This window comes from Gavia stellata, chromosome 26 (assembly GCF_030936135.1).
Source record: "Gavia stellata isolate bGavSte3 chromosome 26, bGavSte3.hap2, whole genome shotgun sequence".
NCBI lineage: Eukaryota > Metazoa > Chordata > Aves > Gaviiformes > Gaviidae > Gavia > Gavia stellata.
This window is the reverse complement of record NC_082619.1, coordinates 7,178,832-7,321,684: the sequence shown is the minus strand read 5'-3', so window position 1 is coordinate 7,321,684 and position 142,853 is coordinate 7,178,832. Positions and strand designations below refer to the sequence as shown.

The window sequence follows — 142,853 nt, the reverse complement described above, 5'->3', positions numbered from 1 at the left end:
AAAATTAGAAAAGAAAAATGCAGAAGGCAGGAACGAAGGAAGGAAAAAGAGTAAGGAAGAAATGAAATCTCCAAAAAGACAGGGGTGACTTAAAATATGAGCCATCTTCATGATATTTTTACACCCTTGAGCCCTTGCTGATGTTTGTTGTTGTCTGACTGCATTTCCTTGATTTCGTGGATGAAAATGGTACTTCTTCCTACCAGTTCTGGCCCACAGACCTGGGGAGATGTTTTAATCTGCTCAAGGAGATAATACCTTTGGGGGTAAATTGAGAAGTTTCTGTGTTTCAGCACAGCTTGACAAGTTTTTTCCATGTTTTTGCTTGCTTGTTATTTTTCTCCATATCTTCCCAGGCATGAAACTCTGTCACTCGAAGGGTTTTGCATCCTGCTATCTGTGGGCATCACCGCAGTCCAAGAGCTGCAAGCATCTCCTTTGCTTTTCAAACATTTTGGGGATGCAAACTTTTCTTCCTCTCCCAAAGTATATGGGGAGTCAACAGAGCATCTACTGGGAACAACACCCTGGTGAAAGTGGGGAGGAGAAGCTTCACAAGCTCAAGGGTTAGAAGTCAGCAAGAGATGAAACTCAGGTGTCTTTTGAGGTCTCTGCACCAAAGTGACTTTGCTCAGTCCTTCCAGGAGAACAGCTCTGCCCATCCACCAATGATGCCAGGTAGCGCCTCACTGTGCTGTGCCCTTTCTGGTTTCCTACAGCAGCCTGGCCTCGATTTTCATGGGGTATTTTCCTTCAAAGAAACAAGAAGAACCAAAGGGATCTTCAGTTTTTGCCAAAATCTTCACCGATGACAAGGCAAACTAATTTGCCTGGAAATAACTGTTATTTCTTACTGTTGTGGAATCAAGAGAGAACAGACTCTTTTGAGAAAAAATTCCCTTTCTCCCCGACATGCCAGGTCCTATGGCAGCTGCTGAGGATACAGGGGAGAAGGTGGTCAAGGACGGGAATTAAGCAACTATTCCAAATGAGTAAGGAAGGTGCTGATAGCTAACAATAAAGACAAAACTAGTTAGAAGTGGGTCAGGGCAAGAAGTAGTTTCTCTCCCGGTAACAAATGTGTCTGGCCTGCTTCCCCGATGAGCTCATATATCTGACAATATCCTCGCTTTAATGCTTTGCAGACCTCAGGTATATTATCATACCCTGAGCCTGAACCCTCCGGGGAAACCACATTGAGGAGGGAGGTGGGCAGCATCCGTGCGGTGGTGGGATGCTCACAGCAGTGGGATAGGGATGCCTGCGGCGGTGGGATTGGGATGCCCATGGTGGTGGGATTGGGATGCCCATGGTGGTGGGATGGAGATGCCTACGGCGGTGGGACGAGCACAGCCAGCGGGCCATGGACCAAGAGGTGGCGCTGACAGACTGCCGTCCAGCAAAAATCAGATTATTAGCTCCGGCAGTAGAGGAAAGCAGGCACATACCCAAGGCAGACGTATTTTTATCTCTTATCTCCGTGCGCTCAAGCTGGACGAGGCATTCTCAGGCACTAATCTCGTGTCTGTCCCACACAGAGTCCCCTAGGAGGCAGGGGAGCTGCTGGGGTTAGGAGCAACACACGGCATGTGGCACTCATCTTCCAGGTCTGAAGGCCACGGTCAAAGGCAGCTCTAATTAAATTAAATGGAGAGAACTGTATTTTTCTGGTAAAGAAAACATGATTACTTTGCTGAACGGGAAACCCGGGGCGGGTCGGGGGGGGTAGGAGAAGGTGAAAAATGCTTGCAGCGCAGAGGAGGGAATGCAGACTATTTCTTTGCCCATCTTGACCCATTTTTTGTTTCTCCTTTAGGGTGCTGCAGGAGGCAGAGGCTTACGCAGGGGCAAAGCTCTGAGCAAACCTTTGACATCAGGAGTCACTTTCAGCTAGGTATGTTACGCAGCTCCCGGGGATTTCACAGCCACATCTGCGGTGCACTCGAAGAAAAAGCACTTTTTTACAGAGAAAAACCAAAAATCTACCCTAGGCACGTCTGATAAGCAGGTGGCTGCAGGTAAAAACCAGCCCAGCGCACTTCATCTCCCTTTTCCTCAAGATCTTAAAGCATTTCTGGTACTAGCTATGAGTCACTGGAAATCCCCACTGTCTAGCGATGCTCTTCCTCCAGGGCTCTTCTTTCAAACACCATTTGATGCTACTTTGAGTGCCACACCGCAGAGTCCATATTTAGTCTTTCTGGTACCACAATGCACTAAAGTTTGGGGAATAAGAGGAAGAAAGGTAAAGAGGGCGCCTGTTTGAGGCAGCAAGCACATGCGCTGCTGATGGACAGGTTTGTAAAGAGCTCATCTTCTAGAGAACATCACTCACATCTCTCTGGTTTGGATATTAATAGCCCAAGCTGTGTTTGCAGTTAGGAACTACTTACATCTTTCCTCAGGAGCCAACATGGGAGAAAGTGGTGGATGTGTTTCATGCCAGCATCTGGACAGGGTTAAAATCCCCAGGGCTTCCCCAGGTTTGGAAGAGATCAGAGGCTGAGCTGGAAACAGGAGGCTCACATGGCATCGTGCAGCAATACACCGGCTATCTCCAGATGGAAAGGGTAAAGCGTGAGGTCTCCCGCCTCTTCCAAGGTTGTACATTGCCATGGAAAAACACAACCACCACAAGAAAGTGTGAGTATTTCTAGCAAAAGGTCTGCAGCTCCCCTGTTGAAATCAACAGGGTCAAGCACCGGGGTCAATCAATAAGGTCAGGCAGTGTAAATCCATCAGTGAAACATCCATTTTATATTTGAGTCTGAATTCTCATCACTGATGTGTAAAAGTTAAAGAGTCAAAGATACATCTCGAACAAAGACATCAGAAAGGTGATGGAGAAGGGGAAATTCCAGACTAACGTGTCTGTGTTGCCAATAGTCAGAAACAAGCACTCCTTTGCACCAAAGATCTTGGGGAATGTTAAAGTTAGAGGAAATTTAGGCTTGGAGAAAACAGCAGCAAATTCAGCTTGTGTATGGAGCAGAAAAACCAAATGCTGCTGGTGCCACATCCACAAAAGCAAATAGAGAGTCAAGAAACCCCTTGAACAGGAGGGAAACGCAGCCCCAAACTCCCAGAAAAGCCTAGGGGAGGGGAAACTGAAGTGACAGAGTCAGTCTTGGTGGCCATTTGTAGCTTTGAGGGTTTGACTTTGCAACCCCTGTGCATTTTTCTGACCCAGCGGCGTTGGCTTCTGTGTATCCTGGCCCAACTCCAAGAGGTTTTTTGCTTGAAAAAAGTCGAAGTTTCCACTGGATGACCAGACCGACTGGGGCAAAAGGGTTGCCTCGGATGGGTGGGGAGGACAATTCCAACGACGGAGCTTGGATGATCATTTGGGGATGGTGGGTAGCTTAAGTTAACTTCTTCCATAACACCGTAGTGATTTAAGATCCTGCATGGGCATGATTTAAACAATACAAGAGAAGAAGTGATACAAGAGAAGGTGGAGAAAGGTTTGTACAGCTTGAACAACCCTTGTGAGCCCTTGGGGCAGGAATAAGCTTCCAAGCACATCGGTGGGCAAAGGTGCCACACTGGTAGGGCACCGGGAGAAAAAGAGACCACACCAGCAGATGCTAAGGTTGACCGTAGAATTATTCTGGAAGGGAGACTGAAACTCACCTTCAGGACAGACGTTAGCAGTAACTGTAGACTCTCCTCACCTTACATCAGCCTAATGGGTACAAAACTGCCAATTAAGGACAAATTAAGGTTCATCTTTAAATACGTTCTCCCTACCCAGCAGTGCTTGCATGCATTTAACTATTAGCAATAGGCTCTTTGGTCAAGGTCGTCGTCCCTTTCATCTAAGGATCTCAAAGCACTTGATGAAACTCCACTGCCTTTCTCTGTGGTAGGTAAAGGCTATAATGTTATTTTAATATCATGAACCTAATTTATAAGGATAAATTACAGTGGGAGATAAAGAGCACATGGACCCATATGGATAAAAATAAAAATCCATATTGCCCCATTATCTGGCATTGGTTAAGCTTCTGCTTGTATAAGGTTTTTTGGCTAATTTCTCTCCTTTCTTTTTTTTTTAATGAAATGCTATTTATTTATAGCTAAACGCCAACTTTGAAGCCAGAGCCAAGCATTTGGGGAGCTGCTCAGATAGGGCTCTTGAAAAGGAGAATTATGTCTGTTTCAGATGTTTTCAGAAGTTATTGTTTAAAGGCAGCGAGAACTATGACATTTCTCCCAAGGAGCTCACCCTCCCCTCAGCATTTCTAGAGGACACAGGCAAAGCAGATGTCTCCAGAGCTGGGAGAAGATGTGGTGACAAGTGTGTGTGTGGGGGAAAGGCATCAGGGAGGGGATCAGATAAAAGGGGATTTTAGACAGGAAGCCTCAAAGGACCAACGCTGGTGTAAAGTGCTCCCTGATGCCCCACGGGAACCTCATCCTGCTGCTCACCAGGGTATGGCGTATGAATATGTGAGATGCTTGGAGGTGGCCAGAAGATGTTTCACTATCCCCAAAAAGCCATCATTCCAGTGGTCAAGAAGATGTTGGCCACCTTCTACAGTGTACCATGGTCTTCCTTGGTGGGCTTCAAGTTCATGAGCTTCCTGCAAGCCAAAATAACATTCTCATCAGGCCAAGGCACGAGGGAGGAGAGTCATCACGCAGCCTTCTGGCACCATTGGATGGACTGTGCTACATTTTCAGAAGGCTTTTTAACTTAGTTTGGACTCTTCCCTCTGCAATGTAAAGCTTTTCATCACTTCTTCCAGGTGATCACTCAAGACTTCAAGCAAAACCCAAGACTGACCGCAGCACATGCCGTCCCAAGGAAACCCAGGGCTGCAGGCGCTTGTGGGGAGCCGTTTCCCTTCCCTGGTGCAGGGGCTTACCCCATCTCAGTGACCTTCGTGCTTACCAGCAGCAACAGGGAGGCTATTTCTTGCCACTTCCCCAATAATAAGACCCTATGAAAGGCTACGGGAAGCCTTTTACTAGGAACTGTCGGATTTTGACTAAGAGACGAGGGGATTATAGAAACGCTCCATTTTCCCGTGGCTCCTGCTTTGGTGTCTGAATGACATCATGCCCTCCCGACTGGTGATAAGACAGGGAGTCTTTGATAGTGTGGAGGGGGGGACTGTGGCCCACTGCCAAAGACGATTACGAGCGGCACATACCTTCAGCACGTCGCATTCGCCGAGTAATTCCTGGAGGGTGATATAACTTCCTCCAGGCGAGCGAGGCTCGTGCGGGGCTCTAACGAAGACAAACTGGGGCTCTATCTTGGAGAACAGCAGTTGTCTGAGGGAGGAGAGGGGGGAAGACGGCAGGACGCAGCCTCCCGGCTATGTGCGTGGAGCAGCTTGGACAGATCAGACATTATTAGCAATCTCCTGGGAAATGAGGAGTTTTGCTGCCTGTTTATGAACTCCCCCTCCTTAACCTATTCCCCGCTGCCCCTACAAGTACAAAACCAAGTCCCACAGCAGATTTTCCCCAAGAGCTTTAGAGAAGAGCACCCCTTTGGCCAACTAAGTCCTTGCAGCGGTATAGGCAAATATCCTGTAATCGCACCACCGTACTCCAACCCCATTGCTTTCAGGTTATTTGGGAGCCTGAGCCTGGAGATCGGCAGTTCAGGCTCTCTGAACCAGCAAGACTGATCTGGAGGAATGCAACTTTAACAGAAAACTGCAGCAAACAATGCCCTGCCCCAGAGACTGCCGTTTCCTTGGGGTTTCTGCATGATAGCATCAACCTCAGGACAAAACTGGTCCAGACAGTTTGCAATATTTGACCTGATGACATTCTATTCCCTGTGCCTACCTTCCCATAAGTGGTCCCTACTCATTTAGGTTAAAGATACCACCTAAGCATCCCTGGAGCAACTTTCCCCAGTCTGCCGCTAGCACAGAAATGCCCACTTCTTTGGAATTTGCTAAAAGCCTTTAAAAACCAACACAGGAGGAAAGCAGCATGCTGGGCATGGGAGGAGGGCCTCAGCAGTTGCTTTAAGGTGAGGTTTCAAAGTTGCTCAAGCCAGGAATACACTCCAGGAGACCGCCCACATCTGCAACAACTGATTTCAAGAATGGGAGGGGGTAGGTTGAGTTTCCCCACTACAGGTCCTTCTCCAGTCTCTCTTTTGGAGCAGACACGATGCCCAAGCTCAGCAGCCTGCCCTGGCCCTGCTCCCCTCCTCTTGCAGGGCAGCATCCCTCAGCCCCTGCTTGAGAGCCTGCCCTGCAGATCACAGAGCAACACCAGCCTTGCAGTTCCCTGCAGCCACCCCTAATTCTGCTTCTCAGCCTTTGTAGGTTAGCGCAGAGTCCCTTCCGAGGTAGAGCCTGGTACAGCTTTTCCCAAAGCAAGAAGCTCTCTCCTAAATAGCATAGCATCCCCTTTTAGCCCTTCCTAAGAGCACTTCTCCTCCCAAATATTCCTTAGAGAGTTGAAGGGTGATTGCCTGATAATGGACCCACATCACCCATTCCCAGCACCTGCGGAGATGGTCCTCAGCATCCCTCACATGGGTACTAGAAATACTGATGGTTACAGGGATGCTTTTATTTTGTGAAACAACACAGGGGGAAGTTTCAAAACCAGAGCTGCGGTGTTTGTAAACAGCTCGTTCAGCGAAGCACACCAAAATCCTAGCTTTTTATCCCAGAGCCATGATGCCACGTTGGGCAAGGGGAGGAATAGAGGGGTTCGGTCCTGTTTGAAGTGCAAATCTCAGCTCACCCTTCACTCCGGAGCCATTAGCAATGTGTCCGTAAGACTCTAAGATCTCCAGTTGTCCCCCTGGAAATCTGAAAGCTATTAGCACGCTCGAGAAAGGGAGGTAAATGAAAATGTGTTTGCCAGTTTCACCAGATGTGAGGCCAGTGTCATGGACAGATTTTATTATTCTATAAATACCAGGGGCAGAAGGTTGTTATTAGCCACTCAGTAATTAATACAATGTGCAATGGCCTCAGACATGGCCCACCACTTAATGTCCAATTAATAGCGTGCTGCCCTCCTGAGCATGTGTTAAACTCCCCAGATGTTGCACAGAGTCGGAAGAAATGTAGGCATCAGGCAAAAGTATCCCCGAATAAAACCCTGAGCCCAGAAGACAAGTTGATTGGAAAACAGATGATGTTAAATATTGGAGACATCAAAGCCTGCATGAGCACGTTTCTGCACATATTCAAGGCGCATGCAAAGAATGCCTAATGCAAACTCACAAACCAGATATCTATGTATTAAGAGGTGGCTAAGTGAACAAATCCCAGATTTGCAGTTACCCACTGCATGCTAATAAGCCGCTTTCATGCACTATCAGCGTACCAGAGAGCCCCAGAACATCTGCACATCCAAGGACACTGCCTTTCTCTGCAGAAAGTCCCTGCTCTCTGCAGCACGAGATGTGAAAATGTTCTGCTAACTCATGTCGATGCTGTTGAAAAAGCATTGAAACCATTTTATTAAGGGGTGCTCTTGCTCCTCTTCCAGCAAGCCAGAAATATCTGAGGCTAAACGTTTGGAACAGTGCTCCAAGAAGTAAGGGTTGATGGATTTCCAAAGCAAGCCAAGGAGTTACTAGTGATGCGGGCCCTTTGGATGCTAGTGCAAAGGTGGGTGGGGTGGTGCTAAGCCCCTGATGAACTGCGTTAATGCAGGAGTGGGTCAGGCAGCTTATGAGTGGTATGTGAAGGGAAGCAGCTCAAATGTGCTCTCGTGGCAAAATGGGTAAGTATCTGGCCCTGATACAGGAAATTAGAAGCTTTAAGTTCTGGCTGTGTGGACCATGATAATTTTATTATGTATTGGGCTTGCCCGCAACAGCAAGGATGGGACTCAGTGCCCCCGCGCATCGCCTCCTGTCCTGTATTATAGTATCCTTGAAGCTATCATGATCAAAACGAATGATTTCAGGAAAACTAGGTGTTATTTTCCACTGCAGCCACATAATGCCAGGGTGTCCAAGTGTCTGTGAGCCCTGGTGGGTCCTGGCTGCGTTGCCAGTGGTACGTGCCTGATGTTATCCTCTTTAAGCATGGCCTGAAGTGCAAATATATCCCTAAAGCTGGTGGCTTGGAGCTTAGTGTTATCCAAGCCTCTTGCCTAATCAACCACCGGCTTTTTAGGTTACCTGCATCTTCCACAGATCCTCTGTTTGCTAAGATTAGCTCAGGATGATTTAACATCAATTAAGAGCAAAGAAAGAGCACAGGGGGGCTTCTAATAGTTTGTAGCAAAGAGGCTATAAAATCACTAGCCTTAGAGGCACAAAAACCACGCACGGCCAATGGCTCGCAGGTTGAGCACCCCACCGCGATGGCTTTTTGGCTCCAGCCTCCTGGTGCCGAGGTGTGAGAGAGAATAAGTTGCAATGCAACTAGCTCAAGTGATTTATTTTATTGCATGTGTGCAAAAGAGTCTTGGCGCTTCAAGAAGAGGTCACTGCCAACTTCAGGCTAGCCAGGCTATACCCTGGTGTAAAATGAAATGGATGAACAGGAACATTTTTTCATAATAACAGAGGGAGAGACGCAAACGATACTCCTCGAACATCCATCTCTAATTCCCTGACCTTTGAGCAGTCTGGCAGCCGGCCCCTGAGATGAGTGGAGGTGATAAAATCGCTTGCCAAGCCCTTGTTTCCCAGCTCCATCTGGACTATCCAGCTTGCAAACCCCCCAGGGCCATGCAGGAGCTATTTCCCAGCCATTCCCATGTACTGCATCAAGGACACGTTGGGTGACGCCTCTTGGATAGGACCAAGGCAGGTGCCAGCACCTCAACTACCCATAGCCTGGGATGGAAGCACATTAAAGAACCCAGCGTGATCCACAGGCTGAAGCATTCACTGCATCTTTCCTGCCTCACTGGACACTCAGCTTTTCTGAAAAGCAAATCTGGGGCTTACTGAAAGCTTTAGCTCTGAACCTAAAACTCCTAAAGCTCCTAAACTCATAAAGCTTATAAAATGTCTGACAGAAGAGACCATTTGGGTCATCAAGGGGTTGCAGAAGAGCATTCAAACCCACGTACATTAAGGTCTTCATGTGCAAGGAGGAAAAGATCCATGGCAAAATATCCATGTGCAAGGAGGAAAATATCCATGGCAGCTCTTCGGCGCAATAATCTGTCAGCCCTGACATACCCTTTTTTCCTGGGGGGCTCCTCCGATGCCTTATACGTTCAGCAAAGCTTGCTCTCAGCAGTGCCCCAATGCTTTCCTTCCTCTTGTTTACATCCCTTGAATATTTTCAGGCTGTCATCGTGTCCCGAGGCAGTCGCTACATTGCTGAACTGGAGGGATGTAGGGGCAAAAGGCTGCTGGAAATTGGGTTTTATCAATCTCGGCTGAGGGTCTCAAGAAAATGGAGGGTTTTTTCCAAGGCTTTAGGGGAATATGTGTTGTTTCTTGCTCTGCTTGGATAGCATTTATGGCAAGGAAGTTTTAGTCCCAACCTGAGAGATGTTACTCTGACAGATAATTAATAATAGTCTGTTTGTTATTCAGCCTCATTGCATTGGGCTGAGCCCATCGACAGACCATTTCCCCCATGCAAAATGGAGGTGGTGCATTGCTGTGAGCCCTTCCCTACCTTACAGCCTTTCTTCTTTCCCATATGTCATTTTCTCAAGGATATGGGTATAAAACCTGCAAATGCCATATGAGAGGGCAGGATCTGGCTCTCGATGCCAAGAGCTAGCACGCAAGCAGCGACTGGATGGCATTGCCACCCCCTTAACAACCTGCTGTAGAGACCCACTTGCTGCACCCAGTGTGGAGTCCTCATTTCCCCCCATTTCTCTCCCTACATGGCCAATCTCGAGCATCTTCAGGGCTTTGACTCAGTGTTAGCGCAGGCCAGATGCCGGTGAGCACTTTCCCTTCCCTTTTTCTGGCAAGACTTGTCCGTCTTCCTGGCCGCAGGGCTGAGAGCAGCATAAGGATCCTGCAAGCGGAGCAGACCTCGGAGGAGGATGGTGTTGGGATGCGGCGAGGTTATCTCTTTAACAGGTTTCTCCTGTCCTCTGAACATATGTGCAGTAACACATCTCTGGAAAATATGTGAGTGGGTGAGTTTGGACTCAGCTCCCTCCCAGATGGGACATTACACAGCCCACATCACAAAACCATCAGCCGCAGTTTGACTGAGCTGCCAGCACCCCCCATCCCTTTATCAGAGGCCCAGAAATGTCCATATGATCGCTCCTCTCCCCCAAAGCTCCTTTTCACTCTCATTTGCAAGAAGGAAACATGTTGGCAAAAGGGTTTGGCCCGAGAGAAGGGAAAAAAAAAACAGAAGAAATGAGAGGGAAGAACAAAGCTTCAAAAGGAGAAGGTGGAAGAGATGAGACTTGGGGTTGCCTGGAGGGGTGCAATATTGCTGAGCCCACTGCATCAAAGCTGGCACCCCCATAGGGCACAGATACCTATGCTCATGTCCCCAGGGCACCCAAAACCAGCTGGTTTTGCCCCATTTTCCGAGAGCAGCTTTGCACTTCTGCTGCAGGGTTGCTTTGCAGCATCCTCCCGGTCCCCTCCTGTTGCTCCTACAGCACAGGTAGATGCTCACAGGTTGCACAGCCCCAACAAGTTACAGCAACATCTCTAAGACAGGGAAGACTTACGGCTTTACGCAGCACACTAACCCACGCTTTTTAGGGCTGTTGCTTAATATTAAGCACTCTGTAGACTAAACCCATTTGCATCTGTGAAGGAGGAAGGTTTTGCTAAGACCAAAGTGACATCTGAATTCAACAGCCCACAGCTGGGATGCATTTCACCAGTTCCAGAGATTGTTCAAGTGTAAAGAGCTATTTCCCTGCAAACAACCGAGTGTAATTCTTAGGAAAACCATCTGAGCCCTTGGCCTTAGCTCAAAACACATTAGAAAATCAAAAGCATTTATTTTATCCAATTTTTCTCCCGAGCTTTGTTCAATACTCTCCAGAACAAGTAGGCTTAATAGACTTTGTTTTGTGACTGCAGACACCTTTCATAGCTCTGCTTTTTCATCACATGCGAACTTAGATATTCATCATCTGAAATCCGGTTAGCAACGTGTTCTCCTTCCCTGGTCCTATATTTGCATTTTGTCCACTGTTTCTTAATGAATTTAGTATGTCAGGGCTTACAAATCATTAAATTCATTAACTGTTAGCATCCCATTTTACCACCAAAAATCTCAAAGTGCCATAGAGGCATTTAAAACCCAGCAGGGACGGTGCTGTAGGGTTTGCTGTGTTTGTAAGGTGTTCAAATTTGCTAAGATACAGCAGATTTTGAGGAGGCTGGTGGGTGCAGGAAGGAAACTATCCACCAGCTCAGACTGAACTTACAATTTTGACAAAATTTGGCAAGAAAAGGTCCATTCTCCATCCTGCCATTTTCCAAAAGGATATTTGGGTGTCAGGTTTGTTTTTGTTTTTTTACTTTTCAAGGATATTTTGGTCTTAAAAATGGAGCCAGCACAGCAGGGTTTTCTCCTTTACCAAAAAAAACCTCCTCCTGAAAGTCAAAAGAACTATTTGCTAACTTCAGAAAATAAAATAATTTGGCACATAACCCCAACTCTGTTTGTTTTGACCTGACCTGAACTTTGCTTGGCTCCTTGCTGATGCTTTCACTCCCGTGGTTTGGTCCAGATCTCACGGATGGCTGCAAACACCTCGGGCTCGGCAGCCTTGGGACCACATCTCTGACATTCAAGGCTCTGAAATGGGTGTCGTGAGCACCCAGATTTCAGGTGGGTGTAAAAACTTGGCAGATTCACGCTGATCCAAAGGCACTCTCGGTCTTGAACATCCCAGAGATGTTTTCAGGGTGACAAGCAGCTCTCAGGAGTAAAAGCACTGGCAGTGTTCAGCACAGCAAACCCATATTCAAGCTCCTAAAACCTGCTCTTCCCGAATCTCCTCTAGTTCCCAAAAAGCAGAATTGCATTGATTTTCAAGGATAAAGCACTATCCCACTGCTAACCGACACCTGCAGGTAGTAGATGCTGTTATTACTGGATTTTTTTTTCCATAAACCTGGATCTCAGCAGTATCAGATGTTCAACCACGCACGTGACCCAACCATGATGGGATCTTTTTCTGTACTTTGAGACACTGAACACCTTGTCGCTTCCTAAAGCGAGCAGGTTCCATTTCAACACCCATAAATCAAAAAGCCCAAGCTTTGAATTGGGCTCACCCAGATCTTTGAAGCATACTTTCGTTTGGGGTGGGGTGGTGGTTTTTTTTTTTCCCCACTCTTTTTGAAAATTATTATTTTTTAACGAACTCGCTGCCAACCAAAAGATAAATTTTCTTTGAATGTCAAAACAGGATGTTTTTGACAATTTCAGGACATTCTAAAAGCTTTTTTTTAATTTCTTTTTGAAACAGGAAGCTTGTTTGAAAGCCCTTTCCTGCAAACGGTTTCAGTTGTGACAAAACTAGCACTTTCTGACAAAGTTTTGGGTTTGTTTTTTTTTTAAATAAAAAGATGCTACACACAAAAAAAGTTTAAAAAAACCCTCTGCCAGGTTACTTGGTACTGAAGGTGGGCGTGGATTTCTGCCCCTAAAAAAGCCCGTAAGTTGGTAGTATGTCCAGATTGAAGTACCGTGGCAGCTGGGTGGTGGGGATGGGGATGTTTGACATGGATATTTGGAGACCAAGGTCATGGCAAGTCATTGAAGTGAATGTGTCCATGACATATATTGCAACCCAGACATCTCTGCTGCATCCCCAAAACTGGGCAGGCGGCACTTCTTTGGGTGCAAGCATGATGCAGGAGGGAATGGAGGTGGTGGTGGATGGTGGAGAAACCCCTGTGCAACACGGCGCTGCTCAAAATGCTCAATTCTTGATGAGGAACTGAAACGATATTTGCAAGTCAAACTCTTTCCTCCTCTATGCACGCAGAGGGAAATGTGGCTAAGGCAGGTCAAGGGGGCTAAAAGACTGGTCAGCGTGGGTTTATGGTGGGCTAAAGCATAGGACCTCTTGTGTGGGGCTGGAAGGTGGTCAAGGCTTTGCTAAATCTTGGTTGCTTTGCAATGTTTGTTGAGCTGCATTCTGCACAGACCGCATGGGACCATAAGCCTGGAAGCAGTGTTGGCTCCTCTGACCCTGCCCTGCCGATGTATTTAACCTGAGCTCTGGATGGGTTTGCAACAGGATGAAATCCAAGCCCCATCACTACCAAAAATGGTGCCAAAGGGCTGACCTGAGGCTCTGGATCCCTGGATCTTAACGTGTTAACACAGATCCGTTAATGAAACTGCAGATGGGAAGCCTTTCCAAAGAGCTCTCCTTTCTTAGCCTGACTGACTCCCTTGCGATACAGGGACGGGAAAAATAACCTGATTTACACACGGGCATAGATATTCCAAGACATTTGTCTTTAATTTGCTTAGAGATGGGGCCAATGCATCCTGGCCTGGCTTCAAACCATCACCACCTTGCTTGGCTCTCATCTGGTCCTCGAGAGGATGAGCACCAAGCTTTCCAAACGCCAAAAGAGCAGATGCTTGGTTGAGATGTCTCTTCCAGAGGCTGATAAATATGGCCTGGGCATTGCATTTGCAATGGGAAGCTTCCATGAGATCCCAGCCCTGTCAAAGCTCCGTGTCACCCACTGACCACAGGTGAGTCCGTATGGGACAGCAGGACCCCAAAACAGGTAGGAGTGGGAAAGGTAAAAGCGCCATCGAGCGTCAAGCCTGTTTTCTGTGTTGTTGGGTGGTCTGAAAGCTAGGGGGTTAATATGATACATACAGAACACTTTGCATTCATCTTGTCTATTTTTGCCAGGCTTTTGTGGTGACTTGCAAGAGAAGTCAATGTCAGAAGGAATGTAATGAAATATTCATTCCTTCTGTTAAGGAAATTCAGAGAAAGGCGGGAAGAAAGAACCAAATGTGAGATCAGGACAGGAAGATGTGTCCTGCCCATTGCATTTCTGTAACCCAGAGCAGGGAGAGGAGAGGTCTGCCTCCTCACCATCATGCTGAATACAGCAGGACAAGCAAAGAGCAAAAGCAGGACAAGGACTCTGATGGGAGAGGCAAGAAACTCCTTAATTTACAAAGGAAGAGAAGTGTAGGTTTATTTGAATTTTAATGAAGGGAGAACGTTGAAATGAGAAATATGTCTTGATTTTGTCTCTTACAGCCCAAAGCAGCAGGATTTTGGTGGTGGTGGAAACGACGTTCACCTTCATCTGCTTGCCTCGGACAGTGCGATTGCTGAGTGGCACTGCCTGGATGAACTAATGCTCCAGCGCTCCCCATCAAAAATGTTCTACAGGAGTGCAAAGCACTAATAAAATTGTTCCCCAGATGGGATTTTCAGACTCCTTTTTCCTTGTCTTTCATCTAATTTGATTAACTTAGCTCATTTCCTGTTCTCCCTGTGATCTCGCTTATGAGATGTGCAATCACAGGTTTTATTGCAGCCTGATTAGGATCAGTAAATGACAGGAGGGAGCTTTGCAAGCACGACCTCAGCCCGGCTCGGCTGCTTCCATGTCCTCTGGGTCCCCCAAGCTACCTCTCTGTACCCCACTGCTGGGACATGAGGTGGCCCAAGGTAGCAGGAGCAGGCTGGGGGCTCCTGGGCCACCCAGGGAGCACGGGAGCATCTCAGGGCCACGGGGCTGCAGCTCACAGGTTATGGGCAGCCCAAGACCTGCTGTGCTTATGCATCGTGGATAACACAGCGACGTGCTGGAGAGACCCCGAATTTTCTACCGTTGCCCTGCTTTTAGGGGGTACCAGCTTTGCACCGCTCCGTGTAGAGTATCACCCCGTGTGTGGAGGATGGGAATGGGGCACTTGTGCTCCCAGCCTTGTTATCTGCTCTGACCTTTCTGTTTAAACAACGTTAAGCCTTCAAAAATAAATACGCTGGAAGAGTTTGGCTTTATTCAGCTCGCCGCCTGGCAGCGCTCCTAAAACATCCAGGAGTTCTCGCAGAGCTATTTAGCATAATATTTGACACTTCTATCACTCCTTTCATCCTGAAGTGCTTCTCAAACCCAAGACCACCGCTGGAGTCAAACTTCTTGTGGGAGGGTGGAGTTTTTCCCTAAGGACCCAAATTGTCCCGGGACCCCCATGCATCCTCCATCTCCCTAAAATCAGTGAGACCCCAGCACGTTGCACATCCACGAGGATGTAGCTAGGATGATGCTACTGCAAAGAGATTGGGGAGCACCGGCAAGTGGTCCTGCTTTTGGAAAAAATGGTGCCTTTGGAAAAAATATGTCAAAAAATGCATGCACAAAATATACAGGGCATTAACTTTGGCTCTGCAAGACTCTGCTGGAGCATGGGCTGGTAGGGTCTTGGTGTTAACAATACCCAAAGCAGGACAACCACTTTCCTAGAGTTGATTCCTACACACCTCTACCTTTGGAGACACTTTTGGTTTAGACAGAGAGATGCTTTCCAGGCTTTGGGAGCAGTTTTAGTGGTGAAAGAGCTCCCAAGCCATCAGTCTGCCCCAGGACAGGGATGCAGGGACAGGGCGAGGGCAGCACAGCTTCTCGATGGCACCTCCCGAGGACAAATTAACCTTGGGCTTGTTTGGCTTTTTCCATCTGTGTGCCCTTGGCCAGACCCCAAGCACTTAAACTCCTCTTTCCACCCCAGTGTAGGTGAGATGGAGAAGCTCACCCTGTTTTTGCAGAGCTTAGATCTCCCTATAATGTTATTTATCGAGAAGCGGATAACGGCTTCGATAAAAAAACACCCCATCCACATAATTAAAACCGACACTCGACAAACGCTGGTATGAAAACCCTCCAGCACAGCAATGGGTCACAGTAGCCGCACAAAGAGGGTTCAGTGTGAAAGGCCCCATTCAGATGTTGCACTTGGACTCGGTCCTTCCAGCTCGGTGAGATTCTAATCTGCTGTTTTCCTTAAAATCACCACAAAGAGGAGATTGGCCTCAAAATCCTCATTCTTCTCAGTGCCGGGCTGCAGGAAGGTATTTGCCAAGGGTGGTCAGAGGTGGAAGAAGATGCTTTTGGGTCCAGTAAGAGCTGTGAGTTTGTGCTGGTGATGAAGGAGGATGCTCTGGAGCATCATGTTTCCAGGCAGGCTCCGGAGAAGCATCCTTGCAATTTGAGGCAGGATTGCCAGGAAAAATTAAGCAAATCTGGAAAAAAACGAGGCTGGAGCTCGCTGCGGGAGCTCTTCTCCCGCCTCCGGACACCCAGGTATTGCCCAGCCCTGGAAGCTGTCAGGCGTGTGGAAATGGGGTCTGGCTGACGTTAAGCAGGATGGGGACCGGCAGGTTTTATTAGCAAAACACGAACAGGATTGCAACCGAGACTTGAGCGTGTGTGGCTGGCGGGGAGCAGGACATGCACGCTCCAGCTCCGGGGAGAAGTTCTTGGGGGAAAGAAAGCGGCTGCATTAACCCCTCCATCGCTGAGCCGGTCAACCCCTCCGCAACCCAAAATCTCCCCCTGCCTCATCTGGGCTTTCCTGGTTGGGTGCTGGAAGAAGGAGCAGGGTCCAGGCGGGGTGGTTGGAGCTGGAAAGTTCGTTAGAGAAGGATGGCATCTCCTTGCTAATGAGGCTGGCGATGGGGAATGTGCAGCGCATCGGGGAGCTGCCTGCACAGCCTGGGCTGAAGTTAAAGGGAAGGCAATTATATGATTACCGGCTAATGAAGGGCAATTGAAACGGATAAGCCATGCTTGGAAAAACCAAATGAGTCTGACCATGAAGTTTCTAGGGAGACCAAACTGTCATGATCTCAGCTGAAGCAATGGCTGAGGAGGAGAAAGGGAGGATGCAGACCCCTGCTGAGCCAAGCTGGGGAGGACGATATCTTTTTCTGACTCAGGATCCCCAACTTTGAACCATCTCAGAGCCATCACACACATGCCAATGTACCCCAAACTCAGTTAAAGCAAGGCAACAACTTCTTGCAACCTGCTCGAAAACGGGTGAAGACAAATTGCATTTGCTGCCCCCGTACCCCACCAGTCATTCCTTCTCCCCGCCCCGGCACAGCGCATTTTCCAGCCGCTGCAACTTCAATCATGTCTCCTAGTCCCTGGGCAGAGCTACAGAATGATGTTTAATGTGTCTGACTGGGAAGGAGGTTATTAATTTGTCTGGGGGCACAGGGGTACTGGTTGTGTTGCAAGTGATGGTGCTGCTTTCATCCAGGACTGGGGAAGTGAATCAACAGGCACCCAGAAGATGGAGTATCTATTTATTTTATTTATTTAATAAATATATTTAAACCTGAAGCCTTGGCTGGCCTCACAGCCTAAACTGACCTCCCCTGTGAATAGATGCTCTGTTGGGGAAAAGCTGGAGAGCCAGCTGGGCTGCGCATCCCACCCGAACCGTGGCAGCGCCCGCTCCTCTGCATCCCTGGGTGTGAGTGAGGATGCTGTGCGTGGCCAAGGGGAAAGGGCAGGGTACCATGTATTCTCAGCCCGGCAAAAAATACCGGGATGGCTGAAGGCCTGAGCAGATTATCCATCTCCAGCACACAGCTGTGTTATTTCTGCCGCCGGGAGATAAAAAGTTGTAAATGTGTCCGAGCCGGGTGCGCCAGAGATATATTTCCTGAAGACAGGTGAAACGCTCACTGGCGGGGACTGAACCGAAAAGCAACGGTGTTTGGAGATATCCCGCGGCCTTGAGCTGCTCGTCGGGGATGTCCCATCCCCATTCCCAAGCGAGAAAAGAGCCGGTGCTGCCGAGCCGCCGCGGTTCCACCCCCCGGCACGACGAGTGGGTCCGGCGCACAGACAGGAGGGGGTCGCGCCGGGCTGATAACAGCCCCGGAAACCCATCAGAGACACCCGGCCCTGGCCCTCTGCCTCTCGTCAAAATTACCTGCCAAAGGAGGCTCCGCTCCAGCCCTGCACCTTGTCAGCTTTTATGGTAATAGGAAACAGCTGCTTGTGGGGGATGGCGAAGCAGAAGTGAAAGGCACTGGCGGGGGGGGGAGAAGGAGCCATTCATAATTTTTGCTCCTTGCCCAAGGCTCCAGCATGAAGCAGGGATGGGGAGGAGGCACCCGAAAAGCCCGGCGGTGGGGATGCTGAGGATGCTCGGACCCCCTCGGACCCGGCTCTTGGGACCTGCTCACCTGCAGATGCAGCCGACACGCGTGCTGGGGTGGGTTTTTCCAGCCAGTGAAGCTCTCGGTGGGGTTTCCCGTTCCCTGGAGTGAGTCTCGGCTCTGATGCTGGTTCCTGACAGCATCCCCCTGCCCCTGCTCAGAGGAAAGCTTTGCCCGGAGGAGGTCCCATCTAGCACCAGAGCTGAGCTTCCCAGACCAGGCTCAAGGTCATGCCCAGGAGATAAGCTCAAATTTTTACTCAAAATAGCCCTTCCATGCCCCAAACTGCCTGCAGAGCTCAAATCACTGCTCTGCACAGACCACAGGTCTCCAAGCAGGACTGGTCCCATGGGAATGGTTGTTCTCTGGATGCAACAGCATCCCTCCCTGCGCTCCAGCACCCCAAGCCATGCAGCACCCCAAGCTTTCAGCTTTCCTTTTGGGATTTCCACCCTTCTTAGCACTGGGAATAGGAGTGGGGTGAGGATTTACACGTGTGCCCAGGACGGGTTTCTGGCAAGAGCAGCATCGTCAAGGAACCGGCTCCGTAATTGGGTTAGCTACGCTCATTTTCAGGAACAGGTTGCTGCTAACGAGTTTTAATTAAAACCATCTTCACAGTGTCAGCAAGTTGAAATCAAGGGCAGCTATTAATATCGGTGGTAATTCTCCGCTCTGGATCAGCAGGCAGGTGGTGGGTAGGACCGGCCGTCTGCCGGCATTTCAATTTTGGGGCAAATAAAGCAAAATTTGCCATCCCAAATGGCTCGAGCCCCTCTCAGACCCCACACACAAAGCCTGTGTTGGCTCAGCCTCTTCCAGCAATGTAGATGCTTTCTCTCTCTCGCATCTCCTAAGCTTTCTCCAGGCTAATTTTAGCAACCAGAAGGTTTCTCCAGGGCTTAATTCTGCTCACGGCAGGGGAAGGAAGAGTTTTCCTGCTGTGGAGTCACTCTCTGCTTTTTTTATTGCCACAAAAATGCAAGTTTTGGGCCCTCTGAACCTCTGGAAGAGATTTTCCCCTTCTCTTTCCCAGCCCTGGCGCTGCCCTGAGATTTCACAGCTCATTGCAGCCGCACTTTGAGTACATCTTGAGTGTTTTAAAGACGGCTCTTTTATGCTCTCTCCAGCTTTTAATGCTCAAGGGGGACGGGGCTGCGGTGGTTTCGGCTGCACCGATGTTGCACCGTGAAATGGGATCCGTGCCGGGAACCACTCTCCTCGCTGGAGGAGGGCGATGGGTGCTGCTGAGCATCACTGGGTACAGGAAAGGATCAAGCCGATGGGAGTGCACCCTGACATGGCCACCTGCTTTTTGCAGAGCCGTGTAAATTCACTTTAACCGAGGCCAAGTGTATTTTATGCATGGAAAAAAAGGTCTCTGTCTCCCTCCTTGAAGTTCTGACGTTGGGTCAGGCTCATGGGTTGCTCAGGTAAGGGATTAAATTCACTGAGAGAAAAAATCCTGGTTTGACCCATTAGTTCAATCCATTAGGAAAATGAATATTGGATTCCAGGGTCTGTTTGGGTCCATGCCATTTCCCTACTCAACGCCCAATACAAGAAGAGCTGAAACATTGTTCTTCTCATCACAGAAACGCAACATTTTCCTTTTTTTTCCCCAAAAAAACAGGTCTTCGGCCCAAATCTGTGGCTGCTGTTGGCTTTTTGTCTCCCTCTTGTGACTGGCCTGGAAAGGGTTTCCAGCCAGCTCGCTGCGAGGAGGTGGGATGCTGCTTTTGGCACGTCGGGTCTCAGCTCCATGCCGAGGATGGGCTGAGCATGAAGGAGCTGTCGTGAGATTGGGCAAGAATTAAAGGCAGCTCAAAGATCTGCCTTCTCAATGCCTCTACAAGACTGTCCCCAAGGAATTGCAAAGGCACAAATCCTGCATGGGCACATGCATCACTCATCAGCCATGAAGCCCGAGGACCAGCGCCCATGGCGTGTGCCGATGTACACCTGGAGAAAAGCAGATTTTTTTAGAAAAATCTCAAATCCATCTTGCTTACCAGGAATAAAAAGACCTCATTTCATTCTTAAATAAAGGCAAAAAGCTGCTGGAGTGGGTTTTTTCAGGCTGGATGGCTCCAGACCAGGCACAGGAGTTGGGTTTTGTCTGCACACGGTGCCTTTAAGACCCCAAAAGGCAGCGAAAGCTTGGCTTTTCCCAGCCCTGGTCAGATGAAGGAGAGATTGGAAGCAGATGTTGGAGGCAGCAGCCTGTTGCACGGGGGCGGCCGGGGCACGGCGAGGGGCGCGAGCGGCTGGACCGAGCCCCCGCCAGCAACCCCGGGCTCCCGTCGCTTGGGGGCTGAACTCGCAGCCCCCCCGGCGATGCGCTCGACAGACAGACTCCTAACCCAAACCAGATGGGAGAGGATGGCTTTTTTTCGGGGAGAGAATGAGGACCCGGTGAGATAAAGTGATTAAAATAGATCATCTGCAGAAAGAGAGACGAGATGCCCCAGGGATGGGGGATAAAATTAGGGATAGAGCCTCCAGCGACGGGGGGGTTTTGTTGCGCCTCCCTTGCAGGGATGCTCTTCCAGGGGTGCCTACGATCGTGCATGTATGTCAAGCATCTGGACAGTAGGGTTTTTTCCAGCCTGGGAAGCAGAGTTAATCCATTCTCCTTTCCAAGACCCAACTTATGGCAGGTTTGACAGTCCCTAGGTCTGCCTTCACATTTTCTCCCCATCCCTCACCAGGATTCTGCAGCAGGAGCGAGGCATGAACACGGCATCCTCCTCCCTGCCCGCTGCCGGGCTTGGATTTCACATGGGAAAAAATACAAGGAGGAGTCCTGGTTCCTTCAGTCTTGGGGAAAATTGTGGGGGTTTTATGGCTGGGATGGGAGACAGCGCCCATGTGAACTCCACACCTCTGTTTGGACACACCGGGGAGGATTTTGGGTTTGCCAGGAATGCCGTATCACTGTGCAGGATGCTGGCTATCTCTTACAGAAAAAGCCCTTCAAGAAGCGTGGTGAAATGTCCTCTTTTTACCTTGTAGTTCAGAAAAAGCAGAGGAAATAGGGTGTGTACGTCATTGCAATGGCTGATCTCCATCTACACCACAGATTTCATGGGCATCTGCGGGAAAAGCTGCTACTTTTGCAGCGCCGCGTGGTGCGGCGGCACGATGCGGTGGCTCCAGCCAAATCCAGTCTTTACCCGGTGTTTTTTTGCTGACATCCTCCCTGCAGACTGTCCTATGAAAAAAAAAAAAAAAAAGCCCTTTTCTTTTGCCTTCATGAGGCTGGAACTCTGCATGCACAAATTCCTCCCTCTCCCTGTCCAAACCAGCCTTGGAAAAGAATAAAATCATTGAATTAGCCAAGTTAATCAGGTGAGCTTCTGACGCACCTCATTTATCTTTCTTTCGAGCCTGAGCCTGGGAGACCCAAAAATGGGATTAAGTGCAGCAATAAACAAAAGATTGCAGACGGCCAAGAGATTTGTGGATTTTCCCCTGATCTGAACTCTGGGCTGTACAGCCCAACATTTGTTTTTTATTTTTGAATAATAGGAAATGACGGAATTGGGTTTTCTGCCACACTTTAGTAACCGACTAAAATAGCCTGGAGGAGATGGGAAGAAGGTCCGGTAAGGTGATGGCCAGTGGGATCCACTGCTATACCTTGTTTTGGGACCTAGAAGATGGGTCTTCTCCACCTTGTAAGTGCAGAGGGGTTGCAGCTCCCGTCTCCCCTCGCCCAGATGCTTCCCTGCCTGGATCTCTCTGTCTGGAGGGGGAACAGGAGCTCATTTTTGGGTTACGCAGAGTGCAAGGATTGGGATGAAAACACTCGTGAAGCTTTCACAGCCTGCCTGCAGACACCCTTGGCCATCTCCATCCATCAGCCTGGATCCAGCCCCTGTAGACGATCCATCACTTGCAGGAGCCCCTCTGCCTGCATCCTCCTGATGCCTTGCAGACACACAGCTAAATCCCCCTTCCTCCCCCCTGAGCCCCCGGCCAGTGCTGATCTCCCTTGGATTCAGCAGAAATCACATTTTCTGTTTAAAAAAAATCCTTTCCTTGCAAAAACTCCCACCACCCATCCCTATTTTATGTTCATCGGGGGATTTTGCGTGCTACGGAGCTACTGCTTATGCTGAACATAAGCAGCAAAGCAAAGATGCTCTGTGTCTGGAGGATGTCACGGCAAATGGAAATGCATCCCTAGACCTTTTCGGCAGTGCTTCTGGTTTGGGGATAAGTGGAAGTCCTTTGCTAGGATTATAAGAAATAGAGACACAGGGGGTTTCAAAGCCCTTGAACTAAGTGAAAATTTTCTAGCAGCTTTCTCCTTTCACATTTGGCTTTTCTTCCCTGAATGAAATATGTTCCTTCATCTGGAATTTCCTGAGAGGAGCACAGAAACCCATAGTCATGGTTTGAAAAATTATTATTGATCTCTTCAGTTCTGTATTGTTAAGAAAAACTTTTTTGCTGGAAGATTTTAAAGGTTTCATTAAAAAAAAAAAAATGCAACCAGCATCTTTCTATGTAAACTCTTCTAAGAGCTGCAGCCTTATTCCTAAGGCTCCTAAATCAGCATCATTTGCAAACATGGGATCTAAGGAATACATCTTTACAAGAAGGTGGTTGCTTTTCTTTTAATTTAATAAAAAACGACCCTGGAAGGACAGAATTCAGTGCTGGATGGAGGAAACTGCTTTTTTTTGCTGCTTAAGATGCCCTAAAACCAGTCTGCGAGGGCTTAGATGGACTGTGCAGGTGTTGAAGAGGGAGCATGCACTGATATGGATATAAAACCCCAGACATGCATCCATAGTGAGAAAACTCAGCCACCACATAATTTCAGATGGTTATCCAAGCAGAAACTTTATTTCTGCAGAATTTGTTTACGGGCTGGTGGAGAGGGAGAGCAGGAGAGATGTTTCCCTCTTGGAAATAAGTGTTTCACACCAGCTTATGCATACGTTGAAATTTCACCACTCAGGTCAGCTGGAAATAGCTCCCAAAGACTCTTTGAGCCGGGAGTGTTGGGTTCTTCCTTTTCCCTAAGACCTTTCATCTTTTAGGCTTTGGGCTTCACCCTTCCAGCATCCCAAAGGCATCCCAAAGCTTCTCGAAGGCATCCCAAAGCATCCCAAAGGACTGAAGCCAGGCTGGAGGGAGGAGGAAGAGGAGGAGGTGGTCTTCTCACCCCAACCCAAAAGCAGAGGAGGCATCTCCATCCCAATAACCACTAGATGGTGCCAAGAGAAAGAGTGTGGGAGAAACAGGGTGGGAGGAAGGAGTGGGGGGGTACCCATGCCACCAAAAATCCCCCGGGGATGGGGTATGTTGAGCTTCGTTGCCAAACCCAAGTCTTGACAGACCGACTGCAAACTGCCGAGCCAAACCTTGCACCGAAAAATGGCCAGTTTGTGGCTGAAGACCTCCCAAACTGCGTCCATAGGGAGGTGGTAGGCTTCGCCCTGGCTGCAGAGCATTTAGGACTTATCCAAGGTCTGTGCTGGGTGCTGCAGGTATAGTGGGAAAGTCCTTGGTTGGTTTCTACTGGGTTTGCTGGCTGATCTCACTGCATGTGGTTGTGGTTGCACCAGGGGTGCTTTCTGCACTCCTCCTGTCTCTGCCCCCATCAGATGTCCCTGGTTTCCTCGACCAGTGAAGATGTGATGCATGGAAAAAGAGAGGTTTCTTCACTCTCACGATGGAAATTCGTGACTACAGTGAGACGGGTCCTGGCTCACTTACCTATGGAGATGCCAGGGGAAATGAAGCTCCCTGCGCTGTAGGGGCCTTTTCTCCTGCTAGCTGGGCACCCAACAGAGTAACTACCCTCCCCACAGCCATCTACGGGCTGTAAACTTGCCATTTCCACTGACCTTTGGAAACCTAAAAGACTCAGGTGGATCATACAGTGTCATCAACTGACCTTTCATTTGCAGATCCCTTTGCTTGTGAAGCCAACCTGTTATATCACCTCCTTTATTCCTCCCTTGCAGCCAGCAGTCCTCTTCCATAGCCTGCCCTGCCCTTCTCCTTGCATCTCCCACTGTCTTCCCAGTTCTATTTTACCAATGACCTACTGGTAAAATACCCCACAGCTACTCCGAAACCAAATCCTGGCTTTCCTCAGGTTGTTGCTCCATCACTAACTGTCATTTCTTGATGTCCATCTTGTCCACGCTCATAATCGAAGCCCAACCTCTGCAGAAACCCAATGCATCTGCAGAAACCCAATGCATCTGCAGTTCCAGGGGGACATTTCAGAGAAGCCTGATAAAGTATGACCACATTACTCAGGCTACACGTTACCCAAATTCATCTGAACCAAGAGCCAGAGACATGACTGCAAGTTCCCCGAGATGATGTTGCTCATACCAGTACCCTTGTAGGCTCCTGCTGCAGGATAAAGCGTGGATGGAAATACTGCTGGGGTGGGGGGACATGGATGCATATCGGGTGGACCTGCAGATATTACAGCCTCCTTGCAAATTCGGGCTGCAAAAGGCCTGGAAGGATTTGGGGAGCATCTCTCAGTTGCATCTCAAGATCAAAAGCAAACCTCATTTGGCCTCGTTTCAACGAAAACTGGAAGCTTGAAAAAAAAATATAAAAACCAAGTGAAGTTTCTCTGTATCTGTCAGCCTGCTGAATTTGCCCGTCCATGCCAGGTCACCTGAGTTGGTTTTGTGTCTCACACTCTTTATATTTCTCCTAAAAGCCCTCAGTTCCCGGAATCCCGTCATTACAGATGAACCTCAGCTTTCTTTTCTTTTTAATTGAGAAGGTTTCTAGACCTCACTCCATCTCAAAAACATGACCTCAGGGCACCTCAGAGGCTCAGAAAATCCTTGCCCGTTCCCAGAGGATGTATAAAAAGAGATCGTGAACTTTGAGGTCCTCTCCATGCCAGGGCGGGGTGGGGGGAGGAGGGAGGGCTCACGATGCCGTTTGCATCCACCTTTCGGTATTGATTTGCCATGAGAGGAGCTTCATCGCAGCCAGCCAGGTTGAATGGGCCGAACTCCTTGCATATGCAAAGGCTTCAATTTTAAACTGGAGGAGGAAAAGAGCCAAAAAGTGCAGAAAAAGGCGGAAGTCTTGAGCTTCCCATGGGTTTCCCATGGTTCAGCATCTCCTGTGCAATAACAAAGATCAAGGAATGACGCCGTGGTGCACACGAAGATGAAGAGATGGGATCCACACCGCCATGCGTGTTGCTTTCCTGGGGAAACTGAGGCACGGAAGGATTTGGCTGCACTGGAAATCTGCCGTACAGCTGGTGGCTGGTTGTAAATGTGCCAAGCACCCTTTAGCCACGTGTTTTCATCCTAACAGACAAGAAAAAATTGCCTATGGCATGGGCATTTCTCAGGACTTGCCTGTAGCCAGTCAACAGAGCTGGAAAGCCAATACATGGTGTGGGGATGTGTCTCCAGGCCCTGTTTCACCCTTCTCCTTCTCTTCTCAAAGTCCTGGGATTTGCTTTCTTCATCTTGTATCATCCAGGCTGGAAAATGGATGTGAAAGCAGCGCTAGGCTGGATTCTCCATAAACAGCATTCCCAGAAATCGGTAGTTTCTTCTCATTTTTTCCATCTTTATCCTGCAATCCACAGCGGGGGAAGAGCAACATGTTTCCAGAGAAGAAACCTCTTGAACTTGCTCACCAGGCTGACGCAAAGCCCTCCGGGGAAGCTCTTTTTTGTCCCTCAGGTTCGGATATGGCTCAGCGTGGAGCAGCCATCCACCATGGCTTGGCCGTGCTGTGCTGCCACATTCTCATCCCCCATGTCCAGGAGCTTTTCCTCTTTTAAAACCAAATAAAAAAGGAGCAGATCAAGCTTGGAGCCAAAACCCAGGGAGAAAAACCCCTCGGCTAATAAGCTGCGTGCCGAGCACCTCCCTCCTCGCCCCTTCGCCCGCACGGCTCCATCCCGGGGAGCCAGCTGCGGCGTGTAGGAGAAAACGACCCTGTCACGGCTGTCTGCGCTGTGTTATTGTTAGTGTTACGTTACAAATCCCCTTTCCATGCGGAGGTCCCGGGGGGGTCATAAACGGGGGGGAGGTCAGGACCCTGCCAATAAACAGGACCCCCAGCCCCACGGCGGCCTCCCCGCAGCGGCTGGAGCGAAGCAGACGGGATTTACCCGCTTGTTTGCAGACTTGGTCCTCCAGATCCTGGCTCGGAGACAATCATCATCCATTCCCATCCAGCCAGAACACATAAATCCCCTTGGAAATACGGTACAGCGGTGGTTCAATGTGGCCAGTGTCGCTTACAACCACTTGCAGCTCAATCTATAATTAACCACCTTGAAGGGGTCAGGCTTTTAAAAATAGGTATAAGCAGAAATTGCTGGTTTTCCCCCACAATTAATTTATGTGTTTGGCTGATGTTGTTGCCTGGTGCCAGCCTTCAGCCAAGTATTGTTTTCCAGCGTATATTCCCTGCACAGCTCGGTGGCTGTTTGTAGGCGTGTAAGGGTGCAAAAATACCTTCAAATAAATTCAGGTGTGGATGGAAACTCAAGGCTGATGCTCTGGGGTGGTTCCTCGAGCACAGCATAGGGTGGCTTTGCAAAGGCTTTTTGGCATCTGCTGGTGCAAAGAGGGTTTGGAGAGCATCTCTGTGGGAGCCGGGCTCCAACTCTGCTGCAGCATTCCCTGAGCAGCGGCAGGGAAAGGGTTAACGCAAGATCCCGCAGGAGAATATCCCATTGGATCCCATTAAGAAGGTGTACAGTAGCCCACGGGGCAAATATCGGGAGCAGTGTACCCTATTCTCACCATCTTCCCCTGCCCTGGGCCATGCCACTGAAGATGTTTCTTGTTAATTGAGGATATTTCTTATTAATTGAGGATGTTTCTTATTAATGTGTGGATTTGTTTTGCTGCACAGTGTGGGAAAAGTCTGGAGAAGCAAAAATCACCCAGGTGAGGACCAAAACTCATGCCCTTTTCCCACTGTCTTCGCCAGCACCTTCTGCCCTCCCATGGGCACATCTACAGCCCTGGGTAGATATTTGCAGAACAGGGGGATGATAAAGAAAAAAAGGGACTTCTCCACCATGAGGACAGAAATAAAACTCCACAATAAATCATAGATATTATGAAGACCACATAGTTCAAAGCATTGAGGTTTCCAGATGATTTGGGAGCTTGAACCTCCCTCTGATGGGGTTGAGTGAACCTGTGCTCCACAGGCAACGAAGGTCTCGTGAAAAATCCCGCCCGCGGGCGCCGTGGGAGGGTTGCAGGGGTGGAAGCGGCGGTTCGTTGCCCAAGTCCAAGCGACTTTCAGTGATGCCTCTGAAAACCACACCCCCAAAGAGCAGTTTGCTGCCCACGGACTTGAAAGAGGGTCCTCCCGCGCCTGACTCACACACTGGGGCTCAGCCGCTCCGAAACCACCTTGCAGGTAGTTTGCTAATAGGAGAAAAAAAAGAATAAGAGAGAAAAAGAGAGGAAAAAGAGGAAAAAAGAGGAAAAGAGTGAGAAAAGAGAGGGAGAAAGAGAGAAAAAGAAGGGCTTGGCTCCATGAAGATGCTCCGCTCGATCTGGCGATGGAGTATCTGGGACTGCTTTTAGGTCCTGCAGCAGCGCAAACTTTTAATAGCCAAAATCTGGTTAAAACCAAAGTTTCTACCCTTGCAAACTGAAACCTTTCAAAAGGGCACAGCTCGCGCTCGGCTCGTAAATTTGCAACTCGAGGAGTCAATAAGGAGCCCACATTTCTTACCATACTGGGCCATATTGTCAGTGATGCTCAGCGGTAGAGGAGGCTTTTGGGTAGGATGCTCTCCATGCAACAAGACACATCGGTTGTTTTAAACATCTCTTTGACGTTGCACCTCTCTGAAAAGCAAATACTGTAGATGCAGCAAAGAGATTTCTATGAGTCCTCTCATGCTGAGATCCTGAGTGTTACCATGTACACCCAAAAAACCCGAACGAGCAAACAGTGCAGTGACTCAGAGCTATGTGTGATATCGGTTTCGGGTAGATGTGAAAAGAGCTCCCCGTCTCATTTCTGCTTGCGGGTCGGGTTGGTAACAGCTCCTTTTTTAAAGGCAGGAGGATGGGTTTTTTTAATTTTTTGTGTTTTGTTTTGTTTTGTTTTGCAGATGTTTTGCCCAGAAGCCGAGCGAAGCGCTGGCGATCAAGATAAAGGGATGAATAGCAACAGAGGACTCTGCGATAGGCAAAACAAAATAAATGGGTGCAGAGAGCTAGGAACCGCAAGAGTCAATGCTGGGGTGGTGGCTGGGTTGGTGCTCCTGCTCTGGCTCTTGAGCAGTCATATGGTGGAGAAACCGGGGGGCTGATTCAGCTGGAGCGGCAAAAGGCTTTATGAGCTTCAGGTCCTTCCTCCAGATTATATTTGCAAATAGAGACGAAGCATCTTCCCTGTAAAAACTCGCAGATCAATGTAAATGTACTGAAAGGAAATGAGGTTGGAGATGAAAACACAAGAGCTCCTGGCCCAGATGCTGCAATAAGTTTTATTTCGGGTGATTTCAATCCATTTGCAGATCAAAGCCTTTAATTGCATCATTTTTCACAGGAGGGTGACAAAGTCACAATGCGCTTTGCAAGGGTGAAAAAAACCCCTGGTTGTAGAAATAGGGAAACTGAGGCACAGCATGGGGATGTGCCTTTCTTGCATGGATGGAATAAATGACGGTCAGCTATGATATTTCACATTTATTGGAGGATTTTGGAGCTCGTTGTCACGATTTTGGTGGAGTAAATCAGGGGCTGGTAATAAACCAGTAAGAAAATAGTCTCGTGTCCAGGGAAACTTTGACTGACAATGAGTCAGGGGAGGAAACAGTGCTGAAAAGGTCAAGTTCAACTCCAAAAATGCAAACCATTGTCTATTTTGACAAAGTCCCCTTTTTCTGAAGGCAGCTGATATTTTCCCATGTAACGTCGTATTTTGCTCATTAAAAAGAGAAGCCGCCTTGCCTGTTCAAGTATCCCAATAAAGGTTGAATAAATAAATAATAAAGAATATGTTCCATAAAGAACGTATATAGGCGTCCTCACCGAGTCCCTGTCTGCCCCTCAGCCAAACGGAGAGGTCTGCCCAGGAGCATCAGCAACTTCAGATGAAAATAAACTCTCCCCTTCCTCTCCATTCACTTTTCCTCCCAAAACAGGCTTTTCTTTAGAAACCAGAACCCTCCAGGATCAGAAATATTCAAACTTTCTGGCTTTCTTTTTATGGGAAAGTTGGAAAGAAAGCATCCCACCCCAGTGACAATTTGCATTTAGTAAAATCCCAATTTTCCACGGATACAGTCTTTTTTTTTTTTTTGATCAGCCACAAGGCCTTCCCCTCCATGAGAAAATATTTTAAAGGCCTCAGAAGAAAGGAGCAATTTGGGCTCGATTCAACCCAAATACCAATAAAAGAGCAAAGAGCCACCACCTTTCTCAGCCTGTTTTGCCAAGCAGTGAAGGGCTGGAGCATCCCGGGGACCGAGGACTTTGCCTTCATCCCCTCTTTGCCCATCTTCATATTGAAAAGCAGTTTATTAATGAAGCCTGGGGTAATTATAGCCCCTTCTCATGCTACTGTAACCTTCAACAGTCTCCAAATGAATGGGGTTAGTGCGTTTGATCCCCATTTTCCCTCCGGCTCCATCCCCCCAGCCCCAAATTTCCTCTTCCCCACCTCATAAAAGGATTTTCTCCCCGAGAAACGCAGTTACTCTTTTATTGATGGGGTCAGGACCTTTCTTTTTTTTTTTTTTTTTTTCTTTAATCCATTTTATTGCCCCCCGGGGAGTGAGCCTTTCCATCTGGGGAGACGTGTAACGCAATCCAAAAATAACAGCATGGCCGGAGAGATGGAGACATGGAGATCGACGGTAAAACCCTGCACCGAAACACCCATCCCATGGTGCAGGACCAGCATTGCACACAGTTGAGAGGAAGACTTATATATATATATATTTGTTTATTTATCCCAAAGGCACCATTTCTGAGGGTTACCTACTTAAAGAAACCCTCGGTTATTGAAAAATCAAATGGGTGAGGATGGGAGTGTCTTAAACCTGCTTTGCCCCCATAGAGATCTTGGCAACATCTGGATCTGGGTTATTCCCCCCAAAACAGCTGTGCTTCAGGGGAGATGCTGGGCCAGATGCACACCCCCATGGCTTCACCTGGTGAAAGGGAACCCGGGCTGGGCAGCATTTGCTGTGTAAAAAAGGGAGGGGAAAGCAAAACCTCTTGTTTGCTTTTATTTCACCCTGTTCCCAACACCGCAGAGCCCGAGGTGTGTCCAGATGTGCAGGCAGATGCTGCTAATTCACCTGATAATGATGAATCCAGTGAAACTCTGCTGCACCCTGGCACACGGTGGATTATAAGCACTTAAAATAGCACTTTTCCTCTTTTTTTTTCAACGTTTATTAAACCTTCTGTGCTTCTTGCCGGGTCTCAGAGCCCAGCAGGTACCCCGGGCTCCGTGCAGGCATGAGGTCCCGCCGGGGGCTCACCCCAAACCCTGCTGTGGAGGAGCTGCAGATTACCAGGTCCGCCCGCACACTCATCTCTGGAGCACTGACTCAGCCCGCAATGCCAGCCGGTAGCGATGCGAAAACGCTTTTCCTCCAAAAGAAGTGGGTGTGTTGGCAAATCCACCCTCCCCCTCTAGCTCATCCTTTTTGGCACCCGTCTCCCTTATCTTCTCTTTCCATTTTGCTCACCTATGGCTTGGCATCGCCTTCCCCCTCCCCACCCACCTGCCCTCTCCTCCAGAAAAGAGAAAAACCTATAAAAAGAAGAGTGCCCTTTGGCATCGCCGCATCCTTCGCGTCTTGCCGCCTCTCCCTTAGCGCTGACAATTGAGTACGATCACTCAGCTGGTCTGCATGATGCTCTACACAGCCCCGCCACCTCTGCATTCATCCATAGTAATCATTAGTATTGGCGTCATTATCACCGATAACGTAATTAAGGAGAGGAGAGCAGCTCTCCATCCTCGCATGTTCAGGTCTTGCTCTGTTATTTTCAGTGGGGGCAACCAAACCTTGCGAACACCATTGGGACGTGGGCACAAAGCCCCCGGGGGCTGTCGGAACGGTGCTATCGGACTGGTGGGTGCTTGCAAACGAGTAAAAAGGGCGGTTTGGGGCTCAGGGTGGGGAGTTGGAGGATGCTGAATTTGGGGTCCCTTATGCAGAGCCCTTTGGGCCACTCCACCAGTGTGCGCACACTAAATTGCACCAGAAAAATACATTTTGAACCCAAACCCACCCAAACCAGTCAACTCTGCAGTTTAGATATCTCCCAAAACAACCCAAGAACAACCTTGACTTTGGAAATCTTGACCAGCCTGGGGGTACCATGTCCCCCCCAGCCCTGTCCCCGTCCCCTGCACCTCTGCTCCTGCGGCTGCTTGCCCTCCCCGTGGCCTGATCTGATCTGTGTGAAGCCATGCACCAGCCCGAACTGGCCCAAACAGGCATTAGGTGATGCCTCGAGCCCTTTGCAACCTGTGCACGGCGGGAAAATGGTGGCTTTTGGCATTGAGAAAACACCCACAGAAGCTGCCGGGCTGCTGAGGACTGACCCACCTCGTGTCACGTGCTGCCCATCCCCAGCCCCTTCACATCAGAGGGAATGGGAAAGGGATGGGAGAGTCATTTTTAGGCTGATAATTCAATACGGCATGGGAGATTTCTCTAAAAGCCACTCTGAGCACGGGCTGTGGGGCTCCACGAGAGTTATTCCCCTGCATATCCACCAAAATGCCCCCTGCATCCTTTTTTTTACCTCCTGACCAAACCTGTCTGCCCGCGGAGATGCCAGAAGGGTGGATGTCTGGGTAGCAGAGGGCAGAGATCCACCCCGAAACCTTTCGCAGCCCACGCTAAAAACGCTGCCTCTGCCTCTGCCCACTGCAACCCCTAGAAACAGCTATTTCTGGCAAAAAATCCCACCCTAACTGACAAAGCAGCCTGAATATCAGTGGGGGGGCACTTAATGTATAGGCAGAACATAAAGCTGCATGTTTCCTATGAAAAACGGGGATAGGATATGACAGACAAGGTGGCTTTGGGGATTATTTTATTATCTATGGTTTATTTAATAAACAGACCCCAAATATACAAGGAGGTTGCTTTTCAAGTCGCCTTTTCCCATTCACTCCTTTGTTAAAATCGTTGCAGCTTCCAGGCAGGAAAGAAAATTCAAATATTTTTTCCTTTTGCAAGCAAAATAAACATCTATTTATTTTAGAAACACGGCTTGGAAAGAAACACGTAAGGTCTTCATAAATCCACCGTCCCTGTAAGCTCCCAAAGACCCCGGTAACATCATTTTCTTTGGAAATGGAAAGGGGGGAAAGTAAAGGTTAGAAAAAGAGCCCGGTCCCTACATAGCCCTGTTTCTCCTCCCGCTGCATCGCTCCTCCTGTAGCTTTTCGAAAAGGTTTTTTCAGTTGTGAAATGAGTGTTCGTACGCTGTTCGTTGGTTCAAAAGGTGCAGAGAGAAAGGTCTCAACCGGTCGGATGCACAGCAATTTCCATAGGTGGGCTTTAAGAAAAGAAAAAAAACAAAACACAAAACTCAAGGACTGGGGCTTTTTCTCCTCATTTAAGGAAAAATAATAGGCAAAATATTAAAATTGCTTTTTTTTTTTGGTGGTTTTTTTGGAAACAGAGCTGACCCTCAGCAGAGCCAACACCACTAGAGGGCCCAAAAAGTGTTTCGAGTGATGCTGGTGCCTTTCCATATCCACCGCCTTAAAAATGGCAGGGCCGATTGCGCATCCCCCAACCCCTCCAAAAAAATTATAGGTTTAAAAAAAAAAAAAAGAGCTGAAATTAAAAAGCTCCCAGCATTTATTTGGAAGGATTTTGCTCTAGCGACTCCTCCAATTCTCCTGCAACAGCGTCTCTCATGCGTTTTAGACCCCTTTTGCAATTGCCAGTGCATTTATACGTAATTATAATCTGTATTTTGGGTGTATTTGTACCTGTATAAAGTTGCTTCGTATTAATACAACTTGCATGGATGTAATTCCCCTTCTCGGGGGTGGAATTCAGCTCCTGGGCTGGAACAGCCCCACGCTGACCCTCCTGCCACAGCTAATGCCCGTGGGCTGTGGGACCCCGTCGGCTCCAGGCAGCTGCGGCTGAAAATTGATAATTATTTCTCCTGGGGTTTTTAAACTGCTTTTCCACATTCCTCGATGAAGTGAAAAAGGGAACAGCTTCTCTTGGCGTTCTTCTGTTGCAATATTTGGTTTTCAACTTATAAAATATAGAGGTGAAGGAGCCACAGGAGTGGATTTGGGGGTGTTTTGGCTTCTGCAATAAGGACCCGAAGGGATGCTTCCAAGGCAGGGATGTCGGGAGATGTTCTCCCTAGCCATTTCCAAGCTGTCATTGCTAATTGATATCTGCACCTCCAGCATCCTCTGCCCCCTCCCGAATTAACCCTGTCGTTTAGCTAATTCCCGGGGGGGCAGAGGCATTAAGAGCAAGCAGCGTCTCCTCGGGGACACCATTAAGGAGGAGAAATGGGAAATGCAGTCTTTAATGGGGGCGGTGATGGGGGGAGAGCTGGCGGAGAGGAGGAGCAAAGAGGGATTTGTCTGTCTCGGGGAAGGAAATCTCACAGAATCACACAGAATCACTAAGGCTGGAAGAGACCTGTAAGACCATCAAGTCCAACCACCAACCCAACCCCACCATGGCCACTAAACCATGTCCCACAATGCCACATCCACACGTTCCTTGAACACCTCTAGTGATGGTGACTCCACCACCTCCCTGGGCAGCTTATTCCAGTGTCTCACCACTCTCTCAGGAAAGACATTTTTCCTAATATCCAGCCTGAACCTCCCCTGGCGCAACTTGAGGCGCAACCTTGCCGCACTGCTCTCGCAGGCGAGCTCAAGGTGCAAAGTCCAGAGACCAGAGCCACCACCCCAGCCCAGCTTCTGACCTAAATTAGGGGATTTCCAGGGCCAGATTCACTGAGCTCTCTGTGATGCTCAGGCACTTTCACACACAGGGTTAAAAAGCCCTTTCAGGCAGGGGTACAAGTCCCAGGGGACATTTTGATACCCAGTGTGCATCTCCGAAAGGCTAGAATGGAAAATCAATGTATATGAAGGTATTTGAACCACGGGCTGCTGTCCTGGAGGCAGGTCCCAGCAGCGCAGCTTCCTGAGCATCCCTGCGCCGGGGGACCACGTCGCGTCTGGGGCGCAGGAAGGGGCCGGGCTCCCCTCCAGCACCGTCACGATGCTCTCGCCAGCGGTCACGAGCGGCCAAGATGTTTCCTGCAATTCTTGCCGGCCCTGACCTGGCTTTCGTTATCGAGTGAAGTCCTGATGCTCGGCACCCGCAGCAGCCGGCTATCACTGACCTTCCTCGCCGAAGCCAAGCCAGGCTGCAGCATCCCCCTTTATCGAGGTTTATCTGTCCGTGGCTCTCACTTCCTTTGACGTCTTTAGATTAGCATGGAGCAGAGGTGGCTTCGTGGGGTGGATTATACAACTGGGGAGTGTCACAGGCTCCTGTGTCCTCGGGAGTCACGGCAACATGCATGGAATAACCCCATGAGATGCTGCAGCAGGGTGGGAAAGCCTGCCTGCCTCCAGCCAGCTCTGGCAGAGCAATCTCAGATGCCCACATCAAATGGCCTCAAGCTGCGCCAGGGGAGGTTTAGGCTGGATATTAGGAAAAATGTCTTTCCTGAGAGAGTGGTGAAGCACTGGAAGAGGCTGCCCAGGGAGGTGGTGGAGTCACCATCACTAGAGGTGTTCAAGGAACGTGTGGATGTGGCACTGTGGGACATGGTTTAGTGGGCATGGTGGGGTTGGGTTGGTGGTTGGACTTGATGATCTTACAGGTCTCTTCCAGCCTTAGCGATTCTGTGCTTCTGTGATTCATGAGCAGCTCGCTTGCTACCAAACACCTCTATTTAAACTCGCATTGGTGTAAGGTCCTGGCTAGATTTAGGGCGTCCTTACAAAGTCCTGAAAGCCTTGGTGTGGAGCAGGAGGTGTGACCTCTCCTCTCCGGGCTGTTGGGATGCTCAGTGTGAAACCATGGTGGTATCTTAAATCACCCTGTCCAACATCACCTGGGTGCTGTGTCCCCTGCCACCCTTGCCATGGCAAACTGGCATCTACTCAGGTACATGCAGCCCTTTTTGGGGTGTGGAAACCCCAGAGATGGCAACAGGGAGCTCCAATTGCCAAACCGAAGCCCCCAGAATCCAGCCCACACCAAACTACCCAACCCTGCAAAAAAACCAGCACAGCTCTGCTGACGGGACGTCACCGTGCTGCTCGGGGAAGACTCAACGCCCCACAATACCCACCAGCCCTCAGAGGCCAGTTGCTCCCCCCAAACCCCCGGGAGCCGAGCTGCATCGCTGTGTTACTGCCCAGCACGGTGGCCTTGGCCCTGCAGCGCGAGCAGCTCGTCCTCGCCGGCCTTTTCCATCCTCCCGCTCCCTATTGTTCGCCAGAGCCCGGCCCTGACCCCGGGTATTTATAACCCCCCTTTCCGGTGCGGCATTGTGTGCCGGCAGCCCCGGCGCGCACCCCGCGTCCTGGATGAGCCGGGGCTCGACTCCTCGTTTCCTCACTTTCCTGTTTACGGGGCTCAGGAGGAGCCAGTCCTGGCCACTCCTCAGAGACCTCCGTAAAATCCTATTTATCCTTCCAGCAAAGCGAGGGACGGTGGCTTGGGATGGGTCTGGTGAATCCATAAGGCCCCTGAAATTTGGGAAAAGATGGGTTGAACCGGGCTGCGCTGTAAGACATCCTATCACTATTGCAGTTGGGTCATGCACGCCTCCAGCCTGCAAACCCTGATGGGTTTGTCCTGAGACCGATCACCCATTGCAGAGGAAAAATGGGCGCTGTCAGTGGGAGAGCAGCTCCCACGTTGTTTGTCCGTCTGTCGGACCCAACCCTCTCTGCGTTCATTGCTTCCCCCAGGACAGGCGTGTTTTGCACCAAGCAAGATCTGGGCTATCTCAAGACCCTTTACCTCCCTGGAATGCTGTGTATCCCCAAAACAACATCCAGACTCAGATTTGGGCATGAAACAGGCTTTTTCTTCTCTCCTAGAGCAGGTAGAGGGTTGTAGCCCAGTGGTCCATGGCCATGGCCATGACTTGATGCAGGCAAGTCTTGTATGTGTGCTGTATTAGGAAAGGGAAAAAAAAAAGTCTACACTCTGCCTTGCTATCACGTGCGAAACAGTTTATTACAGCAAAAGAGACCTTTTGCCCGAATACCTTTTATTGTTGGGGGAGGTAAAGTAACAACGCTGGCAAAGGACCTTTGCTGGGCCGCGGGTGTTGCCGAGAGCTCGCAGGCATTTCCCCCCTGCCAGTGACCTCTGCAACAGAGCTGGGCCAAAACAGGATGGGGTTTGGGCTTCTCTCTGCTGAAGGGATACGTTTCAGGCTGAAAAAAATAACTTGCTGTTTAATGAGAAAAGGTGTGTCAAGAACATGTGAGCACCCGACCCCAATTACAGTTGCTTTTGTTTGGGTGGGTGGGTGCGCATGAGGGTTCGCCGGCTATCACCATGATGTTGTCCCGGCAGAGAGCCAAGGCATAGGAAAAAGGTGTTTTGCTCATGCCAAAAAGAAGGTAAAATTTCAAAAAGGAAGAAAACCAACCCTTGGGTTGGCTCCAAGTAGGCTGTGATCAGAAGGTTGGGCAGAAGGGTGGCCCATTCCCACTGTCATCCTCTCTGTGCTGCGCAGGGAGATGATTTATCCCCATTTTTTCCACTTTTTTTTGCCTAAATGGAGACGTTGTTAACCCCATAGTTTGTAAAACTTACCCACAGGGCCAAACTCTGTCCCCCATCCAACATCCTCGCTAGCACGGTCCCCTCCCACCGCCCGAAACCCTCCGGTGCAGTCCCAGCAGCGGGAATTAAACAAAGCCAAACAAGAACCCTCCCAGCGTTAATCTAACCCTTGCAAAAGCTGGGTGGAGCGAGCGCTCCAGGAAACTCCCATTCAAAGCCATTCATTAGTCAAACGCTGTATAAATAATTATCTTTGCTGCCGGTTCCCCAGCCCTCAACCTCTGGGTCCAGGTGGGGACGTCAATCCCTGCGTCTACTCATCGCTGGAGGAACACGACTCGTTTTTTCCTCCTCCGATGTGCAAACAGCGGCGTGCGAACAATAGCCTTGCGTCAGCCCCCGGTCCCACTGCCGTGGCTCATGAAGCTCCAATATTTGTGGTTTTTTCCTGGTCCTGACCTGCCGATGGAGAATTACCCCCCGAAATCCCACCTGCAGCCCCGGCTGGGCCGTCAGATGTGCAGAGCCCACAGCTGTCACTTAACACTTATTCTTTATCTGGCTATGACAGGCAAGGCAAATATATTTCCAGATGTTTCCTACCCCGGAGTCCAGCCCAAGGTTTTGGGGTTTTTCAGTGCTGGGTTGCCTGCTCAGCCAGGCTGGCAGCGGGCTCATCTGCAGGAGGGAGCAGCTGCCTGCAAATGTTGATTTTTTCGCAAAAAAATAAAAAATAAGCCAAAAAAAAAATTCCCTAGAGCTCCTATTAATCAATATTTAATATCAAAATAGAATCTCATGTGCTTTCTTATTTGTTAGGTCATTGGTATCACTATTTGTGGGGTTTGGGGCAGGGGAGAGGGATGGATAACAGGAATAAGCCCCCAGAAAGGAGTCAGTAGAAATGTCACCGCATCCCGACGGCGTTCATCAGAGCTGGCCTTTGCAAGGAAACCGAATTTCCTTTGCTGAGGATGGTAACACGACGAAAACCCAGCTGAAGGCTTACACGTGCACTCCATAGGTTTCACCGATCGCTGGTAGGGAAGGGACCAAAGCAGCTCGGCCCGGTATGATTTTGAATGTGTTGGTTTTGGCAAAACTAGATCTCATGAAAAAAATGAACAAAATAGACTTTAGTTTTCGTTTCAAATTTTATTTTAATTGTAAAGCAAACTAGTGTATGCATTTTCCATGGAAAGCCCACATCTGGATGCCACCATCTCTGAGGCGGAGCTGGAGAACCAGATCCAAAGCATCCCACCCACGTCCTGCCAGGAGGAAGGTCCTGCTGCCAGCGTAGGCTGAGCTTTCTCGGTGCTGTGACTATTTACTCATCTGCTAGACCTGCTTCAGTCAGTGCAAAATGAGTTTTGCCTTAGGACCGTGCATCCATTTGCCAGTGTAAATCCCATACTCCATCACCTTCATCCCCCTGAAACTCCTCCCGCAAACAAGCAGCAGCTGGGGAAGGAAAGCAATTTCTTGCGAGCAGGGTGGCACTTTTTGGTGAAAGAAACTGTGCATCAAGGAACATGGGGGTTGTTGACATGGGAGTTTACAGCAGGAAGATGTGTATTTTTTCAGGACGAGAAGAAAGAGTGGTGCTGGTGACCCACCTTAAATGAGCAGGGAAATTACAGCTGATGTAGTTGAGGTTGGAGATCCACCTTCCTTCCAGATGGTAGCCAGAATGCTTCTGAAAGAGCTGTGAGACCCTGCCATGGGTTTATGCCAAGTATTTTCTCCCTGCATTAATTCTCCCTTTGGACTTTCCTGGGTGAGTCCCTACACAAGTCCCCAGCTGCATCGATGGTCCTGATGCTATTGATGAGGTCCCTGGAGATGCCCTCATCACTTTCTTCTCTTCCCCTCATTTGGAAGAAAATATAGTTCCTACCTAGATCTGAAGCCTACAGTCAGGGGAGATAAACTCCATCTATAATTTATAAGGAGAAGCAGAGAGAGAGAGAGAACAGGGTCACACACTGATGGCGTAATTGAAAAAACCCACAGTTCTTCCATGTCCAGAGGAGACTTCCCAAATCCTTCGTGCACCACGGGACGTCAAGCCCAGATGGGTTCATACAGAACATCTAAAAAGATCTGAAATAAAGTGATTGGAAAGGAAAAGCTCTTTCTTTTACTGACTGGTTAGTGGTAGCTACGGGAAGTGGAATTTCCCTTTATTTATATTCAGGTCATTTATATCACAACACACAGGGTTGTGGGTTTTTTTATCTCCTGGTCATCAAGATGAAAGGGTGGACAAGTGCTTGGCGAGGGGCGCAGTCGTGTTTGTTTGCTGAGGGTGGGATCCATCTTGCTTGGTATCCTTGACCTCACGTTGAGATGTCTCTGTGGGGCTAATGCCCTGGATCCCATGGGGACATGGGTGCCCAGCTCCAAAATCAGTGCCCAGAAACTATTGGAGTAGTTTCAAAGTGCTTTGCAACCACCGAGGCTGGTGGGTGGAGGTGGTCCCACATGCCACGTCCTCACCACACTGAGCAAGCGACGTTTGGGCTACCTGGGTAAAAACGGCTGGGGCACGCAGGTTTAATTTTCCCCCAGCCTTTCCTGAGACGAAGAAGAAATAAATCTCAGCTCTACGGTCATAACACCCACGGGGTTCAATTCCTCTTGGATCACCCAAAGCCCGTGGAGCCACCGCATCTCCCAAGTCCGTCTCGCTGCACATCGCAAGCTGGCGTCTGCACAAAGCCACGTCGCAGCCTCCCACGCGCTCCCCTCGCCTTGCTGCTGTGACTCAGGAAACCAGAGCCTCCCTGTTTGTAAACTCAGCAGCTTTTATCAGAGCCCGGGCCCCAGCGCAGGGTAGCGGGGAGAGGACACAGGCTGCTTTGTTGTGCAGGCAGGCTGAAAGGAAGGAGATGGCATGAGACCTAAAAAATGTCCCCAAGCCACAGCTGGATTGGTGGAGTCCACATGATGCGACACTGCCCACATAAACCCACACATTTTACAGATGGGGAAACTGAGGCAAGGTGTTACAAGGGAAATAGTGAGACTCCATGGCCTGAAAAACCTGCCTGATCTTCCAAATTTATTTTAGAAAGCCACCTTAATTCTGTGCATCTGGTCCAGGCTGGTGGCTCTCATCAGAGATGGGCTGGTTGGGTTTTGGTTTTTTTTTCCGAGTATAGGTAGGCTTTCAAAGCAATTTGGCTCATGCCTAACCACACTGTGCTCTCATTCACACTGCTAAGATGCTGCTGGCTCTGCGGTCTTCAACGCAGCGTAGCAGAGAGCAAAGGCTTTGCGAGGCACGTCTACCCATCCCCATCCTCCCCTGGGCTTGGCCCTGAAACTTCTGCTACATCAGATCGTATATTTATTTTTAATATAACATTATAGATGCTTAGGATAGCGCTGCAGCACTCGCAAAGGTGGCTTTTCTTCTGCAGGGAAGAGATGGCTTCAGCACGCATATGGCAAGAAACATCGCAGGAAATCCCAGACCTGGAGAACCCCTGGCAGATGCTTCAGGATGGCTCCAAGAAGCATTTCCAGGATCGGCTTCCCCAGGGCAATCCGAAGGGTTTTTGGGGGGGGTGAAGCAGTATCATTTATAGGATGGGGTTTCCTTCCTATAAACAGAGCCTGGGCGCAGCTCTGCTGCCCTTCAAGCCTGGGATGAAGCTCCAGGGTAAACACGAACATTGCAGGGATTCAATGGGAAAAGGGATTTAGAGGAGCAGGAGAGCTCTGGGCACATGGGGTGAGGACAAACGGGAGATCTTAGCAGTGAAGATGGGAAGAAGCCAACGATAGGGGTTTGTGGGAACATTTGTGGATGTTTAGAAGCTGGAAAATCGATGGATATGCCAAATCAAACACCCACCCTTTTTTTTCCCAGTCTGAAGTGCAGGCGGCTGTGGCTCCCTGTGCCCAGGATGGGGAAAGGAAGAGCAAGGAGGGTTGGAGCGGGGAAAGTGGTCCGTGATGCTGCCTGGCATGGGATGGGGAGGCTTTGCAGAGCCGTTCAGCCCTGCAATGGGGGAATTTTGTGAAGAAATTCACATTTTTTGGCCAAAAAAAGCAAAAAATTTCTTTTTATTCTTCTTCATTAACCATTACTTCTGGTGGGGAAGGAAACAAATCCCCTGGAAATTTGTGAGATTTCAATGAAAACCAGATCCCTGCCCCTCCTTGGATTCACCGAACCCTCTTGCATCCATTTGCTTCCCAACATCCCTCTCCCCAGACCAGGAAAATAAGTTACTTCCTCACCAGTCCTTCCAGAAACCTTCCCAAGCCCTGATCCTTTCCCCCTTTATTTCCTCCGGGATCAGCCAGGCTACGAGGAACCGAGATAGGCAGAAGATTGTTTAGACAGGAGGAGGAGATGCGCGTGGTGCAGTGACGTCTCCCCACTGCAGCATCCATGGGGCACAGGGACGTCGGCATGGGACCCTTGGCGGGTGGCTCTGGGCAGGTCAGCAAAAGCCCAGCTTAAGGCCATGGAAATCCAATAGCCGCTCCAAAACCTGGCTCTGGAGATGTTTAGCTTAAATCCAGCTTCCTCGGGGACACATCAAAAAACATCCATCAAGGTCTTCATGCCGGCATTACTGCAATGCCACCAGGCATGGAGAAGCACCCTGCAGAGAGCGTGCCCCCGTTCCTGCCTCAGTTTCCCCAGTGATTCAGGTGGGATTGATGATCTTTTCCACCCCAGCCCAGTGAATGCCTGTGTGGCACAAGGGTTGCATATAATAAATACGCTTTTTTAACGCAGTTCTGGCATTTAACATCTTAATCTTCATAACAACAGAGCCAGCAGATAGGTGCCTCTGCGCTGCGAGCCATCAGCAATCCATTGTGAAGCAGTTTAGGGGGGACGGGCACGGAGAGAAGGTTGCCTTCTTTTGTTTTCCAGTGTTTTGTTTTCCGGTACACTTCAAAGCTTTGGTGAATATAAACAGGTCCCCAAGATTTTTCCCTGATTCCCTTTGCATCCACTTGCTGAGCAGAAGAGGTTGTAGAAGGGCCATGTATCTGCCAAGCTTCATCCGCAGATGGGAGACGTGACCTGCCGATACTGAGACATCATTAACAACAGCAAAAGGCACTTTGGAAAAAGAAGAAATTCCAGAGAAATTAAGGAGTAAAGCAGGATAATGCGGTGCCCTGAATTGCCCCGCAGGTTGGAGAGAGCCGGGATAAAGCCTCGGTGTGTTCCCCATCCTCTGCAGCCCTTGGGGCAGGACCACGTGCCTCTCCAGGAGTTGTATATGCATAGCCCAGATATAAAGAATAGGTTAATTTGGGAACTACAGGATAAATTTCCTACACAGGTCAGTTCAGATTGTCTCACCAGTGCATTGTATCCTCTAAAGCTTATAAATCCATTAACTCAGGACTGCTAAGCTAATTACGGCCGGTTACACTTCCAGCTAATAAAATATTTGTCATTTTTAAAGCACGTGGGAGTTTTTCTTCAGCTTAACCAAATCACCCTGACAATCCCTTCAACTAAAGAGATTCCCAGCAGCATTTTTGCCAGAGGTAGGAAAAATCTGATTACGTGAGATGATAGAAAGGTGCATTCCTGCAGTTTTCCCGGCTGGAGCATAATGCAGTGGATGGAAGTGATGTGTGGCTGCATCGCTCCAGCATCGCTCCCATCAATAATCCAGCGGTGTGCAGCAGTGGGGATGGAGGAACGAGGAAATTCCGTGTTTGAGCATGCAGGGACCCACTGGGCACTTGAGTTCGAGGGGATTCATCGTATTGGCTTTATCCTTAAGCCAAGTCTTGCTGAGCCTGGGAGGGTTCAAGTTCACCTGGCTGGTTTTTCAGTATTTGTTCATCTCCAAAAGAAGCCTTTTGAATAAGTTTCTGCATCTAAAGAGAGCTTTTTTTTCCCCTTCTATCTTCACTTATTTTTTAATGGACTTAATAAAAGAAGGAAATGTATTAGCCAAGTCCAGCCCATGTGTTTTTAATAACTCAATTTAATTAACATCTCCCAAACTGTCTTATTAAAACTAAATTAAATCCTTATTTGAGATGTTTAATAGATCACACAGACCTTGTGCAGAGACAACTGCAGCTGTGGGAGTGCCAGAAAAAGGAGCTGAGATATTCTTTGCTCACCTTTGCAGGGGCCAGACCTGCTCCTTCCCCCATTTCCAGGCTGCCATCCCAGTCTCCTGCTGGGATAAATCAGCACTAATTCACTGGGGCTGGAGAGAGCCAGGGGGTAGAAACGGGCAGTAGGTCCCCAGCTCCGTAGTCTATTCTGGAAGGCAACAAAAACCGGCAACACAGCAAATCATGCAGAATATACAACCTTTTCCATGGTGTTTTCCATTTATCTAAACTGCATTACTGTAAGACTACTTTTTGGCTTAAAAAAAATGAGGATGCTCAGGTTAAATAAGAATTATCATAAAAATTACACTGTGTACAACACACACTACAGGGGAAAGGAGTTTGGCTTTGGGTTTTGCTGGAAACAAGCCATTTTTTGAAGAGAAACAGGGAAGAACAAGAAAATACCAATTGCTTTCGCAAATGCTTGCGTTCAACAAGAAATCAGCAGGAAAGTGCTGGCTCCGCTACCCTCATCTTTTGTTGAGAAGCTGGTGTCTTCTCCTGGTTCCTCGTCTCCATCATCTCGTCTTTCTGTGCCCTTTTCTCTTTACCTTCCTTTGTTTCCTTTCCACTTTCTATGTTTTTTCACCTTTTCCCCTCACCTCGCCCAGCTTTGGTGGATGCTTGCACACCACAAAACATCCGGGCAAGTGCTTCTGATCATGCTTTTCCCACCAGGACCTCCAAAGCCAGAGAGCCAACGAAGACGGCGTCTGCTTTCCATCACACCTGCCAGGCAGGGCTTAGATCTCCTCCAGTTTAAGACATGTCAGTGCATTAAATATATCCAACCAGATTAAAACCATGTTCAAACAACGCTCGCTCGTGGCCGCCGTGGCCCAGCGGGTTGGAGTTCAAAGGAACTTGTTGGGGGCGATGGCCTGAGATTGCACAGCCCAAAGCTGATGCCTTGGACATCTTGGATGGACGAACAGGACTGAAACTGCTCGCTGGAGTTTTTATTCAGCAGCTGCTGGCTCATGTCGACCACTAAGGTGATGTCAAACACATGGCCGAGCTCTTGCCCTGTGCTCTGGATGGATGGGTTTGGTAGCAGGGTTCAGCTACTGCTTTCACCGCAGGAACGCAGAGCTGACCCGGTTGGATGGGGGCACCCGTAATGGTGGGAATGGCCAGCCCCAGGAGATAATGTCAGTCTGGAAAACGTCTAAACTAAATACGGAAGACACTGTGCAAAACAGCAGATGCAAAGGCCATGGGTCTTGGGGAGAGTCATGCAAGTAGGCTCAAATCCCTTAAATCCAGCTGGCCAGAAGGTCACCTCTGAGAGGGGCTGGAAAGTCCCTCTGCTCGGTGGGTATACGAAGCCTCTTTTCCCTGGGCACACAGCAGCAGTGGGAAGTCTGTGATTCCTTTATTTGCGAGCCCAAAAGATGCCCCACGCCCATCAAAATCAACAGTACGTGTCAGCCAAGAGCATGGGGCACGCAAGGGAGGGCTGCCAAGATGGGTCAGACACAAGACTCCAGCACTCGGGCAAAAAAGCATTTAAAAAACATACTTAGAACACAGTAATCAGTTAAAAAGCCATTGTTTCATCATTTTGCTTTAAGAGAGCAACTTTAAGCCAGCAGCTGGTCATTTTGCAATTCTGTTGATGATGATTTTCCAACCTCATGTCCACTCCTGCTGACGTTCGTGGAGTTGTATCACCTGGAAATCTGGTGTGTCGAGCAGCATTGTTTACTGAAGATTTTTAATCTGCCATTTACAGCTCCTCTGATGCAAAGCTACGCTGAAATAGTAAAGGCATCCACAAAAAAAACCCCAACCATCTCTTTGTAAGTGGAAGGGGAAGGAGATTTGACTCATCGAGTGCTGGAAAACTTCTCTCATCTATTTGTTCCTGCGCCTGACATGTCCAAAAAAAAAAAAACCAACCACTTTCCAAACTCAGAGAGGGGTCTGAAAAGGTTAATCCCAGCACAACTTTACCATTAGACCTTCTGGAAGCCGTATCCTCAACGGAAAACATTATCTTTGGTTGTGTTCATTATCTTTGGTTGGGTTGGGGTGTCCCCGGGTGCTCTGTTACGGGGAGGGATGAGGATTAGCCCCCGTGCTGTGTTTGCACCGTAACTCCTTTTAATGGTGGGAGATAACGATCGTGTGATAATTGCTGCAGAGCAAGGAAAGATAAATGCTCACGGTTTCTGTGCCATCGCTTGCACAGCTCCAGCCTTGCGCCGACACCGCATGGGGAAAAGCTCCCTTTTCCCTAAAAAGCGTTAAAAAGGTTGACGGAAAACCATCGCCGGGCGTTTTTCTTGCACAACACCTTCCGGGGCAACCCGTGACTTCTCCTGATGAGGATTTTTGAGTACTTTCTTCTCGTCACAGGGTTGCAGTTTTAGGGAGGCGTTTTGAGATTCACAGCGGGCGGCAATGGCTTCAGCAAATGGTGGCATCTCCACTGGGTTTGGGCGGGAGACCTTGAGCATTTCAGATGAAACTTGGAGCTGTTTCAAAGCCAGAGCACTAGCTAGAAGGGTGATTTAGAAACTGAGCTCTGCAGGTTTTAAAGCTGTTATTTTCTTTCTATAAAGTGTCCTTAGAGGCTCTTACTTCTTGGTATCAAAAATCTGCTTTTGCCTTTCCTGGTAATTCAGATTTATAGCTCTTTGGTTAAGCCAAGCCTTCCAGCATCGCAAGGAGGCTGGCTGCCATCACTACAGGCACGTTTGCAGAAATTCAGGTAAAAGAGGAAAAAATGTAGAAATAATTTTCTTCTCTTTTTTAAGACCCCTTTCCTCTTTCTGCCACCTCGGCCTTTTTGAATTGTTTCTTTTCCTTTCACGGAGCAGTTGGTTGTGAGCGCGGTTCACCTTTTCATTTTCAAATAGAACTTTTCTTTTAGAAGAAAAATTTTCAATCTTAAAAAAAACAGTTCTAGGAAAATGGCACCGTAAAAAATATAAATCACTGTCTTAAGTGAAAAATACCAGTAAAAAAACAAAGTTATGGACAACCCACTTATTGACCCACTTCCATGCAATGACAATATGCAACCATCCTCCTTGGTTTTATTCTTTGGGGTTGCTTTTCTTCTCTCTCTAGCTGCCTTCCTTCACCCCAAGGACCTTTTAATGGTGTGAGCACCACGAAGCGCCCGTGGAAGTGGGGTCCCCTTGCGTGGATCCCTGGAGCCTCTCCCTCTCCCCCGCATCAGTGCGATAACCTGAGCTTCCCAGGGCAAACATCAAAGCCGTGGGGAGCCAGGGCTGGTGCACAGAAGCCGGGGGCTGGTTTCAAGGGTTTCAGGCTGTAAAATCCTCCCCAGTGAATCTCCAGTTTGAACCGGAGAGGTTAATGTGGCCATTTATAGATGGGAGCAGAGATTAGACATGTTGAAAGGGGAGAGGAGGAGGAACGCAACGTTGCTTTTGATCCCTCTCCGCCGTTCCCCCAAAAGCCACCATGTGCCCAGCACCTGATAAACGCTATTTATAAACCTGGAGGAGGAGAAGGGAGGCCATAAATCTTCTTGCTTTCCTTTTCTCTATGGATCGAGAGGAAAATTAAAACCATGCGCTTGATTTCCCAGGGATGCCCCCTCCTCCTGCCCAAGCACAGAGGTGGCCCTGGGGACCTTCCCATCCCGACCCGGTGATACCCAAATAAGTCAGGAGACAAAGTCCACACACCAGCAAGAGTGATGTTTTGCTCAGGTGAGACACTACCATATAAAACCAGTGGGGAAGAAATTTTACTGAGGTTTTGGTGGGGGTTCATGTAAAAAAAAAAGGCTCCAGGGCCATAAACTTTGCTGCTGAACCTCCATTTCCGCGGCTCCTCTGAGGACTGTATTCCCTCGTGTCATTACCAAAGCCATTTTATTGGCAAGCAGAAAGCTGATCGCTTTTGGTAGGGAGCCAAACCCTTAATTTTACCAGGCAGGAACAACAGAGTTTCCGACAGGCTCATGGAAGCTGCAGTGGAGATTCTCTGATGTCTAATAAGGGGTTGAGCTTGTGCTGCAGCCCAGCACCTCTATGCTCGTGATAAATTTGGTTGCTGGACCCAAAATTCTGGGTAGAAAGGTGGATGCCAAGCAGACATCATGCTCATACAACATCAGGCTCAGCAATGCACTGCACCGTGCTGGAGCCATGACACCCCACTAACACAGAGACAGTTATCTGCTGGGGAAAGCTGCTTTCTTTGGGAGCAACAGGTCAAAGGCCAGTGCCACCAAATGTGACCTGCACGGATGACCTCGCACGGGGGCGAGGAACACATCCAGATGCCAAAACTCATCGCGGGGGCATTGGAGGCAGCGACAGCGGGAGATGGGGAGGGAACGATGCTCCTTCTCTCTGTCCCCACCGAGTGAGCCAGGGTGAAAGGGGAGGTGTCCTGGGCAGAGCCAGTGACCCAAAAGGCCACGGGAGAAGTAGGACCAGATGTTAAACAGAAGCTCGCAGTGTTGCTGTGGCCAGCAGGAGCCTGCCCTGGAGGAAATGACCCTGCGTAAGATGCATTGTCACCGAAATTTCTTAACATGAGATGGCGGCTAACTGATTAGGATCGAGCTGCCCAGCAGCTGCTAAAAATACCAGGAGGCAGAAAAACTGGCTCCTCCTGTCCCTGTAAAAACGGTGCCACCAGGAATTCGCTGTGGTGTTTGCATGGCAATGGAAACAGGACTTTCCCCCAGTTTCAGGGGGTTTTTTTCCCATTCCTCTATCCTTTCCATTGGCGTTCAGCTCCATGCCCTGGACCTAAAAGGCAGAGCTTGGAGATCCCTTCTGCCAAAAAACTCCACAGAGAAGTGTTTTTCAATATCATTTTTAAGATGGGGAAACTGAGGCACGGAGCAGGGATGGGGGTTGCCCTCCCCTGCATATCCTGGGGATTAGACGGGGCTAAGCTCTCGTGCAATCCTGGCCAAAATAAAAGCCGCTGCCCATCTCCCTGCAGACACGTGCGATGCCCTCCACCCGGAGCAATGCCACCCTCCGCTGTGCTGCCCAATTCCGTTCGCATCCCCTTTCTCTCTGCCAGAGGAAAAATAAATAAATCAAACAAGTCAAGTCGCCAAAATCCCTCCTAAAAGCCCAAGTTCTCACGGCCGGCAGCGACCGGCCGGCAGCGAGGAGCCTCCCTGCGGTGCTTGCCTTGGAAAACCTTGGGGGTTTTTATCCGGGTAGGATAATCGGAGCAAAAAAAGGGCTTATTGCAAAGCCACAAGTCCCACGGTGAAGAGTAACCTGTGCCAAGAGCCAGCCCTTCCAACGTGGTTGCAGAACTCAGTGAGCCTGCGAGAACCAGGTTTTTGGGATGCAGTTTTGCATAAAATTGGGAAAAGCAGCAAAAGGAAAAAGGAAAAAAAGGTGAAATATCCTCCAGCACCATCCAAGTGTTTCCTAAGCCTCCTGGACCGGGCTGCGCGCGCAGGAAAACAGCAATAATTCAGTAAATAGGAGCGCGATTTCAAGCATTGGGAAAAGCAGCGTCTGAAGTTTCCAGAAATGTCCCACAGCACCTGCGTAATATTTTTTCTTGCTGCCTTCCCCCTAATTGCATCCATCTGGGACAGAGTATCTCTTTCAACGCTGCAGCGCGTGGGCAGGAACCATCGGGTTTTGCCCCATTTTTTCTCACAGATCGCAGATAAACATGACCTCTTCCCTCGGAGAGACTCTTAGATGCTACGATAGCGCAAATACACGGTATTATTCTTATGGCGCTTTCAACGGAGCCTTTAAGAAAGACATTCTTATAAAATCGCTGATTTTCATTCTCTTTTCTTCATGTTTTTGGGAACTGGGGGAAGATGCTGAAGATAAAAAGGAGAGAGCAATCTCAGCTTTCCTTTTCCCTCAGAAGCATCACCGCGGGATATAAGCATTTGCTGCCAACTCCTGCGCCTGGGTGTGTGCCTCAGTTTCCCCGCTTATCTTAAGGAGATGCTAAAACTTCATGCCTAGGTGAGCTTTGCCAAAAACCCCAATGTTTAAAGTAACATTTCCATGTGCTGTTCCTGGGCATGACGTTCCCTCCATCGGACCAGCATCAAACCAGCAGGAATTTAAAGAGAAAGAGAAAACCCTCCCGCTATGCACCAAAACCTCTGCTAGAGGGATAACTCCTACGAGACGAGGGACCGGGGGAGTTTCAAGATGTTTGGAGTTCAGCATCCCCCCAGGGATCAGCATGAGGCTGCAGCAGGGGCTGGGATTGTCATCACATTTTTTAACATTTCTATAAAACATCCAAGTTTTCAACTGATGGGAAAATCTGCAGCGAGGGAGGATGGTTCTTTAGGGGGTTTGGGGTGGGGGTCTTTTTCCTGATTGCAGTTTTCTTTGTATGGAGGTCAAGCCCTGATGCTCCAAAACACCCCAGCGACTCCAGATGCTTACGGACACCGACTCAAAAACAAGCCTTTCGCTTTTTGACACCATCCGATAAAGTTATGGAGAGATTTATCTACGCATCAGCCGCCTGTATCAATAACTTCCTAAATACTAGGGAGAGGAGATCATTTAGCTGCCACTTCAGTGAAACCTCGTTAAGTATTTCGAGAGTCCGTCTCTCCTAAGTGCTCGTACGGTCCCTGTGACTGCAATTAGCCTCGTGGTGATCTTTTGCTGAGCTCATCCCATATAGCACAGTTGGAAAAGGGGGAAAGTTCCAAATGTGAGATGCCCAGGGATGGAGAAGGGTCGGAAATCGCAGTGGGACTCATGGAGGTCTCATAGGATGATGCGGCTCTGATGCCACCTCGCCACCCTTTGCTCCAGGGTGCCATGAAACCTCTCGCCAGCTGGATCATAGGAGGCTTTTCTCTGCCCCAAGGTCCTACCTGCTCCCCCCAGCCCAGCTAAACTTTGTGTAGGGAGTGGGATGAGATGGTCAGGGAGGTAGAAGAGGGAGGAAGAGGAGGGAGGTTCAAGGCCAACAGATTGCTGAGGTTTCTGCTGTTGTCGTTTCTATTTTTACTCCCTTTATGTTTTTCCAATTTCGAAATTCCACTTTAAAAAAAAAAAAAAAAAAAAAGCCCTGCCTGGAATTTCTTTCATGCCCCGTTCTCAGCCTGCGTGCGTATTTCCCAACGCGTTGTCAAGGGTTGCATTGACTCAGCGGGGACAAGAGCCAGCTCTGGTTTCTATTACCAGTGATTAATGCCAGGGAACATGTTCAGACTCCCAGGGCTTACATGCTGCTCAGGGACTCGGGGAATTTTTGGTACCAGCTCTGGTAAAACCCTTCATTCCTACGGGGCAGACGGGTTCACGTTACCGGCCAGTGTTTTGAAGTCACCTCCCCAGGAGGGAGGGAGCAGGGCAGTGGGGCAGGGCACCCCAAGTCCCCGTGGCTGTCGGGGTATCCCCCACTTTCCCTGCTCTCTGCGGAGGATTTCTTCGTACTCTGTTCCTGGTTTCTTCCGTGGGAAACCCAGGGGTACTGGGAGGAATGGGAGTGAGAGGTCTGCAAAGGTAATCCCGAAATGAAGCAGATCAAAGCAGTATTCCTCCTTCCCCTTGTTTTCTTCCCATCTCCCCCTTTTTCCTAGGAGATGCCCTGTTTCTGCAGCGGTGCCTTCAGGCAGAGACTGTCCTTTCCAGTTTCATCCCTGACGCTGCATCAAGAAGAGCCCCACCAGCTGCCGACAAAGTCCTGGAGACATCCAGAAAGCCACCTCCAGGACCAGCATCTTCCTCACCCCCAGCAATTTTCAGCAAATTTCAATCCCTTCCCTAATGAAAGGATCATTAAATTCAATTTTACTTTATTCCTTATAGTTTTATTTGCCTTACTTTATTCGAATTGCAAAGACTGGAGATGGCTACTCCCAAATCCTGGATGATGGAAGGATTTTAGGTGAAATCAGGAAAACTGGAAAGCTCTTCAGGACCATGGGTTGAAAGCAAGGCTGTCCAGTCCACGCACACCGAGCTCAGGGTTAGGAGTCCCTGTGCTCCTGCGGTTGCGCTTCAGAGGTGAAGCCATATCTCCCTGGGAGGGCTAAGCCCTTCATTACCCTCGCCCAAAGGGACCTGCAAGCCAAGCACCACGGCTATCCTGGTCGCTCTCGTAAAGCTTTCCCCACACTGGGTTAATTGGATTAGCCCCAGGAGGAAATGCCCAAGCTCCCCAAACTCCTTCTCCAACAGATGTTCAAATAATGTCGCATTAAAAAATAAAGTTTCCTCTTCCAGGTAGCTTTAGTTGTCAGCGATGCAGAGGTGAAGTTTATCCTTTTGCTCTTGACGGTATAAATCCTTTCCCGGGCTTCGGGCCAAGGCAGCTGCTGTTGAGGAGCCGAGAGATGCTCAGAGAGTTAATTCCTGCTGCCCTCACACCAGCCAGCCTGGACCTACCGGGGGAAAACCCCCAAGTGCCTTGAAACCCTGTGGGGCTGCCCCTTTTCCAGCTCCTGGAAACAAGACTTCTCCCTGCCCAGAAAAACAAGGTGGCCTTGGAGGTGCATGAGTTATTCGGGGTATGTTGGTGGCATCGCCATGCACCAGCAAGACCTCGGCAGGTTGGTTGGGCCACCTCTTTCCACTCAGGCAGATGGCGGTACCCATCCCTCTTGGTTGCCTCCAAAGCCTTGGACGGCCACCAAAAAACTCCAGCCATCAACGCTGACCTCCGACAGCCATTGCACTGGGTTGCAAACTCTTTAGAAATCCCATCAACTGTGATTTTTTCCATCACCTCCATTCCCTGCTTTTTTCAAAAGGATCTTCAGTCCTCGGAGCTGGGCTGCCTTTGGAGTTAGAGATTTCTGTCACCCAAAATATCACAACTGCGTTGCTTACGGACCTGGGGGAAATGCCAGCAACCAAATCGTATCTGCCTTACTTTCCCAGCCAAAATTTAACTGCTTTACCTTCTTACCCCTCTGCCTACCAGTGATGAGTAACTTCTCTCTCACTTCAATCTTATCAATGTTGCATTATCAGCTTCATCTCAGAAGATGCAGCTCTTTATACCTGCCCATGGTCAGCTATTTCTAAGCTTTTGAAGTCATCTTATTGGAGGGTTACAGTCCTCAAAGCAAGATCAGAGCTTGCTTTTGCAGACAGAAAGGGCTACAAGATGTGGAAAGGATGGAAGAAAGAGCCCCTGTGCCATGCTGGGAAGGCTGCTTGGGTTACAGACTCCAGTACCCGGGAGCCTTTGGGAGAGAAAGATGCCAAGATTCTTTGGAGAGCTGGTCAAAACATGTTTTGATTTAATTTGGTTCCTCTCCACCCCCAGAAAATTGTTATTTTTCAGCTAAAAGTCAAACTCTACCCAGTTTACTCCCACACAGTGAGTATTTCTGTGTAAGTCTGTCTTGATTCTTTCCCCTCTTTTGTAATGTCAATCCCAGAATTTCTACGGAAAGCAGACATCTTTTTAAAAAAACTACTAATTTATCAGAAATCACATTCTTCACCTAGAAAATTGTCTTGAGGAATTGTTGCCTTTTCCAGGAACGCAAATTACACCCATTTCAGGCTTTCCTTTCATTCAACAATTCAAGCGACCAAGAAGCTGGCAGAGCCATGGGGCTGCAGGGCAGACGTGTCCTGCGCCTCTGAGCATCCGGCACGGAAGAGGAGAGCAAGCTGAGGCTGCGTTGGCCCGTTCAACTCTGCTTGAGGTCATGGTCCCTTGTGTTCATCCTCTGTTCCTGGAAAGCAGATGGATATTGTCTTCTCCATCCTGACTTTCAAGCCAGGCTTCTTGCTTCCATGCTCTCCTGCATGGAGCCTGAGCAACCAACTCAACCCCAGCTTTGCTCCACTGGTAATGGGGATGAAGAGCCAACATTGCCTCCTCCCAGCCATGCTCCTAAATAATAACACACGCACACGCAAATGCGTACTTCCCGCTGACTTCGGCGAGACCTCTTGTCTGCTTCCCCCTGTGTCCTTCATGGGGAGAGAGAAAGTGGTGGGAAAGTTATTTCCCAGGGCACCCGGCCGGCTGCGGCAGCGTCTTCAGGCTTGGAACAATGCTTGGAAGGGAAGATGGGGAAAAAATAGACTGGGATGACGGTGTACAGACTTATCCAAGCAGCAGCAGTGCATAGTTTGTGGTGGAAATGTCCTAGAGTTATTTCCTACAGAAATCTGGTTTAGGTTAGGCAGCCCCGCTAGCGAGCTGAGATCTTCACAGCTCCGAGTTTCTTTGCTGGACTTTCATTCATTTACCACTAGCTTTTCTGTTACAGGCTTTGCTTTTCCCAATGGAGATCTATTGGCCTCCTCCCTGGCTGGTTTTCCAAGGGATATTCCCTAAAACGTGTCTGCTGGTGGCAGGGATTTCATCCACAGGAGGACACCATGGGACTCCTTATCAGGACATGCAGGGCTGGAGTCCTCCAAGACTTTGCTCTTACCATCCATCACATCCCTGTGTTGGGGCTTCAAGAATGAGTCAGGGACTGTGCCAGTGATTTCGGTGGTTGCAGTTGGGTGAGATGAAGCTCATGGAGAGGGTTTGTCCAGCAGAAATGGGGACATGCATGGCTTGGACCTCTCCATGCCACCAGAGCATGACAAGAAAAGCAAATGGGTGACTGAGTCTGGTTACTTCTCCAACAATTCCCAGTGTTTTGGGGGGAAAACAGGGAAGGCAAGAAATGAGTTCCCATTTGTCAGCACTTCTAATACCTGCTAGGATGTGAGCCATATCTACTAGGCATTTTTGAACAAATCAACCCTTGCAGACCACCTTCATCATTCATAAGAAGTGCACATGGGAAGGCACCACCATTTTTTCCCATTGCACCTTCATGCATGTTGCCATAGCTCCCTCAGCTCCTACTCATAACACCATGCCCTAAATTTTGGGAACCCGCTTTGAGTGGCTTTAAACAGCCCTGGTTTTCCCAGATAACGTCATTAGTGCTCTCTGAAAAGCCATCCTCTTCAAAGCATCTGGAAGCTGAATGCACAGAAGTTGGTCGGTCAAAAACCACAAGTCATTTTTATCCACCACCAGAAACTTCTGTGTTTATTTCTGTAGTTAGGCAACCCAAAATGAAGATCTCTACGGCTTAAAAAGAATGTCTGAGAAAATTGTCAGTGAGTCTGAAAGACCCTCCGGGTATTGGAGGGATGTGCTCAGCAAAGAGAAAAGGATGCAGGTCCTCACGCAACGCAGGGCTGGAGGACCATCACCTGTTCTGTGCTGGTTCTCCTCCTGTGCCACCTCATTTTGGTCACGGTCAAGGCAAGATTTGGGGCTAAATCCTTCAAATCCTTCTTCTATCCACTTTCCCGAACTAATCCAGCCCTTATCTGCGATGGGTCATCTCCACGCGTGCACATGGGGAGTGAGGACCGGCTTGCAGATTCGTGCAAACCCAGCTGGCGAGCGCATACCAGCCTACGACTGATTTGTATCAGTTTTGCTTGTGCGGTTAAGCAAGTTTGAATCATAAACCAAATTGTTTATTAAACCAATTTAGCTAAAATGTGCAACTTCTGGAAGCAGCCTGCGCTCTATTTTGTTTCCCCCTTTCCTACAAGCCCGATGCTCACGGTGGGGGAATTGAACGCTCCAGCTGCCGAGATTTCTAAATCCACACATAAAACTTTATTTGTTCTGTTTCTGTTTATCATTTCCATAAGCCACCCCGGTAGGAATTGCACATTCCTCGTTGCTAATTTTAACGGAGAAGGATTGCACAGATCCCCAGGCCGCCCGTCAGGAATGCTCCTATGGAAATCGCATCGCGTTTTCCTGCCAGCGCGTTGTGTATGCGCCGGGTGGCTCTTCCTGAGAAGACTTGCAAATGGCTTTTTGTTGAGTCGTTGGGCTCACCTTGGGGTTTTTTTCTCTTTGCTGGTGGGTGAGCAAGCAGTTGGCACGGCCTCGCCGGTCTTGAGGCTGCCGATGACTCACCGTGACCAGGCAAAGGCGACCACATCGCTCCGGCTTTTTGCCTGCGTGTCTGGTTGCAACCACCATTTTGGCTTCAGGTTGTGAGGTTTTGGGGACGGGCACCAGCTTTGGGCTGGGTTGGTGCAGCCAAGGGTGGTTGGGAAGGAAAAGAGGCAAAATCCCATTTTGCTACTGCTATAACATTGCAACATTGGGATTAGTGAGGGATGGGTTCCCCAATGGCACCGAGGTACGTTTCCACCTCAGAGTAAGATTTGGTTGCAAAAACTCTCCTAAAACTCATGTGAAAATCCCAGGCTTGTCGTCAGCACCTCCGCCTTGGCAACCTGATGGGATCTCCGCAAGGAGCTGTTGTGCCCTCTGCTACAAGGCATGAATGCATTTCTTTGATCTAAAGCAAATATTTGGGAGTGGGGGGAAAGCAAAAGAAGAGCCCCCCAGGTTCTATTTAAGCCATGGGAGTCGTCAGAAAGCCCTTCCAGTGGTTAACGAACCTCACCGCTAAATACGTCTTCCTCATTTCCACTTTCAATTTGTTCACCGCCCGGTTTTTGCCTCCGGATCCTTCAGCCCTCCGCTGCCAAATTTCTCTTCCCCCCGGAGCGAGGGAGCCTGAGAGCCGGATAAGCCCTTTCCTACCCGTAGGGAGAGAAACGAAGCTCCCGGAGCCTCATTCCAATCATTTTCCTTACTCTGCCCTGAATTGTGGCCAATTTTGCAGCTCCCCCACTCCAGCTGTAAATATTGGTGCTGCTGGAGCCCAAGAGCTGTCACACCGCGGGGATGTGCTTTGCTGCTCCTAGTTCATGTTCCTCTGCTTATTCACCCCAAAATCAGATTCCTATATTGGCAGACCCACGAGACCAGGCACTCTCTTTTGTTATCCTTATTTTACCAGGGGACAAGGGTGCACGGACATTAAAATTGAGGACAGATCTTACAAAAACCTGGCAAACCCCATGGCAGGACCAAGCAAAATCTCACACAGTGAACAAAATCTTGCAAAAAGTCATCATTTCTCTAAAATCTGAGACTGTCAGCTGGGTCGCGCTTCCTTAGATGCTGAAACCGCTTTGAATTACCCAGCCAGCACAGACGCCCTTTGCAAAGACACCCATGGGTGCTGGGAGTCCTCAGGGGGCTCAGGCAGGTGCTGGGTGGCTGAAATCACCGCAGGAGCTGCTGGCACCCCAGAGAAACCAGAAGAGATTAGACACCATGGGATCGAAACCCCTTGGCACGCCCCAGCCAAGAGCTTGGCACTGCCTTTAAATAGCTCAACAGCAACAGAGATTTCCAAATTCAACTGGGAAACGGGCTGTAGGATTTACATTTACACTTATGGGCATAAATCAGCGCGGATCCATTGCTTTGCACCAGCAAAAGGGTTTTCCCCTGTGTCGCCCAAGGACGGTGGCATTTGAGACCTTCCTCTGTATTAATACCCGCGGCAGCCAGCAACCCCTTGGATCCACAAGCCCTCCTGCAGCCCAACGAACGCCACTCGCTTGCCTTTATTTATTTATTTTGCATTTCTCCCCCCCTTTCTCTTTTTCCCTTTGCTGGCACCAAGGCCTTAGCCCCTATTTTTATCGGTGGGGATCGGATCCGGCATGAAAGCCACCGCGTGGGACCTCACAGGAGCAACGCCACGACCCCAAAAAGGAGAAAGGGAAAAATAAATATACATATTACCCCGTGCCAGCCAGCCGGGCCAGGGCTGGTTCTCACGGGGGACGGAAAAGCTGAACCAGGGCCGTGCCCGTTTCATGCCGAGAGCGGTATTTCCCCCGCTTGCTATTTTTTTTTGGTGCCTTCGCGATGAAAAACGAGCCCCTGGTGATGCAGAGCCCGGTGATTTACGGGGAGCTCTGCTCTGACAAGGGCTTTCCGCTTGCCCAGACTGGGGGGGTGCGGAGGAGAGGGGGTTTGGGGGGGGTCGGGGAGAGAAGAGCACAAGCTGGCGGGTGGATTGGAAACAGATGCTGATGGTGCTTACGCCAAGAGCTGCAAAAGGCCTCCAGCCCAGGCCAAAAAGGGCCACCTTCAGCCAGGGTTTGGGGCAGTTGCAGGCGGACAGGGTGCCTCCATCTGCCTTCGCCCTCACCGAGGTGCAGCCGCCGCCACCGACCCCATTTGGAGTGTCCCTGAGCCCCCCGGACCCCGAAATAGCAGAATGGGTCCAAGCTGGGTGAAGCGATGCTCTGCAGAGCGGGGTTTGGCTTTTGCACATCATTAAGGTCCAAAATCACCCAGGTTAATTTTTAATCGAAGCCTCTGCTCTCTCAGCCATCCCCCATCTTCCCAGAAAAGCATTTTGGGGACCCAGGTGGGTGTATTTAGACAAACAGAACCACTTGCAAAGGCTGTTCATAGGAAGCAAGTGCCCTGAGCCGTTCAGACAGAGCATCCCACCAACCTCCCCACGGGACCCTGATCCCCGCAGCCCCGTGCAGAGGGTCCCAACCCCTGGGTTTTGTGCACAGAGTCCCCAGGGAAACCCCAGGCAACATCCCCCGGTGACCCCCAACCCACCCTCCTGGGAGGTATTTGGGGTAGAGCTGGGGAAAGGCTGCCGGAGATGCGGGCATGGGTTTATTCTGCAGCGCCGGGTTTATTCTGGCCGGGTGTATGGGTAATTGCAAAAAGGCTTTGGCGAAACAACGCGGTGGTGGCAGGGCTGGCAGGAGCAGCCATCCCATCCCGCTCCCAAACAGGGACCCCCGGCGCTCATGCGGTCCTTTTAAGTCAAGCAGGGAAGGCTTGGGAAGTGGGTTTGCACTTGGGGAAACTGAGGCAGGGAGGGTGAAAGAGGCCAGACGTCCTAACAGCTCCGCAAGTCACAGCTTCTCCCTCCTAAACCTACACCGTGGGACACCTGCCAACCCCTCCTGCCCTTTCAGGCCGGCAGCAAACCCCTTTCCTGCTGCCAAATCTTCCTGCCTGATTTCTTGAGCTCATTTAGCAAAGGCTTCACCCCCCTCAGGCAGAGCCCCCGGCGTAAAGGCAGCGATGCCATCACCGCCACAAAGCCGCAGAGCTGGGATTTTTGCAGGAGCACCTGGAATGGGGAGAAACATAAAAACCCCCAAAGAAAAACCCCAATGTGGGGATTTATATTTTTAATTTTCCTTGGAGCGCCTAGTCCCTGAAAGGATCATTTTCTCCTTCCGAAAGAAATCCCTTCCTCTGCTAGGGTTGAGCTCAGCAGCACTTTTCCCTCCCCTCCATCCCTCCCAGCCCACGCAGCTGCCCGCACCCAGCTCCCCGCGAGCCCCAGAGCTGCTTGGGTTTGGGCTCGGGGCCCCGGGCTCGCCGGTGGTCTGTGGCGGGCACGCTGGTGGTCTGCACCAAGCCAACGGGTTGCATGGCTCTGGCTTCCCCTCGTTGTTTCCAGCTGGTAAATGTCATTAATCGAAGCTGAAAATACATGGCACCGTTCCTGCGATGCCTTTTCCAGAGTGCCGGAGCTGGAGCAGGAGGAGATGGGAGGGAGGGGGCCAGAGACAATCCCAGGCAGGCAGGGCGGTGGGAGATGGTGGGTTTGGGATGCTGGGAGGGGAGAAGGAGAAGGGGATGGGAAGGAGAGGGGGGTGTAGGTAGGCAGCTAAGAAACAGCACAGAGCTGGGCTGGGGCATGGAGGGGGAGGCAGCGACTCTCATCCCGCTGCGTCCATCAAGGGCAATTCAAGCTGGGGGGTAATTAGGACATCGTGGTTTTACCCCATGCAAAGACAGTGCTGTCTTAAGGAAGAAATAAATAAGCTCAGGCTGCAAGTGCCCTGCTCCCATCCCAGACCCCGAAAGGATGCTGCAGGCAAGAGGGGGATGCAGCACCCTGGGGAGCATCTCCAACCAGCATTTTGGGGAGCATCTTCACCCCAGGGATGCAGCACCCTGGGGAGCATCCCCAACCAGCATTTTGGGGAGCATCTCCACCCCAGGGATGCAGCATTTTGGAAAGCATCCCCACCCCAGGGATGCAGCATCTCAGGGAGCATCCCCAACCCAGGGATGCAGCATTTTGGGGAACATCCCTGGCCCTGGGCTCCCCATGAGGCAGCTGAGTGCTGGCAGGCACACGGGGCCCCCCCGGCAGCTGGGTTTTGGCCTCGGTCGCTGTCTCCCCTCCGGAGCAGCCTGGCACAATAGCTCATTGTGGGGCCGGCTTTCAAGCGAGGCCAGGGAACGGCAGCGCTTGCCGGCGTGGGGGAAAGGCCGCTGGAGAAGCCGGAAAGTTGCTGTTGGACGGCGTTCAGAGGCCTCGGCGCAGCGGGAGGGAGCCGGCCGTGGAAAGCAAACAGCGCGTGGAGAGGAAAATGCTGACTCCGAAAGGCGGCCCTGGCACCCCCGGCACCACCCGCGGCAGCACCAGCCCGGGCACGGCGAGCCCCGGGCGGGGAAATAGGGCCCAAATGTCTAAATACCTTCCAGCAGCCCTAAATCTCCAGTTATTCTGGTGTAAGGCCCTTGCTGTCCCCAGCAAGCGCTCAGCCACGCGCTGCTTGTGAGCAAGGGTGTGCATGCGTGTGCGAGGGTGTACATGCGTGTGCGAGGGTGTGCATGCATCTGCATGTGCGCGCATGGGTGTGCACGCGTCTGCACGCCCCACATCACCAAGGGAAGGAGCAAAGCTCGCCGCCCTGCCGCTGCAGCACCCCTGTCCATCTCCTTGCATCGCTCCCTCTCCATCCTGCTGCTGACTTCCCCTATGTTCATGTTTCTCCTCTTTCACCGCCTCCTTCCACCTCTCTTGTTCTATCTCAGAGATTTCTAGAGAGCCCTTCCCTCAGTTTAGCCTTCAGTAATCTCGGTTCCTGTTTCAATCTCTCTTTATTTCCCTCAAGCGCCAGTTTAGATGTCTCATTTCAAGACACCGACCTGAAAAAGACCTGTTTGCTCTCTGGCCTCTATTTAAAGCAGCAGCTCTCGGCGCGTGCGGCTGCTTTCGAGCGTGCAAAACCCCCTCCATCCCGCAGGCGCCAGCCCCCAGCCCTGGGGAGACGTTGCCTCCTGCTCCGCTGCGCTGCTGGATGCATACATCCCTGGACACATATATCCTAGAGTCTGGAAAAACCCAGCTTGCTGCTCTGGCTTTGTTTAAATCACGCGCCTGAGCAGCCACACAAGAGCACCTGGGGCCAATAAGCCGTGCAAAACCCTCCTAAAGGCGCAATTCCCCGCACAGGCAGGTTTTTCCTCCTGCTCATCCCTCCCAGCAAACCCCTTCCCATTTTCCCAGCAAACCCCTTCCCATTAAGCTCAATTCCCACACTTTTATTAACAGCTTGCTTGCAGGATGCATTGCTGCAACAGCCGGGGACTGCTTTTTGGGGATGCAGAGCTGCAGCCGCAATGGTTTTCCATCGGGAAGAGCTCTGGCTCCCTCCTCAAACTCGGCTTCCCCATCCCAAATCTCCTAAGCAGGTGATTGCACCCGGTGCTGGCACAGAGAGCCTCGGCATGGGAAAAGGAGATGGGGGGACGGGGCAGGGGCATCAAGGGGGGAGCATTTGCTTCGTCCACCGCCCCCAGTGCTTCCTTTTGGGGGAGCAGGGAGGTAGGGTGCTCGGGCGCCAGGGCCGTTAACTGCTGGCCGTCATTTCCCTAGTGGGTACCCCAGGTGCGCGGGGGCTTCCCCGGGCAGGCCATCGGCTGGTATTTTTAGCGCAAGCGTTAAAGCAATCGTCTGCGATTGCTGGGGTGGGGATGAGGGATGCTGGCTGCCCGCGGCTCAGCTTCCCCTTTGGTTTTTAATTCCTCTCCTTCCCTCTCACTTGCAAGGACCAGCAGCATCCTCCGGTTTTGCAAGGGCTTGCAGAGCGCTGCGTGCTCCCCTGCTTGCACAGCCCTTCTGCAACGGGGGCAAAACCCCCTCGAAGAGCTGGGGCATGGTCACCCCTTTGGTTTTTAGCCGCTCCCCCTCCACGGAGAGGCCTCCGGCGCGGAAAGGCTGTACGGAGACTTGAAAGCGGCGGACGGGAAAGGAGCTGCGCTCGCTGTTTATTTACCCAGGGCAGCCGGGCTCTGCCGAGCACGAGGCCATGCCGCCTGGCCCGGCGGCTCCAGCTGCGATGAAAAGAACTACGGCAAGATCAAGGTCCTGCGGCGGCTCGGCCAGCAGCGAAGGCGAAGGCAAGCTCCGCTCCCGCTTGGAGCTCCGCGTTTCCAAGCCGAGGACGGAGCAGGCTGGGTGCTCGCCTGGCCGGTGCCCCCAGGGCTGTCCCCGTTTTGGGGTCTCGCCCAGCCTCTCTGCCAGACCCTGGAGTTACTAAGCTCAGGGTTTAGCTGAGCTTTTGAAAGAGGGGTGTCCCACAGGCATCCCGGGACCACGCTATGGCTGCAGCGAGGACCATCACAGTTCGCCACCCCTTGTCCCTCAGTCCTGGGACATCTTGCTTCCTGCCCGCCTGCAAGCTGAGTTACTATAAATGGAGTTATGATAAATATTCCTTATCCTGGATTCATCCGTTGCATCCTCTTTACGCTGATGACTCCTCCACCCTTCTTGGTATTCAACAAATCTGAGCGGCGCGTTTCTGAACGCTTTGTCCCATCCACTTCATGCTGATTCAAGCAAACAAACGTCACTGATATTGTCCTCCGGGAATTTCCCATCACACAAACTCACCAGCCCGATGAATAAGCGTCAGCTCCTGGGCCGTGAACCTCTCCGAGATGCTGGTCTCATTAATCAGCACTTCCAGACCTACACGCTAACGGGCTCCAGTCAACCCCCTGACCAATTAAGCACAACACAGGTTTCTTCCTGACTTGATGAGGACAAGGGGATACCCGAGCCAGCATAAAACTCACTGGGGAAAAACATAATGTATAAAAAGACATGTATTTTTCAAAGATTGAAGCACAATGGTCTGATTTCACCTACTAGGAGCCCAGAGGCAGATTCCTCCTCTTGATGGACCACAGCCCGAGGTCTCGAGTGGGAAAGTGGATGCCCAGCAGCATCTTCATGCTGCAGCGAGGGCGAGCTGGTGGCCACGGGGCTTTGTGAGTTGGCTACACCTATTTCACAAGAGCCTGCTGAAGAAAATACTACTAGAAAACTCATTCGGGGTGGTAAACCACAGATATGCCAAGCTTCCAGCGGTGATTCAGGATGAAAGGACATTTTGAAACCCTGGGACAGCAATGTGGAGTGGCGACGGTCTCCGAGGAGCCAGAGAGGACAACCCACGCTCCCAAAGGGGAGGCTGTGATGCCAGCCAGACCCCTTATTTCCTATAAGCACACAATTTTGTTTAATAATGGAAAAAAACCCAGAAGTTGCTGGGATTTCTAAGTTTTTGCATTGTTTTTCCACTTTGCTCCCTGAATTTGAAGAGTAAAAATAAGCACACCGACACTGAGGGTTATGAATTATTCTTCTTTTAATTTCACATGGTTTAAAATACGATATGAAATAAGGCTACAGTATATAAAAAACTCTCCAGCAAAATGATGTGCCAGCATCAGCAATTAAAACAAAACCAATCCCCTCCTTCTTTAAGAATTCAATGTAGGAGGGACTTTTTTTTGTATCCTTTAAAAAAAAAACAAAACAAAACAAAACACAACACACGGACACACACACACATCGCTACATCTCTAAGCTACCTCAGCTCAGTTTTTTTAAAAAGCACCTGCTTTTTCCTTTTTTTTTTTTAATCTCGCTTTTAAAATTTTTTTCCACTTTTAAAAAATATAAATTATATGAAAATACAAGTTGGAAAATAGTCGAACAGCACAATATAACAATCTCTTTTTTTTTTTTCTTCTTCTATGTTTATCAGCTTAAAAAAAAAATCCCATGTGTAAAAACAAAACAAACCAAAAAGAAGACTTTTTTTTTTTTTTTTACTGAGGCAGTTAATTCCTGGAGATATTCCATTATAACATATATGTATACATAGATTTATCATTTATTTAAACCTCTTTGGAATGTAGACAACAGCTCACGGATGTTATATAGACCCTACCAGAGAGCAGAGCACGCCAAGGCATCCCAATTTTGCGACGTTAACGAGGACCAAGCAACCAAGCCCGAAAGCCTCGCAGAAAACCCCTCCAGAAGAGCGAGAGCCAGAAGACGGAGACGTTTCCCGCAGCGTCTGAATTTCTCGGTGCTTACAGGGACCTTTTTTTTTGGAGGAGGTGTTGCTTTGGAAAGACGTGAGAAAGTTAAATCTTACAATATCTTCAATTTCTTGCCCGGTTTGGCTATTTCTCCACCTGAATGATCACGTCTGGAGCGGGACGGTAGTAGCATGGAAATAAAACGGATCTATGCTTGCACATACACGAGTGTTTGTGGGTTACGGTCATCCTATACACAGAGACGGAGAGAGACAGGCAGCAGAAAAAGTGCTTGCATTTTTCACCAGGTTTGGGGCTTTTTTTTTCCTTTTACTGAGGTCCCAAATATCGATTGCCGAGGCCCTGGAAAGCTGTTTGCAAGCACTACACTCCCAAGGTAGGGCTCAGGCTCTGCCAGGGGGGCCGAGGGGACATGCCCCCACATGGAGAACAGCAGATCACAAGGAGAACACAGAAAATATCCCAAAAAAAAAAAAATCACTGAACACACCTGAGACATTCCAAAACAAAATTACCCAATTTCCAAAAGCCGTGTGTATCTGCCGAGGTGAAGCTCGCCCCCACGCAGAGAAACCAGCACGGGGGTGAGTCCCGTCCCCAGCAGATCTCCATCATTCCTCTCAAACCCATCCTTCTGGTCCAGCACGTGGGGCGGGTTAACCAAATTTTGGTGGCCTCGAAGAATAGGAGGTCAGAGGGTTTGGGTTCCAGCGCATCCCTCGCCAAAAGTCAACATGCAATTAAAAAGCAGAAAGGAAAAAAAAAAAAAAAAAAGAAACAAAAACAAATCTGCAAATTTCCAGTGTATAAACAGCACACAGCCCTCTCCGGGATGGTCTCTAGAATGGGAATAAGAAGTAAAGGAAAATAGAAAATTATGAACCTGACGTCCCGCGGACTGTACTACCCTTTTCCCCGCTGGACTTGCTCACAAGCTGCGAGCTGGGATGACAAACAGCCGGGAGAAACGATGGAGAAGCTCCAGCCAGGGGCTACTTCCAAGAACCAGAGCTGCTTTCCACGACTCGCCCTTTCTAACCTTTAAACCATCTTCCCAAAATCACTGGGCATGCACAGGTTTGGCTGGGAAACCTGGAAAAAACAAGCACGGCAGAGCGGACAAGGGATTTGGCCTGGCAGAAGGCTGGGGTTGGTACCCGAACCTGCGGTTCCTTCCATTGGAGGAAAATTTTATCCCTGTTTTCTGCTTGAAAAAGGCACTTCAGCTGCAGTGGAGCATCCGACCAAAGGAGGAAACACATCCCGGGGCATGGCATGGTGCCGAGGGCAGGAGATGGGTGCCTGACCTTCTGGCAGCACCCTTTATAAGGGTGTTAAGGGGGACTTTTCAAAGCAACGTCAGAAGTGGCCCACGAAGGGTAAGCTAAGGGCACTTTGCAACTGGATGCAAGACAGCAACCCTGAACGCCTTAAAAAAACCACCCGACTGCTGAAAATCCAACCCAGATGATGTGTCCATTTGGGATGCTCTTTAGCTACTGCTCCCCTGCACATTTCTCTGCGGTCACACCTCGCTCCACTCCCCTTTCAGCCTGCTCAGCGGCTGCGGCGAGCCTTGGCTCCGCAGTAGAGCTCTGCCCCAGTTCCTTGCCGGTGGGTGGACCTCGTCCATGATATCTACGTTTTCCTTTCCTCTCTCCAGCTCAGCCAAGCTGCTTTCTCCCATCTGCCCTGTCTGCCTGAGGAGACGAGCTGAAGTTTAACCTTCCAGCAAGCAGCATCCCTTTTCTCCTTTGGTGCATGCTCCTTCCACCTTCCTTCCATCCGCTCTTCCTTCCTTTCCGTCCATCCCACCCTTTTCTTTCCATATGCTCAGTGGGATGATGCGCAGCCCCAGCCCCATGAGCTAACAGCATAACTAATAACCTCCCTTACCTAAACCTCCATCTGCTTCCATCCCCCTTGGCTGGAGCTCCCTCTGGGCCTGCTCATTTCCCCTCCAGCGTCGCCTGTTTTTTAAGCACGCAGCAGTTTTGGGGCTGATTCGCCCCAAAATGACTAAACGGAGCTACAGAGGTACTGGATGCCCCCAGCTCCAGAGGAAGCAGAGGAGAGCCCGGCACCTCTGAGCATCACCTTGCCCCATCCGACGCTGCCCCTGTGCAGGAGGGTTACATGCCCAAATATTTTGGCTCTTTGCACGCAGAGACCTGTCCTGCCGACCCAATATATCAGCCTGTATCAGGCAGGCATTGCCCGGAGAGCATCTCTGAAAGTTTCTCCCCACCTCACCCCCCACTACCATCTCACAGTGCTTCTGTAATGAACGCAACTACCTAAAACACACAGACAGACAGACAAACAACACAAAAAAAGGGTACTTTTGGTTCAAAACGCGTAATACTGCCTTTAAAAAGAAAACGCCCAGTGGCTCTCAGGGGCGAAAGACCCCATTTCAGCAGTCGGATCCATACGGATCCGGCTTCGGGGTCATATCTGGAGATGGAAACGCTCACCACCCCATCCTCTAACTCACAAGAAGCCCACCCCGAAGGCAGTCGTCAGCCTGGATCTGCTCAGAGCATCCCGGGAAGTGCTCGGTGCAGCAGGATTTACCCCTCTGAACGCAAACCACGCGGCAAAAGGCTTGGAGGACAGACGGAGCAGCTCCCCCCGGGACTGATCCTGCAACCGTCTTGGGCAAGCACGAGACCTCTCGTTTACCCCGGGTGACACTGGTCATGTGCTTCATGTTAATCACACCCTGACACGGTTTGCAGGATCAGGTTTACAAAGAGCAGTAAAGAACCCATTTGCAAGGACAATTTCCTTTCCGCATGTGCCCAGGCTGGTTAAGACATACAGCAGTAAAGATAGAGCTGGTCGAAACAGGAAGGAAAAAACATTTCCCTTTGGTTTTTCAATTTTTTCCTGTTTTTTTCCCCCCAATTATATATTTTCCATTTACCACATTCAAAACATGGGAATTTCTCCCCTTTCCCCTCCAAAAAAAAAAAAAAAAACACCAAACCAAATTTTCTGAAAGCACCAAAGTGTTCCTTGAGCAAAAAAGTGATTTGGAAAACACAAAAAAGACATTTTCCACACAAATCTTGATAGGTTTCGTGCACAAAACGCTGCCGTATAAAAAGGCGCCTTTTTTAACAACAACAAAAAAAAAAGCGGAAATTTCAACCAGCTTTATCAGCAAACGGCGGAGCAAAGCGTGCGGGACTGGAAGCAAGAGCGGCACACCCAGCCAGCATCACCAGGAGCCAGTTTGGAGTTAATTTTCCTTCACATACGATTCGGAGATGCCGAGTCGTAGCGCTACACTTCTCCAGTGGGGTCTACATAACCGAATTCGGTTTTTGTTTGGTTTTTTTTTTTTTTTCTTTTTCCTCACTGTGATAAAACTCTCTGCTGGCATAACAGAAACAAACACACACAATATTGCAATACTGAGACCATCTTAGAGCTTAAGACTATTTAAAAAAAAAAATACTGGCACAAAAATTAATAAAATAAAACTTTAACAAATTTAAAAAAAAAAAAAAAAAGTCTTGATCCCTCCTAGCAAAAATTCTGCCTTTTGTAGAAAAGAAGACAACCGACAGAAAGGCGATGCAACAAGAACGACAAACAGTTCTTGGTTTTTTCCTATATTGCCCCTCCCCGAAGCAGGAATATTCACCCACTTTGGCTTTCCCTCCCCACTCCCCAAAAATGTTTAAAATCCTCAAATCCTCGGGAGTACTGTCATTTCCTGAACTGTCAGTTTGTGTGCGAATAACACAGAAACTGAAGGGATCCATTTGATAATATTTTTTCTAAACAGCAAGGGATGGGGAGGGGTTTGTTTTTTTTTTAAGTGAGCTACATTTTTCTGGCTTTCTTAAAACTCAGAATTTCACCCCAAAAAAGCCTGTCTTGGAGCTTTCAGGAAAAAAAAAAACCCATCCTTCTCTGAACCAAACTTTTTAGGTTTCAGCCAAAAGTTTGCCTCTTTTACCACCCTCTCTCCCAACATCCTCAAAGCATCAAATCTGAGTTGTTCTTTAAAAATAAAAAAAAAAAAAACGAACAACAAAAATAACAGCAAAAATATAAAAGAACCAACAGAAAAAGTCCCATTGACTCTCCAAAATGACACGGGGTGATCCTCCGCCCCGGCCGGCCGTCTTCACTCATCGGCATCCGGCTTGACGTCCAGCATGGCGTGGAGCTCCTCGGGTGTGTAGCCCAGAAGGCTCTGCAGGTCGCAGACGAAACGGTAGACGTAGCGTTTCCCGGCCGTCTTGTGGATGATGTTCTTGTCGTAGTAGTAGCGCAAGCCGCGGCTCAGCTTCTCGTAGTTCATCTTGGGTTTGTTTTTCCTCTTGCCCCATCGCCTGGCCACCTGGGAGAGGGGTGGGAAGAGTCAAGGGAGGGATGCACATCGCAGGGAAGGGAAGGAAAAATCAATCTGACTTGGTTGGGCAGCCATCGGCAAGCAGCACTGCCAGACACAAGGGAAGGGAGAGGACTTTCCTCATCTTTAAGATTGACACAGATGGGTCACAAGCATTACAGTTTGGGAAAACCAACCTCCGTGCAATGGCAGAACATTGCAGAGGACTCTATGAAGATACGTAAGTCAGAGAAGGGAAGGAACATCCCATCTGTTCTCCAAAATCAGCGGGAAGCCCCCCCTCTCACCTGTGCACATCTTATTTGAAGAGCTTTGGCACTATGCTTCTCTCTATGGTGTTTTAGCTACTTCCCACCAACTTTGGGCACAAATTACTGCTCCCCAGGTATTACTGCAGCCCAATTTTTAACAAGTTTTCAGCTGGGCTCTAATTCATTGTTTTCCCCTACACATACCCAAGGCCAGAACAACGTGACTACCCAAATCTCAGCCCTGAAGGGAGGAAGGGAGGGTTATCCACACCAATATTTCAGAGGAATTTGGGCTGTGCACTTAATTCCAGGGCACTCTACCTCGTCTGGGTCGGAAAGCTTGAATTCCCAGCCATCGCCCGTCCAGCTGATGAAGGACTGACAGGACTTGTCAGTGAGCAGTTCCAGCAGGAATTGCCACAGTTGGATGGGTCCACTGCCTAGAAAGACAAAGGAAACATGAGACATTAATACCAGGAAAAGGACGGCCCCTTCTACCCAGGGTGGGAGGGGGGGAATTCACATGCAAACAGTGCTTACTGAAAAAAATAAAACCTTCTACTATAAAAAAAAAACCCCACCACCATCAGCAGCCACAGGGCAAGATCTGGGCTGAGATGACAGCTTGAGAGTTAAATCCTGCAGGTAAAAGAGCTTCCTATTTGCAGTAAGAGCTGAATATTCATGCACTGGAATGCTTCACTTCGAGTTACATAAATAGGATTATTTTTCTGGCATCCAAACTGTGAGGAGTCATTGTCTTGGCACAAGAGCACCACCATTTCCTCCGTGCCAAAAAGCTGCTGGCCATCGCATGAACTCCGGCAGACTCCCGCTTCCCGACCTTGACTCTTTGCTCCGTCGCTGTTTACCGAGATAAGGGGGGGACCCAGGTATGAAAATTATTTGGCCCCTTTCCAGGGCGTGTTGCTGCAGGAATGGGCTACGCCGGCTCGCACAGCTCAGCGGGCTGCTGGAGCGCGGGGAAGGCAGGGGCTGGCTGGTTTGGCAGGCAGATCTCACCAGCTCAGGACTGGTGGATCTCCCCACCACGGTCTTGGCACAGTCTTAGTAAAACCATAAGCAAACCCCCCCTGCGGCTACTGGTTCCCCTAATCCAGCCAGAAAGGGACGAGGCGGTGCGCAGCATCCTGTGCCAGGTACGTTCAGCCTCTCCTAACAACGCCAGTCTCCATTTTTCCCCTGGGTGCTAATTTTGGCCAACAGCAATTTGCCTCGGGGGCCCGAGCCCGACACACCTAACCTGCAGTACCTGGTGCACCCCGCTGAGAGCCTGCGGCTTCGCAGCCTGGTTTTGGCTGGATTAATGGTGTACGTGGAGTGATTTCGAAATACTTATCTCTTCTTTGTGCTTGTGTCCCAATCAAAGGTAGAGGAGAAGCCCTCAAGCCAAAATCTCTTTGATGAGCAACTTCCAAATGCAGCCGCACCCAAAATACTGCACTTAGCTCTGGGTAACATGTTTCAGGAGAGTTTTTGCCATGTTTTAAACGCAGTTTAGAATATATCACTAATCATAAGAATGGCAATAATAATAATAAACAGAGCCAGAGCTTAGAGGAAATGATTTATCACAAAAAGAATTGCACAGGCTGGATTAGGACGGCAGGCTGGGGTAAACCCGCCTGCTGACAGCAATGAGCACAAGCTTCAAGCAGGGAAAAAAGTTATGTACTCAGAAAAAGGGATGCAGAACAGCCTATTTCCACAAATGACAATGAAGGCTGTCAGAGCTGTGGCTGCGGGTAACCCGCGGAGGGAAGAGAGGGCTGTTCCCCCCTTTTCCACAAGGTTTAAAATGACTCAAAAGCAGACAAGCTGCTGGGGAGGAGGAAATGAGAGAGCTGGCTCCGGGACAGGGGAATCGCTGTGCCCCATCCAGCCCTCCCCAGATTGTTTCCCTCCTGTTATCCCTAAGGAACCGCTCCTGTTACCCCTAAAGAACCGCTCCAGGGTTTTGCAGGCACAGGGTCCTCTGCCAAGCCCTGAGGGTTATCGCACAGCCATGAGCAGGACAAAGCAGGGAGCTCACAGCATCTCTCTGCTTGTAAATGGGAAGACGACACTCAGCAACACTCAGCGGGGAAAAGCTCCAGCCCATCATTCTCGGCAGGAGCTTGCCAAGACTCTGCGACCGCGCTCTCTGGTAGGGATGGAGTTGGGTTATACGCGCCAAAACGAGGGAGGAAATTCAGATGATGCCTTCGCCTCCCATCTGAAAGGGAAGAGCCAAAACCCTGGCCTGAAATGCCACCGCATCTCAAAGCTTGGACCTATTTATAGCAGCGAGCTTTAAATACAGAAAAAACATTGGGCAAAAAGGTTATTTCAGCCACCTGAGGTCCTCCATGGGGAATCGCAAGTGAATTCACATGGGGTCGGTTTCTCTTGGCCCATCTGACTTTACACGAATTCCCTACACACATACAGAGAGCATCCCACACCCAAATGAGGTTAACCGAGGAACAGTCCTAGGAGACAAGACTGAAGCAAGACCAGGTTCATCATCTCGCATTGGTTTCTCTCCTGCCCAACCAAAGAACAAGGATTTTTTTTTTATTCCTTCCCCAAAATAAGATGGATGGAAACCCATCACCTAGGCACCAGGTTCTTGGGGAAGCAACTGCCCTCAAAATACCCCTGGGCCACCCTGGCTCTGCAGGAGCCTTTCGAGGTTCAAGTGTCACTAACCCCGAGCCAAGCGGCCGGTGCAGTTCATGCGTGGTGCTCACGGCTCAGCTGCCAGCTGGCATGGAGAGGTGTCGGGAAACCCAGCAATTTCTCGCCCTCTCTCCAGCAAGCGAGGTAGGGCTCCTGCCGTTGTGCCGGGTGCCGCTCTGCTGGGTATTTTGGGATTTTGAAGGAAGCAGTGTCATCTTTGCAACTGGGATTCCCAAGGTCTATTCCGAGCTGCCTGCGGGACACGCGTAAAACCCCAAATTCCTCTGTGTTGGACAAGCAATTATGTCAAGAATGTGTTTACTGCAGGGCTCGCAGGCACGTCTCGGCTCCTATAAACACACGCCCCGCCAAAGGGGAAGGCAGCAGGGGCCCTGCAGATGTGCCGCTGCCGCTGGGGCACGACTCCGAAATGTCAGCGAGGCAGGCGATGCACGAGGTGGCAGGAACCAAACCCCGGCACATGCACGAGCCTGCGTGCACAAAAACAGCTCTGGGGACACCACAGGGTAGAAGGTGAAATGATCAGGGCAGGGGTGCTGGAGGTCCATGCATCATCTGGTGGGCCAGTACAGCTGTAATTAGTGCTGGGAGGGCTATCTTCAGAAATGAGCTTCTTTTGCCCGCTCTGCAGACCAGCAAGGAGCAGGGAGTTGTTTTTCCCAATGCCTAAAGGATTTCAAGGGGACCCTTGGCTCACACAGAGGCGACCCCCCAACACCGCATCCCCAAAGCTATCAGGGCAAGCATGAAGCTGCCGGGCTTGTCTCCACACCCCAAACCTCCGCCCCTGCAGGAGCTGGGAGCAGCGCCCATTTTCCATCCTTTCTGCTTCAACCCCTCCGCTCATCCCCGGCCGGGGCTGGAAATCCCCACCGCGACGCCTGGTCCAGATCAATTCATGGTACAAACACGCACAGCCACACCGACTGCCCCAAGGCCGGCGTAGCTTGGCGAGTGTACTCCACCGTGCAATCTGTTGCCTTGGTTATCTCCAAAAACAACCACCACTGGAGTGTTCTTGTAGCCTTTTTTCAGATGCAGCCCCAAGCGTGGGGTGGAGGGACACAAGCCACCCTTTACGGTGCTGGTCCCAGCCACACGCATCCAGGGGCTTCCCAGAGCAAGCCCAGCCCCGGCTGGGGAACGGGGGCAGCCCCCGCTCCCCAAAAGACAAGGCAAGGACTCAGAGGGTGGTGGGTTGTCCTCCCGCCCCGCCATGACCTCTGGCACCCGTGAAGGCTGCTAAGAATAGTCCCCGCCGGAGGGGCTCGCCTGCCCGACAGGGCCACAATGGGGGCCCTGTCTGGCCTCGGTGGCACTGAACAGGGTCCTTCAGCAGGGAGTGTCACACCGCAGGAATTCTCCCGCGTCAGGGGGAAAATATGCCTCTTAAGCCGGATGACAGCCGGCTGCTACAGCAGGATCCGCTGACTGAGCGGTGCCTCCTTGGCACCGGTCCTCTGATGGCACCCATGGGTGTCCCCAGAGCAAAGGGTTTGGTGCCATGCCATCCCTGTGCTATCCTCCCTTGCTCGGGACTGGAGGTCCCCTACCACCTTCCTACCCAGTGGCTCTGGAGGGGTTTGAAACCAAAATATGCACAACGGCCACTTTCACTGTTGCGGTGATGGCAGTACCACCCGGCTGGGGCAGACGGGCATCTGTGCCGTACCCAGGAAGGCACAGCCCGAAACACGTCATCCCCACTCTCTCTCGAGACGGTTTCACACCCCCACCCCTCTCAACGGCCTCTGTTTTGTTTTCCTTCTTTCAAACAACACAAAAAGAAGAAAAAAAAAACCCCACTGAAAAAAAAAAAGCGGCGCACCTATGCTTTTCGCTCTGTGGTTTGTGGTTCCAACCCAACAAAACAATTGGGCATAGCAACATCTCCAAAACAGCCTTCGCCTCACTCACGTGCCTGCCCTCCCTGAGTCCCCTTCAATGACACTGTGGTGCTGGAGGTCCCCAATCCCCCCCGCTCCATTGGGGTCGGGGACAGCAAAGCTCATCCCCATCACTCCCTTGTTAGACCAAGCCCAACCGCCTCCTCCCCGGCTCTTGCCCAGACTGGCGCAGATAGTCACGCCAACGTGAAGTGCCAGCTTTGCATGGGTGGGAGGGCAGCGGTGGAGCTCGGATGGAAGCGTCTCCGAAGAGCAGGCATGAAGAAAGCAGGGAAGAACCAGAAAGCACCCTCCTTGGGGAGGCACGTGCTTTTGGCCATGCTTAGAGACAGGAGAGCAGCCAGGCGGGCCACTCTAGGCCAGTTCGGTTTTCCTGGTGCATCTCCTCTGTTTTGAGGAAGAACATGCTGGGAGGACTGGTCTCACTCCCGAGGCATCGGGCAAAGCGCAAAGCGTTTCGTGAGCTTCACATCTCCCCCTGAAGGTGGTCCTGCAGGCCAAGAGGTGCCGTGCAATGCTCCAGCTCGTTGCTCGAAGGAGGGACTAAGCCACAGTTGCTGCTTTGCCATCGCCCCCGGGCTGCTGAGAAGCCGCTGCCTGCGGCTGCAGCAGCTCTGGTGAGAGCTGAGCTGCCGTCACAGTTGGGCAGCGTTGCGTGGGGCTGATTTCACTGTCATTTGCACATGTCTGGCAGGTGGAGCAGGAGCCACTGAACCAGCCTAGAGCCCCACCCTCGAGCTCCCCACCCTGCGGAGGCGAAATGGGTTGCTGAGCCCATGCGGGCTCTTCACCGGAGGCAGAAAGCAGGCAGGAGCCGCTGGCTGATGACTAGAAGTCACCCTGCAAGGGCAGGTAGAGGGTATGACCCAGAACGAGCAAGCTAACAACATCCCCTGCATTGCACAGGTGCTGGAGGTGCTGCTGTGCTGCTTCTGATTGCTGGGGCAGCTGACTGCATCTCCACATTCCCCTAATTCATGATACAAGTGGCTACGGATACCCATACAGACACACTTCTCCAGAAGTGCAGGCAAGCAGGCAGGAAGGACGCTGATGTTTCTAGGAAAGCTACTGCACTGGATGTCAAGGACAGCCAGATCACCGGACCGTGGTGGGAAGAGGGGCCAGGAAGGCAGCTGCTGGCAGATTTTTGGATGCCGATGACCACGGCAAGTCCAGGGAGCTCACTGGTGGAAGCCTCAGGCCAGCAGCACAGGCAACAAGAAGAAGAGGGGAAGCAGCACACAAGCTCTCTTGAAAGAGACCCACTTTCTTTGCCACCGACTTGTCTTTCTTGCAAAACAGCAGCTGCATGCTTTCACTTCTGTGTCACAGATAAGCATCGCTCAGAAACGGAGGCTTGTCAAAGGCTTCAGGCTCTGCAGCGCAGACAATTCAGACAGGGCAGATGGGTTTAACAGGCAAATTTGGGCCCTATCAACATGGTACAGCGAATGCTGACAGAGAGGATCAGGGCTGGATCTGGCCTAGGCAAAATGGTTTGGTAGACAGAAGCACTCCTGGGTGCTCGGGTGAGATAGCATCTCAGAGAGGTCGGCTATTCCCTGCACTACTTTCTGTCATTTTAAGGGCAGCATGATAATGAAGATAGCATCAAACTCGATAAGAGAGAGACTCAGGTCATGTGTGATATTAGCTGGGATGGGGACATTAACTCTTTAGGTGCTGAGATTGTCTATAAAGGCATCAGCAGCTTCTTAATCAGGTCCATAAAAAAGGACAGCATCGCAAATGCAAAACCAGCCTTGCAGATGAGGGATCAAGGTTTGGTTTGCACTTGCTTCACCTTTCCTGTCCCTCTTTCCTCCCTTCACCTCTCAAACACGAGGGGAATCGCTCTGCTCTGTCTATTCAGCTATGTGGAGCTGCAGCTCGGCACATCACAGCTCCGGTGTTGTGGCAATGCAGACAACACCGTGAGATGGAAAGCCCCGGCCTGCAGAGACGATGCTGAGGTCCTACGTACCACAAAGCAAACAAACACCACGTCTTGGCTATAAACCCACGCAGGTGCTTTGGGGCGCTCAAGAAAAGCCAAAAACAATTCAGCCCTGAGTGGCTATCACCAACCACAGCGGCAGAGGGAGGGTCTGAACCTCCGCTGGACATGCATCACTAGGAGGGCAGCAGCACAAGTAGGTCAGCGTAGCGGAAAAAATTAATATAGGACAGAAAGGCCAAAGACCAGTGCAGTCAGACCCACACCACCTGCCCTCTGCGTGTGCTGCAAGCTTCTCTGCTACAGACCGTCTGTGTTTATCCACGCGATGTCAGGTCTGATGAAGGATGATGGCGACCATGGTACCCATCGGAGGCAGTGGCTTGCAGGATCCAGCTATGGCACAGCCCCAGGCAGGGCTGCAGGTGGCACGGAGGCAAAGCTGAGCTTGATTTAGCCCAGCTGGGCTCAGGTACAGAGGGATCTGTGCCCATGTGCCAGCGTGCACCTAGCACGAGCCACCTGCCCACACCAAACACTGCGCTGCTGCATGAACAAGGGAGCTTACACTGAGCTCAGCTAAGCCAACATGAGGTTTAGCACATCTGCCCGCAGAGAAGATGCATCCTGACACACCACTTGCCTAATTTTAATAGATGCATTCTGTCTCTGTTTCCTAGGTCATGTCAAAAAAAAAGATCTGGCTTAATGTAAGACTCAAGCTGGCCAAGCTTTGAGAGCTGGCGCCAAAATCAGAGGTGTCCAGAGCTGGCCCTCCCTGCAGCTATGGAAACTGAAGTTCACCAACTCCTGAGCAGTTACATTTCTCCTTCAAAAAAGATAAGAAAATTGCATCAACCTCTATCTGAGCAACCATGGCAACTTGTTAAATTAGGTCAAGATGCGGGGGCAGATAACGCAGCTTTGAAAAGCTGCTTGCGAGCTGGGTGAAGAACACATCAAACGCAAATGGAGCTTCCGCCAAAATGCACCTTCTCACCAAAGCATGCGCCTCCTAGGGCAGATACCATCAGAGATCTGCCGCGGCTGCGATAAAGCACTGTGCCACCTCCCTGGGCCACCAGCAAAATAGGCCCTTGATAACAAAACCTGAACAATATTGTCAAGTTCTTAAAGTCAATCCAGAGAGCCCTGGAGATGAAGGACTCCCAGGCTTCACCCTTCCAGCCCTAAAAGGTGCACACCATGGCATGTCTGTTGGGTTCTCCACTGGCTGGTGACTGGTGTTGGATGTGTGCTCGTGGCATCGTCTGAGTGAGAAAAGGAAAGCAGGGGTCCTGGCCGCTTTGGGACCCTGGGCTGGTAATCCCCTGCTCTGCTCGTTTGGAGGCTCCACCTCCTCACTAGAGCTGCAGAGCCCAGACTTTAAGTTCCTCTGCTCTAGCTGCTAGACAGCACTTCCTCCCCTGAGTAAAGTAAAAGTAATGTAAAGCAAAGCAAAAAAAGAAGGACCTAGGAGTTCTGCCTGAGAGTCCCCACTCTCTTTGCTCAGCTGGCCCGAGAAAGAAGTCCAGCACTTCTAAGTGGCCAGCCTGGATTTTTTTTTTCTTTTTTGCAGAAATACACTAATACAAAACAGTTTTGAGAATGCCCAGCTCTCCTACAGTTTGTAATGCAACATGTTCTCACTTGCTCTCGCTGTGACCTGCTTTCACAGCAACCTGGCTTCACTTTGCACCCATGTTGGGTTCCCTTTGCACAGAAAACGTAAGGTGCTGACAGGTCAGTAGGCTTTAAAAAGGGACAGAGGACATCTCTGGAGTCACATGCCTGCAAAGATCATCTGTTCAAAGATCGTTCCCAATGGTAAATGCAGGTTGTGGCGGTCTGAGGACTGAATTATTGCTTAGCAGCCTTCAAAGCAAGCAAGCAGTGCTCCAGCCCAAGGATTTCCAAGTGACTGCTGATTCTGGAAACCTCTGATTTTCCTCTCCCCATTTAAAGTTTCTCAAGTGAAGCAATGCAAAAAAAAAATCAGGCGCTCCCACTTATTGATCACACCGAAATGCCTGGGCCAAGGGATTATCTTCCCGGCTCAAAACGGGGTTTGAAATGAGGCAAGGGAAAAAGTTACGCAGAGCAAAGCGTTTGGAAGTGTGCTCTGGCATTGCATTAACCGAAGTCTCCCCTTCCTGGCGGCATGAGTCCAAGGACACTCTTTGGGGTGCTAATACTCCTTGGCAAAACACAGGGTCCAGCCTCCGACTTCGGCTCCTCGCTCATGGAGGGAGCTGGGAACGCCGCCTCTCTACGGGGGCGGCTCTCTTCTGTGAGCTACAGCAAACATGGAGGGAAACATCCAGCTTGGAAAATAAAGCTCCCAGTTTTGCCAGTGCCTCCGTGCCTCAGTCTCCCCAGCCGTTAAAACGCAACCAACGCTCCTGCCCAGGCACTGGGGACCCAAAACACTTCCACAGGCCGTAGTGAAAGGCGTTATCAGGAGAAAACAGGAATAAAAATTGCAAGTTGTGCTCACTGGTCTCTTTTTCTTAGGAACATCAACTTCCGTGGCACAGCAGAGGACGGTGTCTCGGGGCACGGCCCCTCCTACCACTCATGCCTCTCCCCACCACATCCCCCCAGCCGAAAACCATTCAGGAATAGCAAAGCACACTTTTATTTTGCATAGACTTGGTTGCAACAGCCTCATTCAGCAGGCAGGGCTGAGCTTTCTTTCTAACTAAAGCTACAGCAACAAACCACTTCCTTTTTTACACATAGCTCCTAAAATTATCTCTCCACCTCTCCTCCTCTCTGCATCTCTCCCCCCCTTACAAAAAACTAGATATCAGCCCGAAGATGAGCTGTGCGTGGGAGGAGATTTCAGGGACAGTCGCACCTCAGGATCTGCTCTGAACCTTTTGATGATCTTTATCTGCACAAACTATTTCCACCGCTTGGCTCCTCCAGGCCACAGCTGCTACCAGCTGGGGCAGGAGAGATCAGTATGTGCGAGGGAAAGGGGAACTGGCAGGAGGCTACCCTGCAAATTTTACTTACAGTACAGGGAAAAGACATGGCACAGAAGGGCTGGAAAGGATCATCTCAATTTTAGCTGGAAGCCCTATCCCACCAGGTTTCTCTCCATGGAGATGCCAGCTTGCTGGAGGGCTGTCATATAAAAAGCCGGAGTTTCCATGGCCTATCACCTTCTCATCTCTCCCAGTGCAGGGAATGGAAAATGTTTGGGTCTGCTTTGGCATCATCCCATCCCTGCCTCGCACCAAGGTAAAGAGCAAAACCAAGTGCTTCCTCCATGCCAAAAGGGGAGAAGATCATTTCACGTCACACAGAGCAATGCCAGAAATTCAGCCACTCCTGCCCGAGGTGGGAAACCACAAGCAAGTGGCCAGCACGTTGCATAAAAGTGTCGGAGGAGGAAACGAGGGCTCTCTACTACCTTATGTTCTCAGCAATACAAACCAGACACCAGTTCCTACCAGACCCAAGCAGGTGGCACCCAGGCGTAAATGAAAATGCAAGGCATCAAATGCCCGGCGCTCAGCCAGGTCCTACATCCTCCATGAGGTTTGGAGTGCCCACGCTTGAAGGACATGCGGCCTTGGGGGGCTGCATGCTCTCAGGTGTGCCTGCATACATGTGGCTGACCCCAGGGGCACCCCAAAATCCCTCACTCACAGACCACTGAGCCAGCGACGCAGCCATTGGGCAACCCAGAGACCCTGAAGGCTCTGCCCTCCACCGATGGAGAGGCTCTACCCAAGACGCTCAGCAAAGGGGTGGTTTCCTGAGGAGCGTGACCCTACCTGTGTAGCCAGCAAGGGCAGCAGCAGGAATGACAGGCTTGTCCTTGTTCATATCGGCCCGATCTCGAACATAGTCCTTGAAGGTGCCCTTGGGCTTGTGGTTGGGCAGGGCGGCGGGGTAGTCCTCCGAGTCAAAGCTGTCGTAGGAGGGGACACGCTGCAGGCTCTGGAAGGAGGACTGGCTGCTCCAGGACTGCGTCAGCCGGTCGCAGCTGTCATAGCTCTCTATGCTCTCGAAGGAGTCCTGGCCGCCCAGTTTACCTGACGAGAAGGAAGGGCATGTGAGATGTGCCTGGCCAGCACAGGGATGCTTTAGCTTGCCACGGCTGGGAGAAGGATGCTTCACCTGCCTGCTGCACAGGCAGAAAGCAGCCAGGCAAATGTTGCTGTCCCACCATGCCTCATCTCCAAACAAACTAGAAAGTACGGCCTGAAACTGGGATGCTTCTGCTACCTTTGTAATTCAGAGCAGGGCTATCAGAGGCCCAGAGAAGTTCAGGCAGGAAAGCAAGGCAGAGTCAGGGGAAAAACCCAATCTCCTGACTCTCTACCCAAGACTGATGCCTGGGGCTAACTGGAAATCGTCCTCTGTTTTAAAAAGGCAATGGCAAAGAAATAATCCATTTTAGACAGATATTTAAGGCTCAGTTCAGGTGCCAGGACCTCTTGCTCTTGCTGCTGAAAGACAGGGATCTCCAATAAGTCCCATGTTATATCTGCCAGCCCTATATAAACTCTGCTCAGGCATATTCAAGGACACTGGACACCCAGCTTCTTTACTTTTGACGTTTCCTACAAAACTGCACAGCAGCCTTTTATTGCCATATGTTACAACCAGCTTCCACCCTCAAATCCCCAAACAGCAGCAGATTTGATGGAGGAGGAGGAGAGCAAAAGGCTGAGAGCTCAAACAGCTATTTTTCCAGTTCTGGTAAGGTGAGCACAGCTGGGTTGTATCAAGGCTACTCTCTGGGGTATTTTTAGTAAAGACCAGAACATGAGAGGCCAGATCCTCAGCAGTGCTATGCTGATTTACACCCATTAGAGACAGCGTAAGTATACCCTCTGTACTTAAAACAGAGAGCTAAAAACGGATCCAAAGAACAAACTGAAATTGCTCTCTCTGATCTCCCATACGCTGTCGATTGCTTAACATCTTTACTGACAAACTAAGAGCGTAACAGGATCATTCAAGTTCACTAATTTCCCAAACTGGGCTAAAAACAGCTGCTGGGATTGTGCAAGAACTCCTGGAGAAATTTCCATTGGCAGAGCTACCCACAGCTTGGGCCCAGATAGTAAATCACAGGGGAATAGGAACATGGAAGGACGCTGGCACGCTCGCCCAAATATTTGTTGTGTTGTAGTTTGAAGAGCGGTTGCTGTGAAAAGACTCAACTACCGTAGGCTCTGCCCTGATTGCTGGCCCAGAATCATTTGAAATTTGGAGCCATTGGCTTGATTCTACTGGTAATATCCATGCTTCAAACTGGTTTTATTTTTTTCTTTTAGTTTTTTGGGAATTTCACAGGATACACTTCAATCACTTCCTGAATCCTGCAAGGGGAAAATTAACACCGCTTTGTCTATGTTTATTAATTGGCATAACCACTTCCCCTGACAAGTCCTGCGGCACAAGCTCGTTTAGAAAAGGCATTAAAAATCTGCCAGATGAATAGCCACAATGTCAGAGAGGTGAATTGGGTCATTTCATTGAAAATTCTCCTAAATTTGACCTAGCTGGAAAAATAACGCCTTGCACCTACTCAGGAGAAACTTGTTAAGAGTTTGGCAGCTACACTTTCCAACCAGACGTCCTCACTGATAAAGCAGAGTGAAACAACTCCCATGGGACCACAAAATTCACTCCTAAAGTCCACACAACAAAAGGCAAAACACGACTGTCTGGAAAATCTTCATCCTGAATTTCCCACTGCTGAAGCGCTTGACTTTGCGACAGACTAACCTTTTAATACAGTGGAAGGTAAAGACATACATAAATATAAATAAACTGGACTCTGCTTTATATTAAGGCTTCTTTATACCACTCTGGGAGGATTAACGCCACCCAAAGGCCCTTCTACATGGCTGAAATGTAGTGTTAGTGTAAGCACGGCCGCAGCCTGTTGCGTTTCTTCAATTGCAATCAGTATGTTAAAGTGTTTGCCAACACCAGGGGCCCTTGGTCCCCAATGCTGAGTTAAGGGCTCTTTCTTCCCTCCCCTGGAGCCTTTTTAGGCTTGCCAGTGAGAACATGCTAAAGGTACAATTGCAAAAGCACGCCTGAATCATTGCATTTCAATGAGAATTACTATGAAATCACCTATGTTAAAGAAAAGGTCAAGAAAAGGGAAAGACACTGATGAAAGATAGCGAGAGAAACAACCCCAGAAAGGGGAGCTTACCTAAAATTATAACACTGCTGCCCTTTTGGCTCACCGTATCGTCCAAGTCATCTCTCTCATATTACACTCAGCCAGCAGCAGAAGCAGAGGTAGTAATACAAATAATAACTTCCCTGTCATTAGCTCTCCCAGCTTGGAAAAAGAATGAGAAACTTAAAATGAGCTCCACTGAGCAACGCAAATGCGATGCAGACCTGCAAAGGGGCTCTGGCTTTCACAGGGAGCCAGCACATCTTCAGCGCTCGTAGCTGGATGAATGGGTTTAAATGTTCAACATCAAACCTGGCTCACAGCAACACGTCACTATAATGAATTTTAGGCATGGGGACACCTGGATTCTATTCAGGGCGTGATCGCAGGCAGGCCAGATCTCTTCCCCGTGCCTCAGGTTCCCTACCTAGAATCAGGAGATAATGATACCCCTTTGCAAGTGACTTTGAGCTCTGTGGATTCAACTTTTGCTTTGAATATATACTGTGAGCCAGATCCTCAGCCTTGCATTAAGCAATGTAATTACAAAGTAGTCGGGCATCTGGGCCCCATGTGTTCAGAATTTAATAACATTAATTGAAAAGGCATTTGGGCTCAGATCCTCAAAAGTGTTTAGGTGTTTAAATCCCATCATCTCAAACAGGAATCATGTACCTATAACTCTTTGGAGATGTAGGGCTGTAGCACAAGGATTCAGGGGGTCCTTCAGCTCTGTCGCCGACATCTGCATCTCCTAACAAAGCACAGGGCTTGGGTTCATCAGAACAGATTATCAGTTCAAGCAAACAGCCATCAAAATCAATGGAGATAACGGATAAAGACCTTGGATCACCAAGTGTAAAACCCTTCAGAGCCTTGGACAGCAATTCCTGATGAGAACCTGTGAAGGATTTGTGGGGTTTTGCCTGGTCTTCTAGGAAAATGAGATTTATACAACCACACAGCAGTCTGTACTCCCTAATAACCTTAAAGCCTATTTCAACTTCACTCAACTTTGACATCAAAGTACAGAGCCAGAAATGCTACATTTTTGCAGATGTTGTAAAAACAGGCAGCAGAGTAGAGAAAAGGAAGACCTTCTTCATGTTTTCCCCAGACAGAAAGGCAGGGAGGGCCCAAAGCCATCAGGGAATCCATCTGGGAGTTCAATCTCATAAGATACACGGCTTCGTTACTGGCATTGCATGGTGCCCTGATGGCCTTGGTCCCCCCAAAGTACATCTCCTACAGCGGGGAAGGAAGCGCTTATGTTGATATAGGTAGAGGTGGCAAGAACCCAAGCAAACCCTGGGAGATGCCCCACTTTACCTCGACTGGCACGTCCCATGCACATGTTATCTGGCATTACTACTTCTTGCTTGATTGTGAAGTAGTCTGTCTGCAGGGAGTCCGTCTGGACTGGGTCACGCAGGATGACTGAGGGATAGTCGTTCTCGTACTTGAGGGACAGGAGCTCTTCCGAGCTGATGGGATGGAGGGTCTGGTAGGACTCTGTGATGAAGCTGGGCTCAGAGAACTCAGAGGGAGGCACACACTGTGCATGCTCGATGCCATAACCTGCCGGCATAACGGGAGGTCAGAAAGCAACCCAAACACAAGCAGCTCAAAGAAACCAGAGCGTTGCTCACTCCCCCTCCAGTCTCCCACAGCACGGTGAGATTTGAGGTCTGCAGTGCAAGAGGAGACTGCCTTTGGATATAAAATACCTGGCACTACTGGGCACCGATTTTGAGTAAGGTTTCTAAAAGCTACAGAGATGGTGTCTTGTAATTGCAGCAATTTAAAAAAATAAGACACCCTCAACCACCATCAATGTGCATTACGCCAAACTCCTCTCAAGCAAGCTGCTAGCAGGAAAAAGCTGGAAAATCATGAAGAGCATAGTCTCAGCAAAGGAGATATAGGGCAAAGAAGTTTCATTGATGATTGTAATAGATGAATCACTTCCACGGTCACCTCTCCTCACTGGCCAGAGCCTGGAATCCCAATTCAGGTGAGTTGGGTTTTTTTGCTGGTTCATGAAATACATCACAGATTTCAAACGCCTTTAAAGAACATCTCCAAACCAATGGCAATGGGAAGTGTGGGGGCCTAGATTGATGACTCATCTCTTTCCTTGCTAGGCTCCTACCTAGCAGTTCAGAATTAAGCCTCCTTCCCCCCACACCCTCCCTCTTTCTTAGTAAGTTTTTTAAAATTCCCAGTGTTCTGGGGTGTTGAGGTCACTTTTCAGGTCCGCTGAGCTACAGCTTCAAACAAATAGTGCTTATAAAGTCAGATTATGGCATCTCAAGGCAGTCCCCAGAAAATAAAGGTGGCTTCTAAATAAACCCAAAACACTAGGAAAGACAAAATTACACACTTTGCACGCTCTGCCAAGACAGAGCAACAACTGCATGGTGCAGTGCTCACGTGATGCAGACAAACCTCTAATAGGTGGCACTTTCATGCCTGGAAGCACCAGAATGATACGGATAATTGAGACTTACTAATGAAGTAGTCTGAAGTATAGCGGGATTCTGGATATGTTGTATTCACTCCATTTGCTGGGTACGGTTTTACCTCTTCTGCAAAGAGAAAAGGAAGGAAATGTCACATGTCCATAGGCATATCGTGCTTCGCAAGACTTGCTGTAATGCAGAGAGGTCTGAACTTCCTAAAATGCTCCTCTCTGGGTTAAACTGGGATGTTCAAAGGAACAGAAATGAGATAGGAGCTGAAATCCCACCGAAACAAGTGCTTGATGCACTTGGATTCCTTTGGGAATTCTTGCTGCAGGCATGCCCAAATTTAAACAAAACAAAACAAAACTGAACAGCAACAGCTTTCTCAATCAGAGGCTCCAGGTGGTTCTGAAATACTAATTGCATAATTTCCTTGCTTGCCTTAATTTTTGTCGTCTTTCATTCTCTTGAGGATTGCTTATCACACTTACATGTATGAGCTCCTGAAAAAAACCCACCATACGAGGACAGTTGTTTTCCTGAAAAAGCCCCTATTTTTAGACCAGCAGTAGGTGTGTGCAAGTGAGTGGGTGATGCATACCAAAACCAGCTCCTACAACCCCAAATTAATGCTAATTCCCAGCCCACACAGCACCTTTTACCTGACACCTGATGCAGGCAGGGCATCCCATGCTCAGAAAAGCTTTGTCACACTGACCGTCACCCAACTCCTGATACAGACTCCACAGCGTATATATGGGCAGCACGCAAAATTCTAGCCTTTCTATAGGCATAGTTCACTGAGAAAGAGCACGTATCACATCAAAGCATAGATTCTCCGCTTTCCATCGCTTTTTCCAAGCACTTTGGTACTCCTGGGCTTGGCACTGAATTTGCTTTCCCATGTAAAAGCCACATTGCTCCTACCCTGACCAATTTTTCCATGAACACCTTACTCATTCCAGCACAGCATGTGGGCAGAGATACCGGCATGGGAGATTTTATTTTCTTTGCAGAGGGTAACCAAAATAAAAAACACACAGACAACTCCGCGTTATGTTTATTTCTGCTGAGGCTAAAGAGAAGCGAACCGAAGATAACGCATGTTCGCTTGCAAGGAGCCTAATTTTGGCCCTCTCTCCTGGGGATTGCAGGGTGGAAAATATTCTCTAACAAAAGGAGTTTTTGTGCAAACAGAGAGACCTAATGAGAAACGCTCTTTTCCCCTCCCCACGGTGTCTGCCAAGGGGCAGGGTGGGTGACCACAGAGAAAGAGAGCAACCTTCAGCTATGCTTACAGTTAAGTGGAGGGCACTGCTGACTGCTGGTAACTGAAGAGGTTATTTTAGGAAGAAATTTGGAAAAATATGCCTGAAAATACCCAAATCCATGCAGGGAAAAGTCGCCCATCTGCTGCCGTTTTTAAACCCTGAGCAGCCTGTGGTACATGAGTCACTCTCAGAAAGCGCTCACAAGGGAGGCATGTTAGCAGGAGGGACAGCAAGGTCACAGCCTGTCCCAGCATGACCCGATGCTGGTGGTCACACAGCTATAGGTAAAGGCAAATATTTTGGGGTTAACCACCACTCCCAGCATCAACACCCCCAAGTGATGATGGTGGGTGGCTAGGGAACATGGAAGAGACAGGGACTGGCAAGTTGGACCCTAACTCCATGGGTGAGCCTGGGGAAACCTTGATCTCTTCACGCTTCACATCCCCAGCTGCAAAGTGGAGACAACCATCTCCTCTTGCGTGGGGAGAGATGTGGCAGAGACAATTTTGCACATTATGTTTGTACAGCACCAGCACAAGAGAACCCAGATCTTGTCAGCGCTTTGGAGATGTACTACCAGTAAGACGAGCCCCATGACTTGCAGGGAACAGAAATTAGTCCTTGGTGTGAGGCTGGTTATTTCTTGGAAGCTCTTCTTAGTTACTCTCCACATACTTCACAGATACTGCCCTTCTGGGAAATGTGTTAAGAACCCACCATAGAAGCTAAGGCGCAGATAGCTTATACAAGAAGTGACAAAGTAAAACTGAACACAGAACGGAGATTTCTTGGTTCCCACGGCTACGCCAACAGTGTTGAGACAGAAATTTAGCTTTATTCTTTTTCATCCTTTCGGCAGAAAAGCTGCAACAGGCACAAAGATTTCCAGCTTCTTTGTAAAAGCTCCTCTCTGTCTCAGACCTTTTGCATCCTCATGACTGCAGCACCTGAACACCCGTGTGTGTGTCAAGGCTACAAGAAAACATAATCCCTACTTTACTGTGAAACTACAGCACCAAGTTCATCGCCATGCCTTGGGGAATCTGCAGGAAGGAACTGCAAAGCCAGCTCTGAAGCCTCAGCCAGTACCTGCAGCACATTGCACCCCTCTCCAGTGGGTTACAGCCCAAACAAATGAAGAAGGGTTGCGGGAAGGCAGAGCTGCATTACAAGTGATGGCTTACAGCAAGGAGAAATTGGACTGACCACAAAGTTTTGCTTTGTTTGGTTAAACTGCTTGCTGTTGATATAAGCACTCAATAAAAATTATGCAAAACGAGAAGAACAGTACAGATATAGAGTCAAAGAGCAGAAAAACAGCCTGTCGTACACAGACCCTGGGAAGAGCCATGTTTACCTTTTGCAAACCACAGGTAGCAGTAAAATTAGTAATCAGCAATTAACATCCATTTGTCAATGGTTTCCTGGAAGGCATAACTTTGCTCCCCCTCCCCTTCCTGCCACCAGTACAGACCCGCTGAAAAGCACGCACGGTCAGTATGACAGCACAAGGGATATTCCAGGAAAGCAAATAGCTCTGCACAAAAATGAGCTAGAGACAGAGCCCAGATTTGCTGCTGCTCCTGCTCGTGGCTCAGTTAAACGTGTTAAGCTCTGCGCCCGCTCGTTAGAAAACATCCCAGGTTAAGTGTTGCTTGTGCATCCAGACACTACGAAAATAAGACACCCAAAATCAATGTGTGTGTCCCCAGTCAATAAAAATTAATGCCCTTAAATGCTGGCATGCAGGGACTGGCAGAGATGGCGTCTCCTGTGGGGGGGACAGCCACCCAACAAAATGCCATTACACCTTTTGGGACATGAAACCAAGCAAAGCAGCTTCCAATCACAACTGGGAAATGAGGGTGGAATTTTGGTGGTATTGTTTTACCCAGTTCTACCGAAGGAAGTAGTAAAATTCACAACGGGGGCTGAATGAGCTGAGGAAGAATGCTTTGGAAAATCCCACCGTCGCTTCCAGGCAGGCAGAGTGTTCCTGCCTGCTGTGGATTCCTGCCAAGCGGCCGGTGCAAACACCCTTCCTCTTTCAAGCGGTGCCAGGATTTGCATTGCCCACTATTGGTTGGGATGCCCATTTGAAATCCTACTGGAAAGTTGGGCTTCGAAAGCTGCTTTTATTGGGATTAAAGACTAAGGTGAACACCTCATTGGAGAGCCAGACTGCAAGCCAAGGTCTTTGGAAAGGCCCAAAATCAGGCTCGCCAGGATGGCGTGAGCCATTCACCCTGGAGACTCCAGGACTCACCTTTCTGCAAGATCTCCAGGTGTTCCCAAAGGATATCTCCCACAAAGTCAGGCGCTAGCTCCAGGAAGCACTCCTTGCCCAGGGCGCAGAGGGCAGCTCCGTTCATGCAAAACTTCTGGAAATCCACTCCCTTCAGGCTAAACTCGTTCACCGCCCACATCACCCAGTCCCGCACGTGCGTCTCCGTCCACTGCTGGGGATCTGCACCAAGGGGTTGTAGAAGAGATGCATTAATGAGCAACCACAAGCCACTTCCCCAGGAAAACAGGACACAAACAGTGCTACAGCTGTCCCAGCGGAGAAGCACTTGCATAGCCTCACCCCATAGAGATTGGCAGTCCATTGGCATAAGGGTAAAACGTGGAGAGGGACCACCATACCTACAGTTTGGATCAGTCATATTTGCAGACAAATTTCATACAAGGAACAAGTTTTGGATTTGTTTGGGACTTTTAACAATTCCACCGGTCCTCTGACCCTTTCTCCCACCCTTTTCTCTATTTCGCTTGGTTTCTTCCTGTCATCAGCCTCTGGTAAAGGGTTTCTGCTGCTTCTCCATATAGTGGAGATGACTTGCAAATAGAAGTCCTGGAGCTGCTTCCAAAAGGAGCAGGTCCCCAAAGCTGCAAGAGCAGTCATCCAGCAGAAGTCAGCAGGACAGACAGGCACAATCTGTCAGACAGGTGTAGTTTGCAAGTGGTACTGAAAGGTTTTGCCTGTACGTCCAGATTTTTCCAGCTGAAGCTGCCAAGAAACAAGGCAATACTACCTGAAGAGAATCAATAAAGGAGATGGCAGATGTGGAGAAGGGCATCTTGGCAGGAGGACATGATCTCTGTGTCTGCCACGGCTGCTCAGTGGGAAGCCATGTCTTACCTTTGGGGATTCCCAGCCGCTGTTGCTCTTTTGCGAAGCCGCTGAAGGTGGCTTTCAATGCCTGAGACATCATTTCTTTGCTGCTGGGCGTTAATAAAGGCACATCTGCACATTCCATATCTGAAAGAAGCAGGAGAGAGAAATGGCCATAAGGAAACGGGACCAGGAAAGACGACAGAAGTCCTCGTAACGCAGCAGACATTGAATTGTCAGAAAAACAGAGCAATCCATCTTCACTTTTTTCTTCTGAAATTTTACACCCAGACCTATAAATCTTCACCCTGCAAGTCCACGAGCAGACTTCTTAAATACAAGAAAAATAAGTGTGCTTATAGTAAGCCTGTGCTTAAAGGGCATAGACAAGCCATATCTTAGATAGGTTACATGGTGCACATGGCCTCCCTACGAGTCAACCATGAATATGCTACTGGAAATTTGACGGTGATATCAAAGACCTTTACAGACATCAGCCTGCTGGGCTCCATCACCCCAGGTGGCATCTGGAGCCTGGGAGATAGCTGAACAGCTCCAGACACCAGTGAAGGTAAAGAGTTCTACACCAAGGTGAAGAAGAAAGCAGGGAGAAAAGCATCTCTGAATTACCGCTTCACCTCTGGCATCCTGGTCCAAAGAAAAGCAGGAGGAAAAAAACTAATTTTAAAGAATCACGGACAATCCTGGAAAAAGTAAGTTGACAGCAGGCTGAGGCAGGATGAAATACCAATAGAAAACCCATTTGAGGAGGGAGGGAAAACAAAGAGCTGGAAAATCCCATGTTAGCACAGAGTTACATCATGCACAGCCCATAGCATGGAGCGACGCGATTCAGGGTGAGTCACTGAACAATGCTCAGCCGCCCCCATGGGAGAGCGCAGGGCTAAGCCAAGAGCCGGGCCTTGCAGTAAGTCCTGATGAGAAGCAAAGCTCACTCTTTCTTTCTTTTTTTTTTTTTCCTAATTTATTTGGAAGGAGGCGGATATTTGTAGCCAAAGAGTTTCATAAACAAAAGCAACCGTTCAAAAAAAACCCCAACTCCTCAATCTGGATAAAGGTTTGGCTCTTTTTCATATATTTTAAGCATTCCTGAAAACCATCTTTCGCAGAGAAGGAAAGCCTCATACAACCACCATCTCAGACGACTGAACTTTTATCGGTCTCATATGTTAATCTTCCACCTGAGGCTGGTTTAGCACTGTAGCCTATTGGAAATTTTTCAATGAAAATGTTCTCAGTGGAAAAATGACAACATGCGCAAGCTCTTTTTGGTGTTTTCATGAATGTCTGGATGTAGACATCAAAAGTCAAAGAATTCTCTGTTTTGTGGAAATGCCAGCCACCTCAGCTTACCATCTCTCTAAGTTAATTTCAGCTCTGATTTAATAAGCCATTATACCTGCAAAATGCTGTTGAGTGCTTGTTTCAAGCAGCGTTGAGTGCATCCCTAATGCAACGGCGAGTCAGGGCTGGAGACAGCCACCGAGCACGGGCAGCCCAGTGCAACAACGCTGCTTTCCAGTCTGACCCAGTCTGGGGTTCCTGCTCCACTCAGGTCCTCCACAAGCAAACTCACAGGCATCATTTAAAGTCCAAACAACACAATGCTGGGGTGATTTTGCAAGTGGGAATCTGGGGTTGGGTCAATAAGCCCTCAGGTGTGGCTCTGCAGCACAGGGTGAGGCTGACCACGCTGCAAAGCATCCCCAAATCATCAGCTGAACGTGCCAAATGCAATTCCACTGCCAAACCAAACAGAACCACTTTTCTGTCTCCAACTTTGCACCTTCTACCTATCGTCCTCAAGTAAAAGACTTGCAAGATCACCCCTTCTATTTGCAGCTCCCTCTAACGTTAGTCACCAAAGCACTCAAGTAATGATGTGCACGACTCTTTGCTCAGGTAGGACTAGTAAAACCCCTGACACCGAGCCTCTCGAGACCCGATTCCTCCCCCTAACCCCACCACATAAATCAAGGATTCCCTGCCACAGTGAAAATATCGGGACCTTCGAAAGCAAATAACGCATTCAAAGGCTATTTGGCAAATTACACTTCATTATTTACTGGATTTGGCTGGAGAGGGCACGGAAAAACGAGCAGCCACCCTCACTATCTCTGTTCTCCATCTGCTGCTCTGAGATAACACTGGGAGAAAGTGGTTCAGTGCCCCTTTCCCTTCATCCTCATGTTACATTTTAATGCTTTGCTTTCTGTGCTCTGTGGTTACAGGGACCACCCAGGAATCCGCTCCCCTCCGCCGGCTGGTTAAACGGCAGTTCACTGCTCCCGGGTGCTATGGGAAGATGAGTCAGACTTAGGCTAAGAAAACGTTTCTAACCCCAATTTTTACACTGAATCACTCGTGAAAACCTGTGTGGAGATGACCTCCTTAGGCAAGCCACGAAGAGCAGCAGGGCAAGGTGAAGCGCGTGCAAAATTGTATTTTTATCTCTGCAATATAAGTGAGTACCTATCACCGATCCTGTTTTCTCCTGCAGGATTCATGGGGTTGGGTTTGCACATACCCAGCGAATCAATTTTTCGGTAGCGGGGTATAAGGTTTCGGTTTAGTAAGGTGAACGCTGAGCTCTGCACAAACAACATGTCAAAACAGGGAAGACTTAAAAGTGATTCCCAGGGAGAGGTCATCGGAGAAGCAAACAGTCTATTTTCAAATTAAAAAAAAAAAATTTTAAAAAGTGAAGTGCCAGAGGAGGGTTTCTATTTAAACACCAAAATAAATCAAAATGTGCCTTTCAAGGCTTCTCCTTCAAAATACGTTGTACTCGGCAGATTTAGGATTGAAACATCATCTACTTTTTTTCCCGTTAGACCGTAGCTACTAGCTAAAATTTCTTCAGAAGACAAAACAGCCAAAAAGCCCCAAGCCTGCTAACGCTTGCAGAAGCCTTATTTTAGTCAGCAGTGTCCCACATCTATAGAAAAGCTCACACGTGTAAAACTAAACGTGTTTATAAAGCTCTGCATACGTGTTTGTGGACAAGCCTTAGCCGTGTGATCTGAAAGAGACGGGGGGGACGGACAGTTTTTAATCTAAATTCTGCCTCTGCTGGTTTTGAGTTACTGAATTTACTTAAATACCATTTTCTTTTTTAATCCCTGTGTGTTTGGGGAGCGTGATGGGCTTTACCCAGCTCCGCCGGATGCAACTTTGCTGGGTGCAGGGGAGTTACTTCCCAGGGAGGAGAATCGAGCCCTGGTGATGCCCTCCAGCACCCGCAGACAAGTCCTTCACCTTCGGTTTGGGATGCCTAAAGGTCAGAGCCAAGCAGAATTTCGGGAACAAAAGCAACCCGGGCTTAGCTCCCTCGGTTTCAGCTTTCACTGCCATCTGAAACCTGTTTCCAAGATTTTAATCAAATCTTGCACAAATAAAATGTCTCCTTTTGTGTACCTCCTGCTGTCCACAAAGTACACTCACGCATGCATGCGTGCACACACACACGGGCTCGGAAGAAATGTAGGGGAAGGAGCATTAGCCAGCACCAACCCAGCTGTTACACCTAAACGCAGTTTAGAAATTTCAGGGTTTTAATCCGAAAAGCAAGCGCAGCAGCGGGGGCCAGGCGACCACGGCTTTGCATCCCAGGCTCGGTTTGCTGTATCGTTTTTATGACGCCCATTAAAGCCTCATCGACACGGCTGCCACGTGCAGTTCGCTGCCTAGATGCCATGTCCTCCTCTTGCTGCCGCTGCACTGACAGGGAACTGCATTTCATTTTCCTCCTGGGAGACCAGGCAGGGTGTTATGGTTTGATTTTTAAATACTAACAGGAGTTGCAGTCACTCTGGAAAATTATGTCACCAGCATCTCCAGCATCTGTACAGCAGAGATTAGTAATTTGCCTTGCACGGTGGGAAGGCAGAGAGGGACATCTATTCATCCGGCTGCAGCTTTCCAAAGCAAGGAGGGATCTGGGGGCTCGGTTTGTGACCCCAGAGGCTTCTCAGAACCAGACCCCTATTTTTCCTCCAGCTCCCTGACATCCCTGGGGACTGGACTGTAGAAAGACAAGAGGATAATAACGACCTTGCCATCGGCAAGGGTTTTATGCTAAGGGGGATCTGCCCAAAACCCCCACCCTACTTGTGGTAGGTGTTGCACCAAGAGACATGCAGCCTGGGAGAAAACCAGCCAGCAAACGGACAAAGAGGCCAAGATCACCGAGTTCATCTCCCAGCCAAATTCCCACTCTGCTCTCACCAGGCTCCGCATGTATAAACTATTTCTATGCATCTGATCTTTTTAAAGGACTACGATTTACAAACTTTAGGGATCTTGACCTTAAAATGCAAGCAACTCTGCTGCACGCCAAAGCATTAGCATCTGATTGCATAAGCAAAATAAATGGCAGTAAAGGAAAAAAAGATGCTCTGAGCAGGAGGATGGGAGCAAAGTCATTTTTCACCCGAGTTTCCACTCGGGGTCAATGCCTCTTTAAAGCTCCCCTCGGCCACTCACTTTTTTTCCCATCAAAAGCCCCAGTGTGTCCTTGTCTGGTCCCCGCTATTTTACCCAGTAGCCTGAATGTAAATGGATGTACGGCAGGTCAGAGTGGAGCCAGCTGACCCGGTGGCCTCCTCCTGCCCTTGCTCTGATGGATGGACACCAAGGTCAGGAACCCAATGTGCTGTTGTCTCAGGTAAAAGCTCACTCCCTGCCCAGCCTCCTCGTCCTCCCCTTCCCAGGCCTGAGAGTAACCCCGCAGCATGCTGATATCATGAGGATTTCGGGCCCTTTGGTGACTTGAAAGAGGGATGGGGACAAGTCTGGGAGAAGATGCATGTTGGTTTCAAACCAGATCATTTGCAGAGAGTCAAGAAAAATTATCTCTCTGGGACTGTGCATCCGAGGGCTGCACGAATTTGTGCCTGTCTCAAAAAGACCTCAGTCCTTGAGCCCTGAGCTAGCTGAGATCCCCCTCTGAGCCCCCATGCATGACAGCCACCAGTGCTGCCCCACCTCAAGGTGTCCACGGTCCAGGACATCCCCCCGCCCTGGATGTCTGTGATGGAGCGCGAGGAGTTTCTCAAAGGCTCTGCAAGGAGGGACATGGGTTTGCTCTCCTACCCTCTTCCCGTGTGCCCACAGTCAGCCCGTGACCACCAAGCCTCAAGACTCCTCATCTCCAGCCCACACCAAGCCTGACGCTGCCTGAGCTCATCCCTCGCCACACCAAAGCCCTTTCTGTCCCAGCCTTCACGAGGACCAAAACTAGGGCAGAGTTAGGGATGGGGAAGCCGAAACACGACAAATTTCCCAACGTCCCCCAGCTGGCAGGGTTCAGCAGTGGAGAAACCTTTCTCAGGATAAGAGGAGGTTGGGGAGAGCGGGGCCAGGAGCTGAGACCCTTCCCACGCTCTCCGACGAAGCAGCCTGGGTACCGCAGAGGCACCATCTCCCCATCTCAGGTTTCCACCACCACCACCAGGCACCTCCACTCCCCCCGGGGCAGCTTTGCCTTTCCCAGGTGCCCCCCGCTCTGGAGCAGGGACGCCCGGGTAAATAACCCTGGCTGAGCCCCCTGTTATTTAGGCAGGATTAGGCAAAAATTTGTCTGCACTTTTGAACTGTTTTCACAAGCGTTGCCTCTCACTCCCACGCAGGAAGCAAGAGAGGAGCCGGCCTGTTCTAATTAGGGCTCCTCGGACTGAAAGGGCAGCAAAATTCAGGGGGGAGGAAAGGGAAAGCGGGACAAAAAGCTGGAAAAAAGGGAATAGAGGGAAGACTGGGAAGCAAGGACAGATGGGGAGAAGGGGTGAGCACTGGGAGAGGTGTTCGCTGGGGATGCAGGGACAGGACAGGGGGAGAGAGGCAGTACTGGGCAGTCCGGAGGGGAGATTTGATTTCCCTTCCTGCAGCAACTTGCCAGAGACCGGCCCTGCTTCCCTCTGCAAGGAATGGCACAAAAGGCACAGACATTTGCTATTTTAATTTAAAATAAATATATTTCTTCTTAAAAAAAAAGAAAAAGAAAAATAAGTCTTTTTTTTTTTGTCCTTCAAGCAGTGAAAAATAAATATTCTGAGATGAAAGCTGGGCTTCAAGAGAAAAACAAGAGAGGAAACCGAAAGCCCACACTGCTTAGCGCTGCAGAAAGCACAACAAAGCCGGCTTTCTTCCGGCATTCAGCAGCTTTCTTATGGAGATGCAGTGTGTCATGGGGGCGAGCTCTTCCCCTAAATAAAGGGCCTGAAAACTGTCTTCCCTAAATGCAGATAAAAGCATTTCTTCCAAGTCTGGACTCTCAGCACTTAGAGCATCGCAGGGAGCGTGGAAGGGGAAAGGTTAAGATGAGGGTGAGATGTCAGGATGCTCTGCTTGGCCTCAGGCTTTGGGGTAAATTGCTTCACCCCTCTGTAAAATGGAGACACCCTCGCATGGGTGCAAGCTTGCTAGAAGAGGATGCTCAGGGGAGCCCACGAGGAAAACTGGACACAGAGCAACCAAAAGGTGAGGGAGGGTTTTGGCTCTGGGTATCTCGCAGCTGGCGAAGAACCAGGCAGCAGCACCGGCAGGTGAAAGGATGCTTCACCCACCACCCCGATGCCATCAAACTCGCAGGCTTTGCCCTCTGAGCCTGCCTGCTGCCCTCGTTCAGGCTCCTTTCCGCTCCCTCTCTCTCTCCTCCGGCTTTACAATGTGGGTGTTGGACAGAGATCCTGGGAAAGCGGCATCCCTTGCAGTCCCAGGAGCTCGCAGGGGAACAGCAGCCTGGTGGTCAGCTCGCTCGGTCCTCCCCGGCTTTTGTGGGGGAGAGGAGGGAAAGAAGTGCTAGAGAAACCCCTGGACCGAAGCTAAGCAAAACCACAGGGCTTGAGTCAACGCTCGCTGCAATTACGGGAAAGTTTCCCCAGCCTCAGCAGGCAGGGACAGGACCGACAGTTCATCTTCCTGCAGCAACTTGAAGCAGGGCTTCCCTCAGTGGAGGGATTTGCTCCGTTCTCCCCATTTCAGCTGCTGGAGGGAGCACAGATGGATAAAAGCAAGCACCAGGGAGATGCGGCCACCTCTGAGGTTGGGGAACATGGCCACGGTTTAACACATTCGTCAAAACTATGCAAAGCAGCCAGCAAAAAGATCTTTCCACCAAGACGAAGCAATGGCAGAGGTTGTGCTACGAGGCTGGCAGGGTTTAGCTCCAGCACCGCCGTTAACCCAACACAAGCCCCCCGCCCCCCCCCCCCCAGCAAAGGCAAACACTCTTGAATCAGCTTCGAAACAGCTTCTGTCACTTTAGATTTAACAGGATCGCAACTAAAAACTTTTCCGAACCCGTCGACCTGATGGCACAGTCCGGGGTTAATTAAACCCGTGCAAAACCCGTGCAGAGGCTGAGCTCACAGGTCAGTGCTCTGGAGATAGCCAGCCCAGGAGGCTGCAGCCAACGCAGAGGCAGCAAGGAACAACCTCCACGTGCCCAAACCACTCCTGCTCCGGAGTCAAAGCCTCTTCTTCCAGCAGTCAGGCCCTTATCGCCCTTCACCCTCCCGCTTTCCCAATAGAACGTCACATGAGCTGGGGGTGTCCCCTCTGAAGACAGGATTAGCATCTCACTTTCAGGCTTGTTCGCCTCCCATCCTTCCTTAGCAGGGCTGGGAGGACACTCCCTGCCTCACACAAACCTATGAGACATGCTTCCCCTGTGATAACTCTCTCTAATCCCCGCTAACCGCGCTGCTAAAGAGCTCTAATCCCCATGCACAGGCACACATGCACTAATGGGAGCGTGGGGTGGGCTCAGCAAAGCCTGTAATGGACACCCAGCCCCGACTGAAAGGAGGTCAAGTGTAAATAGCAAGTCCAGGTCATGCCCGTGTCAGCTGCCCCACATCAGTGCTCAAGCTCCGGGAGATGCTCCTCTGCAAACAAGCGGCTAAAACCCAGCTCCTCACACCCCGAGTCCCAGCAGCGAAGCTCAAATTGCTCAACAGCAATGAGAAAAAAAGAAAAAAAAAAAGTCCAAAAACCCAGCGATCCCCACCGAACAAACAACTAGATATTCATTTGCTTCTTGGAAGGGTGCCCGAGGTATTCAAATGGCTCACGCCTGGGACCAGAAGCCTCTTGAAATTCCTTGCTCTCTTTGGGCTGGGCTGGGAGCCCTGCAAGGCCAGACGTGCTGGCTTCACCACCCTGGAGGTTTCCACAGCCGCAAGAGCATGGCCTGAGCCCTCCCAAAGCAAACTCACAGCTGGGCACCGGCACTTTGCAGAGGAGACAGTGGTCCAGGTCATCCACACCCAGTGCTTCCCACCATCCAGGAGAGCATTAAGTTCTTTCCAGCCAGGTTAAAACCAGGACTTCAGCTGTTCTCACCTCAAATCTCTGGCTGATGATGCCATTTCTGGCATCTTCGATGAAGAACTGATGCGACTGGAGGATTTGTCCCAAGAGAAGGATGCATCCCAGTACGCTGACATAGATTTACCACCGGCTGCAAAAGCACACAAGGATGCTACCAAAGTACTACTGTAATCACACCCAAGCAGTTCAGATTGAGCATTTCTCTACCCAAACAAGCCCTCACTCTCTCCTCCAAGATAGTTATCTCCCTCTCCTCCATCATTCAGCGATACGGACAGATATGCAATGGGGATTCAGCTCCAACACCTCCAGCTGCTTGCTTTGGGGAAGGATGGGGCTGCCAAACCACGCATGATAGTCTCCCAGAAAAGGGAGAGCAGAGATTTTGCAAGGCTGGGTTGAGGTTAATCAGCAGTACATTGTGCGAGGAAGATGCTGTCAGGATCGGAAGTGTGAAAAGGGAAGGCTGAGATCTCTTGGCAGGGCTGTCCCCTCGCAGCAGGGATAAGGGCCAAGGAACCTTCACTCAGGCTGAGCTCTTTCATCACCCCACAAAGAGATCCCAACCCCTCTAAATCGGCTCAAACACACCTGAAGAACGCTCCGTGCCAACACATTTTGTAAGCAGCTACACATGACCTCACAGCTCAGGATGGTTTCATTGCATATCCACAGCCACGTGAAATTACTCCATGCCCAGAATGAAAAACCAATTATTTGTGCTGCCCATCACCACGATAAGACAAGCTTCTGAGGTAGATGGGCTCCACAGATGCCCCTGCTACTGGGAGCCCACTAGTCCTAAAAAGGACCCTAAATTATCCTTGCCTCAGGAAGGGATCAGATACACAGAAGCTCAGCCAAACGCCTCCAATCTGTCTATCCCAAGGAATTCCCCAACCTTCACTTGATTTTCAGCCCAAGTCCTGCATAAACTGATCTCTCTCTGTCCTGGCCTTAGCCCTTGCCTCCAGGCTGAGTCAATGCCACGTCATGCCAGACACGAGGGTACCACATGGCAGGACACAGTCTGAAGTGCCCTCAAGCTAGGATGATGTCCAATACCCAAAATATCTCCCTCCACAACAAAGTCGCTCTCCTTCACTCACCAGCTCTCTCATTCATAAACCAAGAATGTTTGTTAAAGTTGGAAGGGCTGGACCTGCTGTGGAGACACACGTTGGTGGTGTCCATACAATAAAAGTGCCTATCGGTCATGAGTGGAAGGTGCCCACGGGTATTCCTATGGCGTTCCTCAAGCCCAGGACATCTCCACATGATGCAGAGAGCACGAAGCCAATGATGCAGAAGGCATGGAGCCGATGACGAGGAAGGGAGGCTCGGCAGCTTTGGGTCACCTCCCGAGCACACACGCTGCCCCAGGGCGGCAGGGTACGGGGGCGAAGCTTGCCACATCGCTCTGCAGCTGCAGATTCCTGCCGCCCGTCCCACCCCCACCTCCGCAGCCTTCCTGGCCAACCCTTCCCTTCAGGGCAACACCAGCCAGACGTACAGCCAAGCCGGCAAAAAAAACGCGGCCGATTGCTCAATGGGAGGGTGCAAGTTGCAGCGTATCACATCCTCCATGGATTGCGGAGGGATCGCTGCTGCCGCCTTACCCAGAGAAAGCCCTTCTTCTAATATTAGGCTTTTGATAGCATCTTTTTTTTTTTTTTCCATACGGCAGGGAGTGTTTTGGCTCTGCCCAGGAAGCGCCAGCAGCACGCGATGAGCAAGGCGAGTATGTGCGGAGGCGAAGAAGAAGCCTGAGAACTTTACCCTGTCCTCACCGGCTGACCACCAGGTCCCCATCTCACCACCCCATCCCTTTCTGCCCAGGGACCCGCCACTGCACGAGGACTCCAGGTCTGTCCTCCCTTATCAGGCCAAGCTGTCCAGCTGTCTTTGCAGTTACCGAAGGAGGAGAGGAGAGATTAGGGTATTTAGCTTTGAAATCAAACAAATAATTGCACAGGCTTTTTGCAAACAGATCAGGGTTGGGAGGTCAGAGCGCGGCTGGTAAATCTCAGCACTGTTTGCTCTGACTAAATAATATTAGACCAAGGATAATCAATCATTTTAATCAACAAAATTATTTATAACTCTTTAGAGCAAATAGTCAACTCTGCTAGCAGCTGCCAAGAGATGGCAGGTAGCTTAAGGATGGACATACCTCTAATTCCCCTGTGCTAGATATGGATTAACTTCTTTGCATCACTGGATTTACTGCCACTTAAGACTTACACTTGCAAGTACCTTGACCCCTCCTCTCTGAAGGTATCCTTCCTCCCTCTCTGTGGCTCACAAATAACACACAGCAGCTCCCTGCAGCTGAAATCAAAACTGAAGTAGCTCGCGATATTCACTGCATGCTCCAAGCACCTTCCCTATGCTAGCTGCATCTCTAAGCGCAGCATCATTTAACAGGAGGGGAGAAAGAACCAACTAAATAGAAGAGGCAAAAGATGCTCAAAGCAAAGGACCTGCTCTCTTTGCTCTGCTGCCTGAGCCAGCCCCATCTCCTCGGTTCCCCAGGCAGCCCTCAGGGTTGTGACTCCACTAATGCCACCAAATGACACCTCTGTGAGCACCATCCATTTCCCAGCCCACGGACAATAGCCACGCGCGTTCTACACCCATTGCACATTGACTGTTTCCACCCACCAGCCCTGAGACAGGCGTGCTTTGCACAGCCGCAGATGACCCCAGCAGCCACAAACAGGGGAGGATTTTGCTGGCTGGGCTGAAAGCTGTGCAAGCGAAGGTATCGCCAGGGCAAGGCGAACGAGTGTCAGCTTCACATTGGCCTTGGGGCCAGGAGGGGACAAGGGACAAGGCCATCCCTGGACGCTGCCTGCCAGCCCAACACTGTTTCACCTCCCTATCCCCAGGGAGTGAACCAAGCTGCTCAGCTCCTCCAGTGATGGAGGCCAGGAAGGGCCCTAGGAGAAACCTGGGAACCAAAACTCTCCAGCCCACACTGCAGAGAGTGCCTCAGAAACACTGCTGCCAAACCGATCTCATTTCACAACAGCCCAGGAACGATTCTCCTGGTATTATTATTTTTAAGCAGACAAGGAAACAAAGGTGAAGAACAAGAGGATTTTCCCAAGCACAGCAGGCAGCTGAAGAGCCCCGAGATTAAGCCTCCTCCATCCCTGTGTGAGCACAGAGCTCCTGGACTTTGCCCCTTCCAGGCTACACCATGCAACCTCCAGGTTATCAAGCATCCCCACGCAGGAGAGCAAGGGTTTTCCCAAATGATCCCGGGAAGGTCATCTTTTCCAGCTCCAACTTCTAGGAAACTTCCCACCAGGAAGGGACCAGTGCAGAGATTGGGCCAAACAAAGCCCTGGGAAGATGAAGAAGGTGGGAGTGAGCTGGGGAAGGCAGCCAAAGATGAACTGGGCTGCCCCATCAGCTTCAGTCATCCCCATCCCAGAGCCAAGGGTTGTCCAGGACAGGGATTATGTCACCTATTGGCCTCAGCCTGGAGAGACGGGAGAGTGAAGGGCGGGCAGGGATAAATCAGAGCGGCTGGAGGTGCTCGGATTTGCCCAGAGGAAGCCCAAGCTTGGAAACCTCAGCGAAGGCTGGGGGGAGAGAGGCTGAGACACTCACAGCCCTCGCATCCACCCTGCACGCAGCATCCGGAAGCTATTAAGGAATTACAGCCTCTCTGGCCCCAAGCCTTCCCCGGCAGAAGTGCCTGGGAGCAGATGGTGAAAGGGCTGATTGAATTCGGCTGCTCAGGCCAAGAGGCTATTAGGAGGACACGTAAATGTAGGAGGGGGTGGAGGGGGTGTCATTTGGCGACTCAGGAGCTGGGAGCCCATGCCAGGAACTCCAGGAATCCTCCACCGACCATAACAAGCTTGGAGGAGCTTCGGCAAGGCCCTGGATGCGTGGCTCAGGGGTGCGAGCCTCCCCGCTGCCCTTGGCGGTTCGGCCCCAAGCTTCTGCTGCTTAGGGGCTGGGGTGAAACTGGGGATGCAGGAGCCACAGGCTGGTTCCTCTTCCCAGGCATCTTCATCTCAAAAGGCAGCACAGCCACTGCGGTGCACGGGCACCCATCCAGGGAGGCAGGACACCCGCAGACACCCATGTCCCTGCGGTCACAGCCCCAGGAGCTGTGTGCTCCAGAGCCTTGATCCCGGTTGACAAGGAGGTACGAGAGCTGTCAGCTCAGCAGCCCTGCCCGCCCACAGGGCCAGCCTTCCTCCCGGAAAAATGCAGGTTTGCAAAGATCCTCGATTCCCAACCTGGTTGAATTCCACCCCATCCCCAGCACTGGGCATGGGACCAGACCTCCCAAAGTGCCTTCAAAAGGGGATGGGACTCAAGTGACTCTGGATGGGGAGGAGGTGGGGAAAAAAGGCCAGGGTGAGAGAGACACGTAGGATGAAAAAAAGCCAACAGGCACAAAAAGCATAAATACAATTCGTAAGTCATCCACGGTGCCAGCCCCGCTGTAGGTAATGCGGGTGCCTGAGCAAAAAAACTGATGAAAGAACCGACATTGCCAGGCGGCAAAGGAAGGGTTTAAACCCCTCCCTGGGAAGCTGAGGAAGAAAAAGAAGGAATGACCCAAAAATCAACACAACCCCAAGTTCTGGGCTCCCTGCCCTGGCAAACCAGCTCTAGCTCCCCACACCCCTGTGCCCCGGGGGAGGACAGGCACTGGCTCCAAGGCCCCTGTGCCGCCCCCGTCTCCGAAACCATCCCTCTTTTTCCAAGGGAGAAAGGTCCAACGACTCCCCCCGGGCTGCCTTGGCTCGATGCCCCGGCTCCCCGAGGTTGGGAAATCGGGAGCCTCGTCAGAGCTCTGCCGGAGGGGCGGGCACGGAGCGCTGCGTGACCGTAAGGGGATCTTTTCGGAGCAATCTTTTCCGAGACTAGTCATGAGATTATTTCTTGCTTGGAATTTGCTCCCGCAGCTCCCATCGGCCCCGGACTGCTGAGTCAAGAGACCGCCGGGGCTGTGCCCTCCAGATGAGTAAATAAATTGCCATGGGGAGTGGTGGGGCGGCTGGGGGGGGGGGAACGGCGCCCCGACGGAGTGCGGGATGAAAGGAGGGAGAGGACCCGATGACTCCTTGAGCCTTCGGCCGGGGACGCGGCCCGGCTTGGCAACCAGCTTCGCTGCTGCTTTGCAACGCACCGAATTAGTCACCAGATTAGCGAGCGCAGTTACACACGCTGGCGCACAGCTGTTTAAAGGCACACTATCCCTTCCCCTTTGCTTTTCTTCTTTTTCTCTGCGTTTTTTCCCCCCTTCTTCCTTTTTTTTTTAATTTATTTTACATTTTTTTTCAGCCTAACTTCAGCTTTCAATAAATGCTTAGGACCGGCAGCCAGCAAACTCCCAGGGAAGCCAAGGAAGAGGCAGCAGCCCTCCATCACAGCCTGAAGATGCCAAACGGCTTGGGCTAGCAGCAAGAGGGCTGGTCCAGCCCGGGACCAGCTCAGAGCAGGGGCAGCCCCCCGCTCCCTGTCGAGCCCCCTTCCCTCCTCGCCCTGTTGACGTTAACGCCAGTCCGACGAGCAGCCAGGTCACTCTATAGGATCCATATGGCCCCGGCTGCTCAGGGCTCGGCCGTTTGAAAGCAGGAACGCGCGAGAGTCATCCAGCTCGAAGGCAAAACAGGCGCACGGCCGGGGCCTTTCAAGTTGCAAGCTTTAGAGCCAGCTTCAAATCTGGAGCCGCTTAAAGGGATGGAAACCAGCCCTAGTGACTAACCGCCCTGCCGAGCCACGGCTACCGTGACAGCTCCGAAACCCCACTGCTGACGCTGGAAAGCGAAACTTTCCCAGCGCCGTGGCGGCACCGAGCTTCTCAGAACCGGGGACGGCCCTCTGACATCAAGCCCAAATTTCTTCGCATCCCTTTGAAAGGACGGGTCTGGGAAACGCCACGGGGTCGGGGTACGGGATGGAGAGCCACGATGCTGCTACCAACCTGCCGGACTCATCTGCCGCCTGCGGCTGATGCTGCGGATTGAGTAAATGTGTTTTTCCCCACCTCTGGCTGCAAACGAGGAGGAATTGCGTTTACTGACCTCACAAAGTGGTTTGGAGAGACGGAGCGGTTGGGTAACATGCTTTGAGCCTTTTAAAAGAGAAAGCACTTGGCATTGCATTTTAAAACCGCTTCTAACAATAATGTGTAAAAAAAAAAAAAAAACACAGACCCTAATTTCACGTGTTCCGCTACATCTTTTTTTAATTTTCCAGTGGAAAAAGCCAGGAGTACTCAGCTTTTGCAAGTTGTTTCTTCTGACGGTTCAGGTTTCGGTAAACAATTTCTCAAAACTAAAAGGTAAAAAAAAAAAAAATTCTTGCTGCTTCCAGAACACTGACCAAAATTAAGTGGTTTTGCACAAACACATGCAGACACCTACGAAAAAAAAAACTTTCATGTGGGTCAAAAAGCCACATTTTGATTATTGTGATAGATGATGCTGACAGGGGTGGGGGGAAAAGCAACAGAAAACAAACCCCAAAGCGCTTCCCAGTGTCCGGCTCCAGTTTCTGGAGTCTACTGGCTGCAACATCAACAGCAACTTTTCCTTAGTCAGCAGTTTTCATCCAGAGACCTCCAAGCACATCCCAGGAGAGGCAGCATCCCAGTGGAAATCCCAGCCCAGGACTACAGCCACCACAAGGACACACAACCCTCACCCTGCTGTGCAAGACACTTTGTTCCTGGAGGGACGCAGGGCTGAGCCATTCGCCTCCCCCCCAGTCTAGCTCCCAGCCCAAATCAGAGTTAACCAGTACACCCAAACTGGAAATCCCAAGAGGCAGATTGGTCCCGGCCTTCCTGGTGCTATGGAGGATCCAGAGAGGTGCAGTACGGTTTAACGCAGACCACAAGAAAACCTAAATACCACAAGTAGATGGAGACCTGGAGTACTTGGCTAGGGATGCTCCCACGTCCCTGCTGCAGCGTAATGGGGGCACCGTGCCTCAGTTTCCCCCAAAACCAGGTCTCATCAAGCCTTTCTTTGACATCTTTTGGGGTCAGAGGCCAGGATCAGTTCCCCCAACGTTTTGGGGCTGAGCACCCACGGCATGGTGCATTTTAAAATAGCAAAGTCCCACTGGCTGGCTTCTCCTTGCACTCCCCACCAGCCATCTGAAGAATGCCTTGGAATCACATCAAATATTTGAAATGAGATGGGGGGGAGAGGGGGCATGGGGAGGGGAGTGGGGGGGTGAGGCGCTCTGCTTTTGACTCAGTGTCTGGCTTCTTTCATCAAACCCACATTCCTACTCATGCCATCACCCTCCGGGAAAGTGCGACAACGTACATAATCCATGTGGAGCCAATTTAAAATCCCCTCCGTGTAAGAAAATGCTTTTCATTCATTAACAAGCTCTGAACACTTAGCTAGGGTTAGGAGCCGGCCTGCAGCTCCACAGCCACTCCAGAAACATGGTCGTCAGCAGGGAAGGTTTCCTACGCCTGCCTGGGGCACAGCCACGTCCTACAGCAGAGCAATCCCCCCTGCAAACCCACCGAGGGTGCTGGGCGATGCTGAGCCGGCACGGCTAAACCCACCGGACACTTGTTGCAGTCCGAATAATGCTGGGGTTTCTACACGAGCCACCTGAGATGGAGGTCTCTGCCTCTTCTAGCTTTATAGGAAAGGTTTAAGAGAAGCAAAAAAGCTGGAAAGCAGTGCATTGCTGCAGCAGGGGATTGCTGCCGTGTTGGACACCAGTCGCAAGATGATGGGGACGGGAATTACAGCCCCAGAGGCTGACCAGCTCAGACCCAGACAGAGCCCTGCGACTTTGCACATCCCAATCCACAATGGGGGCTGCCGCCAGCACACAGCAAATAGCTGAGGGCTCACGGTGACTTCCTATCTTCAGTTCTCACTCCCAAACCAGAGGGAACCACAGAAACGAGGAGATTTTCCTCCCTGGGAAAGAAAGCTGCTATTTCTTCCTTGCATTTGTAATAGTTTTCTGGCGGGTTATATTTATCCTCCGGCTGCATGGCTACAGGAACCAGAGGCACAACTGAATGACCGTGCTGCACCAGCACAGCATCCTGGCTTCTTGCAAACAACAGGTCCACCTGTGTGGTGCACAGGCCACGTCGCTGGACGGAGAGAGCCAGGCATCGACAGCAACTTGAGACATGCCAAAAAAGTCTGCATGGTCAGCAAGACCAGGGGAGGCAATGGGGAAAAATGTATCGCCTGCCCAGTCCTGCACGTACAGATGTTGCCCCAATGACGTGATGCTGTTCATGGGACAGAAGAGCAAACCAGGTCTCAGATTTTTGCCAGTTGAGTGGAAAAAAAAAAAACCCTCACACAAAAATGTGCAGTTTCATCTCACAGTTCTGAAAGAGGTGAGCAACGGTGGAGAGCTCTGGGTTTGCCCCCCATCCAGGGCTAAAGAAGCCAAAAGTTACTCCTAGCCACCCACCACATTGGAGAAGAGAACAGAACAACTTAGAGCACTTTTGAATGCAAGCACCAAGAGCTTTGCCTTCATCTAAACACACGCAGCCTTGCAGAAGCTCAGGCTTTGCATGCAAACATTTGCAGCCTGTTAATGTTACACGCTTTCAGATCCGGCGGGTGTCTACAATCTAGATACGAAGGCTGAGCCTTTTAACCAAATTACAAACTGAAACCACCCTGATTTTTTTTTTTTTTTTTGGCACCTCTCTGGACCCGACACCAAAGTACGTATCCCGCCCAAGATGCAAGTCCCTCCTGTGTTCAAGGAGATACTCAGGCAGGTAAAGCGACTTGCAGATTTGCACATTTTCATGTAATTACCACCAAAGCCTGCAGCAGTCATAGGCACAAATCTTCACAAAACCTAGGAAAGCTGGGACGGACAGAAGAGAGCAGATCTATAGGCTGGATGTACAGGGCCATATAGCTTTGCAAGGGTCACCTTCGCATCTGAGACTGCTAGAGAGATGTTATCTCTGGAACCATCTCACAATTTTGCGATCAGCAGGACTCAAGTGCCCCCCCCCCCAATTCCACTGCACCTGGGAAAAATGTAGGAGCTTGTAGGAGAATCAATAAATATTTATTGTTTAACCAGCAGTATTTTGACTGGAGATGTAAGCATGGCCCCACGCCAGGGAAACCAGAGCCTTCTTGGCCAGCACTGCAAACAAATTTTTTTCTGTATCTAGTTGGAAGATTATAAACTATACAATGAAGAAAAAAAAAAAAAAAGAAACACAGGCAGCGAGCAGCTTAGTCACGGAAGAGGAACAAAAGAGTTGAGATGCATAACTATGTCATGGCTTAAAAAAAAAGGGGGATGCAGGCTCAATTTTTGGCTGTGAGACAGCTGTAGAGTTTATATCAGCTACAGATTTGTCCCACTGGCTTCTGCAGTGATGAGGCTTTACGCTGGATCAGAGCATATATCCTTGGCTTCACTGGAGCTCCGCTGATTTGGACAAGCTGCAAACCGGCCTGTAACTCGCAGCCGAGAAGGAAATCTGGGGAGTCAGGTCTCAACCTATGGAGGCACAATCTTGCACCCATAAGGAAGACCCCAGTTTCCATGGGGATCCCCAAACTCACAGTGCAATGAAGACTCAGTCCCTGGCTCCAGGGGCATTTTAATGCTCAAGTAAGGCAGATTATCCCCTCCTTCTTCACTTCAACTACTCCCCTTCACTTCAACATCCTACCAAGCACAGGTCTTCCCCCGAGCAAAATTTGTAAGCGTGGAGGATGCCAGCAGCTCCATCCTTTGGATCCATTCCAGGGACAGCAATAACACTTGCTCTCCTAAGTCAAGTAATTTGCTTGCCCTGTGCCCACCCAAGGACCAGCTGACAGTGCAAAAAGGAAAAGACCCTCTTTCCTTGTCTGGGACAAGTTCACCTGGATTTGTTCCTTTCTTCCCCAAAATCCCAGCTGATATCAGTACCACAACTGAAAACAGCCATTTGGGATGACAGATCTACAAGTTTACATCTCTAAACCGCATTGAGACAAAAGTCTGGTCTCACTCACACCTAACTCTTCCCTGAGTGCCTCAGATGTATCTGCTCTCACCAAAACAGCAACTGGTGAAGAACACCAAGCCACCTTCCATTTTGCCTCCAGCATCACACTATCATCCCAAGGTCTAACCACAGGACAACCATTGCACCCTAAACCCCGTCCCCGCTGCCCCCCCCAGCTCAGGCACACGGCAGGGATCCATCCAGGAGGATGCAGTCGCTGCTTTTTCACAGCAGCATACTCAAAAGCTGGCTCCCCCGGTAAAACTCAACGCACCACAGACCCGCCGGAGAGCGTGCACGTTCCCAGCTACTTGCTGCTTGCCTGCCAGCAATCTGCTATGGATTTGGGAGAGCAGGATGGTATACAACGACGTGCTCGTCAGCTCGCTTTGGAGAGTTCGAGCGTGGCATTCCAGCACGGGACTGTGTTATCCCTTCATTTTATAAGGCCTATCAAAGCATGGCACACCATAATTACATGGCAAATTAGCGGCCTCTTCATGTAACTACACTGTAATTACACAGTTGTTACATGCTTTGGGGAGTTTATAATGAAAAAGTGTAAGGAATGGGGCTTTGCTCCTTTTTCCTGGAAATCTCACTCCCTGTACCCAGGTTGAAAATGCTGTAGTCAGGGATGCGCTTTAGTCGGTGTATCCCTGAAGGAAAGGTCTATGGAGTTGCCCTCTTTCTACCTCTTTTCACAGTTTTGTCCCTTAAGCAGACAGAAGTTGACACTAAAAAGTTGGAGCTGGTGGCAGCCAGGTGCAGCCAGTCCCCTCCCTCCTGGGAAACTATCATTCCCCCATCCGAGCTGGATACCACAGTAATGGGCATTTTGTAAGTGCATAGAAAGATAATTGCTCTTTTTCAGTTCAAATTCTCACCTCCTCCACAGGCAATCAGCATCGAAAATGCCAGAGGAGCCCAAAGCCCTCAATTTATTAGTCTCGCCCTTGTTGGCTGATGATTCGTGCCACACACAGCAATCCACAGCCAAAGCCGAGCTCTCACCTTTGCTGTTAATGCAGAAGCGAACGCATTCAGAAAGATGCCGGATGCAGTTCTCTGCATCCCTGAAATCACTTCACCTTTCAGTGCTTGTTTCCTTTCCCCAGGCTTTGCCAGGCTTCCAGGCAAACACTCTGGCCTTTTGTGTGTGCCCATCCCCTCCAGGTGAGGATAGGGAAATGATCTTCCAGTACAACTGATGCAGAGGAAGGCACAGAGGACATCACGAAGCAGAGAGGGAAATGCGAGTGTTCTGCTGCTGTGTTTCATCCCACATGCAAAAACGTGACCATGCAAGCCACCACCAAGACCGATCTCTTAACAGCAGCAGGGAAACTGAGTCACCCAGAGGCTGACACAGCTGTAGGGACCAGCCTGGAATCTGAGCGCTGTGCAAGGATAACGCAGGATCAAACTTTCCTTTTTGGAAGAGATGTTGCAAGTCCTTGTGCACTACTCTTATCCCCAACCAGCTCAGCAAATTGACTCCCCTTGAACAGGCTGATCCAGTTGTGACCCTATTCTGTGCCCATATAGAAAGAGCTGGGAGCAAAGGTATGGTTGGAAACTTGCCCTCCCTAGACAAGATAGAGGGAAGGATGAAGGATCCCATCCTAAGACCATAATGAAGACAGCACTCAAACTCATAAAGCACTTTGCCATTTCCCTGCAGCAAGGCACTGTGGAAGAGGGTATGCATTTGCCAGAAGACTCGCTTTAAATGCAAACTCCCTTATTTGCCTGCATTGAAAGCGAAAGCAAAGGACAAAAAGAAAAGATTGACCTGGCTATGGGAAGGGGAAGCAGCGTGATGCAGGCAGGTCCTACATCTGAACATACGCTGCATAGAAGCTGTCCACTTCCCTGTACCCTGCAGCAACCACAGCAGGAGAAATCTTGCTTCAGCCCTGACCTGACGTTGTCCCAAACCCTAAACAGAGGGAAAGGCTCTTGCCAGATAAAAATACACCCCTGGGATGCCACCCACACACAGGCCAATGGAAACAAGGCGTCTGTCTCCCAGCTGTCCTTAGGGTACGCATGGGAAGCGCCGAAACACGCGGGGTCGAAACATGCGGGGTCCTTCCGTCCCCGTGCCCCCCCGCCCCGGCAGTCAGGATTTCTACGCTGCATGTGCACAGACCAGTTCCTCTTTTCATGCCAGGCAGGAACAAATCCACCGCTGCGCCCTTAATGCACCTCCAGAGAAAGGAGGCAAGAGGGGGAGTGGATGCAGGAGGACGGGGAGCCCAGCATCTCTGCCTCACCTGTGATGCCATTACAGCCCTTCTACTGTACCTTGTGGGATGCCTCAGGGGCAGCAAGTCAGCAGTTTCATTAGCAAGAAATGTCGTTATCTCTCAGTACTTGGGAGTCCCAATTACACACTGCCAGCAAGGGTTGCGGAGCTGCTTTTAACTCTGACCACAGAAAACAAACAGAGCTTTGCAGAATTGGAGGAAACAAATTGATTTGCGGAGGGCAGCGTTTACCAGTCGCAAGGTTAAGTTCCCGTTAGGGTTGATTTTTGCATGGTTTGGATTTTTACTGTCTGCAAAGAAGCCAGTAAACTAAGTCCCACCAACCCATTGGTGGATCAGTCATATATCAGCAATCAAAAGTGATGTTACAATCTACTTTATCAGATCCTTATAATGAAATCCCACGCACATACAACTTGTATATTAAAGGAGAAGCCCATCGCAGTGGTTTTTTGGCTCCTGACCTACTCATCTCACTCACACATTCTTGCTGGCAACAGCGAGGGGGAATTTGGCTTTGGAAGCTTTGTACAACTTCACATCCCTTTCAGGTTATTTTTAAACCCTTTGGACACACTACAAATCCCATCTAACTTTTACACGAGAGGCTGCCTGCACGTGTGGGTTGGAGCAGGGTTTTATTTCAGGGGAGTGAGAGGGAGTCGGTACTGTGCGGCCAATGCATCTCTGCAGTTTTACGGAGCATCAAGCACCTGGCACATTAAACATCTTGCACAATTGAAAACCTATGCCTGTAACGACTCTCCCTGCGTAAGGTTAACCCTATGGATACCGTGAAGCAAATCTGCTTTGTTGCTTGCTGGCATGTAAAGGAACGAGGGGCTGGATTCCTCAGCGAGGCTGATATTCATTTTGAAAAGAAGGGCAACCACATTTGGTGGCAGGTTCAGCAACAAGACCAAGGGCTGAATCAGGCATCAGGGAGCAGTTAACTCCTCAGATGCAGCCCAAAACAGACAGGAGTAGAGAAGAGTTATGTCCCCTACACATGACATTGCTGGATCCCAGAAACATAGGCTAGCAGCATCCATACTCCTTCTCTCAACATCAATCCGACCAAGCAAGAAAGCTTCAGCATTCTCTAAAAAGTTAGAGGGGAAATGAGGTTAAGCCAGCTAATTGACAACATTGACCTTTTTGGCTCACAGTGTTAGCACAGCCACCAAAACAGAAGCGACTGCAGCTGAAGTCGATAGGTAGTCAGCTCTTTTCTACCTTTTTGGTTTTTGTTTTTCAGCGCTCTTCCTGCCAAAGTTTAAACTTTGGGTCAACTCTAAAAATTGCTTGCTGACATAAGCTGCAAAAGAGCTTGCACGGAGAGAAGAAAATGAACTCAAGGTAGCGCGAAACACCGAGTCCTCACTTTAGGCACAAGCCAATTACATTGATCCAGTGCTCAAACACCTAAACAACACAGACACCTCTGTAACAGGCTCTCACCCATGCCAGGAGACGTGTGAATTTAAACAGATACTTTGGTCTGAACTGAAAAATAAACCCCACATCCTCCCAGCCCTGCCTCAATGGACCAGGTGTTTCTTCCTATCCCATTTTCTTGCCCTGCAAGCAAACGGAGTGCTATCACAACCTGAGGTGCAGGAATGAGTCTCAACAGTAAAGTAAATGTGCTTTTAACCAAAGCTTTAGGAAATAGGCACAAACAGGTCCTCAACTCCACCAGAGCCTCTCATTTAACCTGCATAGGTGCTTTGGAAAATCATCCTCAGCGTCCCCAGTGCATTTTGAAGCCCAGCCCCTTAGAGCCCACCTGAAAGCCAAGCTCAGCCTTGCTGTCAGAGGCACAAAGTGCCGAAATAGCTACAACTAGAGACCGGGTCCTCTTTACATGGAGGTAGACTGGGAAGACAGATCATGCGAAAGACACTCTCCTCGCATCGGACACCATGTAGCCCCATCGGTGGCAGATCCCCCAGGCGTGTGCTGACTTACTGGAGCTCTCTGCAGACAAGCTGATCCTACACAAGCATCTATTTTAAGTCTGAGCACCAACCCCTGCACCACTCCGGCCCCCCTACACTCCAGCAGTCAGCTGTCATTTTATTTCCCGCACGCAGCCTGAAATCATACTGCCTGGCAGGAGTTGAGCCCCCTTTCTGGGTTTCCTAGAAACTTGCTAACTGGCAAAGAAACGCACAACTCTAATTTGATTTTCTTCGGCGCACCGGCGCTGCACAAAATCTAGCAAACCTCCACTTCAGCACAGTGGGAATTACAGCAGGGAGAGGTGAAGCAACAGGACTCATTTCCCCCTCCCTTGTACCCAAAAAGAGAAGGTTTTTTTGCCTGCAGGCCCTCCAAGCACCATCCTCTACCTCGGCTGAGCAAGGCAGATATCAGTTGAGCGTCTGGGGTCAGCAGGCAGTCAGACGACATCAGTATGTGAACAACAGCCCTTATTATGGTAAAGGCTCAACTATTAGCGTTAACCACAGCCAGCAGCAGCTGAACTTATCGCTACAGCAAAAAAAAAAAACCAAAAACACACGGGCCGCGTTTCAGTAACATGTTGCTATCTTCCCTGATAGCTCCTGCACCCTTCCTCCACCCATTTCTCCAGCTCCGGGGTGGGGGGGGGTGGGGGGTGTGGAAATCAAAGCAGCGGGCTTTTCTGGTTTAAACGTGGTAAATCTAGAGGAGGTACGGCTGGAGTTGTGTTTCCCAAATACCAGGAGTGCTTGGACCACGCAAGACATTTCCAGCGAGGGATGGGGGGAACGTAGATCCCAGATCAGGAGCTTGTGCAGGGCTGCCAGCCCCGGCGTGGTTCACCCACTCGGGAAAAGGTGGGGGTGCCCTGGGGAGCTCGTAAAAAACCCCAAAACCAACCCATCCGAGTGCATCTCTCCCGCCTCCCAGCCGGAGGTGCTTGCCTACATCCCCGCAAGGATGCCAGAAGCATGAGAAAAGGAGGCTGGAGGGGCGGCGGGTTGTTTTTTAAGAGAAGGGGGGGTGGAGGGGTGGAAAGTCTTAAAAGCGCTCGGAAAGCGAGTTCGCCTTCCCCCAGCGGTGCTGCGGGGCAGAGCCGGGGCAGCGCAGGGCCGGGCGGCAGAGCCCGGGCGGCGCCGCTCCGCTCCAACTTGGGGGCTGCGTTTCATTTTCCCTTCCCAAAGACACCCCACCCCCCCAAAAAAAAAAACAAAAAACAAACAAACCCAACCCTCACCGGGGAGATATTTCCCCACCACCGCCCTCGCTGCGGAAAAGGGGGAGAAGGGATCCACAGGGCTCCCCGGCAAGGCGGGGGGGTGAGACGGGGAAGGGAGGGCAGGGCGCTTACCGGGGGACGGGAAGAGCTCGATGTCCACCTTCTCCGTCTTGATGATGGTCAGGTCCACCGCCGCCTTCATGGCTGGGGCAGCGCCGCGGAGGCGTCGCGCCGGGACCGGGGGGCGGCGGCGGCTGAGCCCCGCCGTGCGCGGAGCGGGGCGCCCGGGGCAGCGGCGGCCGGGCGCCTGCCTCCCTCCCTCCTCCTCCTCCTCCTCCTTCTCCTCTTCCTCCTCCTCTCTCCTTCCTTCCGCGCTCCCTCGCTCCTCTCTCCTGCTCCGCTCCGCTCCTCCGCCGCCCCTTCCGCGCTCCCTCGCTGCCGCTCCGCCTCGCCCGTCCCCCGCCGCCGCCGCCCCGGCCCGGGCTGAGCCGCCGAGGGGAGGGCGCTGGGCCGGCCCCGAGCGGTGACAGCGGCGGGGAGGGACCCGCCTGCCCCCGCCCCGGAGGCGGCCCCGGCAGCCGGCGCCGCGGGGAGCGGAGCCGGCGCTACCCCGGGGTCCAGGGGAGCGGCGCGGCCCGGGGAGGCGAGAAGTCCGGGGGGATGGAGGATGCGGGGTGATGGGGGGTGCGGGGTGATGGGGCGGGTCTCAGCACATCCAGCACAAAGTTGGGTGCTGCTGCGTCGCCGCCACAACCTCCACTCGCGTCCCAGCGCCAAAACACGAAGGGGAAAAAGGGAGTTGCGCTTTTAGCAGGGGAAAATGCCGCTGGCTGCAGGCAGCCCTCAGCTGGAGCCGCGGCGGCCTGCCGAAAACCCGCGTTTCTTGAAACCAGGCCAGTTGCCTTCACCCTGCCTGTCTCGACACGAACCACCGCCTTTCATGCTCACATCACCCCTTCACGCCCGCATCACCCCTTCTCGCTCACATCACCGCTTCATGCTCACATCACCCCTTCACGCCCGCATCACCCCTTCCTTCCCGCATCACCCCTTCTCGCTCACATCACCCCTTCATGCTCACATCACCCCTTCACGCCCGCATCACCCCTTCCTTCCCGCATAACCCCTTCTCGCTCACATCACCCCTTCATGCTCACATCACCCCTTCACACCCGCATCACCCCTTCCTTCCCGCATAACCCCTTCTCGCTCACATCACCCCTTCATGCTCACATCACCCCTTCGCGCCCGCATCACCCCTTCATGCCCGCATCACCCCTTCTCGCTCACATCACCCCTTCCTTCCCGCATCACCCCTTCTCGCTCGCACCACCGGCATTGCTGCCCGCTCAGAGCGGCCCAATGCTCTCCCACCCGCAAACACATCCAAATGTGCCCGAATGTGCGGGCATGGTGAGGGCAGAGCGCGTGTGCGCAGGCACGCTCAGTCGTCTGGCGAGGGATGACGGCCAGGGGCGGTTGTTCAAGGGCATGCTTGGTACAGGTGGGAGCCCAAAAAGGTTTGGGAACTGACCGGATAAAAAGCATCTCAAAGATGCAAGATGAGTATCATGCCAACATGGCATGAAGTTAACAGAATACCGGTTTTCACATGAAATATGTTTTATTTTATTTAGGTAGCACAAACTTCAGACCACAAACGGCAGAGCAGAAGGGAGATTATGACTCACAGATGTCAATTTACCGGTACAAGTGTTAAAAAAAAAAAAAAAAGAGTCATTAGCAACCAGCCCTTGTGGTTCTCTCACTCCGAAAGTCTTAACAGTCTCCGACACGCTGGCAGAGACTGGGCTGCTCTGCTCAAAGATGGGCTCAAATGAACATCCCAGCTGTAACGGGGGGAAGAGGGCAGCCACGTGAGTCAGCCGCCGGGGCACAAGGCTGCCTGCTAACCCGTAGGGTGAACCAGCGTCCTGCTTGCAAACACCATTGAAACCTTCAAACGCACTGAAAAATGAGCTGCAGATGCAAACGTTGCAGCTCAGGATTATTTCTAGCTTCTTCAGCGGTGCCTTTCTCAGTTGCCTAAGGCGTATTTATAGAAGGAAAGTTTGTGTAACTAAAAGAAGCTGCGAGGTGCAGGGGCCAGAAATCGAGAGCCTGATTCTGGCTCGCACAAGCAGCCGGTTTTACCCAGGCAGATAGCTCAAGACGCAGCCAGCATGAAGTTTGAGAGCTAGCAAAGCCGGGCAGGCAGTTAGCACCAGCCCAAAGTTCATCTCTCAGGCGCCTCACCCATTGGCAAGCACTCGCACTTCCAATTCACAGGCAATCATCTTTCCACCTTACTTGCAAGCTCACTTATGGTCAACCTATTCTCACAGCAGAGGAGTGGGACCAGCGATTCGCTGTGTGACCAATATATAACCCCCTCCACTGATTCCCATGTGCTTTGGAGAACCTGAGCTGTGCATAAGGTTTGAAATCTTGGGTGGTGGGTCCTTGGTTTGAAACCTGCCACAGGAACGAACCTGGAAATCCGAAAGTGAAAAGAGGGTGGTTGTAAGGACAAAACTTGGTCCCTGTTGCCTCTCCCTGTACAGGATAAAGGGCTTGCACCTGCTCTTTGTTTTGGGTTTCTTTTTCCTCTTCCCCATACAGGATGGCCAGCAATGATTGAAGGAAGAAACTGTAGAGAGGAGATTTAGCAGAACGTTTCCAGTTGAAAATCAAAAGGGGATTCAGGAGAAACAGCTGCCTTTCTGTACGATCCTTTCCAGAGCAAGCTTGGGAAGAGAAACCTGATGCAGTTATCACAACCTGACAATCTTTCCCTTCCTACACTTCGCTCAGCACACTGCAAACTCCCGGGCGAGCGTGCACACAGGCAGGCTGCGATCCTGCAGCGGAGAGAGTGTGGGAGAATCCGTGCGTCTGTGCACGCTGGCGCAGGGGGGACCGGTTTACACAGCTGGTTGTGGGCTCTTGTCCGCGGCGATGAAGCCGTCAGAAAGCACCTGCGGTCCCAAACGTATTGAAGTGACCTGAGTGTTCCCCCCGATTCAGCGGCGCTCGATAATCCACCCTGCTCAGAGCGAGCGCAGCAAACCACAATCCCCAGGCTGAAACAGAAGAGGAGGCACACAGCAAGGTTGCTGGGGCTCGCCCGAGCGAGCGCTGACGGGGACGGGCTGTCGATGCCACGTAGGAGAAGGCTCTCGTGAGCAAAGGTGGTCCCGGATGGAGCTGCTGATGGGATTAAAAAGCGGCACCAGAGGAGGCAGCGGCTGCCCCTGCGGCGTCTGTGCTTTAGCCTTGCTCCCGTGGGCCAATGCATTTGGCTCGGCCTCTCCTGCGAGTGTTACAGTCTTAAGGATTGGCCGAACTCCAGTGCACCTGTAATGGGGCTCCTTCTCTTCTGGACCAGTACAAAAGCTCTAATAAAAATCTTTCTTGCAGCTTGTGTGTTTTTTATTAGGAAAGATATACACGCTTTTGGCATCCTGGCTCAGCCCTGATCCCGCAAAGCTGATGACACTAAGCCACAGCTTGGTGCAGCATGGCTGCGGCGAAGCTTTGAGCTCCTCCGCTCCCCTGCCTCGTCTCCCCTTCATGCTCCCCCAAACTTCTGTTTCATTTTGCTTGTGCAATGCATGGCAGCCCCTACGTGCAGGGAAACTAGAAATGCTTCCAAAAGCAGCACTGGGGCAAAAACCCCTGAAGTGGAAGAAAAGAACGGAGAGGCTGTGGACAGAGATTTCCTCCCAGGGCAGCTGAATCTCTCCTTCCAACTCGACTCCGTCCTAGCGGCCGCCTTAATTTGTGTTCACTTCAGAGCCTGCAACATGAAAGCCCTGGCTCTGAACTCCAGCTGAGCTGCTCAATGGCTCAGTGTTCACAGAAGGCATGGAAGGAATCCATTGATTAGTTTCTTCAGCTGGGATGTGACCATTTGGAGTCCAAGACCTGCCAAACATGACTTTGCCTCAGCAACTGGTTCCTATTTGCTGCTTACAGGCTTTAGAAAAATCTTTCCTCTTCCACATCCAAGTCTCACCCTCCTTTTCCATTCTGTCGTTATTCAACCTTAATATCTATTCAGGCTCTCTCCTGTCGAGGGAGGATGCCGAGTTGCAGAGAACACCCTCCTGCCATTAATATAGGCAAAAGATTTTGTCGTTGATCAGAGATAACCATCTGCCCTCCCTCCACAATGCAGTCTGACTGTTTTTCAACAGTTGGGAACAAAGAAAGGACGGGCAGTAATGCCACATTGTTCCCAGGGATGCTGACTAACCTTGGTTTAAAAGAATAATAATAATTATTCATTTAGCGTCGAGGAAAGGTATTATGAGACCGGAGCCTTTGCCGTGGTTTCCGAACGCACAGTGCGGGCAGGACTGCTCTTCCATGACCTCTCTCCTAGCTGGGGCCGGCTCTTTCCCTTCATCAGGGCCAAATTCACTCCTGTTACGGCCCTTTTGCAAATGGGCAGCTGCTGGCTCTCCTCTAGATGTTATGGAGCTGGGACAGCTTCTCCTCTCCCTCAGATTTACCCATTCTCATTACAGCAAGCTCAGGATTAGGTGTTACTGGTAGTCTGGAGAAGGGGCTTTTCATAGCACTGTTGCTACCAAAACGCGGCCACCTCTGGGGTGAAATACAACGGCTACGTAATAACGCGGAGCAACACCACCCAGCTGTTATTGACAGGAAATGAAGAACACCATATCCAATTAAAACTGCAGGGGGATATTTATGGCAGAACGTAATTAGCCAAATTGGAGCCTTCCCCAAAACTGCCATGGGATTTTTAATGACCGCAAGCGGGCAAGACTTTGGTTTGATGTTTTGTCAAGTAAACAATATCCAGAGGGCATGAGACAAAAATCAGGAGCAAAGGGGAAGGGGGGAAAAAAAAAAGTGTTGTGCAATTCCAGGGAGAAACGGAGACATGAAAGGGTTTATCGTAAGGGGGACATTGTTGGAAAGAGCAGCAGCCACCACTCCAAGAAAGGAAAGAGCAGGGAGGTGGCTCTGGGTGTGGAGGTGGCCCTCTGCAATGAGAGGAAAGAGCAAGCAGCTGCCATGACTGTTCCCCAGGGAGATACCTTTCCTGGAATTTAAAATGATATGAGAAATTCTTTCAAGCGCTGTAATAGCTGGGAAGTATTTGAATGAGTTGTTTTATGCTGGTAAAAGGAAGCTGGATTAGTAGTCCTGGTGGTCACTACAGCCTCCCCTTTTTGGCTAAGCAGTGGGTATGGAAATAGAGCTCGTTAGTCAGCACGTACTGTGTGTGCCCCCCGGGGCTGTCTGTAGGGAAGGTAGGCTGCTTCCAGATCTAGCATTCGTGGCCAGGAGGTGATGACCATCACAAAAGCCTTGGCTCCTCTGTGACCCAGATGGCTGTGGCCTCTGGGGTCCCCTCGCTGCTTTGCGCTATAGGGCTGGAGTCACGGAAAGTCCCCATCCTCCGCGCTGTCTGCGTTAAAAGCAAGTTTCTGTTCACGCTGCGGAGATCCAGACTTCAGGCCCTGGCTCAGCCCTGAGACAGCGCTGCCACAATACCGTCCTCTGATTGCCCTCCAGGCTTGAGCAGAGGAAGCCGCCTCCGAGCCTCCCCGACTCCTGCTCTCATTAACTTCCCAGCGGAGATGGCTCACAAAAGCATCTTTGTGGCCAGCTAGGCATCAGGACTCCAGCGCACACGCATCCCCGCATGGCTGCGAGGGAACGACAGCTCGGGTCCGCACGCTGTAGGTACCTCAATCAACAGTCTCGCAAGCTGCTTGAGCATCTTCAAGTGCCTCCTGCTATTGGTTTCCCAGAGGTCCCATGCTGATTCATAACCTGATTAGCTAATCTGGGCTCGAGCAATGTAATTCTGCCTTGAATTTCGTTGGCGGGGGGTGCTGTCACTCACTCATTACCCTGCTGGAAGTACTGGATGGATGGAAAATCCTCGTAAGCTGTTCTGCAGCGCTGTTTGCTCTTGGTACGTTTTCCCTCTCCTCCTCAAGTAACAGCACTGAGCTCTCGGTAAACATAACGTGAGGATTTTTGCTGGTCAGATCTCTTAGGCAGCCTCCTTCATAGCAGAAACAAATGCAGCCAGCTCAGACTTAAGCAACACATCTCTGCTTGCGACTTCACCCTTGGCATTCACCGATCTCTGGCAACAGAGGTTACTGAACCGATTTCTGATGGTCCTTGAGATCCCTTTCCCTAGGACACAGGTGAGGGATTTACAAAGGAGAGGCAATGGGATCATTGCTAATAAAGCAGATCTCCTGGACAGTTAGACTGTATTCACTAACCCTTATCTAGTCTTTCAATCTTTAAAAAAAAACCCACCACCAAAAAAAAAGACACACTGCTTCAAGAAATACCAAGTAACAGCCACATTTCACTTTCATGAAGGTGCCAGGAGCCACATAAGCACCTCCCAAGGAAGGTCAGTCCATCACCAACTTCCAGTATACAAATTCGCAGCCTAAGAAATGGCAGCCACCAGAAAAACACACTTGCACACAGCCAGTTGGAAGTGTTCAGCATGAGGAAATAAAACACTTGACTGCAATGACCCCCAGGTTAATGCTGTGGCCAGCTGATGGAAGTTTAATTCTTGGTCAATATTTCCACATGACCTCTTACAAACTTTTGTGCCTTCATCCCCCTTTTTTAATGAAACGACACTTTCTCGCCTCACAAGGGGCTGGGAGCATCAGTTCAGCAGTCCCAAAGGAAAAGGTCAGGGGCTGGGGACTGTGATGGGGTCTCACCAGAGAGAGATTTTAGGGGAAAGCTCAGGAAAAAGAACTGGGATTCCCATCCCTTGTCACACAGGACCCTGGGAGGCACAGACACTGATCCAACAGCCAAGATCCCTCCAGCCCAAACCAGTGTCCCACCATGATCATGAGATGACAGGTGCATACAGCCAGTCTATGGAGATAATTCAGCGGTGGGCACAATTACCCCATCTACACCATGCCCACAGCAAAGGAATTACAGGGCGAGATCCACACTAGCAATTAAAGCCCAAAAGCTGCCCTTCCCCAGACAGGCTCTGCCGATGGAGACACCCCTTCAGCCTGCCACATCGCTCCTGGGATGAAGGATTCGCCTGCGTGTGTGTTTCAAAGAGGAAAAACCCTCGCCCGGCACTGGAAACCTCCTCGCTTGCAATTGTCTCCGCTTGGCAACCCGGCCCGATAGTGAATAAATGACAAAGAAATATTCCGCTCTACACGTGTTTGGGTTTTTCGGGGTGGTTTTCTTGGACGGCGATCCTGGCTCTGCAACAATACCCGTCTTGTTCGGCCCTGCACTACAGAGCAGGCTTGAATAGATCTGTCTAAAATTATAAGCGGGCAGCCCCTGGGCTCTGAGAGATCACAGGCCACATGCTGGGGCTGAACAAAGACTCTGCTATTTCCTAACAATTAGCCCAGCTAAAAGGACATCTATCTCTTTCCATTAGAGCCACCACGTGCCTCCCAGTCAGTCCATTGTAAAGCTAATTAAATAACACGCCTCTCTCCCCATGAGGGTCTCCTGATTAGTTCGCCTTGGTCCTAAATCCTTGCTGGTGTAAATGGGGAAGAGACAGCTGGTCGGCAGGGGCCTGCGACTCCACTGGAAGTATGGTCACCCATCTATAGCTATCATCGTCATCACCAGTTATTTCAGGTTTTTTAATTATCTTTGGGACGCTGTTGAACGGAGATCTTGAGATACAAGGGGATTCAGCACACAAACTGGTTTGCTTCTCTATCAGCTTCCCCACCGCCTGCAGCAAAAGTTGTGAAAACAGCTGATTTATTTATTATTTTTTGGGCTTTGCTGGTGGTTCGAGGAAAAAAGCAGACGTAAATATTTCTTCTAAATACGTTCCGGGTTGATGCAAACCAGTTTGTAGTTTTTTTCACACACTTCTCACTGGGCTAAAACAGCAAAAAGAAAATAAACAAGGAAAATGGTGTGTCATTCAACCTGAGCTAAAACTTTCTATTTTTCTACTTTTAAAATGGGAAGAAATTTCAAAATGGAAAAAAAAAAAGTCAATTAAAAGTAATCTGTTAACAAACCCTCCTTTCACTCAGTTCACCACTTCGAGGAGGTTTCTGTGGGAGGGGTAGGTCTTGGATGCGAATGAGCTGAAATGAATCTGCCTTTTTAGCTGGGAAGCCCGATTCATGTTTTAGCATCACGAGTGAGATGAAACAAAATATATCTCTGACGCTTGGAGTTTCCTTCCAATCCGAAAATTAGTTCTGGCAAGTCAAGAAAATTCATTCAGATGATCCACCAAACATCACAGGGACTCTCTGAAGTGTCCCTAGCAGTGCTTCAGGGAGGCCGGGGACCACCACAACCCATCATCTGTCCCTGGAGGAGGTCAACACGGCTCTTCGGCAGCGCCCAACCTGCATCTGCTCAAGCCAGACGCCTCGAGCGGCTTTTCTCTCCATCAACCCATCCCGGTTCTTCAGGGTGAGCTACGTTTGCACCACCATGAGTGCACAGCCTTGCATAACAGCATGAAACTGCTAAATCACTCCAGATGTTCAACACCTTTTCTCACACGCTCCCAAGACCCGGAAGAAATACACTTTCCTTCTGCCAAGTCTACAGTCAGCAATAGTTGTGAATATCCCCTTTACTCCCTTTAAATCATTATTTTCCACCCTTGGCTATTTAAATCATAATTTTCACACTGAGAGAGCATGGCTGGAAAACTGGGAAGGTGGGTCAACAGACTAATGGGCTGTTTTCCTGTGGACCTTCAGCTCCAGGCTTGAAACAGCTGGACCAGCCGCTACAGACAGAGCTCTATCCACCCGAGGAAAACAGAAAGACCCCATTCCTCAGCTCTTGTGGTGGGAAGACAGCGGGAGGAAGGACACGGAGGAGGAGGCAGAGCTTGGTTTCATTCTAATGGGAATGAAAGCTTGCTCCTGTTTTCCAAACCGACGAGCCACCCGTGCTGCTCACAGCCATCCTGAATAGCAGCTGGTGTTGGAGCCTGGGTGGGAAAACGCTGGGAAGCTTTAGAAATGTGTCAGGGCTTGCCAGGAAATGTATTAATTAGTGTGTATGTATGCATGTCCATAGGGTTTTATTGTAAAAGCACAAGGATCAACTCATTGCCCATTGCTATCAAAATCATATTTACCCTACACTCAGGAAATGCAAACATTTTACATCAAATAATCAAATTTTACAGGGACATATCCACAGGGCCAGGTAAATCATCATTAAAAGATGCTACATGACTCACTTGAAGGCCTAGAAGGAGCTAATACAAGAGTCAAGCCTAAAACACAGTTTGAGTGTAACCTAGGAGCATGCTACTCAGCCCTCCATCTGATTTCAAACCCCAACAGCTGGGTCTGACTGCTTCATTCATCGCAAACCTACTGAAAAAAGGGTAAGAGCCAAGAAAAAGATGTCTTGTGTTAACCGCCTGCCTTCCCTCACCCAGCTAGTGCCCTTGATCCCAAAGCTATGGGAATGGCTCCACTAGCCACTTGATTAATAAGAGCCCAGGGGGGAAAAATCGTTTATATAACCTCGTCTTCTCTAAACTTCCTAAGTGCTTTAGAAAGTGGCTGCCCTGGAAACCCAAACTGGAAACGAAAAATATTATCTCTTCCATTTATAAACATCTCCGGCGCTAATGAAGTGAGGAGCAGCAGCAACGGGGAGGGGAGCATCGAGATGCACTTGGCAGGCGTGGGAGAGCCCTGATAAAACCATTTCATTTCAGGTGGGTGTGGAGCGGAAAGTCCTCCCACCGTGGTCTGGTGCCACTGTAGCTGCTGACTACAGTGCTGCGAGGCCCCCGGGGAGGGATTTCAGAAGATGGATGGTTATGGAAGTATCTGCTACGCTAAACACAGAGGCAGACTGGACAGCCTTACTAGGTGCAAATGTGGGGGGAAGGAAGACAGAGTGACATGAATGAAGCAAGAGCAGATGGATGAAACCTTAAAAATCAGTTCCCTTAACCTGAAGCTGTAGCTTGGATGGAGCATCATGTCCTGACACTGGAAAGCAGGGAGCAAGAATTGGTACTTACTGTGCACGCATACTTTGTGGCAGAAACTGCACAGACCGGGCTCCTTGTGCATGTCAACAGAGCACATCTGTTTACACCAGTCTGGTCTAAATAAACATACAAGTGGTCCAGATTAAGCTTGCGGGTTCAACCACCCTCTGCCTTACAGCCCCTCAGACACACATCTGAATCAGAGAGCCAGGAGAAGTACTCTGCAGAATAGTCCAACCTATTTCTCCATTTTCTTTCCATGTTGGCATTTCCCACGGAGATTTGTTTTTGCGTCAACACAGCCAGTACCAGAAAACGCTGAGTTTTGCCTGGAAATGTTTGGATTTCATTTTGACAAAATATTGATGATTTCCGCAGAACAATCTGTCACTTTTGGCAGCCACAAGAAGAAAAGTCAAAAAGACGTATTTCATCTAGATTGGGGACTGAGCTGACACCCAGCCTGGAACTCAGCACAAGTGGAAGGCAAAGTAGGCTACTGGGTTGCCTTGTTATCCTGTCATTTTGATTACTGTAAAGCAAGGGAAACTGCTACTACTTTCATGTAGTAGCTCTTTGCCTGGATAGAAACACAACCAAAGCTGCCAGACAAAGGAAATATCTGATCTCCTGGGGATAGGCAGTAACTGGATGCAAAGCAGGGGATCATCTCTGGAGACGTTTCACGGGAGATACAGATACCCCAAGGTTGCAGCGTGGCTAAGAGATGGTCCAGGGCAGGACTGAGATGCCAGCTTTATTTCCATCACTACCTTCCATAATTATTCATGCCTCTTGAGCCTGCAAAACTGGGTTGAAATCTCCCAAGTGCAGACTCTTCTGTGAGATGCCTGGAACTGACCAAATTAGAAATTTTCCATGAACAGGCTCCCTTGGGGCATCTCCTCCTTTTTTCCTATTCTGCCTCAATGCTGACATCAGTCTGGCCAAAACGAGTGCCCTCTGCCCCCCCTTGAACTTAGGATGTGGAGAGTGAATCACGCAAACCAGGGGAGAAAGGCATTTCTGACTCCTGAAAAATAGTTGCTGATGAGTTAGGGAGAAGTAGTTTGGGCCAGCTCTTCTTAGAAATCAAATCTCTGCTTTGGTGGAGCAGTTTCTTTTGCTCCATCCCATTTGTGCTACGGGAAGCACGAATATCTGCAAGTGTTTTTGCCACCCTGCGCGCCCCTGCTCATGCAGTGTCTGTCGTGTCAGCGGCCTTGTTTCCCTTTCCAGGAAGGGAAGACCAGGCTAGATCCTGGTCTTGAATCCTAACCTGCCCTTGCAGCATCACAGGGGAAGAAAAAACACCAAAAGAGGAGGCCTGCCTCTAGGAGGGGATCGGAGGTCTCCGAACGCAGCTCCCAAAGGATGGACCTGTGCCGCTCACGCTGGCTGAGAATCTTCTTTCATAAGCCTAACGCCAAAAATAAGCCGGCATGCAAATTCCACCCTCCATCCCAAGCTTTTCCCACACCTCAGTCGACTCATTTGGAGGCCGGCAAGCTGCCCACTACAAGCCTCCCATGGCTTTTCTGCAGATAAACCATCTTCCCGACATACACACACAACCTCATTATCCCTGCCTGCTGCCAGAGAGGCAACCTCCCTTCCCAGGAACCAGCTGCAGAGAGAGAAACTGTATTTCATCTATTGTGAAACAGCCAACAATTGACCCACTGCAACTTTTTCAAAGCCTATTGATACAAAACCCCACAGGGGAAGGTCCATCTGGTGGGCTGTGTAAACTTCAGCACGTGGTTCAGCAGCTTCAAGGGCTCAGCCATGCTAGCAGCCCGGTGTCGCTTGAGACGTCTATTTTTTTTTTACGATATCAAGCTCTTCTACAATACTGTTCTCCAGCAGCTTCCAGCCACTCGCCTGACCTCAATGAATTAAGCATCGCAATAAAATGTGCAATGAATTAATCATCGGCATCTCCAATGTGAGAAACTGCTATGCAGTGGCTCACAGGCAGCCTTTTGAATGATTTAGGCATCTTACTCCAACGAAAGTCAGTGGGGTTTAGATGCCTAAAGACTTTCTGTTAAGTGATGTAGACAAGGTCTTCCAAATCCCAGCTGTAAGATCTCAGCCAGATCTCCTAAATCTGCTGTTCTTATCCCTGAGTACCCTTCCTCCATAAAAAGACCACAGATGCTGGGGAAGAGCCACCAGGACCACGAGCTCAGGTGAATGAAACCACCCCACTGTCTGGGAAGAGGATGTTGCATTATACAGACCAGGCGTTGCAGGGTCCTTTAAGTCAAACAGTTGATTGCTGCAAAGCAGGAATGAAGAGGAGAGATGCTAGGAGAGCAGCGAGAGAGCACGGACCCTGTATCTCCCCCCAGGAACCCCAGACAAGGTGAGAAACTTCACGTGCACAAAACAGGGTCTAGTAAACAAGGCACAGAAAGCACACTGCATTTGAGAAAGTTCAGACCTGAGTCTGCTCTGAAAAGGAGGAATCATTTCCATCCACAATTAACAGCAGGGGCAGCTCGAGCTTATTTCTATTCAATTTTAGACAGCAGAGAGATGCAATCCCTTACAAGCCTTTCAGGGAATATGGGTCCTAATCCTGTCCTTACTCTTGTGTGGCTCTAAGCATGGTATTTCTCCTTCCTGCTCTTCATCTATCCAGCCTGCGTATAAGCTCCTTGAGCTGCATGGGGCACAGGACAGTCCAGTGCTCCTGGAGGTGTCTGTGTGTTAGGAATAACAATAAAAAAAAAGACAGACTATCCTAATACAACTTGCCCCCCTCCCCAAATGTCTGACAGCCTGGTTTCTCAGACTGAAGTGATGCAAATAGCTCAGATAAGGTTCAGATAAAGTATCTGAGCTCTCAAGGGCTTATCTGCGTGGAACACCAACTCCAAAAATTCTGAAATTTGCCCTGTGGGACTATCTCCATAGAGCTCGATTTCCATCTGAAGCCTCGACCTCCAGAGGCTGCAGCAACAGCTACTGTTCAAATGCATTCTTGAGATAGCGGGGTGGGACCCGGCAGGTCTGCAGCTCCCCTATCATGCGCTATCTGGGGATTTGCCTTCTGGTGGGAATGTTGCAAGAGCAGGGCTGATGGCTCAAGGAACCGGTGACGGCACCTTTCACCGCCGGCTCTTACACTGTAACAGATGAGGTAAGACCTTCTTCGGCGGCGTCAATGGAAAGATCACTTTCCCTTGGCTACGAAGTGCTCCATGCTGGCTTTTGCTTTCAGCCGTGTTGCCTCTCAGTAATTGCTAGCAGAGGGAAGGCTTTCAGCGGGAGAGCACCAGCTTAGGGTGCCGCACCGTGAACTCCGTCACAGACCGTGTCAGCATGGGCATCGTGCTAAGCTTTGGGGTTTCCAAAGCAGCCTGGATGCAACCCATCCGGGCTTCTCTGAAAATCTCAGCCTGGCAGGATGTAAAGGAAGTCAGCAATCGCAGTGAGGAGCTCTGATGAAACAGGCTTACAGTAATGGACAATCTTTAATATTAATTTACAGTGATAAACATACGTGCTTAGAGATCCAGCCTTTCTGAAACACAGATAGCTGCAGCGGTCTCAAAATGTGTGAGACCTGGTAGTGAGCATCCATTTATAGTATGCAACTCAGACTGTGAAAGGAGCCAGGGGAAGTCCAAGGCCAGGCTTAGAGAGGGTAAAATTGAGATCTCTTTGTAAAGTTGATACAAAGGCCCCAATACCTCACTTACACCTGGACTACAGTTATTCTCTGTCCTGCAGGAGCATCAAGGGTCCCCCATCTTACAGCCAGATCCCATATAATGGGGTGCTGTACAAACACAGGAGTAAAAGACAGTAGGAAGGATTCTTCCCCGAATTGTTTGCAACCAAATAATCAGTAATCTAATAATCTATACACCTAATGCAAATCTAGCAAGGATGAAAAAAAGAGCTTTCTGAAAACCGTTCAAAGCTCTGCAGAAATTACCCCCAAATCTCGCTGATTCAAGCAGAGAAAGATTTCTTCTCTGTAGAGGTTTGCAACCATCAGGCAGAGTTCTCAGGCAAGAATAACTATGAAATTCTATAGGATGGCTCATAAACCATAGAAAAAAAGGTTTCATTTCCTACTAAAATATTCCCAACGGCTCATTCCCAAAGGGCCAGCATGCCAAAGGACTGCTGCAGAGTGCTGGCTCCCCTTCCGCATCTGTGCTTCGCCCTGGCTAAAAACCAGGGATTGGGGGAAAACGCGTGGGCAGGCTACGGGCTCTCGGCAGCTCCCCAGCGCTCAGCTGTGTTGGCAGCACCAGGGTTAACCGCGGCGGCGCCCTGTAATGCAATGATTTCTGGTTTATTTCAGCAGGGGAAGTGTGTCCCAGCCTGATTAGCCCAATGGTTTCCTCTTTTCCCATAACCTCCAGACCCCCATGGCCTAAGTGTTTACTTTCTGAAATAAAAAATCTGCTAGTGTTTTTCTTTTTTCGGGGCATGTGTATTTTGGGAGGATTCGGGGGGAGGAAAGTGGAGAGGGGGAGTTGAATGGGATGGGAGGCTTGCATACACCTCCCTTCTCTCTCCCACCCCTCACCCCCAGCTCCTTTCCAGCTGCAACCTCTGAGCTGAGACTTCTGGCTTCAATGTGAGAGAGAGAGAGAGAGAGAAAAGGAGAGAGAAACGTATTAATGAGAGAGTTCAGTCTCTTGCTTCAGCAGCTATAAACACAGCGAACATCTGGAGGGAGAGAGAGGTGCTTCATGCTGCCAGGAGCTGAAAGAAACAGGCTGTTTTCAGGGTCCCAACCCCCCGTGCTCCCCACGTCCCCCTCTGCCTGCCCTGCACATAGCTAGCTCTCCTGGCATCACCCAGCCAGCCCTGTCCATCCAGAGAGAAAATAGTAGAAGGCCTCACTTACGCTGCCCTCCCTGCTCCGTACCAGCACAGCAAAGCCCACCTAGGTGCTGCTACAAGAAGGGCTGGCCATGTGCAATCCCAAATCTCTAGAGAGGGTGCTCAGCTGCCCAATATCCCCAGAGGCAAGCGCTTGTGGGTCCCAGCATGGCTCTGTAGGCAAAGGAGATTGGGAAAGCTCAAAAAAAAAGCAGCTGTCCTTTGTGTGGCCTGTCTGAAGCAAGTGTTTGATGACGCAGGATAGCCTCGTCTTCTGGAAAAAGAAACAGGTACATCCACCTCCCTCCATCCCTACAGAGGGATCAATCCTACTCCAAGACCAACTCAAAACAAGGTGTCTTCTGCAGTCATCCTCAAGGCACCACAGAAGCCCTGAAGAGCCTGTTGCTTAATCCCTTTCCTCCTTGACTCTACATCAAGTTATTCCTTCCTCACGGCATACCAAAACTGCATGAGCTGCTGCTCATTTTTGCAACAGTCCTGGTGCAGCGCACTAACTGGAGTTTTTCCTCTTGCTGAGCTCCCGTCCCCCTGTTATACTGGAGGCCCTCAGCAAATCTGCAGGCATCACCCCAAAACCATGCAACAACCTTCCAGCTTCCACGCGGCCTCATCCAGGGGACCAACGCCCTGTTCAGAGCACGATTCCTCCCTGCGCGGCAGCTGATCCCCAGCTGACACCAGTCTGCAGCTCAAGTGGGAGAAGCGCTCAGCACTCATTCTCTGGTGATGACCCAACGCGCAGGGAGCTCCCTTGGGTTTTGTCTTAGAGAGGCGAGACAGGGATTTTTCCAGTCAGGCAGGAAACAAATGGAAAAGTGAAAGCCTGGATTTTTGTCATTCTATTGCTTCAGCGCAAATAAACTTTCCAAGTGCTGACTTGCAACAGGTTACAGCGGGAGACGCAGAGGGAGCATCACTAGGTATCACAGGGTCGCCTGCACGTTTTTTCCTCACCTGCGAAACAACAGGGATCCACGCAAATGGGACACTGAGTCCAGCTCCCGCTGAAGAGCAAACCAGTAACTGCTCAGCATCCTTCACAGGGCCCTTGCAAAAGGGCCAGGAGACTCTAAGACACCACAGGCAGCCCACGGCTCTGCAATTCATTCACGAGGCATAGAGGGATCTTTTCCCTCCACCGACAGATTGGAGTAAGTGCTCTTAATGGAGAAAATTATGCATGTCCTTCAACAAACCCAGAGCGCCCAAGTATGGTAGGTGTGATATGCATTTAACTGAAGCCAGTGAAACACCCAAAGACTGCTAGGAAGAAAAAGGGTCAAAGAAAAACCCATTCCAACTGGGCTATAAACAGCACCAGACCCCAAGGCTTGCAAGAGGCTGCACCGCCTCGCTGGGCAGAGGATGACAACAGAGCCCAGCAGAAAGGGCTCATTCATCCCCCAGGCTGGAGCGAACGGCCAGGGAGTGCTGCGGATCTGGGGGAACAACCGGCAGCAGGTTGGGCAGAGGCAGCATTTTGTGCACGGCTTTTGCTGAGTCTTGAAATGAATTATCATCCATCGCCTCTGCTCTCGCTCATCCCTCCCCATAGTGGCTCACCCCTTTCTTTCTCCCCATTCTGTTACCCTTCACCTTCCTCCACATCCTCCCTTGCCCGCTTCTTGTTTATGGAGGAGAGGACAGACTGGCTGGTCCAAGAGAACTGCCTGAGAAGTCCTGCTAGGTCTCGCAGCCGCAAGCAGATGTGCGTGCCCTGTGAAAAGACGCCCATTCATCTCTGCGGAGAGCGTGCGGGGGAGGCTGCAGCAGCGCAGGGGAGGGGGGAAGTGTTGGAGGAGGCTGAGAAAAGGAAGGAGGCCGCAGTTAAAAATAGGATAAAAGGACATGAAAAAAAATGCAGATTTTTTTTTTTTCTTTTTAAAAGCTTCGCTCGGAAAATGTGCTGCAGCTGGAGAAGCCATCGGGCTGAGCCTGGTCAGCTTTCACCTTCCCCCCCTCCTTCTCCCCAAGCCCCCTTCCTCCGAGCGTGGGCCTGGAAGACGGCCCAGAAACTGCTCACAGAAAGAGTTTTCCTCCGGGGATCTCCACCAGGGAAAGAGCAGGTCTCACAGCGAAGGAGGGGGCAACGTGGGGAAAAGCAGGGAGAGTTCGCCACAGATGCAGGCGGTCCCCATGGGACTCGTGCCTGCAGCCCAGGCTGAGCTGAGAGCTGGGCTTGAAGGAAGATCACAGCCAGAGTTAGCAGGGTGGGGGCAAAGGGAGGGCATCCCTATTTTGTCTGCGTGGGTGTGGGGCAATGTGGTGTGCTGCAATGCATTGCTCCTGCTACAAGGGCTTTGCTTTCCTGCCAAACCCAGCACAACATGGCTATGGCCCAGGCTGCAGGGAACTGATGTCCATGAAGCACCAGGGTGTCGGGTGCAGGCTTGCTGCATTAGGGACATGCCACCCCCAAAGCTAATAAACCCAAAATATTCAGGGCTGAGAGGTGGCAGCAAGCTAATGTGGCCAGACAGCATCAGCCACAGACTGGGTAAGGCTGGTCTCTGCACCTTGCCCTCCCACAGCACCAGCCTGAACCACGCTGGGTGTTGGGGATGAGCCTAAGGTGATGCCTTTTATTTATGACGGTGTCTTGGTGCAAGAAGCCTGACCGAAATCAGCAGGATTGCTTTCATTAGCTTGGGAAGCAGAGTCAGACCTGCAGCTCTAATTTCTCCGGTAGAAAAGGCTTTCATTTCATTTCTTGCCTTGCAAAATCCCAAAGCCAATCCCATTTGCCTCAGTGAAAGCAAGATCACTCCCCTAGGTGTTCCTGTAGCGTCCAAAAGGCTGGGAGCACCTTCAGTCCAAGCGTGCTAATTCAGCACAACAACAGTTGTAGAAACTTCTTCAGAGTTGTTTCATCCCTCGCTTGCCATTAACAACAGTTTTATCTCCCCTATCACTAAGGAAAACAAATCCATTCAGAATGGAAGGGGTTGTCGAAGTGGCCTTGGCTCAAAAAGGCAGCGCAGCCAGGACTGTGTCTGTGCTGAAATTGTAATATTGCTGTCAAATCTTTTCCCCCACTCCAGTTTTGTGCCTAACCTTATATCAGCCAAAACGTATTACTAGAGGGTAATATTAGGATACTATTACCTTAGGAATTAAACATACAGTGCTAAGCGTGGCTTTCAGCATCCTTTCAGCAACCCTGCCACTTCGGGCAGACAGTTGGCACCCTTAATTTTGGGCTGCCAGATGGTTCAGCTAAGGTGCAATGGCCTCTACACTCCTATTCCCACCTGTCCAAAGAGCAGAGCTACTTTTCATAAACAGGCAGCAACTCCCTTCTTGCTAGTGTTTTTTTTCCTACCACCTCTGGGATGTGCCCTTTGCTTGCTGTGGACACAGTTCAGGTTGATTCTCTGGGCAGTAACAGTCCCAACACATGCACCGCAGATTGTGGTAGCAAGCTAACAAATAAAAGTGACTCTATACCATTTCCAAATTTTTGCTTTTTAAACAAAAACCCAGAAAACACCACCACCCCTTCTTGTCTTTATCAACAAACTAAATCCACATTGGGCTTTCCTTTATCCGTATCACTGAATAATCTTATCAGACTTCAAGCACAATGTAAATAAACTCACCGAAGCTTCAAAGGCAAAATATCTTCTGTAAATGCAAGCAGCTCTAAAACTTTTAGAAATGTTGTGGGTTTCTATTGCAAGAGAATATATTCACACTTGCATTTTCCTTGTTGACTTGTTTCTTTCACCAACATCAAGACCATGAAAACCAAAATAGCCTCTAGTACACCAGAAGAATAGATGACAAATGGTTTTAATGTGCACCCGAAACACAAAGGAGAAATGAAAGACTGTTCCTAGCGGTATACACAAATGAGAGTTTCCTCTCATTTAAAATTAGCAGCTGCTGTAGACTGAAGAAACAGCAGTATAAAAAAAAAAAAATCAGAGAAAGAGTACCTTGCATTGCAACAGGAAGAACTGAAAAGTAATTCTTAGGTATGGCAAGAGAATTAAAGGCCTGTCCTACCCGTCCCAATGTACCAAAAGTTTGATCGAAACCTGTTGAAGACAACGACAGCTTTTTTTTTTTTACTGGCTTCACTGAGGTTTGAACCAGGCTCCAGTCTCTGCAACAAGAAATTTCACAGACCCAGCATGGGGTAATGAAGATCTGGGTTGCAGATATGTTGGTCCCTGGAGAGAGCACTTTCACAGAAAAGGGGAGAGGGTAGGGAAAAAAACACAAAGAAAACTTTCCAGGCACAGATTTGCAAAATGTTTGAGTAAATCCAAATGCTGCAAGGGCAGATTTCATCAGAGCAGAATTGACATCATGCTGAGAGAGGTCACCCACAGGAGTTGAGCAAATAGCTGAAATAAGAACGGCTGGGAATAGGCAGCAGAGTTTTGCTCCAGCCACAGGCGCAGCGCTCTGCGTCCATCTCCTGCTCACACACAAGTGCTCACCAAAGGAGAAAAAAAAAATCGAAATGCCTGAAAATTTGCCAGGGAGAGATTTCAAACTGTACATTTGACCGCAACAGTCACTGGTTCTGCTGAACTCTTTAGCTGCAAAATGTCTCTAAACGTCAGGGCTTTTCCCCTCCCAAGGGGCCAATGTGCATAACTAACGAGCCGGGAACAAGTCACAGAAGACCAGCACATGCCATGCAAAAGCTTACATGGGATTTAAGTGCTTCACGATAGGCTTATGTGGGACTTAAGTGAAACATAAACTTCATATTGGCCCTTCGCAAAGGTCACATTCATGCAACTTGAGCTCTTTCACTTAGTTCCTGTGGTTGGCCTGTGCCACGGCGTACCTGAGCCCTCTCCTCTGCCACAGCACAACCAGGCTCTTTGCTGATGCCTCATCACCCATCCCTCAGGCAGGAGGACCAACTGCCTGCCCGACATCTGCGCTGCCAGTGGGTTATACAAGAAGCAGCCCAAACGGCAAGCTCAGCTTGAAGATTCACGGGTTGAACAACGTTCGGGGCAAGAATTAGTCACCAGCGATTTTGTAACGACTTTCAAATTATGAATGCGTTAGAGAAGATGATCATCTAGTCCAAGCCAGTGAATTGCTTTAGCTGTGCAGCACATTGCACATAGCACATGCAGCCCTGACAGCACAACGTGACCACACATCTCCAGTTGTGGTTACCTGAGGACCATGCCACCACCCTCCCAAGGAGCGAGGCGATGAACTGCAAGACCAAGAGATCCAAAATTATTACCACACTGGAATTTAAACTTGGGAGTCCCCACCTCCTTATGACCCACCACGAAGGCCACTTTCCAAAGCCACTGGTAAGGACATGAGTCCTGCAAACATCATGAGAAATGCTGAAGATGCAACCAGCAGGTTGGCAGGTCCACCTTACCTATGGTATCCTCCTGGAGACCCCCATGTCTGTCAAGACCCTGGGGAGCAGTGACCAGGGCTGCAGTCCCTAAATGCAAGGGAGGTGCACATAGGACATCAAAATCACCACCCAAAAGAGGAGAGGGGTTCTCCTAGCCAGGCGGCCACGCCACGGCTCCCATCCTTCAGCATTGCTCTGACAGGAAAAGAACATTTAAACAAAGCAGCTTTAAGGTTTTTATCTGCTTTCTGGCCCCATCTCCACTGAGGGAGATCCTTGATGGCCAGCAAGGCAGGTACTAACCTGGTGATGCTGTGGTAGGTGCCCTATGGCTGCATTAAGGGCAAAACACCCCAATAAATTAAGTCAGGACAGGGGTAGAAAGCAAATGTAGGAGGAAAGAGACACGGCGACACGCTGGACAACAAACAAGAGCACGGCGGGCCTTTAAGTCTCATCTTTTCACCTGAGCACGCTGCCAAGCTCCACGGCGCAGGGAGGAAAGGCGCCATCCCGGTTCGCGAACCCACCCGCAAAATGGTGTCCTACCTGTGCTGTAGTGCTCCAGGCCGGTGGGCACTTCTTGCGTGGCAGGCTCGTCCCAGAGCGGGCAGCACGTCCTCGGCTGGCAGCAGGCGGACTGAAAGCCGCAGGTCACCCAGGGATCCTCACAGGGGCCGGCAGCACCTTGCTTCTGGGAGCAGGAGAGGGAAAAGCGTCAGGGGAGCGGGACCCTGAAATGGCTGCCCTGTGCAAGGTGGCAGCACGCCTTCCCCCCCCCGCCAAAATTCAGGCACAAAGCCGCGAGACGGCACGGTTTGCTCAGGAGAAACAATGTCATCCAAACTCACCCGGCTGAGGGGCATCATGATGAGGCCAAAAAGGCCCTTTTTTAAACAGATGCGAGGAAAAAAAATAAAGGCCCACAGCGCGGCTGTGCTCAGCAAGATGGCGGCGGGGAGGGGGCTCTCCTCAGGGCCGGCCGTGGGGAGGACACCCTCCGTGAGGGGGGGCTTGTTTCGGCCCCACCATCCGGAGCTGTTATTTTTCGGCGGTGTGAGGCAGGAGGCCCCACAGCCCCCCCAGAAACATGGGGGTTCTGTGAGGAGGTGGAGAGGCCGCGGCCCTGCCCAGGTCACAGGCCTGGTGCTATGGGGGAGCCTGGCCCCACGCTGGCAGGAGCTGGGGCAAGCCATCACATTTCTGTTCATATTCCTATTTAGATTGATAGTATTTGTGATTATCTTTATGTTTATATTTATACTTGCATTATTTGTATTTATATTTATGTTATTTATAGTTATGTGTCCACGGGCATATATGTGTATATACATATATGTGTATATACATATGTGGTATGCACACATGAAATACATAAACACATGTATATTTATATAAACATATGTATTATTATATGTATATTACATAATATACTATATTATTATACGCTTACACATAATTCATTATATATGTATAAACATATATTGATTATATGTGTGATACAGGCATGTATATGCCCACACGTATGTAATCCTTGTTTATAACTGTAATTATATATTACACATGTTTGGATATAAAGTTATGTTTATACTTTAGAAAGAAAATGCATGTGTTATATATACAGGCATATATAGGTATAGGGAAATAATCCCAGGCTATAATTTTCATTTTATTTTATACATACCTATTTTATACATATATATTTATAAATATGTATATCTGTGTGTATATATATGTATATACCTTATATACATATTTATCATATATACATACATGCATATACATATACACCATCTACATACATGCACATACATATATACCATCTACTATATGTATGGTACATATACATATATATCTCCATATAAGAGGATACAACATATACATACACATAAATAAATTCAGGATTATTTCAATTTTTTTATTATTAGCAGCACCATTAGTATTAGCATTAGCATTAGCATTAGCATTAGTATTAGTATTTTCCTGCCGGGAAATAGTTTTCTTTCTTTTCCAATCAATATTTAAAAGCCAAATGCATGCTTGGAACCATTTAAAGGAAAAATATTGAGCTGTGTTAGAAATATTTCATGTGTCAGAGTGGTCTTTTCTTCCTAATTTGGTGAAAATTTTGTTTTCTAGCAAGTCTTCTGTGCAGCTTGGTGCCTCAGCTCAGAGTTACAGCTTTCATCTGACCTTGTCTAGGATCTTTAACACTGGTCAGCATTTTTTGGACAAAGATCTATCAATGTGATTTCTCTAAATAAGGGTCTGATTTCTCTCAATAAGGGTCAAAGCACTGTCAGATCTATCCCATAGCTGCTAGCAGTCGGCACGGGCATGCCCAGGATCACGCTCTAACATATATTATACATAACCACCCATCAGCTGCACAGGCAGAAAGGAGCTGGTGTGGGAGAGGGAGCACCAAAGTTGTCCAAAAACTCCAGCCAAACCAACCGAGCCTTTTCTAAAGCCTGATGTGCTTTGTGCTGATCCTGCTGCATTCATCCACAGCAGGTGAAGGTCAGCACGGGGAGCGGAGGCACCGGGACAATGGTTACCCTAACAATCCTTCTCCGAACACAAGCGCAGGAAATCCGATGCAGCGATCCTATTTCCAGTTGAGGTTTGCAAGCTCAAGAGGTTCAGATAAGCTCTGGGTAAACACTCAGCATTCGGACACTGCTCTGAACTTTGTGAAACCTTGGAATGATTCAACAGTCGACACCAAGCCATGTCAGTGAACAGGCTGGCAAAGTCACAGCAACCACAGAGAAAACCCACTGCTAGGGATAGAAAAATAACCCGAACTCCTTTCTTACCATCACTCCAGGGCGAGCCAAAGGATAAGGGGCTGTGTTGCCGATGGTTGTGTCCATATAGTAACTCATCATCTCAGAGGTGCCTGCAGAAATGGAGATGGATGTTAGATGCTCTGCTGCAGAAAGCATAAAAAGCTAAACCTGTGCTTTCTCACAGCCACGTAAAGCTAGGACCAGACTATCATCTTAATGAGTTTAAGCTGGGAAAGTTAAGAGGAAAAATATCTGTATTAATAGCAGATATTGTGATTAGATGTGTTGTATCAACAATGCAAACACACGGCTCCATTAGTGTAAACTGATGAGAGCCTGACAATGGTGAATGAATTATCACCTGGAAGCTGATGGAGCTGCTCTGGGGGAAGATGAGATCATATTTCCTTTGCTGTAGAATCGGTGGGAAATTGTTGCCAATTTTTCTCTTTTGAGAAAAAAAAAAAAAAAAGCCAGTTTGTTGAGATCAACACCTTTCCTGTAAAAGTTTTGTCAAAAACAATCTGTTTCACAAAGAACATCACTGTTTTCAAGAGACATCTTCTGTTTCCCCGCGTTAGCCTACGTTCCCCTTGCTAAAGCTCTCCCGTGTGTTGCGGAGACTTATATTCCTGAGTAATTTGCAGTGCACTAAATAACCATCTCGCCCCACAGAAGCATGTCACAGTTTCACGTGTCATTCCTAGCATGGGATATACTCTTCTGAGCAAGTCCTTCTACCAGCGCAGTTCACTAGACGTGATTTTTAATCATCAGTTAGCCCATTTGTGTAACTGAGGTGAAGGAGCTGCAATCTGGCTCTGTTTTCAAATACGGAGATGTTTCTCCTGCTCCCCTTTAAATGCGCAGCGGAAAACACAGGGCCAATGCACTTTCTGTGTTTTGGGGAATATGACATAAAGGTGCTGGGAGGAAAGAGTAAAAGGGGAGTAGCCTGGGCTCAGAAGGGCTCACTCAGGCAGGATATGACTTGGAGCCAAGCGGAATGGCTATTTTCACCGTGCTGATACACGGCATAGCCCGCGAGACGGAAGAGCTGCCACTGCTTTAACCTCTCTGAGGACACAGCATCTCCGGCTCCTCTGAAATACCTCCCTTTTGATTTCCGCAGACCTGCTGTGCTACCGACTGTAACTGCTGCAGATGCAAATGCTTGTCCGAGTCGTCTTCTAGACAGAGCCAGCGCAATCACATTACCTTCAGCCTCCGCTTCTGTACTGCATCCACCAATAGCTCCCGGAGGCACTGGGACCCCCTCCACTCCTTCCCCGCTCACGAGGCCGGGGGCTTCGCTGCTGCTGGGGGCCAGCCAGCAGTCAGCAAACGTCCCGGCAAAGGGCAGAGCCTGCTTCAGCTGTGCCTCACTCACTCACCACTTCAGCAACGGGGACTCCAGATAGCGTCTCCCACTGTGCTCTGTGACTAATGGCCAAATGTGAAACACCTGCATGTGTATGCGTATTAAATTATTATCATCATTTCCTGCTTGTTATTACTAACTTTAGCTCTAACACCAGTATTTTTTTTAAAACTTCTCTTTTTAATTCACAAACCTGAAAACAAGCTATGTGGTGAAAGAACAAGCCTATTTCTCTTTGCACTTACAGCAACCCAAAAACACACGTATTGCAAGTTGCTGTGGCTGAGAAGCCTTAACTAATCTCAGCATCTGTGCACACCAGCCTGCTCTAACTAGGCGTTAAAACCCGTTTGCTTAAATCTCATTGCAGCTGGGTCAGTCTGCAGCTGGGTAAAACAAAGAAGGTGCATGGAGCCCATTTCTGCAACGCAGCTAATGAAGGGCAAGGCGCTCAGTCCCCGTCCATCACACGCCTGTCCCCCGATCCTAACCTTAAACAAGCGTAAACCGTCTCACATAAACCTGAGCTGATCTCCCTCTTGCTCTAAAGTAAAAACTAATGCTGCCAAAGTGTACCAAAGCAAAACAGACACTGCAAAATGGAGACAGAGGAATCTCCAGGCTGATTCACCTATTTTGATGACGCCCATGTGTCGGAGAGCAAGGAGTTACAGTGTTAAAATAGCAGTTAAAATAGCAGTCCCCCTAAGCAGCTCTTTTTCCTGCTTTGCAGCTTGTGCAATAGGCAGTTGGGGTTTGGGTTTGTTTGGTTTTTTTTTTCCTTTGATCAAGACACCTAAGTCGCACCGGTTCTCGAGAACTGCTTTCATGCCTCGCTGAACGTCGTTTGCATCTTTCTCAGGATGCCGTTGCCAGCTGAACCTTCCAGCAAAGTACCACACGTTGATGCTCGAAGCAGCATGTGCTTCGGTCACAGGAGAAGCACTAAACCCATCCTGACACCCAAGACAAGGCTTCATGCAATAAAGAATATCGATAAGATTGCCAGAGCTGTAAAGCACCACCAGCAACCCCCTCCCGAGCCCTGGACTGGAAAAGGGGAATCATCATCTCTAGACAGCAGCTCCAATAGATTTATAGGAAGGACAGTTTGCTTTTTGGTTTCTCTTCCCCTGCAAGCTGTACTGTTAAAAAGCACAAGTGGGGTCAGAAATGCAATGCAAACCTCAGCAAGCATTTGCACCCCCATCCCTGTCTGTTCAAGGCAAGTCCAACTTAAATGCAAGCTAAATCAGTGCCCCAACCTGATGCAGGTTTTGTGGGTGATAACGGTTAAACAACAGAGAGACGCAGGCTTTAGGCTGCAAAAAGGACCTGGAAGACAAGCCCTGCTAGAAAAAGGCAGGTGAGCGGATTCTGTGCACAAAATAATTGTGCTCTGGAAAAATAGGTATGCAAGGCCAGCAACGGGAGGCAAGACGACAGCAGAAAGGGAGCTCTGGAGTGTTTTGTCCAGGCTAATTTTAACAGAACTTCCACCACTTCCCATAGGAAACTACTTCACAGCCCAATACATCTCTCACTGTCAGCAAGTTTCCCTGATGTTTGAGTGATATTTTTCTTCTCTTTAGCTTCCTCTAATAAGAGCCTAAATAGTTCCTCTCCTCCCCTTGGACGCCATTAGATAGCTTTAATGACTGCTCAGGAGCTTGCAGCTGAACTAAATTCAATGATAGCGCTCTTCGTGGCAGGTAACTTGGCTGATATTAAGGAAATCACTGCAGATTTACACCAAGATAATCAAGATCCACAGCTTGCTGCGAGCTGTTAATAAATAGAGGGGAATCAGAGCCATTTGGTAAAATCCTTAATGACTTAACAGCTTGACTTCAGTCTTATTGTTTGCTCTTATTATTCCTGTCTTATTGTGAAAACATGTGTGGGAGAAACAGCATTTATTTTGGGACTTGATCAAGTACCAGCCAAAGCTATTAGACTCTTGGGTCATTTCTAAACTAAATTAAAATTTTAATTTCATTTCAACATCCATCCCTCCTCTTTTACAAAAGATTTTTTTCAAAATGAATTACCAAGCTTAGTTTAAAAAGGGAAAAGCTGGTCGTCCTCACGATTAACACACGCACCCATGCAGAAGTTAGGAAGGAGTTAAAAATGTATATTAAAACGAAGCGAACTTTCTCTGTTGGATATGTGAAGACCCTTTACAATATCCTCATACAGTGTTTTAGTATGATATTGTTTTAAGGAGGGGGAAAAGGAAGTGGAGTGAGACCACAGTGGCTTTCCCGTGGCAGAGTCAAGACCAGGAGCTCCCATCTCTCTCTTCCAGTTTAGTGCTCTGTGCACGGGTCTCCCCTGTCTCTTGTAAAATCCTGAGGCTCCGATTGCTCCCCAATTTCTGAGTTGTAGGACCACACTCAGCTTCTGCCCATCCCATATCCCTCCGCCCCAGGCTGCCAACCCAGTAAAGGTGTCACTGCAGGGCGACACAACTGGGACAGCTGGAAATCAGTATATGGGCGCTTTTCTCCATCCCAATAAACCAACAAGATTCCCTTCCCACGAGGTTAGATGGGAAGCCAGGAGGATGGGGCAGCATCAGCAACCCCATCAAAATATTTCTGATTTCAAGAACATGAATGAAGACTTTAAAAATGAGAAGCGGCACCTTCAACACGACCATCCTCCTGCGCTGGCAGCTCGCTGACCCAAAGCTGCTTAGTGATAGCCATTTTATTTTTGCATCAAGTAATAATTTATCATGTTTGAGGGGGTGGGGAAAATAGCTCGTGGAAATGACATTCTTCCGCAAGGCTTTAACCCTTGAAATCCTGGCACTTTCCAGGCCGCCTGCCAATTCAATTCTCAGGGGAAAGAGTGTTTGTTGATCTGTTGGCATGTTAAAAACCTCATTCAATTCATCAAACCCTGGCACCAGCTTAAAATAAAAGGAGCATCCCTAATGCAGGGATACGAGCAATAGAAATGGCATGTTTGTCTTGCTGCCTACTCACAAACCATGCTTTTTAACAGATTGGCCACCTCCTGTCTCTGTTTCATATCAGGGGATCCCACATTTGTTATGATTTTAAAACTTTGCAGTGTTCTCGAAGATAATACCTGATTTACTGAAGGGAAACCGGGCAGGGCCGTAAATAATGATGCTACGGTAAATAGAGCAATATAGCAATTGCCCTTCTGCACCCTCAGTAAATACTCTAAGAGATTAAATGACTTGGCTAAGGACATAGGGAGAAAGTGAGGGTGAGAGGCCGAGTATCTGAGCCCCGGAGCCACTATCTTAACTACACAGCGGTGATTGCAGTCGGATTAGCGTTGCTGTAAGAAGGCTGTCCGCACTGTTTCTGGGAACGATGCGGCTAGCAGGGGCAGGGGGGGCTGCCTGTCAGCACATCACTCTCTGCTTTAACGCTGTGCCCTTTCTTTTCTCAGTAGCTGTCAGATCTGAAGGAGATACAATGGTACCTTAAGAGCTTTCCCATTTGGCCAGACAAACTCTAGCTGGGATGGATGACAGTGCTCGTCAGACAGTGCTGGGACAGTCAAGGTTTGGACCATTCTCATATACACATGCGCCCACGAGCCCGTGTTCTCTGTGCTTGGCAGTAAACTGCTTTCTGCTTCAGACTTCTCCTTTACCCTGCTCATTCATCTATTACTCAGCTGCTATTTTATAATTAAGCTAAAATAATGCCACCGTCAACAGCACCACGAAATCTACAGTGAGCTGACAGCACAGGTTGTGGCAAGAAGAGGGGTTTAGGTGGGATACTAAACCAGAGAGGCTGTTGCTATTAAATCGTGCTGCTCTTTCTTGGATCCTAGCAGCTACTTGCAATTGCAGGAAGATGTGAATGGGTGTGGGGGGTTAATTAGGTCATCTGTTATTTCACTCACAAATTTCCCTTCATGAAATAATAGACTTACAGTGCAATGTCACGGGCCAGATCCTCAGGTGGGGCAAAGCAAAAGGGGAAAGAACCAGATAAGTATCTTGCAGTTCAGCGAGGGATCCCCTGCACTAGGGAAGGATCTGGCCCTGCAAGGAGCATGCGTTCCCTGTCTCAGAGAGCCTAGTTTGCCCCATGGCAAAGGGGACTTGGTCAGGGATTGACAGCTCAGCTGTAAGCCTGTGTTTTGCTCCGGACTCCCTGTACGACCTCTGGCAGGACACCTGGGACCAGCCTGCCCAGATCTGCTTGTGCTCTGAAAATCCCACTAAGCACCTCTCTTCATTAGGTATCCAAACCGCTTCAGAAAGTTAGGTTACCTTTCGTTTCTCTGTGCCTCAACTTGCCAGATGTATAAAGAGGAAAATAGCACTGGGGTGTTTTCTGATTTGGAAGTGCACGTGGTACCCCGAAGCTGAGGACAAGGGACGCACACACACGTCCTGATGCTTGGTGCACAAAATGCGCGCTGGGCTTCCACACAAATCCCAGCTGCTGGGTGAGCAGTGCCATTCCCTGCTGCCCAAGGCGAAAATGTCTGGGTAGCCCAAAAGATCTGGCTTGCCAGAAAATTGTTTACACGACAGGCAGGGGTGAGCTTAAAAAACCAGCCGAATGAGAGGCAGCAGGAATAGCCTGTAAGCAGGAAACCGCTCTGGACCCAGCCCACAGCCCCCAAAGGTGTCAGTTGACAGCACAGGATGGGAAGTTGATGGTAACTGTAATACCAAATGAGTGGCCACATGCAAAGCACTGATTTAGAGACTAATGGGAAAGGGGAAGGCCTGGGCTGTGCTCCTCAGGGACTCGTAACTCCCGCTGGCTCTTTTTGGCTGGGTGAGGGGCGCAGGGTTGTGCCCTTCCCAAAGAATGGCAGCGGCACAGCAGCACATCCCTACGGCTGTCACACTCAGGGCTCCAATTCCACCCAAAAGCAAATGCTGGCACCTGTGGCACTTTCTGCCCTTTGGGGGATGGCATTGCTGTCGAAAACATGGGGAGGTGTGGCAGCGAACCCCTTACGAGCATCCCTCCAAAGACAGGAATCAGCCCCGGTCTGAGGGGGTCCGCTCCTTGTCTGTCTGTCTGAGCGCAGGGCTGGAGGGAGCCAAGTGAGCATCCGACCCCGGGCACTTTGCTTCTCGCCCTGCCTCACAACGAAAACAAACAAACCCCCATCCAAACCAAAATGCAACTCAAAACATAAAAGGAACTGCAAATTTAATCCACTGTAATAATGCCAAGGCGCAGCCTTCTACCTAGATGCGGGAAACAATAATGTTCTCTTAAACATACATATAAACTTTATATACTCTATATTAAAAATAGGATTTTTAAAGGGAAGCATCAGCTCAGGCATTTATATAAGATCCTGCAGTACTGTTAGCAAGCACATGAATCAGTTACTGGGTGAAACTGGAAATGGAGAGAGTAAAAGTAAATCACCGGCTAAACAAATCTTAGATGTCCTGAAAATGAACACAGGTACCTACAACCCACAAAAGAGTTTAAAGCGACTCTCTCCCCACCGCCACTTACTACTTAGCTGAAAGACCAGGGGAAAAGCTTATGTCCTCCACGGCTTCCCACACTTGTCTCCGATCTCTTTCCAACTACCTGGTGCTATCCTCTGCGCTGGAGCTGGAGAGGATGGAAATACCATAGTGTTTGCAGCAGGGCCGCCTATTCAAAGGGAGGGGGAGTGGTCAGCCCTGCATCCAGGGCGGTGGGAAAGGCGAGCTCCACGCTGCTCACGCTCCGAAAAAGCCACCTCTGGCAGATGTCACGCCAGTGGGAAAAAAAAAAGGTGTTGGTTGGAGGTGGTCATGGGGGGCAGCCTCCTGCCAGCCCCCCCGCTGCGGGGTGCCGGGCTGCGGTGGTGGCCTTTGGGTCCACACTGCTCCTGCGTCCCATAAAGCGATCCGAGGACTTCAGTGTGCTTTGCAAGTGTTACTCGGGTCCCTCAAAGTCCCTGTGAAGTGGAGCATATTCTTGCACGGCGACCAAAAAAAAAGGCACATAGAGCATGACCAGGGCGAGGTTTTTCCAGCCCCGATCCCCGAACCTCAGCTCAGCTGCTGCCTCTGCCTGGAGGTGCCTAATGGCAGAAACTGCTGTTTCCTCTGAAAAGGTCCCCTGGGCACCTCCAGCTTTCCTGCTCCTGTGTATATTCCAGGGCATTGCTGACTCCAGACCGCTGCGCTTTCTGGTGCCTGCCTTACCCCCACGGCTGGGCAAGATCCAGCCATCGGGCTCCCCTGCAGCTGCGGACACAGCCTGGTAGCGTGCCCCAAAACCCCTTATCACATGCCTCTGGTACCAGGCGTGCCAAGAAAAAGCCATGGTAACTTCTGCTTGCTTTTAAAAGCATAAAGGCTGAAGCAATCTCCCCTTACATAAGGCACCAGAGAGGCGAGACGCTTGGGCAGCACTGGCAGCCACCGGATCAGCCCCCTCCTTTGATAGAGGTGGATGGTCCCAACATGCATCACCCCAAAGAGTGCTTTTAACGCAGATGCTAAAGGAGGCCAGGGGCTCTCCGGAGAGGAGAAGGCTGCTGGGATAAAAAGGGCAAGCAAGTGTTTTCCTGGCTGGGCAGGAAAAGGGAGGGGGGGCAGAAACACAGGTTGCAGTGGGCTCACTCCAAAAACCTCAATGTAAATTATCCGTTCCGCTCTGGGAGAGCAGGACCTGGGGCTGCCCTCTCCTAACTCCTCTGCCTCCCCCTGCCCGGCCTGCCCGACCCTCGCAGCCTGCCCAGGGACCCCCTGAAGCCCCAGCACTACCCCCAGATCCTGGATCCAGGAGGACGTGCCCATCCTGCTGCTTCTCCTGCTCTCACTCTCCAGGCAGCAAAACTGCCTTTTCCTCCAGGAGAGGGCTCCAGGCTGAAAATCCTCTCCAGCTCCAGCACAGATCTCTGTCACGCCGCCTTCATGAGCAACCGCTCCAGCTGAGCCCCTGCCAGCAGCCCCAGGAGCGGGGCAAAGCCCAAACACCAAGGGTTACATATGTGCTGTTCTGGGACATTTTGTTCATGGGCAAAATGGGAGACTGGGAACAGCTGCTCTGATTTTCCCTGGAAATCCTAATAGTGAACTGCAATATAACAGCAAAAAAGAGGACACAGCCATGGGACTCAGCCCTTACTGCCTCAATGCACTGACGCCTCAATCACTGACGTGATATTCTGCTTGCCAGAATATTTGCAGAAGTGGCTGGTTTTCAGGGACGTTTGCAGCATCCTCACTAAAAAAATGCAGCGTGTACACCTAAGTACTGTCACTGGAAATCCAGGCTGTAGCACTGATCAGTCTGGGAAGCGAAATAACTCCTGGGGACGCCCTTTCCCAGTCTAAAAATGGGTATTTTGGACAATCCCATCTAAGTGGACATTTGCAAAATGCAGACCAAAACTGTGTTTGCTATCAAGTGGATAATTTTTGCCTGCACAGGGCTTCTGTGGCATCTACTGCTGCTAAATG

The 142,853-nt window shown here is 49.9% G+C and overlaps 1 protein-coding gene across 4 annotated transcripts; it reads right to left on the bottom strand.

Annotated features, from left to right (window-relative positions):
- Positions 1-66,995: 66,995 nt before the first annotated feature.
- ETS1 (ETS proto-oncogene 1, transcription factor) lies at positions 66,996-141,031 on the bottom strand. 4 transcript variants are annotated; one of them, XM_059829799.1, is made up of 10 exons: positions 140,986-141,031; positions 134,062-134,144; positions 131,789-131,933; positions 87,203-87,322; positions 86,327-86,527; positions 82,832-82,909; positions 81,651-81,899; positions 77,947-78,207; positions 67,910-68,028; positions 66,996-67,325 (listed from the first exon to the last, which is right to left on the bottom strand). In XM_059829799.1, exons 1-10 carry the CDS (start codon positions 141,029-141,031, stop codon positions 67,110-67,112), a joined length of 1,518 nt encoding a protein of 505 aa, XP_059685782.1. In that variant the 3' UTR covers positions 66,996-67,109. The 4 variants fall into 4 exon arrangements, with proteins under 4 accessions (XP_059685782.1, XP_059685783.1, XP_059685784.1 ...); XM_059829800.1 differs by lacking the exons at positions 131,789-131,933; positions 134,062-134,144; positions 140,986-141,031 and adding an exon at positions 111,126-111,195; XM_059829801.1 differs by lacking the exons at positions 77,947-78,207; positions 131,789-131,933; positions 134,062-134,144; positions 140,986-141,031 and adding an exon at positions 111,126-111,195.
- Between the last annotated feature and the right edge of the window lie 1,822 nt (positions 141,032-142,853).

What these genes read in the sequence shown, in the direction of transcription:
- ETS1 (XM_059829799.1), bottom strand. Translation starts at nt 141,031, where the DNA reads ATGGTATTTCCATCCTCTCCAGCTCCAGCGCAGAGGATAGCACCAG. An exon ending in TACTTCAGACTACTTCATTA is followed by an intron (nt 81,900 to 82,831) that starts GTAAGTCTCAAT and finishes TTATGCCGGCAG; the next exon opens with GTTATGGCATCGAGCATGCA. An exon ending in TGCCCTTGCTGGCTACACAG is followed by an intron (nt 68,029 to 77,946) that starts GTAGGGTCACGC and finishes TTGTCTTTCTAG; the next exon opens with GCAGTGGACCCATCCAACTG.